General features: G+C 38.2%; 5 protein-coding genes and 3 long non-coding RNA genes across 16 annotated transcripts; 5 read left to right on the top strand and 3 right to left on the bottom strand.

The window, feature by feature from the left end:
* Positions 1 to 17,969: 17,969 nt before the first annotated feature.
* Positions 17,970 to 65,878, top strand: LOC139142559 (ankyrin repeat domain-containing protein 6-like). Of its 9 annotated transcripts, none has more exons than XM_070712532.1 (14): positions 17,970 to 18,703; positions 39,369 to 39,515; positions 43,961 to 44,059; positions 45,172 to 45,270; positions 50,182 to 50,283; positions 50,755 to 50,853; positions 51,275 to 51,373; positions 51,528 to 51,626; positions 52,022 to 52,099; positions 52,583 to 52,636; positions 54,075 to 54,281; positions 55,043 to 55,333; positions 60,209 to 62,041; positions 63,799 to 65,878. In XM_070712532.1, the coding sequence occupies exons 2-13, from the start codon at positions 39,399 to 39,401 to the stop codon at positions 60,884 to 60,886; spliced, it is 2,022 nt and encodes a 673-aa protein (XP_070568633.1). In that variant the 5' UTR covers positions 17,970 to 18,703; positions 39,369 to 39,398; the 3' UTR covers positions 60,887 to 62,041; positions 63,799 to 65,878. The 9 variants fall into 9 exon arrangements, with proteins under 9 accessions (XP_070568633.1, XP_070568631.1, XP_070568634.1 ...); XM_070712530.1 differs by having other exon boundaries at positions 17,971 to 18,703; positions 45,172 to 45,273; XM_070712535.1 differs by having other exon boundaries at positions 17,972 to 18,703; positions 45,172 to 45,273; positions 54,075 to 54,164.
* Positions 65,879 to 67,578: 1,700 nt separating this feature from the next.
* Positions 67,579 to 79,497, bottom strand: LOC139142567 (acetyl-CoA acetyltransferase, mitochondrial-like). The gene is given in 13 exon segments (XM_070712547.1): positions 67,579 to 68,591; positions 69,142 to 69,299; positions 69,895 to 69,959; positions 70,702 to 70,908; positions 71,355 to 71,406; positions 71,875 to 72,027; positions 72,350 to 72,375; positions 72,378 to 72,441; positions 72,676 to 72,776; positions 73,229 to 73,324; positions 73,888 to 74,005; positions 74,489 to 74,527; positions 79,373 to 79,497. Coding segments are annotated over 13 exon segments (1,248 nt in total). The 5' UTR covers positions 79,421 to 79,497; the 3' UTR covers positions 67,579 to 68,470.
* Positions 79,498 to 79,573: 76 nt separating this feature from the next.
* On the top strand, positions 79,574 to 82,765 carry LOC139142939 (uncharacterized). The gene is made up of 5 exons (XM_070713135.1): positions 79,574 to 79,906; positions 80,210 to 80,257; positions 81,163 to 81,239; positions 81,886 to 81,938; positions 82,677 to 82,765. Exons 1-5 carry the CDS (start codon positions 79,751 to 79,753, stop codon positions 82,763 to 82,765), a joined length of 423 nt encoding a protein of 140 aa, XP_070569236.1. The 5' UTR covers positions 79,574 to 79,750.
* Positions 82,766 to 82,992: 227 nt separating this feature from the next.
* LOC139142580 (uncharacterized) lies at positions 82,993 to 85,689 on the top strand. The gene is made up of 3 exons (XR_011554421.1): positions 82,993 to 83,207; positions 83,868 to 83,972; positions 84,165 to 85,689. It is a non-coding gene; the product is annotated as an uncharacterized lncRNA (long non-coding RNA).
* Positions 85,690 to 90,657: 4,968 nt separating this feature from the next.
* LOC139141616 (serine-rich adhesin for platelets-like) lies at positions 90,658 to 99,416 on the bottom strand. The gene is made up of 4 exons (XM_070711209.1): positions 99,350 to 99,416; positions 95,047 to 96,457; positions 94,192 to 95,011; positions 90,658 to 92,470 (listed from the first exon to the last, which is right to left on the bottom strand). Exons 1-4 carry the CDS (start codon positions 99,414 to 99,416, stop codon positions 90,788 to 90,790), a joined length of 3,981 nt encoding a protein of 1,326 aa, XP_070567310.1. The 3' UTR covers positions 90,658 to 90,787.
* A 10,904-nt stretch (positions 99,417 to 110,320) lies between these two features.
* LOC139141479 (uncharacterized) lies at positions 110,321 to 117,964 on the top strand. The gene is made up of 3 exons (XR_011554192.1): positions 110,321 to 110,454; positions 116,202 to 116,407; positions 117,085 to 117,964. It is a non-coding gene; the product is annotated as an uncharacterized lncRNA (long non-coding RNA).
* A 7,889-nt stretch (positions 117,965 to 125,853) lies between these two features.
* LOC139141480 (uncharacterized) lies at positions 125,854 to 128,185 on the bottom strand. Its single transcript, XR_011554193.1, has 3 exons — positions 127,695 to 128,185; positions 126,963 to 127,259; positions 125,854 to 126,010 (listed from the first exon to the last, which is right to left on the bottom strand). It is a non-coding gene; the product is annotated as an uncharacterized lncRNA (long non-coding RNA).
* Positions 128,186 to 130,476: 2,291 nt separating this feature from the next.
* On the top strand, positions 130,477 to 140,036 carry LOC139142564 (cytochrome P450 3A9-like). The gene is made up of 12 exons (XM_070712544.1): positions 130,477 to 130,648; positions 131,918 to 132,011; positions 133,149 to 133,201; positions 133,753 to 133,849; positions 134,424 to 134,540; positions 135,372 to 135,460; positions 136,015 to 136,163; positions 136,614 to 136,747; positions 136,957 to 137,097; positions 137,925 to 138,283; positions 138,863 to 139,061; positions 139,533 to 140,036. Exons 1-12 carry the CDS (start codon positions 130,584 to 130,586, stop codon positions 139,605 to 139,607), a joined length of 1,572 nt encoding a protein of 523 aa, XP_070568645.1. The 5' UTR covers positions 130,477 to 130,583; the 3' UTR covers positions 139,608 to 140,036.
* Positions 140,037 to 141,774: the final 1,738 nt, after the last annotated feature.

The raw sequence follows: 141,774 nt of genomic DNA on the forward strand, positions 1-141,774 counted from the left end.
ATCATTATAAGTGTAGATCTTCCTGAAAGGCAATGAGCGAATGAAAACTCGACAACAGAGGATTTTCAACCGCCATCAGCAGGTTTGAGTCAAAACCATAGTCCAATATGTATGTATGTAGGTCGGTAGGTAGGTAGGTAGGTAGGTAGGCAGGCAGGCAGGCAGGTATGTGTATTGTATGTATTATGTAGTGAGCATGTATATATCGATGTGTATGTGTCTATGCATCTGCATGTGTCTATGTCACTATCTGTGTGTAAGAGTTAATGTATCTATGTATGTACAATTGAGATGTTATCGTATGCGCACTCATGATGTATTGAATTCATACATTATCGTTGAAGTGTACGCCATGAATTCAAGGTATACACTTGAAAGGAAGCATGGGCATAAAATACTCTGCAAATGTATACAATAATGACATTGAGAAAGAAGACGGCATGTTGAGCAAATATTTAACGAACACACTTACAGACACTACCATGCGGCCATATTTTGTTGTGGAAGGAAAACAAAACACGAATTGACAATAATAAGAAGTTTGCTCGGAAGGCGGCCTGTCTGTACGATGACGGCGAGGCCAGCGTTTCCGCCATGTTTGAACTGAGATACCGATGAATCCTAAGTCATCTTCCAATGTACAGAAACTTGCCTGACTGCCGTGGAGGGCTGAAAACCGAGAACGTAAATAGGGTCACGTTATGAATTTTAACATTATTTTTCAGTTTTGTGTTAGTACTTTAGAAGTCAGTTACATTGGTCGACATCTGCAATGGACAACAGCTGTAATATTTGTGTATTTTTTCAGTATTTTAAAGGGGGTTTATGTGTGTGTTTTTCGTCTCTCAAAGAAGTAATGCAAGCATTTGCTTTACAAACACAACACATAGTGTATGTAGTATTCGATGTATTTGCTTTGTAACCAGTAAAATTCTTATCCAGACAAGTAACCAACAATATTAGACGTTACGCTTATATGGCTTGTATTAACAACTTATACAATAGTAATTTCGACATGATTTAGGGAGAGAAACTGAAATTTTACGAACACGGCAAATATTCTGGGGTATAAATTAAAGGTTACAGCTGGCTGAACTGAGACAGTGGCTGACGCATGACATTTCAAGCATATTTACAGATAGATCACAGAGACAAAATGGTGACGTCATTTCTGATTGTTGACTGTAATATGCAAATGAATTGATGGTTGCTCTACCGAACTGCAAAACGTCGTCGTTTGAGCCACTTTTGTCCAAACAACCACAAAAAATAAACCGAAAAGAGCGAGTTTGTTCGTGTATCAATATTTCCATTGCTGTAAACATTTCTTCTACGAGATTTGGGCGTAATCCATCGCAGTGCAAGTTTTAAAAAAAATGAATCCGATTTGTTCAATCTACGTGATCTTGGAGCATCGCATGCACGGTGAGTCATACTTGCCACTGGGCAAATAAAACTAAGAAAATTAGCAGGGAGTGAGGAAGGGGTATCAATCAATAATGGAGGCATAACCCGCATAAAATTGTCAGCTCCCCTAGGTGTTCTCATCGGCCGATGGCGCTTATCTTGATCACGGTCATTACTAACGCTCTGTGAAAGTCAGACTACAAGTATCAAGAAAATGTTTTAGAGGAGCGTGATTCCGGAGGGAGTGTCGCCCCTCCTCCCTAATGGGGTATTTTTCATCGGAGAATCTACTCTTGCGCAGAACAATTAAGTGGGGTGATATTTACGTGGATGGGGGATTGGAGGGGAGTCTCTCCCCTCTGGGTAGAAATCTTTCGGAATCAGAACTCTATAGATCCGTTGCGAAATCATTCTTTACACTAATGGACCCGTTGCAACTATTCTCCCACAGGCACACATCAAGGGTGATCTCTCCAAACTTCAAGATTCGTAAATCAAGTTACCGCATCGATCAATCTTCAGTAACAAGCACACTGACGACTTGGAGATGAATGTCTCCATTAACACGGCCATTTTTTTTCTCAGAAATATTGAGCATTTCTGTTGCCACTTAATGACAATTTGTGGAGTGGGATCACCCAACGGCCGAGGTTTGGTTCTCGGATTAATCGCCAGCATGTCAAAGGTCAATCTCCTGTGAAATGTCATCGCGCTGTCTCTCTGACACGGAACAGCCCGGAAGAAAGTGAGGGAGCTGGAAGTATAATTGAGAAACAACAAACAAACACCCCTTCCAGTGTGGAATAATACTTAAGCTTGGCTAACAGATGAATGCAGTGACAGAGCTACCGAAGTGATTAAGGGGGTTTTCAACTTTTATGTGTGGTGGGCTGGTTGAGTTCGAAGGGTTGATCTGGCTCTGTTCCAGCTGAGTTCCCAACTTACTTTCTTACACAACCAAGGAATACTGTAAATCTCAACAATATAAGATGGCGCTATTGATTTCGACCCCCCTCAATGAACATTGAAATTGACTGAAACCCCTTTGAAAAATTATATTTATTTACGTTGAAACATCTTATTACTGAAAACACCAGAAGTTCTACGTGTTCACGGAATACATAAAAGCACAAACAGTTGTGATTGCATATGAATATTACCGACGAGACTGACACCTTACTTGGCCATATAAGCTCGGTGCATTCATAAGTGTTTACATTGCTTCAAAAATTTTTCAATTCTTCTCTGATCTACCACTTGTGGATGTTCATTTTGAAACCCTTTGAGTAAAAAATACTTTCACCGTCTTAATTTTTTGCCAATCGAAAATTTTATTTTTACCCATAGAGTTAACACAGGGATGGCGGCCATTTTGATTTTCAAATATCGGTAAATTTTGGGTAATACCAAAATTTGCACGGTGACCCCGATTTCTTGCTTTTGAGTGAATGGTTGAAAGATTCCGTGTGGAAAATCTGAGCGAAAGTTCACGTCCTTCATTTTTGAGGCGCATACTACCTTAATAACAGCTTAAAGATCCCTAACTCAGAAGATTTAATGATGTCATGATTCAGTCATGACGTGATCGTCGGTTACAGTAATACATAGCTATATCATTTCACACACTCTCCCTTCCCGCACATCTTTTTCGGGGGGGGGGGGGTAAAACCTAATTTGTGAATCTAGAATAAAGCGTTCATAGTTCATATATTGGACCTTCATATAAAATGTATGGCAGGTTCATAGTACAATTTCGTCCAAGTTAATAAAATCCATTTTCAACATAAACGAGTTATAACCCGTGAGACGTGAACTTTGGTTTCTCTTCATTGAGATATGAAATGTAGTGTGCCAAATAAAATGCAAGGCTCGAGGTATACTCACAGACTTGCAGATCTACTCCAGTAATCTGTAATACGTCTAAATTTGCAAGGTAGTAGTCGTGAGTTATTGTAAACTTTTGAATGGATGAAATCTTATATAAGAACGTTTCCTGACGCACTGCCTTACACGTAAAATCGTCACAAAATACAGATCATTGGCAGACGACGAGTCGTTCACCGTAGTTTGACACAGCTGGGTACCCGGATGTGCACGGCAAATGTTGAAAGATGGCGGCTGCTGAACTGGTATTACTGTGCTTGTACCGAATTGTGTCCTGCAAGTATGTTATTATCCCTAACGTTATAAATATTTGATTACTTTTGCAGATATATACTTGGTAGTCCACAATCCTGTGAATTAATACCGACGATGCGTCTTGCAGGCGGATTTTTCTAAGAAAATATTCACGCCGTCATCAAGAATCTCTGAAATTTTACAACCTTCCCGCCTCGCTAGAAGAAAAAGCGCGCAGCGGCGGTAACGATACCCTAGGGTGGCGCCTCAACACACCAGACCTTGATCATTCCATCATCATATATTTCCCGTGGTTCTCCCGTCATAGCTATAGGTAAACATAAAATGTCGACTCACAACAGCTGCGATGAAAATCGGCTGACTACTTTTTACGACTAGCGAACGTTCTGACTCCTGCGACCTTGTAAAAAAAGTTTTCTGTCGTAAAACACAGAAACTTCGCCATCTACTTATTCTTACGAGCGCGTCGCTGTAAGATCTCGAACGCAATTTCGTTTGGGCAGTAAATCAAGGCAAATCGTCGTATTAATATTCTATACTGTTCCAACAATAAAGCGTATCATTCAGGGCATTTACGAGAGAGCGTTTAATAATATAGCCGGTGTTGGATCGAGGTCGGGTAAAATATCTCTACATCCGTCGAGGTTTTAACCGTTTTATGGAGCCACGTCGCTATCTCTACCATTTCACCACGGCAAAAGGCAGCTCTGCATGATTAACAAGAAGCTAACGGGCAGCAACCCGGCGAACAGAATCGCATTTTTGACCGTGTAAACTCGAAACAGGTCCCCGGGGTTAAATATGCCAACCCCTTCCTGGCCAAAGTTCTTTTCCCCATCAGATTGCCATTTTCTAACAAGTATTTGATTAATATAAATAGCTTCTCCGAAGCACGATTATGTCAAGTGGATGTTTCGTGTCTTTCAACAAGTACCATTCGTAATTGGAATGCGCCCCCACGTCCCCCCCCCCAACCCCACAGTGTTGCCGTCAATCAGTCATCTTAGTTTAGACGGGCCGCGGGTGTCTTCGGCAGAGGTCAGCGACCGCACTGGTCGCCCAACCAGAAAGCTTCAAATGATTGATGACTCTATAGAAACCGTATTTGAAACCAGCAACAACACTGATAGGAGGAAGCAATAGAGATGCGCACCGGAAATGACGTAAGACCAAGTCCTGGGTGGGATATGCTTTTGCTGGATAAATTAATAATATATGAGATTGTTGCGGTTTTAATTTCCTTCTCATTATGGAAATAACACTTCGATAGTGGAGATTTATGTATGGCGTGTATTATCTTTCTGAAGTGCATCGCGATGAGTAATTGTAAAAATGACTGCGACGAGTGAAACGATGAGAATGCAGAAACACTTGCAGACGATCACAAGCCGCTAACCATAGACGTTGAATAGTACTATGGGCCGTGATTACAGGAGTCGACATTTTTGCTGAGAAAATATGTGTGAGAATATTCTGACTAGAAAATGCTTACCGCGATAATTTAGTAAAGGCAAGCCCAAAAGATAAATAACGCTTGTGTTTCAAGTGGTCTGTTTCAATTCCTCAACGCGGCGCAGTGTCAAAATCGGTATGCACTGGCACAACTATAAGAACCATTTCATTTCGGGGGGCGGAAGAGATGGCCGTGGCAGCTAATGTTTTTTCCGTCACTATGACAGCAATTTATTTGTTTTCCCAATCTAAACATAGAAATATATTTAGAGAATAATATATTGTTTTTAAAACTAGTTTATTGAATCCTGTCATATGTTTTGAAATTTTCTCGATTTAAACAGCAAGTCTAAGAGTTACGTTTTCTAGTGTCTGGTCATGGCAAGGTAAACATTTTGTACAATGAACTTAAATTAGATTTGTGTATCATCAATGCTGGCCAAAACGTACGACTTGCTCACAAAACACTTTCCAGATAATCATATTTCCCATGTAGGTTGCTGATTTTCAGCGCATTAGTGACAATAATATTTTACTTCAGTCAGTTAGAACTAGTTGCTGTGTTGTTCCTAAGGCAATTATAGAGGCAGAATCAAATTACATTGTATTTTTCTCCTTCACCTGCCGATATCGGTTTTTGTTAAATTCTCCACCCCCCCTAAATCAAATGGTTCTCCCCTCACCAAATGCCTGCGTGCCACCGGTCGCGGATGCGGTTACTTGCCCTGCACATGTCTAAACGCCCAGAGAGATAATCGGGGAGGGGTTTTCATGTTTCGGTTGTAATGCAGGCTACGAACGGCAACCGTTTTTCTGCCATCAATTGTTGTACTTTTGTTGGCATATTTATTATTGGCGAAACAACCTTATCAGGCTCCAAAGTTAATTAATTCTCACAAATGTTATCCACTGCAGCTTAATGACGCGTTGTAACCTTGAAAATGTAGGGCAGTGTCATAAAAAAACGGCAGAATTCGATTTTGCCTCAGAGCCAATCAGTACAGGAGCTGCTTCTCGCAACTGTTATTGTCACAGGCTCTAGAGTCAATGCAGGCGAACCGCTAGCCGCCACTGATACAATAAAAATCAAAAGGTGTGTAACAGCGGCAGCCATGCACGGAGCCCGAGTAAATTTCAACAGACGGTTTCGCCCTCTTTTTTCTCAAACACAACTTGCTTATTGGGGTCGATCGATGCTCCAGTTCATCAACTTCATGAAAAATCACACCAATATCCAAAATCTCTCTGTTAAGTCCATGAAAAAGCTGTGTTTTCGGAGCAGTGTCAGCTAGGAAACGCTGTTATCATACATGACCCACATTGACTGGGGTCAATGGTCATGACCCACAAAGGGAAGCTTGTGATTGGACGACGGCTTTACGAACGTAATTTCAAAATATCGGTTAACTTTCACTTGTCCGCACCACAAGCTTCGCTATGGCAGCGTATTCATACTGGTAAGTAAGATTTACAGTTTTCCTCATTAATGTTTTCACTTCTTATCTTACTTTGAATGAAATTTTCTTTAACATTCCTGACTTGTTGCCATACCTAACAGGGGTTTGCACCTAGTGCAAGTCGGAGTGGAAGCATATATTGTACAGGCTACTGCTATAGTATTTTGTTTTCGTTTTGATCATGTGTAGTACAATGTGAACAAGCGAAATTCGTGCAAGCTCTAAGAAACATTATTTTCTCTACGCGAGGACTACTTTAGTTCGTCGTACCCTCGAATTAAACTTGCCGATTCTCTTATTAGATAAAATTATTTACATGGTTTACAGAAATCTTTGTGACGGCGTCAGATATAATGTGGAATACTACATTTCGTTCGTATCAGGAACTCATAGCAAGAACTTCTTGTACTGTTGCAAATACGAAGTATTCTTAGGTCAAACAAAAAATATTGTGCTGTTCCGATAACCCGACCTACTCTATTTTTTATCTGCCGACCCTAATTTTTTGGAGCTACGTAAACAAGGAACTAAAAAGAAAACAAAGAAAAATCCGTAAAATCACACGTTCGATACTTGGCATTTGATTTTTGCTTGAAAGAGGGTGTCTTATGTTTTTCCTTTATATACCTATATGGTACATTGTGATCTGGAAATGTTATGGCCAGTGTTTGAGCGCCCTGAACCCCTGAACAATGCATATTTAAAAATAAAAATATTTTGTAAAAAGAAAAAAAAAATCCCGGCTGCCGACGTACCTACCTTATTTTTGAAAACCATGTTATCTGAACAGAACAGCACAATTTATTTTCTTTTTTTTGGCCTCAAAGATAATTGCCAATTTACAGTGATACTCTACGAGGTTGCTTGTCAAAATTCGCGGAAATCATTAGAAAATCTATAAAAAAATACTATTAGTAATTATGACCACGTGTAAAAGTGTCATTCGACGTTACAAACTACTGCTCCACACGCACGCAACGTCTGGTTATCACATGACAACAGCGTGCGGAATTCACGCTAACCCGATGGTCGGAGACCAGCAGTTTCCATGCCGGACGTACCAGTAACTCTTGAAATATGTCCTGCTGTTCCTAAAGACGGGCCAGTAGCTTTTCCTATTGTACAGAAGTTTACCAGAATGTTTTGCTAAGCTAAATACCTGACAAAATTATTCAAAGATACGGTACTGCATCAAAGCGAAAGACGTTACATGTTTTAGGGTGGAGATCTCGTCGTGATCATAACAGAATAATTAGCGTATCGATCGAGTTGCATGTGTCGAGGTAAACTGGATTTCGATGACACTTCAACATTATATGATATCGGATATTTGCAGCTACTGGGCATCACAATATCGAAATTAGAATTGTTTGGTCAGATCATAGACCCTTGACTAAAACTAAGGTCAGATTTATAAGATGGTGAAACCTCCATATATATTGGATATTTACCCACCTTTTAGACAAGTCTAATAATCGTATAATTAAAGTCGGACTATCGAAGTCGGGCCTGGCTAGACCGCTGGGCCAAATCTGTAAGGTTTTGATCTCCCAGATATACATCGATTATTTACCCCGATTTGACAAGTATAGTATCGAAGTTGATGCCGCAATGATGAAGTCGGGCTTGGCAAGATCTGTGAGGTGGCAATGCAAATCTCCAACATATATATCGGACGTTTGTCCCGAAATCGCCGATAAACATCGGTGATTTTAAATAGACCACACGTGCCCGAGACACGAGATGAGTCATTCTGGTGACGATATTGGGGTCCCAATCGCCGATAAATATCGAGTAAACATCTTTGATTTCACAGTCATTCCAGAATTGCCTAGCTATAAAGAGTCCTAAAATCGCCGATATGTATCAGCCTGGGGTAAAATATAGGCAATTTCTCAAACCCGTCGTGCAGCGACAAGAGACAAGTCATTCTTGTATTGTCTAGTATCGATTTTAGACCAGATATATAGATCGTTACGATGACGGATACATGTCGGACGTCAAACGCCGATAGTAAAAAGTAAATGTCCGATATTTAAACATTGTGCATGGTACCGTCTTCATTGACCTTGATGGCCATTTGCCTCAAGTTGGTCACTGTAAAGATTACGCTTACATTTTAAATTTGTGATTTGTCTTTTAACGTGGGTTTGGACATTTCAGTATATTTCTCTTTATCAGTTGACCTAATTTTTTGTATTCCCTTCACATTCCCTCAAAAGGGAGAAGTCAGAATCGTGAGTCAAGTGTTGTATTGACTCCATTTGTGTGTGATCCGGCGTTTGTGCTGCCAAAACTTACCCATCCCTGATCGGAGTTCTGGATGCTTAGCATTTCTGTGTTGGGACGTGTTTCAAGCCCACGCTTGTGCTCTTTTTTCTCAATGTTAGAAATATTTGTTGTGGAAGGCTATTTTAGGAAATGAAAACGTTTATGTGTAGTGCTTAACCTTTTACTGATTTCATGTTTTTCAACACTGAGATCAGTTGCCCCAACTTTCGGTTTTGATAGTCATCTTCATTTGAAGAATTAAAAAGAATAAAAGAATTAAAAGGCATAAAAAAACAGTTTGATGTTAGGATTTTGAAGTGGTGTCTTTATTTATTTTTCAATCCCATCATATTCTTGGCCCCTAGACTGAGCGCAGGTATATATCTCCACTATATTTGGATTTGACCTGATGATCGGACCAGTTGATTTCCTTCAGGCCAGTGATTTTTTAAAGTTACTGGCCCGCTGGGCCAGTAGAGATTTTGCATGAGTTTCGCACACTGCATGACAAAGACGTTACGGATACTGATCGAACGTAATTACGTGTAACTAAATCTCTCGAGTGTAGCACCCCCTGAAACGGATGACGTATCCCTTAAAAGTAACAACCAATCAGAACATTTCGTGATAGGTCAATGTGGGTCATGTATGATAACAGCGTTTCCTAGCTGACACTGCTCCGAAAACACAGCTTTTTCATGGACTTAACAGAGAGATTTTGGATATTGGTGTGATTTTTCATGAAGTTGATGAACTGGAGCATCGATCGACCCCAATAAGCAAGTTGTATTTGAGATAAAAGAGGGCGAAACCGTCTGTTGAAATTTACTCGGGCTCCGTGCATGGCTGCCGCTGTTACACACCTTTTGATTTTTATTGTATCAGTGGCGGCTAGCGGTTCGCCTGCATTGACTCTAGAGCCTGTGGGGCATTGTAAGATGCATAGATTTGACGGTGACAGGAACGGCATCGCTCTGGTATAATATCACATGCATCGAGTTCAACCTGTACCCAACGACAACTTCCGCAACGAAGCCGTCTCTACGGTTCTCGGGCCACTGGACTTTGTATCCGCCTTCATTACATATAAATATTGCCTCGGCTATAAACCACCAGTCTATATGGTGGCGGCTGCTCAAAACATTTTCTCACCGGCATTGCTTTGAGCCAAGGCCTGTCCCCGTGCAAGCCCTGGAAACTATTTCACAACATATCTGTATATGCACTGTAAGATTATTAGAACTCAATGACCACTTGTACACCACTTAAATCAATCATATCGCTATGTAAACGCCCAACTCCAACCATCGAGAACGACCGACGATGAGCATCCGCTAAAACAGACTTTAAAAGGTGAGACGTGTCGAGCATATCGGTCACTGTGATTTTTTTGTGATATTCTGAACAAAGATCAGACGCCAACATGACGGTCTTGTTTGGCTTGACTATCATTCCGTTGAAGATTTGGGTCTACCGTATACGGTGTTCGTCAAATAGCAACCGAAATATTGGTCGAAGGTCATTTGCGTCGATAGCGCCGTTTAGGTATATCTTCATGCCCTATTAAGCGGAGTGATACATGTGCCCCGTAGCTATTGAAATGCGACTACTTTTAAAACACATCCCGTGATCGAGTTAATTTACAACTACCGGCTTAAACAACCCGCACAACGCCCTCCGTGTCAGACCGTGAATGATGATTAAAATATAGTCGGAAACGTTATGTGCCACAAAGAATGTTTTAAATCTATCGCCCGAGGAACGGTCATTTATGTTTGAAATCTCGCCGAACAGTATAAACCCTTGAAAGCAATGTTTTCTCCTAAAGACTGTGAACCAAACAACAGGTGTGACGTAAACACCGAGTCTGCAAAACTTGATGTGGATGCAACGACTTTAATCTGGTCACAGTTTCTTAATCTCGCGGACTACGACCTATCTGGTGAGACAAGATAGCGCAGTTTTGTCAGAATGATTGAGATATGATAAAAATGCAGGTGTTGTGCGGAAACTTGGCATACCACTGCTAACGAAAGAATGTAAAGTTTGTTCCGCCCTGTTTTGGCGCGTGAGCATATCGTCTGCGGAATGTTCAAATTTCTAAAAAACTTGATGACAACAGTTGCGTTGTACTAATCGTTGTTCTATTGGCTTCCTTCTCCTACACCTGCTGACAATTTTCTTCAAAAAACGTCGTTTTATCACTGATTGTGTAGGATCATTTTGAAGGCTTTAGGGTAAAGAAAGCCTAGTCTACTATTTGTGACAATCGAAAATTAATATCTCCCCATAGAATTAACACAGACGTACAGTGTTCAATGAAAGAGAGACATAGAAGCTACAGCTGACACTGATAATGACTTCGGGCCTTTTTGAAATATGACAACGGACAACGGTTCATTGAAGGTCCGTAGTAAATTTTAATTTATTTTTTAAAACTTGGTCATGTTTTTAAAATATAGACAGCCTGTTGTTCTGCTCCTTTCAAAATGCCTGCGTGTCATGTAAAAGACTATGTAACGTTGGCATGTTCGATGTTATCGTTATTACATGCCTCGATGTGAGTGCAAATCATGTATTGATTTGAATAGGAACATCCGGGGAGTTAGCGGGCCTTGAGAACGATGTACGGACCGGTTTCCATAGTTAGTTACAAGTCAGGAGAAGCCAACAGAGACGCTTAACGCTAGATCGATGTAAAATATCCATGTGCGCACTGCTATTTTGACTTTCGCTAAAATCCGTTTTGATGCTGGTCGATAATGGTAAAATTGTTTGAGAATGCCCTGCATATAACTAAATGTCATATAGCGTTATCTGTGAAGAGGCGTGTCATAAAATATTATTGCCTGAATACATGGGTTTATGTGCCCTCGCAGCAGGAGACAATTTGCCCTCCTGGCGTCGGGCAAATTGTCACATACATGCTCTCGGCCACATAAACCCATGCATTCAATAATATATAAAAATAGTCACCGACGGTCATATTTGCCCTTCCTGTGCGTAAAAACTCGTACGAAAAGCATGAACAGTACAAATATCGTGATGGATATATGGATAATCACGATCCTGAAAGGATTTCTAATCCCATCAACCAAACTAAACTGAACTGAACTGAACTTTTTGTTACCAAAGCGTATATTTCGTTGCGATCAAAGTAAATTTAATACTTGCTTCGGTGCTACCTCGGACCTATTTTGCCCTTGGCAAAATTTGCCTTGTGTGAACCAGGTTAACATTACCAAATGTGGCAACTATTTCTGTTTAAATTTACGCGCCGTAGCGGCGTCGATCACGTGATATACCAGTGTGGCCAATTTGTTAGTCTCGTTTCAAGGATACGCGTGCCAATAATTTTTTAAAACACCAGAACGAGATAGTCGACATTTTACGTTTACTTTTATAAATGACAATTTTATAGCAATGGAAAGCGAATATTATTTATTACCTACACGCAAATATCCCCGCTCGAGTTGCCAAGGATTATGAAATATAAATCGTGTGGCACCGGCTGGTCCGACTGCGAAAAAAAAAAATAAATTTTCGGCTTTAATACATTATAAATAGAATCGCGGTGATAATATCGTGGCCAGGAAAACACTTTCATGGCAGCTATAAAATGTAATAATGTGGACCAGAAACAATAATCCTCATCCGTCGTGAAGCTTACCGCAGATGGCGGGAACTACTAAATTGTACAGTTGGTTATGACGTCATAGAGAGTACCAAATGCAAAATTCAGTCATTTCATTTGCGTATTTTAAAGCCCCTATTACCTGTATCGTTTCGCATTTTTACGATGAGATGGTTTAAAATCAAAATTAGCTTACGTAAAAATGCATACTGCAGTGTGACCTGAGAAGTTTTTCAGACATTGGCGACGAAAGAACGACTTAGATTTTACCAAACCTAAATAATTTTCGACTTACAAATCAAATATGGCCGCGAGTACACAAAAACTGTGAACAATCGATCGAGTCTATATCGCCAAGGATTAAAATAGTGACATTTTCAAAGACCTCAAGTCAGCATAATTATGGCGATGGCGTTTCGGTAAGCAAAATGTAAAGAGATGTAGCTAAGGGAGCATTCGTTATTTACGGGGAGGGGGGGGGGCGGTGGAATTTGAGCGACAAATGAAACGTAAAAAGCGACCCCCCCTCCAAATCAAATTTCTAAAATTGACCCCCCCTCAATTCATCAATTGTAAAATGTGACCCCCCCCCCCATGAAAAAAAAAATTCATCAGATTTGATTCATTAACCCTTCGCACCCTGTGGCCCCGGGCTGAAAAAGTTTCCTCACATACTAGTGAATCAACATTTTTGGTGAAATGCCAAATCAAATTTTTGCACACACATGAACTTGTAATCGCTGTAGTCTAATCAAGTACACTAATATCAATAATCAAGAGTACATAAATACACAGATTTACCTAGTTTTATATTGGAAAAAATTATTCATAGTTTCCATATATACAAGATAGTGAATCAACATTTCGGTGACATTCCAAAATCAAATTTCTTGCACAAACATCCACTTGTTACCACCCTAGTCTAATCAAGTAAATTAATATCAATAATCAAGCGTACATAAATACAGATTTAACTAGTTATGTTATGGAAAAAAATTATTCATAGTTTCCTCTGACAAGATAGTGAATTAACAATTCGGTGAAATTCCAAAATCATATTTCTTGCTCACACATGCACTGGTAACTACCCTAGTCTTATCAAGTACATTAATATCAATAATCAAGAATCTATAAATACACAGATTTAGCTAGTTTTGTATTTAAAAGAAATTATTCATAGCTTCTCATAGATTATGTATGGAGGACCTGTGTATTTTCTATTTTGCCTGGAGTTCTTGTGTGTTATCACTGTATACCTAGGGAGTCCAAGACGGGAACTTTCCAGAGAGTGTTTTACGTTGCATGCTGCACTGGCACTGGAAGGTTTGAGTGTCAGCGTGTGCTTTTTAAGTCAGATATTTCTCTATTTTGAGTCTTACTCAAGTCAGCAGATATGTAAAGGAACCGGTGAGTGGCAGAGATCGAATTTTGTGCGGATCGGACAGTTTATTTAAACCCTACGCCATCCTCTACTTTAGTCGATGGAACGAACATTGCTCACACAAGTGAAAGCCGTGCCGTATATTTGCAATATACGCACTGCTAAGATGATAATATCACCACAAGTTGAAAGCTGATCTTTCTGCAGCAAATTGTGTGTTAACTGTGAACTTTATTCCGTTTATGAGTTCAGTCAGATGTCTGAGATTGTCATGAGAACATTATTTATGATTGTTCCACTGAACTTTTGTCGATGCGCGGAGTTAGCAGAGTAAGACTTCAGATTAGTTCGGCATGTCCCGACCGGAAGTAAACAAAAGATCTAAGAATATTAGTAAGATGGCTGCTCCCGTGGTAGCTGAACTGGACGCTGCTTAGCAGTGAATTGCGTGTGTTGTCGCCGACTTTCATGTGCAGACATTACACGGACTTACAATTGTGCTCATCATCGAACATTAGTTAAAGTCGCGTGTGAACTATTTGTGTTTCCCAGCCGCGTCGTCAAGTCTGAGGTACCTCTGCGGTACCGTTAAGTTTTCCATAAAATTGTTAAGCATTTAGAAAGGGTTTGAACAGAGTTTTGTTCTGAAAGTGTGTTCGACTCCTGCCGTCGGGAGGTCGATCAGTACGGTTACTGTTACCATGGAGTAATATTTATAGTTTTGGGTACGGTTTTACTATTTTATATGTAGACCCCGATATTTGACACAATATATACAGAAGTTGTTTGTTACATTATATGACTGTGTGTTGGTTCCTCATTTCGGCAGATCGTCCATGTAGCCGACACGAACACGAAGTGTGTGTTACCGGCTATCAAAAACTATGAAAAATAGTAAAGAATGAGCTACAAAATCACTATCAGTTTTAAGTTGCAGGTAGAATAAGTCTGTGCCTTTGTAAAAAATACTAAAAAAATAGTAGAAAGTGAAGAACCAGCTGAAAGTTAGTTGAGGAGACCTTGACAGCATATCATTTGCATCTCATTGTCGGCTACATGGACTGTGTGCCCTCATTGGCGGCAATTTTTCATGCCCCATGCTGTGTAGCCCTGCGTACAGGTGTGTGCACGTGTGTTCCCAGCATTATATGGCCTCTACCACAGCCCTGCAATGGTCCTTGAACAGACTTGAGGTCTCTGCGGCCTGGATCTGGACCGCAATGAAGACTAAACGGTCTTTTTGGCCGAAATTCTGCTCTATTGGGGCAAAATCCTTTCCCTGCCTACCTTTACCTCCTAACCAATCCCAGAAAAGATGCGATTGACTTCTCCTAACGTCCAAAACCGCTCATTTTCTGAAACATAACATACTCGACAAGTTGTTTACCCATGGCGATCCCCATTTTGAATCTCGCTGCAGAGACCCCAGTTATCTCCACAGACCGTTGCAGGGCAGCGTGGTGGAGGCCGTATACGCCAGGAACACACAGACCTGTACCCAGGGCTACATGCTCTGTTGCTGCTCTAGAGAGGTTAATGCCAGTCTCGGACTTGTTGGCCCTGCTAGAGAAATAAATTTGGCTGAGCTTCGGTCGGTTATTATTCTGCCGTCTCGAAACATCGGTTACACAAGCAACATTTCGGTGAAATTCCAAAGTCAATTTTGTTTTCCATAACTCAACACAAACCTTTGTAAATTTGACCCCCCTTCAATCATTGATTGTAAAATTTGACCCCCCTGAAAAGCGGTTTTGTAAAAGTCAACCCCCCCCCCTGATTTCCACCGACCCCCCCCCTCCCCGTAAATAACGAATGCTCCCTAAAGGAATTTCAATGGTCAGAGAACGGATTGCGAGATATTGTTTCGAAAATTTCTCGGAAAAACGAACATAGGCGTGTCTACACGGAGTCAGACTCTTTCATAATGTTCAAATTAAGCCTCAAAGATTCAAGTTTGGAATAATTTACTGGCCTGCAAACGCAGCAGTCGTTAAAAGAAACGCTGTTTATCATGTTTATTTGCTATTTTTTTATTGTGACGGTAACGTCTCCTAAATCTTCATCGGAGTCAGCGGTTTGCAAGTAGCTCAACTCATATTTGCGGCTGTTGTGAGTTTATCTGGACGATGGTGGCGCGATTATCCGTTCTTCGTTTGGCTGGCCTCGCGGCATGTTGTTTGATTGTCGACACAATCATATTGAGGCCGAAAAAGTGGAAGCTAAATATGCACTTCTTTTGTTTTGAAAATGCCACGTCATAGATTTGAATAGTTTTTCAGTGATTGAATTGAACAGTTCTATAAGTGAACTCACCAAAACCACCAGACTTCTTCGCAGTCCTATTCGAAAGCAGCTATGCCTGCTCACATATGACGATGCGACTCCGTTGCGTTATGCGTCAACTTGAAAACACCCACCAGCACAGCACTTGTAAATAGCGCCACCTACGCCAAACAATTTTATTTAGAAACATGGTGAAGAAATTAACAAAATTGCAAAGGTGTTAATCACAAGTTTCCCACGTTTTTTTACTAAATCATGCCGGTACCTAACTTTTTTATTAGCCATGTAAATATACCAAAAATTACAAAGATATATAAACAATACCGGCAATGCCTAAATGAAAATCTCCCGTAGCATGATCATCATACTGGTTGTCAAAATTCGTTCAGTGGGCTACTCATTTACGCTTCACACAAGCTTGTCAAAACGATGTAATCAAGATATTAGAGGTCGTCAAAAGACATGTGGATCCGAATACATGGCCAAGAAAAATGCGTTTTGGCGACTTACCTGTCTACCCCAAAGTTGTTTTGAATTTCGCGTTTACAGAGAAAGAGGCCACCGAAGTTACAAAATTACAAGAAGAAGTTTTAAAAACAAATGTTCCCGCAACTTCCCATCAGGAGCCAAACTCACGTTTTTGCCCGGTCAGCATTTATGTTACCACAGCACTGTAGTTCATTTGCCTGATATGACCTAAAATTATGAGAATAAAATGATAAGGTCGATGCTTTCATCGGAACGCCCCTAGCAGTAAGGAAGTGGCACAATGTTCACGGACAATGTTCAGCGACATACATTGACTTTCACCACAGAATATGACGACAGGAGGGGAGAGGGGGCTTAGGATGTGAAAGGAATTATTGTATGAAAGAGGAATCAACAGGCTTTTCTCAAAATATCATTTAGTAGTATAGTGATGTACATATATATGTATTTCTGAGTTGAAGAAGATATATACACATATACAACCTCAGAAATATACAAAATTAGTTTTTTGTCTTCTCTGCTGTGCATCATTGCAATTTGACAAGCAATATCGCATAAGATATGTTTAATGTAATGCAGAATACATTAACATCATTTAGAATCCTTGAATACACGACTTAACGCGGTTTACCGGCTCCGCTACGAAGTATGTGTGAAACATCGTCTACGCTGGGTGTTAATTAGAATCCCACCTACCCTACCCCTTAATTGGCGCCCACCTCCAGATTGGCGCCCACCTCCTCCTGATAATTAATTTCCCATTGTGTATGCTTTACAAATTTGCCAATTTTCCAGTCAGAATAGATATTTAAGTGTTACTTCCCGATTGGTCAAGTAATATACCGAGTACCTTTAATCACCAAGTATATTCTCACTGGAAATTCGTGGTTCGTCAAGTAAGACTTGATATACCTAGTACCTCTAACCCGCCGCCGATTATAGAAATCCCACTTTGGTCTACATATCAAGCTAAGCACCTTCATTGGTGACGACAGTTTTATCAGAAATTCTATGTCAATCTATAAAATGTACTTTGATGCGCAAATTAATTGAATCTTTAGCGCCGTCACTTGCCTGGTTGGCGTCGTTATGGAGCCATGGTCTCGATTGCACATTGTCATCTGTAAATAGCTCGACTGTCGAGCGTGGACTCCGAGGGAGTGTTAATTGATTAATTCGCTCTCTCACTTCAAATGTGCTAAACACAACTAGCGTATGGAAGCTAAAATTAAGTTTTCCGCCGCCAAATTTATAATTAAGCGAACTTGTTGAATTTTCGGGATGCATTCAAAGTTGGAAATATTCTCTGTCAAAACGGAGAAAACCACACACACAGAAAATGGTAATTTTTTTCGGTTTTCCCGTACAAATTAGATAGTCACAACAAACGTATTTTACTAATATCACCGTTGGTGGTGCACTTCAGTCAGATTTGCCGAACTCCACTACCCGCATACACAACTTCCGAAGTCACTGTGATATGACAAAGTGCAGTTGCGTTGGCCTGTTGTTTTCACAGTGACATTGAAATGCATGTTCTGGTCTTTGGTCACCCGCTGGGTATCGTGTCAACGGCTTGGATTGTGTGAGGCCATTTCAATCCCGTGAAGGCGTGTCCTTTCTGTTACGTATGCCCTGTTTTCATTCGACGATAACGAATTCGCGCCTCCCTAACAGACAGCCCGGCCGTGAGCGCAGTTCAAATTACGTCGCACAAAGGTTCTGACGGGGAGCAGTGGAACTCGAGGCAACAAGTCTTTTTTTCTCCGTTCGCTTCACATGAAATTTAAGAAGCATGTTATCTGTAACTTTGTAGATTAGGCCATTAATCTGACCAATGGATACATGTATACCTTGCTAGTCGCTTTTCCTGTACCACGGCGTTTGGATTCTGTCACCAATATCGCGGAGTTTATGTAGGCTTTCGTGTACACCGCCGTCCCGGAACGTAGGTGATGACAGCGTAACTTTTCACATGGTTTTGTTGGCGGACTTTGACGGTAAATATATAAAGCGCTTATCGTTGGTAAAAAGACGATTCAAGGTTAATGTCTTTGTGAAAGTGAACAGCAAATCGGTTATGGTCCAAACGCTCGACTACCATACGGAATCACAGCGGATAGGAGCGTGAATTTGAAAAAAGACGTCAAAACATTTGGTGAGGGAAACACACATGGTTATACTCCTATGGTAAGTTGAGACCTTTTCGAGAAAAGCCAACTGTTCGAATTTTTTTTCGAATACAACTTGTTGCTCTTCAAATTTTCATTTCCTCCTAATAACCAGTATACAATCTGTGTGAAATTTGCGTATTGCCTGTATGGAGTCGCTAAAGTTCATGCTGCAGGCTATATTTGTAGAGAACGAACTGTAACGCATTTTGTTGTGCTAATCACTGGCGGTCGGCCATAATGGCAGACAGCAAACATCTGCCGTTGACATACCGCCAGTAGCTACCTATCCTGGCGGGACAGTGCCGAGGTATTTTATGTGTGGGAAGCCTCTCGCCATGTCTGTTTACCCCAGGGCTTGAACCATTGGGGCTCGAACTGAACATTTCACGCTCGAACCAAGTTGTACGTCCGCATTTATGGAATATTTCCGTCGAGGGAGATTTAGAGATTTAGACTTGGGGCCTGGGGACAAAGACAAACCTTTTGTTTTTATTATTGCGAATATCGACTGCCGACCTTTCACTTGTCTTTGTGTACTGGGCTGAGTATAACATACACTTACACGTACTTTACCGCACTACACCTAAAAAAATAGCGAACAATTACAGAACGTAATGTGTTTAGGGTTAGGTGTTTTTACTGAACAGGAAACCCTACTCGACCTTATCTCTGTAGTTTCACAGGTACGCGCGGTATTTTATGACCGCCAAAACCACAAGCCAGTCATTCAAATTGGTACTGTCAATGTTTTACCCTTGAGAATACACAATGCTTTTTACATTTCGATAAAACAATATCAGATGACAGGGATTGTGTGCATACGTACGTGGGTACCATACCATATTTACATTGAACAAGCTTGTATGGTTTTTCCGAAACTGCTGTTACAGGAATATAGCTTTTTGTCCAATATTTCTCTCCTCAGCAAATTACCTTTAGTTGTACAAACGGACGAATTATAAATACCTTGATAACTGTTCTTTCTTTATTGTTTGTAGCCAATGTAGTGCATTTACAGTATTCAAATTTGTATAATTCTACTTCTAATAACAATTGTAATGCTGAATTAATGAAATTTTTATCATAAAGTGCCATTTTACATCCTTTACATGGTACCTGTATTCCAGTTTTGACGTTTGTAACAATGCCATGAGCTGTGGCATTCTTTACATGCTTTCTATTGTACTTAAAAATACACTCAAACAAATCGAAGATGTCCTTCAAAGACGCACACATGGACAATCACTTTATCCTTTGCAATATCAGAAGTTATTGCCTTTAAACGTTTCCATTCAGGTCTGGATTTGACGGTTTTTAACAACATCTGTATATACTTAACCCTTTACGAGTGCTACAATAATTTCCCACCAAAATTTTAGTGCAACATTTTTACAAACTTTTATGAATTTTTCTTTACTTTTTTGATAATTTTGGACCAAATGGACATCACATTTCACTGGCTACAGTTTGTTATCAAAATTTTGACAAAAATCTGAAAAAAATGACTGGAGTATACTTTCTAAAGGTGACAAAATATGACTTTGGCGCTCAAAGTGTTAAATTCCACTCAAGTGAAAAAAAAATTCAAAGATAGGTTCCTATCATTACCACAAACACCATTCATGGCACAGTTTGGTATATAGGTGCACCTGTGTCTCCAGTGTTCAAACCCCCACATATGATTGTTACATAATTATGTGTTTCCATGACAACCTGTAATTGTCTTCACTGATCATTATACACATTTCTTGGTGTCATAGATATTCAATTGGTGGATTTAATTCACATTACAGTATACCAATTAATTCTCTGTAGAGTGCTTTGACTCCAATTCTGTCATCAGTTTTGGGACTACTGGTATACAATGACGGTTTACCGTCATTAGAGAGTCAGAGATGAAGAAATTCATGTAAGAAACACACAAATTGGAAATGTGAAAATCTTTGAAAAGATGTGAACTTTTTTCCGGTGCTCTGTCACATGCAAATTGATGTACGTGTAGAATATAGTGGTATTGCCTGAAGTCTATTTGACCTCTTATAAATCCCCCCTGCCGTTGAAAGTTATCCCCAAATCCCTGTTCCCTGCTAATCCCTTTTCTTTGTGGCCAACGTTCCAAGTTACAAAACAAAGTTAAGTCAGGCATGCGTAAGTCATTGCCCATGCTACAGGAGAGACTGATTTGTAGGACTATAAAAGCAGGCCGTCTACAATATCACACAGGCTGACAATACCAACCATTCATGAATATTTGTATCATCGGTGCGTAACTTGGAATAGAGTTTGCCAGGGTTGAAATTTTTGGGACTGCTTTAATTTTTGCAGAGTACCGTTTTCTCTGTAAGCCAGAGCACCTGCCGAATGTAAATAACTGAATGCTTGTGATCTTTCATACAACAAAAGAGCAAATTTGTTTTTGCTATTGTTTTCACGTTAGACTTGTCTGCCAGTCTTGGTTGACCGTCCTTTGACCTGAGAGTAAAGTTTTTGTCAGTGTTGCAAAAAATTTGTCGTTTCATTTTCAAAAATGGTGCTACTTTCAAGAAAATGTTATTTCAACATTGAGAAAAATGTCATCCTGCTGTGTATATTTATGAAAACAAGTACATATTAGAGTTGTGTCAGATAACCCTTTGAGTGCTGTAATTTTTTCCACCAAAATTTTAGTGCAATATTTTACCAATTTTTATGACTTTTTCTGTAATTATTTTGATAATTTTGAAACAAATAGTCATCAAATTCTATCGGCTACAGTTTCTTATCAAAATTTCGGCAAAAATCTTCAAAAAATGACTGGGATATATTTTTTAAAGGTGATAAAAATTGACTTTGGCGCTCAATTAACAAATTCTGGTAGTGAAGAATTTCATAAGAAAGACAAGTAAGAATTTGTTGGTGTATCAATGACAAATTTCACCGAGTCTAATCAACAATAGGACATCACATTGGACTATTTGTTTTTTCCAACTACATGCTGCAATATATTTTTTTATTCACAAACAAACGTAAAGATTCCACATTGACTGGAACAAAAAAAACACTCGTCGGCACTTTTGTTTGTATTGTAACAAAAACGGACCTTTGTAAGTGTTATGTCTACGGAATCCCGTTATCTCATTAGCAATAAGAAATGGCTGTCGGTCTTTTCTTTTGAATTGTAATTTTGATGAGTGTCTACAGCTAGTCTTGATCGATATCCATGACACTTTCTGTCCACCAGTTACTCCTTGTCGCATGGAGTGTTTTCATCGTACTTGATTTCATTCTTGTTCCTGTCGGTGAAATTTTGTGAGATTTGTTGTTTACATATCGACTCGATTTGAATTTATACATGAAGAAGTGAAACTTCTGCTGGAATCAAAAGACAAACTGTTGACGGTTGCTTTTTGTAATTTTAGTGGCAATCACTTTTTTTACCTGTGTCACGAAGTTTGGTACACAAGGCCAAAATAATTGGTTACGATAAATACAATACGACAATTCTAATGATTCAAACAAAATGGACACATGGAACTGTCAACAGTCTTCCAAACAAACACTGTACAGTAGTTTTTAATGGGACTTTGTCTCAAGGACACAACTAATCACAGAAACAGGCTCATACTGTAGTGGGTGATTGTTTACATTGTTGATCTGCTTACGGCAGTTGTCCAATTTTTTTATGTGAATTTTTTTTTGGTCATAAAAATGGTCACTATACTGTATGTAGTTCAGCACAAGTTTCTGATATGCGTTCCATCAACATAAGTCATTCACTGTCTACATGTACAGTCTGGCTTCAAATTTTCATTCCCATGGTGTGACTCATTTTGTTACCATAGCCAACTGTCCTGAACACCTTTCATGTGCATGATGTGTGATCGCTTTAACTTGTCACCATTTCACAATCATGAGATGAGTCAAACTGTAGTTTGGCGATGTGGACAGGTATATGATATCGGTATTGATAATAAACCTGAACTTTGTGGATAACTAGATACTGATACCACAAAAACCGCAAATAGGTACTACTGATGATTGTGGTTGTCACAAACTGAAAAATAAACATACAACTGTTTACAGTCTAAATCAGTTACTGCTTGCCCAGTGATTATAAATCCATACAGATGTATTTTTCTCAAGGATACTGTGCAAGTCTGGACATGCATGTACAGTACATGTACTTTTCAAGACCTGTTTTGTCATTTTCAATTCAGTAATTATCAGTCTATGATAACAATACACAGATTATAAGACATATAGTGACTAAATTCTCATGAATGCGATTAATTATTCTGTATCACACAACATACCTCTGCATACATATTCATGGACATAGATTTGTACACACATACGTACGTACGTACATACATCCGTACATACATACATACATACATACATACATACACACATACATGTATACATACATATATATGTACATACGTATATACATATGTATGTATGTACGTATGTACGTACATACATACATACAGCAGACATACAGTACCATACATACCGGTACATATATGTGTGCATGCATACATACGTGCATGCATGCAAATTTACATACTACTTGTACAGTATTCATATACATGTATATGTACACGTATACGCGTACATATATGTACTCAAACACAGTACACACACACACATACATCAGTACATGTACATGCATACAAAGTACCTGGGGTACATGTAAAGGAATGTACTTGGTAGTTTGCATATAGAGACATGTACATCTATAAATGTTCCTACATTTTTGTTACTATCTACATGTACATGTATGTAACGCTATGCTCAAAATCATCAGCTATTCAATATTAGGGATGAACAAAAATTGTTTTCAAATTTTTGTAGGCCTAACTGGAAAAACTATAAAATTCTGGAAAACTGGAAAATTTTATTCTTTAAATGCAAAACAGAATCTGCACATCATTATTCTACCTGTTCCCTCCCAAGTTTTAATCGTTCAGTCCTAAATTCCAAAATCATTAAAATTACATTACCACTGATTTCTTCATATTTTCCAATGGTACTACATGTACTGTAGATGCTCTGTTAGTGCGTATCACGCCCATGGCAACTGTGTAATTTCTTGGACATTGTGTTGGGGAGCTTTAGAAACTTGAAACTCTTCTGAAAAGTTTTTAAACATTTCTCCTTTGTGCTTTATCTGCTAGATCAGAGGTTACTCTGTGTAAATTGGGAGCTTCCTACAAAAGAATAGTGTTTACCTAGCATGAGCATTTTAAGGCAGGTTGGGTTTAAGTAATAGGCAGCAACCGAACCCTATTATGCCGTCCCCAGTGTGGGCGTTCTCCCACCATTATTTGTGAAGTTAGCTGAGAACGAAAGAAAAAAATCTTGTTGATGAAAATTCTTAGGTGCAGACCAACTAGTGGATCACTGATTATTGTTCATGCGATCAACTGTGGAAAGGATTTCATTAGTGAAAAAAGAAAAACAAACTGAAAGTTGACGTTGTGATTCTGAAGTATTTCTTGCCCAAGATGAATCAGCAGTTTTGTATTTTTCGCATTGAATATCAGTCGATGGATCGAAACAAAGAAAAGGAAGTGATTTCTACCAGGATTTGGCGGCTTATAAAGTTAAACCACAGTCCCCAATATCTCTTCCTACGCCCAGAACGCCTACAGGATGGATGACACAGAGAAGTACAGCCAATGGATTTCCATTCCCTGCAGGGAAAAAAACTACATAACCAACTGAACCTGTGAATTTTTGTTGATTCTGCACATTAAAAAACAAATATTATTAACCTTTGTCACCCTGTGGATGTCCTGACCTGGTTGGATTTTCTTATCTATACCGTGTAAACACTACTGTGCGGCAGTACTCTACATCTGTTGTGTGGCCTCTATGATAGAGTGACAAAAAAAAATTTATTTGTTAATAAATTTTAAAATATACATCATTATTATCCTTTCTCATATTTCTGTATAGGGGTGTAACCCTAGCAACCCAGACATGAACACAATTATATTATCAGTGGCTGTAACCTTTAATTAATATTTCACTGTTTTGGTTTTCAATGTCAATTAGTTTCTTGTAAAACACCTACAGTACTCTATAGCTTGCCAACACAACATCCATACATGTTAAACTGTGCTTTTATTGTTTACATTTGAATTCTAGTCCAGACTAGAATTCACCTGTCAATAGTATTACACTTGTAAAGGCCAAGTTGACAAGCTGTATACTGTGTATCTCAGGGATATATTTGTATTTTTGTTACAGGACATAGTTGGTATGCAGGTCCAATCTGCCTTTTTTATTACAGTTGAAAAATTGTGCTTTGAATCTAGCATAAGACATTTTATTCCTCTTTTAATTCATTTGATAGATCAGCTAATTGACAATATGACATATCTCTGATAAATCTCACTAATTAATTAATAATTGATAACAAAACAAATTGTCATATTTGATACTTCCCCCTAAGAAATTCCCGTTTCCAGACCAATGCAGTTCAGTAAGATTTTGCCCTAAGACAATGCAGATAACAATGAAAAAAAACTGCATATTTCCAAAAAAGTGTGTCCGCTTTGTTCCAAAGTTAACTATTTTCAACTTAGAGCTTGTCAGAGGCTTCAGTGATTAGCCCTGTGAGAACACTTATCGACGTTCAAAGGGGCTCTTTAACAAACTACATGAATACAATACCCAGGTAAGAGACACATGCTGTGCTACTGAGACTTTGCACAGCGACCCAACAATCCATTCATAAATTTGTTTTTAAAACTCGACGAGCGTGTCAGCAACATGCAGTAGCATTTCATTCTCCGTTCCTTTCGAGCTGAGGTGAAAAATACACATGAACAAATAAAAACATCAGCGATCAAAGAAGATGCGATTGTAGCGTCCATGGCAACCAAGTTGTTTTGGTGTTTTGTCTTGAAGAAGGTGGATTGATAGAGTAGCGTGTGGCTGGCAAATCTTTTGATACTCTTACAAGACAATGCAAACGCGGAGTGTTTCATACACTTCCTAAGCTAGTGCATTATTTGCCTGGTAAGTGGATGGCCTATTTGTCCTACAACACAAGAGCACTTTACCAGCTCTATATATAGTATATGTAGTTGGCTCCAAATTTGTTTGTCAAGTTCTTTGTTCATATACCAAACCTTGATGAAAAGCTTGATAAAAGATTAGCATGGTCAATCGTGTATGTGTCAGGAAAGTCGTCGATGTTTGGTAAATACAGAGAAAAAGATATTATGAACACAGAGCAAAAGATGAAGGTGATTGAGGATATATTTGGCATTAAAGTCAATTTAGGAGTTCAGCGGTTGATTCTCAAAAATTTTAATATGTGTGTGCCATATCGCATTATTTTGGTACATGGGCTGCATAAATATCATGTGAAGAAATCAATCTTTTGTCGATAGATTACATAGTGTGGTATTGCTGATGTCATGTGGTGATTAGTTTAGTTTCAAATAAAGACGGCACACAAGGTTAAATAGGCAACAACTATAGAATTCCGAAAATTCCCAGTCCACTACCACAGATTTTCCAAGCATTTCTCAAAGTAGTTCGTACCTTCCCCCCTCGTTGCATTTATTGAATAAAATAATTTGCATATCAACAAAGTTGTTACAACTTTCCTCATAACTTCCATAGCTGTAGCAGTATGTTAATTAGATTGTAATTATGACGCCCTGGAGAAGCAGTGCTTCAGTGCATCGGAATCCAGCGGTCATTTTACAATACACACAAGCCTAAGAAAACTAGTTTTGTTGGTTAGTTATCCGCTTGACAAAAGACAGTTTCTGCAGTGATTCCCTCCCTCCCTCCCCCCCCCCCCCCCCCCACCACCAAAAAAAAAAAATCATTTTAGAAAATCTGCACAGATGTTAGTCTCAGGAGCATTTTTCTGGTAAAGGAACTTTCGTTACTACAAGTTCAAATTTCTTCAAACTTTCTTTTCTGTGACTTTTCAAGTTGTGTAGAAGTGCGTTTTTTTGTTTCTGAGTGTTGTGTGCATACCCAATGTACTACATGTTATCCTGTTTTTATCAAAAAATGAACTGCCATGAATCTTTCACGGCTTTCAATAATATTAATGTGTACGCATACACATACTACCCAGCAGTGCCAGTTTTAATCTCAACATGGAAATACAGGCATAATGGTAGCCTGCTGTGATTGTCAACAGAAGTGTTCAATTCTGACCCAAATTCGTCGATTCAGTCCTTGCTGTTAAGTATGACAGTTCCTATGTGTATGTGTTAATAGCATTTATTGTAAATACACATTGCACATTTAATACACTTCTATTTAGTAGCCAAGTCATTTACATTTGGTAACTTAGACGCCCTGTCTGTATCATTACCCAATCTAATCAGATCATGAGATGTATACTAAAATTACATAAAGCATTCCACTGATCTCATCTGTTCAGAAATCTAGACAGTAATTTTTTTCTATGAAGCTTAAATATTTATTATATACAGCTTGATAGCTGGCAGCTACCAGATGCATGGCATTCTGAGAAGTACCTGCTGGTTGGCTTGTCTGTAATTGGCCTTGGGCAAACCCAGATACAGTATCTATCTTCATCACTCAGTGATAGTAGGGATGTGACATCTTCAGTGTTGGACCAACACATCCGTTAATGAGCTTATCAATGAGAAATCGAGCTTAGGCATGATCCGTTACTAAAGTTAGGATCCTGAGCTTAGAGAGGTCTCCGGGTTTAGACTCTGGCGAATTCCTTGATGTACATGTACTTACATCATGTTATCAATTTCAGATATCGATTGAATTCCTTCGTAAAGTGTTTTGAGGGGGAAATCACAGCATCTCAACATTCCAATGTGTCTGCACACTGGCTAGTGCAGTATTTCAGTTCAGTTCAATTCATATGCACCCTAACACACTTTTGCTACTGGTAAATGAAACATATTTAGATATGGGATGGTTTGATGGCCAGTGTGTGCAGTTTTTTCTTTCATATTACCATGTTGTAAACTTTCCCCCAAAATTTGTGAATAATGGCACTGACTTGTTTATTGTCCAGGTACAGAAAAATGTTTTTAAACTTGGAGCCATTTCTGTGGAAATTGCTTCAAACAATCTGAGAAATCGCCGCTAGTGCACAGCTGATCATACATGTACTTACAATAGATACCTGAGTAAGGTGCTCAAACAGATGACCTAGATCTAGACTCATGTTTCAATATCGTCGCTGAGGTTTAAATGGCCGTACTTGTAAAGACTAGCAACTACTACTGGTATAGGGTCTATTTGTAGCAGTTGTTTGGTTTACAGATATGACGTGGAAACCATACACACAACATGTACGGTATGTTGTCAAATTACTTGTACACAAGTTCGCACACATCCGTCTGTCTTTGCTCCCAATACATGCATGCACTACATGATTTTGATATCCACCTGTGTCTATACAAGAACAAAGGTTTTTTTCAACTTAGGGGTACATGAACCCCTAAGTCAGTTGTAAGGACTTGGAAATTTGAAGAGGAATCTCGTTGGTGGGACCACTTGTGCGGTGACTACTCAAATGAATTGATGAGGTACAAATATGCCATTTAAGGGTCTCAGCAGATCCCCCAAACCCTTGCCACTGAATGCATGAACAACTTCACGAGTGACTATCGCTAGATTGTCTCTGCTCGTAGCTTCTTACCGAAATATGTACAATTGGCCACAATAAAGGACGCGCCAAGAGAGGGCCCTATGTATTGCCCCATTAAGGCAGTCTTCAATTTCAGCAGATGTGGCAGTTTGTTGAGTGATGAGGACATTATATTTGTGCTCACAACTTATATACTAAAAGGTAGCACATGCATCAAAAGAGGAAATTTCAACTGTACTCAAACTTTCTGTACAGAAACTATAACCATTCTCTGTCATAATCAAGGATAAAAATCAGGGTCACAGTGCAAAACTTGGAATTGCAGAAACAATTACCTGAAACTTACTGAAAGAATGAAATTAAAAATGTCTGTTATCGTCTGTGAAAACTCATATTTTAGATGTTCACAAAAACAACATGTTGAAAATTTAATCTACTGGCTGGGTTCAAAGTGAGTCTATACTTAAAGCAGACGAAAAAGAATTGTTAAAAATTTGAGGAGAGTCCAAATACATCTGTCCCTGAAGCACGTTCCGCCACTGTCCTCCATTCTACCTTACAGAGAAAAACAGACAGACCAACAAAAATAGAAAGATATTGTTTATGGTCACTCTCAGAAGGACTGTAAGATAGAGATTTCTACGCTTGTAAAAACTTTGCTGTATTGACACCAGTGTCTTAAAAAAAAGTTGTAAACCGATACGCCTTCAAAAACCATTGTTCCTGTTCTGTGGTGTTGTCTGCTAGTAGCTGCATTCACTCTTTTGAATCTAGCAGTGACATCTGTCGGATGAGCTCCCCAGGAATGTGCCCCCTAGGGGATAGTAGATATCCAATACGGCAGAGTTGGCTTAAACTTAGTCCACTGCACTGCCTCTCAATAGCCTTACATGTCATTCTTCATTAGACAACAAAAACAAAACAAAACAAGACAAAAGGCACTATGGTAGTCGAGGAATGACAAAAACTAATTCAGAATTGCTTTGGGCTTAACTCTTTTTGATGTTCCACTCAACTTGGGTTCTCTACTTGACAAACACTGCAGCTGGTGTTGAGGATTTTAAGACATCCCCCGACCATAATAGGAGAATCCAATTTATTAGTAATGGACAATACAGAGTAGGGCCACATCTTGACCTGACTTGAGAACCAGACCCACATTTACATCTAGATTGTATTGACAAACGCATGTTGTGATTTTCAGCAAGATTCTCTAGCAGCCATTTGCTAATTTCTCTTCCTTTTACTCCAACGACAATGCACCAATCAGGTATGACCCCAGGTGACAACAAAGAACACCTGGCTCCAGGTGCATTCTAACGTAAGCCTGACTCCAGGCACTTTCATTCAGTCTCTGCCCCCCCTTGTTTTTGTGCAAGTCTTTTAGTTTGTAGAAAGTGCTTCATCAAGAGTATAGCCCCGTTTTGAGCCAGTATATTGTAAGGACTCGGCATTTGTGGTGCCCTAGCCTTTCAGTAATTCTTCAGCCTCTTGGAGGGCTATCATTTGGGGTAGGGACCTCAGGAAATGTTTGTAAAAATGAAGAAAGAAGTTAGAGGAAGGAGGTTGTCAGCCCACAGGGCTCATCCTTGGGGCAAGTTGTGTGTTGTTACAACATATGTTGTTTCACCTCTTAACCGTACTCACAGTAGAAATGACACAATAAGCAGGTATCGTGTTTCATGTTTCCTTCAGAAGATCTCACAGGTGGTAAAATTACAAGGGGGAGAGTGCACTCAGTACATGTACAGTAACTAGTGGACATCAGACACTGACAATTCTACACTTTAATCCCTATCCATGCAAAAAAAAGACTGGTAAATATCGATCTACATTGTCTCTCATGCATCTTACAGGTGTGTTAGCAGTATCTGTATTCCTCAAACCTCCTACCACACTGGTGTCTGTATGTCCATTGATTATCTAGTACGCTGTATGAACCCAATGTCTGCTTTCTACATAGTACATGTATCGACCTGGCTGTCGTTCTCTGATCTTGCAAACTCCAAGATCTAATGATGTACACCAACACGATTGAACCAAATAAACCAGTTGTCACCAACTTTAGACTAAACAGTCATCATGTGTATTGGCCTTTTGCAATTTGAAATAAATTCTGCACTATCAGTGTATCAGCAATTGGCCATGAAATCAGATGTAGTACATCTACATACAGAAAAACAATTTGCTTGAATTTATTCTGACTGAATGAAAGCCTTAAAAAACCTCACTGGAATAAAATGAAGTTTCAAAAGCCACTGTGATGTGGCTACTGTCACCACCTGGGCTAGGGCAATTCAAAGAGAGGCTCTGCAGCTGTGTGTTCGGAACAATCTGTGATTTTGAAACGTATGTGTCAAAAACTACTGCTAGGTCCAACGTTTGCCTTCTGCTGACCAAAGCCATTGTTTGAAGGAGGAAGGTATTTGTTATACCGGCAAACATGTCTTCTTTCCTCTGTGTGTTGAGAGTCCAGTGATGAAGTTCCTAGCCAAACTGTGGCAGTACTTGGCTGTCATTATCATTCCGGTGCTAGCACTCAGCTTGGAATTGATCAGTTTGTCTACAAACACACTCCTTGATTCATTTGACAAACGGATTATGTAAGTTTAGAAAGACCAGTAGACAGAACTCCCGTGTGTAAAATTTATGTTCTACACAAATTGCCAGATACTCACAATTGGTGATTTTGTCAACATATCCATTCCAATTTTTGCTCTAAATCTAGAGCAAAGCAACTGCAGACAGACAAAACTACAAATTACTACAAAAACTTAAGATGTTAGACGATTGATATCAAATTTCACGCCTATCAGTATCAAATGATGACACTCTGCCATGCCAATACACAAATATAACTCCCGGGTTTATTAGCCATGTTTGCTCACAGAGGCAGCATTCCAAGCATAGAAACATAAGCCCCTAGTTTTGCCAATCGCTGCCACTCCACACAGGATTGAGAGAGAGAAAAGCTGGCTCAATGCCAGGGTAGTTTTCAACTCTGTGCAGCACTGAGCTATCATCCAGTAGCACTCTATCAGTGAAAATAAATAAAAAATTCCCCCCAAAGGCAATGCAAGCAAGTGCTGTATCTCAATGGGCGATATTTACACACAGCAGTGTAGTGTGAAATTAGCGCAGTGGAACTAATCAGATGGCTAAAGACAAAAGCCTACACAGTCAATTAGTAAAAACAATCAGCCATACTAGTCAGGTAATAGACTGAAAAACAACAACAGCTCTCTGGAGGTGACCTGTTTGAACCACACACACACACACTCATTGTGTGACCTTGCGTAACCTTTAATCATAGGACATAGGGTTTCTGGCGGAACACTGACACACTCAGCCTTGAGTGGTATAGGCATTTAATCCACTAGTTAGAAGATATGAACATTATTTTATGCAGGTAAGCGATCTAAAAATATGAAAGTAACATGGCCACATGGGGAGATAATTTTTGTATCTACTTTCACGCTGGCTGTGTGAGTAAATATGGATGCTTACTCGGCGTTTAATGGTTAGCAGCACTGGCTGTATAGATGATTTGCTATTAGCTAGGACAATTTTCTCAGTCTGTCAAGGAAATAGTACCCCGATAGAGCCAATAAACTTCCTTTTCTAAATCTGACTTTTCTTGCATATTGGCAAATTTTGACAGCTGAGGTAATGGAGACGCTGGGAAAAGGCAGAGATGAGTCTTTTGTAAGCTTTTATTTAGATTTGATGGATGGCGACAATATCACAGGCGCTCCTTAGCTGGGTCGTCTGCTAAGTAGATCGATTTTCGGATCGATTTATCGATCCCGTAGTCGATATGCCCGCCACTGCAACCTAAATACTCACAAGGTGTGCAACACAATCACTCAAAAAACACACCACCCGATTTGTCTACTGGCCGTGCGCTCACACAAAACATTCAGAACTACACTCCCATATACCTAGTTGTATCACAAATTTAACCATCTCCTCGAAAATCACGCCAAAGAGCGTGTTACTCACGTCATCTTGAAGAAATCGGCCGTGTTTTGAGACTAAGCGGGGTGAAATGCAGCCTGCAGAACGATTCTACCATATGACGTAATTTTTTCCACTGCTGATTGGTTCAACTGTACTTCACAAGTGACGTCTTGCAGTGACCTTTGTTTTGGCCGTTGATTAGCCAATCAGCAGTGGAAAAAATTACATCATATGGTAGAATCGTTCTGCAGGCTGCATTTCACCCCGCTTGATCTCAAAACACGGCCGATTTCTTCAAGATGACGTGAGTAACACGCTCTTTGGCGTGATTTTCGAGGAGATGGTTAAATTTGTGATACAACTAGGTATATGGGAGTGTAGTCTGAATGTTTTGTGTGAGCGCACGGCCAGTAGACAAATCGGGTGGTGTGTTTTTTTGAGTGATTGTGTTGCACACCTTGTGAGTATTTAGGTTGCAGTGGCGGGCATATCGACTACGGGATCGATAAATCGATCCGAAAATCGATCTACTTAGCAGACGACCCAGCTAAGGAGCGCCTGTGGACAATATCAATGCAAATTGCACAGCTTTGTCCTTGGTTTCAGAGAATGATCGTGTCTGTTTACCACTTTGGACAGAGGCAGCCTAGTTGTGCTGAAGTGTGGGACCACCAGTGTCTGGACCACTAGACTATCATGTTGCTAGTGATCGTGACTTCCAAATCAAATACATCCAGCAAATCATGAGACATGCTTGATCCTGTCAGCCGGAGAATTGAGTATTTCTCATTTTGTTTTGTGTGAATTCAAAAAAGCGTCTGCATTGAATGAGGACACACATAGTTCTGCTTCAGTGGTGGTTAACAAAAGATAGCAGACTTTTAGTCAACCATAAACAGCGTAGTAGTCGCCTCCTACGCCCAGCTTAGTAATCCAACTGCCATTTTGCCTATTTGAATTTGCAAATCCCAAAGTGATACACTGTACACTTATATCTGTTCAAGATTCAGATTCGTTCTGGATGTGGCGGAATAGACTAAAATTCAGATCAGCGGAACTATCACAAATGTATCGGTTAAATCAGTAAACTAAATTACAACTAAACAGGTAAGAAAATCGAAATGTTGTGAAAATGGGGGCACAACTATCTTTTAAGTGTTTTGTCTAAGTTTACCAAAGGAAGTTAAGATGTTAAAATCAAAGTCTGGTATTATTTGATTTTGATTTTTTATATACCTCATTCATCAAAATATAAACCCTTGAATGCTCGTGTATAAAGCCCCTCGCTACTTTTAGTGGACTCTTGAAAATGCTGTATATCCATGTGTTAGCCCCTACCCTAGTTTACTTCAAATGTGGAATTCAAAAATCGATGATAGTATAATTGAGGCTGGATCAATCAGATATTGTGAAATTTTGGCTGATTGACCAACTGTGGATTGGTGAGATGTTTTCAATTGGCCGTATTTCAATGCGATGTCACCAGAACGATGCGTCAATGGTACTTATACTAAGATCAGTAAATGGTGTTTTCATAGCACATCTTGGCAGAATACACAGCTGCAGCGCTGAGGTGTCAGTATTTGTCGATATCGTAGACCTAATTTATCTCCCTGTTATCTCAAACTGGTAATTTATTCCACATTGTTAGGTAAAGTATCAGTGACCCTAACACCCTTGTTTACGAATATTTCTGTCAAAGCGGTGTTGCTCATCGTTGTTTACGCACCCATTTCATTATGCTGTCAGGATATTGATATATATCCACTGTGTTGATGGTGTTGACAACACATTTTACCATTTTGGTCTCAAATAAACCTGAAAGTCTCAAGAAAATGTTAATTTTGCGAGAAAATGGTAAAAATTCTGGCAGGAAAGCACACTGTTAAATGTATGTCCATACAGTAGCGGTAAATTTTGTGTCAGGAACGAACACAAAATCTAGTGGGAAATATTGATACAGTATTACTGTAGGTGCATTTTCATCTGAGGAGAACAATCTCCTTAAAATAAACAGAATTCAAACAGGAAGTGATAGTGCATGGCAAATTATGACGTTCTAGGATTCTTTCTCAATAACCACCTCTTTATTTAATAGACATCACCACTTAGAAGTCATATTCCGTGATGTGGTACACTTATAGTTCTATGTGTGTACCTATCTAATTCAAACCTGCAAAATTTAGTTTTCCATCGAATTTCAAATCATTAGAAACAATTTATTTTCTCTTTAGTTCTGTCAGGCACATGCCTCTTTTAATGACTTCCCATTGCCTTCACAAAGTTCCTGTCCTGTACTTTTCTGGGTCAGGTAGTCGTAGGAATTTGTTATCAATTACATCAGCCCAATAGCAGACACATCAAATCTTGTCCCAGAGATGAATTATTTGCTGGTGACGATATCCAATGTACCATAAATTCAATAGGTATCTCATCTTGTTATGTTGTAATTACATTGTGCCTCTGCAATACAGAACCCTGTGATTATGTTACTGCTAAATGAGAAACAAATTGCGCTCAATGTAGGACAGAAATGAGAGAAGATTTCTGATGTAGGAGTGTTGACACGATTTTAAAATAAATCTTTCTGCCTCATTGACATCTGAGACCTGTTGAAAATCTTCCGTTAACTCCAGTTGAGCTCCAGTGCTTGATGTTTATCTTCAGTAGCCATAGAGTATGGTTTGCTGCTTACAGACCACAGTCAAACATGATTTGCGATTAAACTGGCACGTCTGTTTGTCTAACACCAAGTGGTCCTTTTCATCCAAGGCTGACCCTGTCAAGTTGACTTGGGTGACATAACTCAACCGAGTGTTTACAGACCAGAATTGTCTTCTTGTCGGGTTTTGTTTATTTTCAATATTTGCTAAAGCCCTTTTGCTTCATCCCGTGAGATGCGATGAAACGATGAAACGTGCTGCAAGGAGAGAGACTTTTGACCTGGTGGGGTGGCTCCTGAACTAACTGCGCAATCTCTCCGTGCCACACAACATTTTTTCCAAAATTTCAAAATTTCACCAGATTTTTAGGCTAATTTAAAACCAGATTTGTTGACAATATGATCAGTAATGATTTTGTATAAAAAATATTAAAATGGTGCTTTTTATTTCTTTTTCACTGAAATCATTCATATGTTACCAGCAAAAATGGTCGATCACAACCACCCATAAAATAAAAGACAGGAAATCCAAGTCATCTTGGCAAGGGAGCTCAACCGTACACGCCAAATATTGATCTAGTATCTAGTTACAGGGAAGTATTTAATATTCTCTTTGGACTACTGAAACAGCTTGTTGAAACTTGATCTGTTTTTCTGTCATTTCTTAGAGATTATCACCATTATCAATGAGAGAATGTAAAAGAAGCCATACAATTACATGTTGGGTTCCATTCCAGTGATCTGTTTTGTATGTAGATTGTCAGGTATCTGGGTCATTGGTCAAAAATGGAAACACGGTCCCTTTGATATTTCTGTTTTCCTCAAAATATTGCACAAAATGAGTTTGCATTTGTATTAAAAAACAGATTTTGAAAGACATATCATATTTAATTATTATCATACTGTACTTCATATAAGTACCTATAGCTTTGCTTGGCAGAGCACTAAGGTAAAACAGAGCAAATTCAAGTCAAATATTTTAAATGGTGTGACCTATTAACCCCCGTTTCTCAGTGGATAAGCCCTGCCTGACCGTTGCAAGCCCTGTGATAAGACCACTGTGGTAGGGAAGGTCACAGGTGTCAACCCCACATGTCCAGAACTATCAACAGGGTAGATTTTTTGCCCGCATGGTGTAAGGGGAAAACATGAAGCTGACAAGGTTTTTCATCAACATTCTTGGCACACACAGTTTGCCATCACGGCGCCCATGTACTCTAGGGTATACATACACATTCCATCAGAATGCCTAGTTAGGATTTTGTGTATTTGGTTTGCCCCTTCTTATGTGTATGGAACATTAAAACTGACATGTCATTCATTGGTTTTTTCTCATCATTGATGAAATTATCATCATTGATACCGATAGAAGTGTGCATTTTTAACATTTGATCATAGACGGCAGAGACTCTGCTGTCTATGATTTGATATAGAGAAATATGAAAAAATAATTATTTTTATGATTACCGACATATAATGAAACAATGTGAATCCAAAGTGTCAAACATACAAGAAAAAGAATATGGTATTTTTTTGTTTGTTTTTGCCGACAATATCCGGTCTGCGTTTCAGCCAGAGTGACAGAAGGTATAGGAACTTCACCGCAGGAAATATTAGCCAAGGAATAGATGGGATTTTGTGACTGTAATCTGACGACAATAGAACACTCAAAGGCAACCCCACAGGTCATTCCAGTCACCATTACTGCATTCAGTGAATCTTGTTTGACATTCTGCTTTGTTTTGCAGTGATACAATAGCTTCTGAATTTCTGAGTGAAGTTTCGATGTTTTACCGACCAGTCTGTTGATTTTGCCTATAACCTAGTCAATGCATATACCAGTGGCGTGGCTTATCCGGTTTTGCCAGACAATGGTGAAGTTGGATTTTTTTTTTGACGGATTTTGTACACCCAGAGCCTTTTCTTTTCACAAAAGCATTCTGTTATGCAATGTTTACTTTGAATCAGATTTGGTAGACAGAAACATGTTGACAGGAAAGTGTAGTGGGTTTATCATTTCAGTGTTTACTTTGGGTGGTCAGTGGTGTAGGCGGTTGTGGTAAGACCATTTTCGTTTTTTTGTCCTACAAGTTCAATCATGTGTTGTCAGTTTTTCACAGATACTGGGTTTATTTAATTTTCAAACAAAAAACTGCAAAAAATTAACAGTAGTTATTGAAACTTCCTACTTTTACTCTGAAAGGATATTTTAAATGTTATGGAAGTTTGTGTTGATGTATTGCATTGCTACATATTATTAGTGTACAAAATATTACCAGTATTCTGTATACTGTACTTTACTTGAAATTTGGAAAAAATTGATGATTATGGTATGAAAATCCAAAGTTAGAACTTGTCAACTGAATCTAGAAGGCCTGGATGTCTTAACACGTCAGGAGAAGGTCACAAACCAGAAATATTCACTGTCCAAGTGCAACTCTCTGCCAGTCATTCATGAAAATCCAGCCGAACAAACTCAACAACTTTACACACTTGTAAAGAGGAAATTGTGTATTATGTACTTTACAAAATACCGCAACAACCTTGTGGTCACGAAATTGAATTCCGAGAGGTGTAACTGCATAGTTGATGAGGTCTGAGCTATGAAAAGTTTCCCGGCTTCGGCCGTTCTACCATCAAACACAACATGAAAAGACTTGTACAATGGGAACAGCCCTGGCCTAGCACCTCAGTCTGCAGACACAATGGAGCAAGTCATGGGCTAAATACAACTTTTTTCCCAACCTTTTATATGATTCCATAACTACAGTGCGTCTGTAATCGTATCAGTGGCGTTGTGGTTTTGGGTTCGTTTTCTTGAATCAATAAGACACAGGAAATGCAGACATGTTTAGTGAGAAATGACTCAAGCAAGGGGTGTGACCGTGCCAAGTCAATAAACGGAGCCATCATTGTCATTGATGTGCTGACAACCACAAATCCTCAATCTGTGGTCACCCAGGCTGTGGTATTCTCACATGCTTCAAATCCTTCACCTCAAAAAATCTGATAAGAAAAGCTCTCTCACATTCTTACTTTCTCATCTGTTTTGGATCATATGCTAAAAAATCTGATAAAAATCTTTTACCTACCGGTATTCTTATTCTCTTGATACACTGTGTTGGATTAAACTATTACAACACAGGTGATACTAGGGTAACAGAGAAATTTTAACCGTCCCAGCCCCCATTTCAAACTATACCATACGCTGTAGAGTGTCAGCTTTGCCAAAGAACACAATTACACTCCTCCAAAGAGTGAGTGATTATAGAGAGGAAATTGTAAAAAACTAATGTGCATATTACTGTGCTACTGTATAACACTATGTATTTGTCCTTTCACCAACTTAGAATGTAAAAGTTTATGTGAACTTTTATAACCTATTAATCCTAAGAATATAAAAACAAATTAGAGTAAGAAAGCTAGATTTTACGAGAAGAACCGTACTTCACAATAGGTTGAAAAATCTATACATTTAAATATACAAATGGCATGCATGTTAAAGGATATGCAGATGATAATTCATAATACTCGGACTACCTGGCTAGTGAGCTTGATGATGAGTCACTGATTCCTAGTTACAGTGTTGTAGTCTTGTAATCACAAACCTATTATTATTATGTCTGATGTATTCTACTACAATATAAGGTCTTACAGTAGTTGAGTCACAGACTCTAAGGTCTATGCTTGAGCCATCACTTTGGATCTAATCCTCCATAAAACAAAATTTTACCCATAGGACTTGTTGCTGTGTCATCCACAGTGAGTAGTTACTGGCCCCAGAGTCCACTCTTATTGGACTCCAGGGCAAGCTTTGTGAACTTTGTAGTAAATCCAACCATAAAACGTAACCTATTCACCCCCATTCCCTGTAAACAGGTCCATAATCACCATTGATAACGATGGGATTGGGCCAAACCATGATGGTGAAAGGGTTTAAAATTACAAGACTTAGCCCGTCAGCAGCTTACAATACATATATACATGTAATATTCCCTGCGGTACATGTATGTGGAAACGATACATTACAGTGTTTTCCGATCAAAACAGTCTATGGTTCTTGAATTACCCGTGGCGTGTTATTTCCAATGATCTGTCCTGACCTAGATCTCGGATTTGAAACCTGAAGCCAAAATATGCTGTCAAATCGGATTAGGCCATTATCGCTGTCAGGTGCTCGCACTTGTACTTGGTGTTTGTCAAGAGCAAGCTTTCACGTACAGTGACTGTGAATGTCATGCCCCAGAATGTTCAGAACCCATTATACTTTTATCTAATAATTTTTCACCATTTTCAAAAACACTGATGATATAAAGGTGTTGTCACTTTGACAAAAATTCAAAGATGCAAGAAATGATATATTTCTTGAAATTTTTTTTGAGGAGAGAAAATAAAAACCTATCAAATATGGTTTTGATTTCATGTGAAGTAATCTCAACCATTCTATTTTGCTTGCAGGTATGGTAAGGTAGTGGTAAATTGAGGGGCATGAGTACCCCAGGTGGAGGTCAGCTGTCAGACAAGCTACGTCTGGCAGCAAGCAAAGGCCAGACTGCTAGAATTAAGGAATTATTAGAATCTGGGGCGACCTTTGAACCTGACAAGGTAAGACCTATTGTGGGGGAAATTTAATTCTTGCCCTCAAGTATAACTATTTTTTATTTTTGTACATATATTCAATATTTTGGTGTTGAATCAGTTAATGCCCAGTATTTTCAGTTTGCTTGGATTCTATACATTCTAAGTACCAGAAGTTGATTTTACCATTAGCATAGTCTGTGTGTGCCAAGTACTAGTAGGCAAGAATGAAGCGTGTCGTTTGGATCATAGTTTCTCATTGAAACCGTCTTTACACATTCATATACACTCTGTCATACTTATACACCTTGTCACATACACACATAAATAAATAAATAAATAAATAAATATGTCAAAATAAATGTAGATTGATAGATAGAAAAATTGATTGATTGATTGATCAGGAAATGTTCAAGAAGCGATATTCCTCCATTTCTATACAACTCGCATAGATTTTATTGTAGACAGTAATCTCTTCAAATCTGTTCAACTACATACACTCCCTGGCGTCTCATAGTCACACCTTATACATCACACTGGGTGAGGCTCAAAGTATATTACTGGAAAATTTACCCTGACCTCAGCGGTTTTGGGCGGCAGTACAATCCAGTCACCACCCACTGTGACCAAGCAACTGTGTGACCTGAAATCCCACAGGTCATTGACCCCAAACGGCATGCTCTCCCCAAAAGCTTCCAGTTGAGATATGAAAGACGGCTAGTGAAAGAAATGTGTTAATAATCTTCTATTAAAATTCACCTCTTGTACTGAGTTACAGGTTTTATGAAATGACACTGTTGATGGTGTACTTGTATCTGCCTCCAAATCCCATAAGGATGTATTTTGTGCCTACTTTATGATATAAATGCTTCATAAAAAATGTTTAAATTTGTTGAAAATTTTTACATATACCAATGAAATTTCATCCACTTTTATTTCAAACTCATATTCAAAACATTATTTTGATGTTTCGAAACTCAGTATCTATAATCAGATTGTTTATGAACATTGACACAACAAACAGGAATTTGCAGAAGATAGTTCGATCAAGCAGTTCATCAAAAATTGGTCATACGGTGATCAAAATCCAGCTGGCAATTCTGAAGTCTCACTTGGCTGAAATAGGATTTCTTCATTTAAGAAACTTAAAAGTTTGACATTTTTTAGATTTTTAGATACCCAACTCACATACAACCTCTAAAACTCTAAGTAGGCTTTACTTTAAGACAACTTAAGTTTCTTTTATATACTGGGAATCAAGGAATGGTGCAGCCAAGCCTGGCCAATTATCAGAGTTTTCATGTTGTTTTTAACCATTGTCAGGCTACAACAATCTTATTAAAAGTATCCCTTCTCGGTTTACTTTGTTTTCCTGCCAGCTGATTGGTCAGTGACTAGTTGATGAAATCACTGACACAATTATTCAGTTAAGCCTGGTTTTAGGTGTTTTTTTAATCGGAAAACTAGATTTAATTAGGCGTCGATGGTAATCCTATGCGATTTACCAGTTCAGAAGAGTTTCTGAATTGGACTGTCTCGTAGTGATGAGTTGAAACACAATTGGATGGCCATGTATATAGACACACTATATGTTCTAAAGCAGAGATGTAAAGTACACTTTGAATGAAGTATTATAAGTACGTTTAGGATAGAATCTCTGATTTCCCACAACTTTTGAGTTAATGTTTCTATTACTGCTAAACTGTTTACTTCAAAAAATAATTTCAGTAGATATATGTGCATTTCTTGCCCTTTGTTCCTCACCAAAAATGAATGAAAACATCTGGTGCAGACTACAGATTTTTGGCGGGAAAACACTGCAGGGGAAAGGTTAATAAAGCCAGTCTGTCTGATAAAGTGGTTTGTGGTCTTTTCCATTGAATTCTATGTACATGTGTAATGGCAATCCTATCAAGTAGACAGAAGATACCAGTTTACTGATTGCATGAAATTTGCTGTCTTGTCTGTCACCTGAAAATCTCAGTCACTGTCTAGTCAGCCACTTCAGAATTTGATTATTATAGTAAACCATTGAATAATTGGATTTAATTAAAGATTGTGTCATTGTCTTCGTTGGAGGTATTCCAGTCAATTTTACCCACATTCTCTACCAGAAGTAGACCGATTTGCTATCACTGACTGTGATATTTACAGTCCTTGACATCTGTAGGGACAGTTTAACAAGTAACATGATCCAATATTATCAACAACTGTGTGATAGGACTATCTTTATGTGAATCACAGTCATGGAGTTGCCGTGCCTTAGACACAAAAATCATACGTTCAGCTCATACCTGTTGTATATCACAGGCAGCCAATTATTAGTAGCAGATTCCAAGTATGATAAATTGTTTAAGCAGAGATGTTTTTTTGATGAACATATGCATCGTAAACTATTTACAAAATTACAAAATTTTTACAAAATTACTAGTATATAGAATTTGGAGGGGCAAATAAAAGCTGTTTGCAACTATACCCTCACATGAATTGAAAACTTTCCCTCCCCTCCATTTGATTTCCCCTCTCCCATTCCTTGCTATCAAAACTCCCTCCTTCCCAGCACTCAATTTCCCCCCCCCCCCTCCTTACAAACTGACACAATTGACCAAATTTCACTCCCTTTGCCTGCTCACTAGGCCCTTTACAGACTTGCCCACCTTACAAAAGAATAAGATTTCCCCATCTTCCCTCCTGCATGCTGATTTGAGACAAGAGTGCCCACCAAGAAACCACCAGCAAATTTAAACACTTCTTCACAAACAACTTTGTTGGCCACTCCTTTTAAATATCTTCCACCCATAGCAAGAAAAAAATGTGTGTCATATCAAAGCTTTCAATGGAACAAGCTAAAGTTTGTCAATTGCTGGGTTCACTCAGTTATCAAAACGTGATTTAATAATGAAATATAAGACCACCCTGAATGTAAAGTTTAGACAAAAATATATTCCTGGGGCATAGGTTAAAATCAGGAACAAGATTTAGTCCAATACTGTTGAAAGTTGAGTACATTTCATGATAATAGTTTAAACAGCTGCAAACATTACTGTAGTATAGTAGTAGTAATATATCTAAGTTCTGATTTGGTTGCAAGCAACATTTTTCATTCACAGGGGCATGAATTACAATAGAAAGAATCAAAAGATCAGAGTACAAACTGCTTGGAACGGCATTCACTTGAACTTAGCAGCTTGGTTTGCTGTGTAGGTCTTCTGTAGTTTACACCACTGCTGTACATTTTTCTGTCACTGAAGTTACATTTAGCCTTTTTCCCTCGCCAAAAGTTTCAAAATTTCATGAAAATTTGGACAGAACCGAAGAATCTGAAGGGGTCATCTGTGATGACAAATGACAGAATTAAAGAAACCATTAAATGTAGACTTTAAAAATGTTCAAATGATGGTTAGATTATTACATTGAAAATGTTCCAGCAGTAGCATGCTTGACGACCAGTAACTTGTTTGAGCTTGACTCGGAACCCACATAACCAACCAGCATCCACTTATATTAACCAGTTACTTAAAAAAGTATTTGAAGTCTATGACGTTCAGTTTATCCAGGGTGGAGTGTTTAGGGATACAATTCTTAAGCTAATTGCCCTACATGTGCTCCAATAGAGGAGATATTCCACGGCCTGGAACAATCGGATCATTGTACCATGCTCAATGTGTAAGGTGTGATAGGGGTCAATTGTGCCTCTTGGCTTTACATTATTACAGCCAATATAAAACATATAAATTTCATGACAAGGGTTCTTGATCGGATGCTGTGGTTGCCATGGAACAGTCCAGGAAATTTTTTGTTTCCTTGGCAACACGCACGAGATGTACTTCATTCCAGGCATTCTCACAATGAATGATTATGTAAGTTAATCAAATTTGTAATTTTGGACTGTGTCTGGGCTACACAGGTATGAGTCTGCACACATGTAGATCGTAGTCCAGGGGCGTATTTTACCACAAAATTGCATGTATCGATAGTACGCCACCAACTGTGTCACAAGAGAATCACTGTTGCATCAACTGTCATCCCCAATTTTTTTTCTGTAGACTGTACCATACTGACATCCATACTGCATTTTTTATTTTACTACAAAAACACCCATCCTCCATCCCCCAAACTTGTATCTTTCTCAATCTGTCTGTTATCCTCCCCTTTCCACCTCCCATCCCTCCCTCTGTATCCCTCTTCTCTAAACTGTACAGCAGGTTGCAAAATATCTGAACTAATAATAACTGCAGCAGTATTTCTTACACCTAATATTTATGGAAAACAGAATTCTTTACTCACAGTGGAAGGTTTTTTCTTACATTTATGTAACCGTAACCAATGTAATTCTGTTTGTTATGTGTGTGTATGTTTATTCTTGGCTGTGCTATGGTTATTCATCATGACAATGCTTACTGCTCATACTACCATCACTTTGCTATGGACTTTGCTGTCCTACATGACATGGTGTTCATTTTGGTTTGCAGAACAGTCGTACGGCGGTGCACTACGCCGCCCTCAATGGCCATGCCACCACTATCAAGGCGTGCATACAACAAGGATGTGAACCTGATATACAAGATGTTGTAAGCATCGCAGTTTAAATGAAACAAATAAGAGCCTGTTCTAATCTCGTCAGTTATTGCCACCTAAATCCTTTTTTGTATTCTTGGTAGATGGCCTGATTAGCTTAGAACAGGCTTCATTTTGAATGTAGTGACCCTTTGACCCCCGTTTTCAAATGCAGAGGTCCAACCTTGTTTTTTGAAAGAAATGGGTTGCACCAACTTTTGGTGGTGAAAGGGTTGTAGAGTAGATGTAGATGTAGTTTTAGAAAGCACTAATAAAATTGTTTAAATGAAGTTATATATAATGCACTTTTTTGTCAATTATTAAATCATAGCCCCAAACATGAAATTGTTGAAGTAGCATGCCTGAATGCCCTACTGTGCAAACTCACATAAAATATCATTTCTGAACTCGGGTCCAGATCATCTTTGGTCATTCAGTAGCTTTTGATGAACTGCGAATTCTACAACATTTCAAGTTACAGCATTACAATGCATAGTCACAAAGCACGCAAGGGTTAGAAAGACAAAAATTGTTATGGACATGTGTGTCTTCAGTTGCGATATACTCCCGGTTTTTTCTCTTTTGAGAATAAATATTCTTACAGCTCATTTCAAACCCATCATGTAGACATCACTTCATGTGTTTCCACTTCACATTCCAAGGCAATCAAGTTCTGCATTTTCTCCACTCAAGGACATCGCAAGACTGTCTACTTCAAAACCCATTTGTTGAGCAACTGCACTCATCGTCAAAACGCCATTCAACATCTTGGCATATGCATGCATCCCATGGTTAAAAAAACCCACATAGTTAGACAAGCTGAACTGCATCTTAAAATCTGACATTGACCAATATGTTAAATAACAACTGCTAATATTTTGTGTGTTGTATACTGCTTAACTATGTATAGCACTGATAATGCACAGGATTCTTCCTTCCCACTGACTAAAACCTTTTGCAAATTTGCTAAATTGTGAAAAAAGTTTGCAACTATCACATAATAATATGTACAGCTTCACACATTGCAGTCACCAAGATTTGATAATTTCAACACAGTTTATCCCGCACAATTGAAGTACAGTCTCCCTATCTTCAATTAACCGTCAGGGTATCATCTCTCCTCCAGGCTGGCCGATCGCCTATGCACCTCGCGGTCACCGATGGACACGTGGAGGCTGTGAGGGCGCTCATCGAAGAAGGCTGTCCTGTCGACAGGCAGGATCAGGTGGTAATGCATCTCCTTTTTTTGTTCATCTTCTGCATCTTTAAGCTGTTGTCATGACAACCAAGACATCCTTTCAGATGGCCAGTCATCTTTCATCTCCAACATCATCTAATGGTTGTCATGGCAACAATCATTATCTCTTTCATCTTAAAGAATTTGACAATTTAAAAGATGGTTGTTGCTTTGCTGTCAATGTCCATATGTGTTGTGTAAGTTGACTTCTGTAAACTCTACATACGTCAACATTCCATGCAAGTCAAGTGCAGGTCTCTGAGAGTGTAGAATTTCTCTCAATGGTGAAAAGTAGTGTCTTCCTTTTGCTATCAGCAGCCATTTCATACCCTGGTAACCCTATGGTTTGGTTCATCCCATATATCACTATGATGCCTTTGGACCAGTGTATTGAAAATTTAGGGTAGGACATATCTGCAAAGTAGGAAATTTTCATAATTTCAATGTTAGAGACAGTGATGACAAAAATGTCGGCCTGTAGATTTCTGAGCATGTAGATTTCTGTTTGTTGGGCAGTCTTAAAGTGATAAAATCCGTAGTGATCTCAGAGTGTGCCATACATATATTGCTGTACTTTCCAAGTTCCCTAGTGCCTGCAGCCATATGCTGTCTGTCTCCATATAGAGGCCTCATCAAACTTCACTGTATCTGATTTCAAGCTTTGGGAAGGTACACCTTACAAGTCAACACAGTGTTACAGACAGATATAACAACCACAGTCATACCAATGCCAGTGAGAGTGACACTGATTTAATCTCACAGTTTGACATGCGCAGGATAATAATTCACGGGTCAATGGCTTGACTCAGAAAAGTTGGAAAGTATGTCGACGCATACTGAGATCAGGTTAATTGGTTTCCTCAGGGGCATTCCTGCATTTATGGGACGTTTCAGACAATTATATGGAATACAGTGGTATGTGAGTTTTAAAATGTTGTAAATGTCATTTGATCAGTGGATGTACCAGTATATTATTTTACTCCTCTTTGACAATTTGTAGTAATTGGAGTGTCATTCCAATTTTTTTCAAACTTTAATCAACTCTAGGAAACAACGCTGCCACTATGCAGAGCTTTTGAACATTTGTTGGTTTCTTGGATGTCATTTTGTTTACATTTAGTTGAAAAATATCACTTGGCTAGTTTAAAGTTTAGCACTGAGTTCAGAAATTGAGAAAATCTCTCTGATAGTTTAGAAGTTGAGAATACTCTCTCATAGTTCAGAGTTTGAGAATACCTCTATGATGGTTCAGACGTTGAGAATATCTCAGATAATTTAGAAAGTGAGAATGTCTTTCTGATTTCAAAAGTTGAGAATATCTGATTATCTCTCTGCTAGTTAAGAAGTTGCGAATATCTCTCTGATAGTTGAGAATGTGAGAATATCTCTCTTATAGTTGAGAAGGTGAGGATATCTCCTGATAGTTTAGAAGTTGAAAATATCTCGCTGATAGTTGAGAAGTTGCAAATATCACACAGATAGTTCAGAAGTTGAGAATAGTTGATTCACTCTGATAGTTTAAAAGTTGAGAATATCACTCAGCACTTCAATTGTGAAAATGGCTCAGATCATTCAGAAAACAAGAATATCATTCAGATAATATATAACTATAAGCTATGTTGATCCAGCTTAAATATATTCATTGTGTAACAGTCAGCATAACATAAATTAGCCTTGATCAAAAAGGTGAGAGCATACTGAGAAAATATCACCCAGTATACTAATTCCTTGTCTTCTACAATAGATATGAGCGTGTGAAATTCCGACTCAAGTACCCACCATCTAGAGCTTCATAAATATATTAAAGAGGGAACTATTAACAGCCCCACAGGTGTCCTTGAGGAAAATTCCTCCAATACAACTATCTGAGAGGATGAAAACGCATTATCCCTGGTTCAAAACATATAATATTTGCTCCGCCCAATAGACCGTTAAAAACTTTTTTTAAGGTCCCTATGCTCCGCCCCCCCAGGGCAGTGGTAAGTCCATCCTGACCACGACAATGATGTAGTCCGTTCAAGTCCATTCATGCAGACTGACTTACTAAACCATCATTGGGTGTCACAATGAACTCTGATAGACAGAACAAAGGCTGTAGGTAGTCAGCATTGATCATCGGTAAGAATTGATTCTACAAGTAAAAGGAATTCTAGGTCAGTTTGTAATTAAATGGGTAGTGGCCACCTAGGATGATCCGTGGTATTGATTTGGCACAGTGGGGAGGGTTTCAGTCATTCATGTTTGAAGAAAATAAACTTAATTCCCTTAAAACTATAATGAAAACACAGCTAGCCTGACTCACTGGGTGATATACTGCAATAGCATGGGTCGATAGGAACTTCAACACGCACAGAGAGAAATTCCATACCTAGCCTTCTCACCAATCAGGCTTTGACCTTTGACCTCTCACCTCTCAGTGATGTGTGTATTCTCCCAAGTTATCAAGAAAGAAGTTTTTAAAATAAAGATAAAATTAATTTGTAAATAAATAAATATTTAAACAAATATAGGAAAGTATGCTTTCTTTTATGCCAGGTGACACATTTGTAAACAAGTATATGTACTTACTATACCAGCCTTCAGATTTCAACTTCAAGAAATTCAAGTTACAGATGTACATGTACATGAAAGTCTTTGTGACTGTACAAATAAGTCAATATGAATACATGTGTGCAGGGACTGGAAGAGTAATACAGATTTTTACAAAAACTATAATTTACCATAAATGCTTATATTGACCTGTGTAGCTACAATATTGAATGTTAGCCAAAAAAACTTATTTAGAGATTTTAGATTGAATAGAACAGATATATTATTTGTAAATATTGGTACAAAGATACAGTATTACTGTACATGCAATCCTGTGGTTCTATTTAGTTGTGTATGTAAGAGTTGAAATCTGCTGCATAAGTAGGGTTACTCAAGATGTAAATGTTTTCAGACTGTTTAGGCAATGGTCTCTCTTTTTTTTCTCTTTAAATTAGAGAGTTTATTTGGCTTTTACCATGCAATGCACAGTCACTCAACTTACTAGGTTAGTGGTTCAGGCCAAAGGGTGAAAAGTGTCAAGCCACTGGCCTTGTAGCATTATAGGTGTTACCATACATCATGGGTTGTCAGGCCAGCAATCTCTCATTTGTTTAGGGGCCTATGGTATCAACAACCATCCTTACAACATCACAAACCATCATAAATATACATATACAACACTGTGAATCTGGTGGTTGTGTTCAAAATTAACTCATTTGAATATTGTGTACATAATAGTGCTGCGGCAAATTTCACTCTCAAAATCGATCCTGAATTACATTTGTGATATAATTACTGGTACACGATCACAGTTTTCTACACAGACTTATTAAATTGCAAATCTCATGCTCAAATAGTCATGTTTGGAATATCTTTTCGTCAAACTTGTTGATCAACTGACTTTTCAAAATTCTTAGGTGTAAACTATCATATTTGATGGGAAGAAACTCTAAATGTATTGCAGACTGTGAAATAAAGTACATTGCAAATTTAATGATTATAAATACTCACAGAAAAGATATCAAATAAGCTACAGTTTACAAACACATACATGTACTTTGACACATTATTTTACTATGGAACCTTGCATTCTTCTATTGTGTTTACTTTAGAATATCCGTCAATAATTTAATCTCATTTTAAGAGGGTATCTACCTTGAGGACAAGGTTTTGTAAACCAAAATAATTTGATTTATAAGTTCAGTTTATTTCAGTCCTAAACAGAAACACTGTAAAGATCTCTGTTTTCGCATATTGTATTTCATGCCATCGTGGTTTGTGATGGTGTTTGTCTTGTTTTTGTACTTGTGCTAATTTAGTTTTAGGTCCAAAGTTGGCAGAAAAAAGTGGTGATTCTGTTCAAAATATTGTTAATTGACAGGAAAACCACTACAGTTAGAATTCCAAGTCAACAAAACCAGCCGTCAAATATATTCTCAGCAAACTTCAGCGTTCGTAGAGTCATTCATTTCACTCTACTTAGAATAGCAACTCTTTCACCGTTCTAGGCCCATACTGTTCCATTGTCAAACATGATTCCTGTTTCATGCACTTGTAAACGATTTCCACCAACTGAGCGTTTAGAATTCCCGTGCAAAAATGCACTGAGGAAAACAACCACTTGTGGTTTATCTTTTACGGTTATGGTAGCTTGCTCCACCCACTTGAATTCTCATCCCAGATTCCAGAAATTACTCCACGCATTTCATGAAGTATTTGAGCGTCATGTTTAATTGAATTCATAAACATGCCAGAGATGCCTAGTTGTAGTCAGTTTTAAATATTTCAAGACATCAGGATGTATTAATCATGTCAGAGTTAAAAACTACTTGGAAGATGTAAATTTTACGTGACCTTGTTCTGTTTCTCTCTTCTTGTAATAAATTTCATGAAATATTTTAGAGCCATATTTCAACGAGCACTACTGTATTGCATGAAAGGAAAAAAAAATTATTTGAAAAATCTAAAGTTTTTGGCCATTGTGAAATGAGGGAACTCACTTTGCTGGTGAGGGAGAACAGTGTTAGCCTTTTTCAAGCTACCGTCAATCCTTCCCCCTCCTAATCTACCCTCCCCATTTCACAAGAAACGTGGCTAGCTGGGGCAACACACGAATTATGCTAAACCAAGTCTACTTGTGACAGGATGAAAATAAGTATTTGTTTGTGTGAGAAAAAGGAGAGCGCAGCTAATACATCGTAGGTGGTGGGCTTTATAATCTGACAGGTCATTGTATTTGCTGTGTATGTGTGAATCCATGGAAGACCTGTAAAAGAAACAATACGGCTTAAAACAAGAGTGGCAGCAACAAAGGGGTTTAAAAATATCCCATTGTTGAGAAGTGTCTGTAATTGCTTCTGTCTCTTTCAGAATGGCAACACTGCACTCCATGAAGCAGCATGGAATGGTTACAGCAAATCAGTTGAAGTCCTTGTCGGATATGGAAGAGCCAATGTACACGCAGCAAACAGAGTGAGTTCAAAACAGACTCTCTTGTTTTTAGATGATTGCACACACATACTTCTGTCGTAGAAGGCAGACTACCCCCAGGACTTTAATTACTAGGCCCTCTGATATTTTTATGTGAAAGATGAAATATTTGTTTTGAAATAATCTTTTTAGGAAACTCACCCGGCTAAAAATAAAGTGTTTCTGAGATTTGTTGCACAAGACAAGGAAAGCACTAAGATATCTTTAAGTAAAACATGACAAGTCATACCTAAATTTTTGATATTTCAGTGGTGTATTCTGTCATTTTTATATGTACATGCTTTGCTAGGATTTATTAATACTGTATGATTTTGCAATCTCTTGCCAGTTGAAAAATTTCAGAAACTTTTGAATAACAATTTCTGCCATATGAAGACTTCTCTGTGCAATATGTTTGCGTTTATCATATTTCAAGTGACTCATCTATCTATTTTGAATCATTTCATGCAATAGAGCGGGATGCGACCGTTGCATATGGCAGTACAGAATGGCCATAATGAATCTGCTAGAGTTCTACTGAGAAATGGTACGCATCCAGACACAAGGAATAATGTAAGTACATCTGTCCTCTTTCAATTATCACAGTTTTAATGAGATGGAAATACCTATCTACAACACACATACTTCTTGCTTGAAGGCATGTAATATCTGGTTTATATCCCAACATCAGGGCAGCAAATGGTCTTTATGACTGTGAAGGCAATCAAATTTTAACATTTGGTATTTTTAGAACATTCATCTATGGGCCACATAGGGCTGGAAACAGCACAAACATTTTACATTATATTTCATGAATAGAGGACTGAAAATTGATGTTTGTTATTTTGATGTTGTCAAAAGCCGAGTGATGCAAAAGCCATGCAGCTCAGAGCCTGTAATACAGGATTTCCAACATATTACATTCAGGTTGAGAAGTGATGCACCTTTCTTTAATATTTAATGTTTGCTGTTTTCTTCTTCTTTTTTGCCACAGCATGGCGAGACACCTCTTCACATAGGGGCCACACATGGTCACGTAACATGCTGCAGAATCCTGATCAGTGCTAAATGTGACATCAACGCTGTCAATAAGGTAAGGTCAAAGGTCATAGTTCATAGGTCAATTCAAACTATTGATATTGGTCAAAAGGAAAAGCCTGCAGAACATCACACAATATAAGAGTACTTTTATAACACTGGAGAGTACAATGGCAATTTTTTTTCAACATTTTTCATTGCAATTGCAGGATGGTAACACACCACTACATGTTGCTGCCAGTCTAGGAAAACGGAAAATCACAAAAATCTTGGTAGAAGCAGGCTGTGATGTCAACATCAAAAACAATGTAAGTATTTCCACTCTCTGCAGTAGTCTTTTTATATTGCCGTAACTACCGTAACTCTGAAAACTGACTAATACGCGTAAAAAAATTGTATGGCATTTGTTATCAATGTGATCAACATTCAATGGACATTTGTTAGTGTAATCTACATGTTTTACATACTCCTCAATATACTTCACAATTTCTTTTCATTCTTAAAAAAAACTTTAGATATATCAAGCATTTGCTAGGCTTTAAGATGTCATGTTTTTTATTGTGTCAGGATGTAACATTTTTGAAATTCAAACAGAGCAAGATCGTCCTTTATTAGAAGTAGCAATTAAATTGTTTAATTTAAAGCTGAAAAATTTACAGGTGTCCTTTTATTTGATAATGTTTATGTATTTGTGTGAAAACAGAAAGGACAGACTGCAATTGATGTGGCCAGGGACCATGAATATCCTGAGGTTATAATAATCATGACAAGTACACCAAAGGTAAGACAGCAAGCTCGGGTGACCGAATTCAGGGTCCTCATGATGTGTGAGATGCCAATTGCAAGTCAACACACACACAAAAAAACTGCTGTTTAGAACACATTTTACTGCAGTATCTTTCCCTGCTATCTATGCGACAATCCTGCAAGCAGACTTCCTTTGGAACAAAAGTCATATATTTGGATGAAATATTTATTATACAGACATTATTACTCCACTTTGATTCAGATATGCTATTGTACATGGTTTTAGGTTTTCAGGTAATATACAGACAAGAGAAAAAATATATATGACAAAATAAGTTCTGTGGTCAAATGCTATCTCAATGAGGCACTAAATGATATCTGCATACTGTATACCGTAATCTTGCTATGAAATTTCAGTCTTCTTACTATATAAGTTAATTAAACAGTATATATCTCTTCTTTTCTTAATGTTATGCTGATAATTTTAATAACAAATAACAACACCGTTCCTATCTAGGCTCAAACATCTCGATCTAGACGGCATCATCGAAACCACCCGACTGAATATCAGGTATGACTTGCTCTCACGCACACATGTGCACCCTCAGAGCCAGCATGTGTACCCATGCACCCTTCTCAACTCACAAACGGGCACAGTCCGTCGGTAATAACGGCTGACTGTTTCCACCTTCTGCCATCTAATAGCCTGGCGGGGGTAGTTTTCGCGCAAATAGCCTGTTACTGCCGCGTATGCTCCCAGCATGCCTTGCTATAACCACTGACTAAACACTCTCATACCATGACGGACGTAATTAATGTAAGCAACTGAATTGGCAAAATTGTACTAATTTAGATGATTGCCTGTGACAGGTACTCCTGGCTGTATGTGATTGGTAATGAAAGTGACCTGAAATAGGGTCAGTGTTTACTAATTATTGGGTCAAATTAAAGTGACCTAAATATAAAGGGATGTCACAATCATAAAGGAAGGCACACTGATTGAAAGATGTGATGTGTCAAGACCCAGGCCTCCAAATATTCTAGCTATGATGTCGTTGTTTTCTTCCAAACGAAACTGCAAATGTTGTGAAACTATTTCCTTTTTAGTTCTGACAACAATCAGAAAACCACAAGACTATAGAAATAATATACCCCAAGGGATGTGGGTTCTTTCCCTTTTGCCCTACCGCTAAACCATTGTATAATTCATTGTTTTCACTGGGTTAATAAGATCTACCATTTGTACAGCAGTGAAGAGGAGTGGGGGTGGGCGGACATAATGTTTGTATGTCTCATTACCTCTATAACTCAGAAATTAGCGGCGTAATACTCTCTTTCAAATTTTCATCATATCTGGATTAAAACCTTGATTCAAAATGTACAAGTATAACCATCCCTGTTCATACTGTTTGGTTTGAGCCAATCACTGTTAGTGAAAGGATGATACCAGCCACACTCCTGGCTAAGGTGGTATGTGCAGCAGTGCTGTCAAGGCAGGGGACAATCATAATTACTAACAGGGAAATGGGTTGATCACACTCTATCCTTGGACACAGAGAGAGTAACAGGCAGGAATGCATGGAGACACTGACAGGTACTGGTGTAGGGTGTGCTAGATACATACGGCTCATGTCATTTCGCAGAATTACTAAATCATCAGGGAATGGGTGAAATCTAATTTACCATCACAGTAACTAACATGTAAGAAGTTCCATGTGTATGTGACAATGTGTTACTCAACATAATTCATATACTATTGGGTTTAGAAGACACGCAGTACATTTATGTACACGATAGCCATGCAGATGAAATAAGAATTCTGATCAAACTCATATTATCATGAGACAGGATAACGTATAGGTATACTAAAATAAATCTGTCATAAGTGGTGTCAGGAAGAAGTCAATATAAAATGTATATCAGTATAGTACAGGTAGGTACGTAACCATGGTATAGAAAAGATGTCATATGAAATTTAAGATTTAGATCCATCATACTTCGTACCACAGACCCCAGTAATGGGACGAAGAGAGCAACGAGCCAGAGCAGCTGAGCAAGGCATGATGGGAGCACAGGCAGCGTCAGCCAATCCAACCTCGGTAAACCCTTATCCAAACTATCAATATCCTCCGCCAGGGCACCATGGTGACATGGCTGCGCCAAAACATAAATCTCCCCACATGTCATCGCCACGGCAATCGTCGTCACCTCATCAGGTATGCCGGCAATGCATCATGGGAGGTGGCCTTAATTTGGTCCCGTATGTCACAAGGTTAAGGCAAATTCCCATGATGCACTGCCTGTGCAGTGATGAAGTATAGTGTTAATATCTGGAACGTAATCGTAATTTTGCTTGAATAGAAAGGCAGTTAGGATTGTATCCATTTGTGTGTGCAGGGACAGTACATGTGTACATGCATACCTATGGGATACATACACACTTACACATAAATATATACCTAGACAGACATACAGACATGCATGCAGAGTACATACATACATACATACTTACATACACATGCATACATACACACACGCACACACACACACATGAACACACACAAATATACATACACATATACCTACCTACCTACATACATACATCCATCCATACATACTTGCATACATACCGGTACATAGCTACATATAGGTTTACATATATAGATAAAGTGTGAAAGTGTCATTCAGTGTAAATTTTATGATTTTGTTTTGTAAGATAACTGCTGCCAACAGTTTGATAACCATAATTCTAAGTTAATCATTATAACCCATAAATGTGGTGAGTTTCAAAGATTATTCATAGTGGGTGGATGGCATCATCCATGCATAACAAGTGACTTAAGTGGAGATGCCCACGGTCAAAGGTGTAACATAAAGGTGAATAAATTGTTGCCAAATAGCAAGTTTGCTGTCTTATAAGGAACACTGTATTAAGGAATACTTGATATCAATTTCTTTTTTCTTGCCTTTTGTACAGAGAGGACATGGTCCTGGTGCGTTTTCAGCCACCGATGGCCCGAGTCAGGATTTGGACCACCATGGCAACAGCAGAGTGGGATGTCATGGCAACAGCAGGCCTGGAACCAGTGGTCATGAACGGCAACAAGAGCAGCAATACCAGAACTTGCAAGGCCAGCGGCAGACTCCGCTGGAACGGGCCATGGACCTGGAAAGACAGACCCACCAGAACGTACAGCTTGGCAGAATCACCGGAAATCCACACCAACATTCCGAGTATTACCGAGACGCATTTGGAAGTGTCCATGAGGTGAGAAAACCATGAAATGCTTACAATAGCGGTACCTCTTTAAAATTCTGAAAGTGAAATGTTCCTACAAAGGTTATGCTTATTGAAGTACAATATGGAAACAACTGAATAGCTCTATAAAAATTAATGTAGTGCCTATTGATTTTGCTGTACTGCCTGAACACAATATCTGGGAAGATTATTATACTTTCCCATGGAGCACTGTCAAGAATTATACAGGTGTTCTCAATTGATACACTGTATTAGCAGTATGTTTTATTGTTAGTTCACAGTGTAGACAGACACATAACATTAATGTGTAATGATACAATAATTACGGCAACTTATTGTGTCTGTGTTAGTTGGTTTCATGTCTGGCAATTGACTTGCAATCAAATGAGACTGCAAAGGGTAGAATAGCCACAACAGTTAGCTGCTAAAACATTAAACCAATTGGTGTGTGCACCTTGCATGTAGCCTGGAGCTTGTACAGATATTTGGAAACCAATTTTGTTCAGCTGTGAGGTCCGCTTAAAGACCTGATAAAAAGCAATGAAAATTTAGTCACATTCAATAAACACAGTTACACCATGTTTTTGTTATATAGTGATATTTAAATGCTTTAAGTTTACTTCATAAACTGCTTCTTTACACAAGGAAAATATTTTGAAAAAATGTGCAAACCTATTTTGAAGTTCGTCACTTACTATTTAAACAATAAAGCACACCCAGCGATGGTATACCAGGAGATTTTGAACCAGTTAACGACATATATGCACGAGCGATAGCGAGTGCATATATGAAGTGAACTGGTCAAAATCTACTGGTATACCATCGCTGGGTGTGCTTTATTGCTATTATATCATAACAGTATATTGAAATTTTGGCATGGAACGTCAAAAACGGATTTTTTGCTCCAACTGAGAGCTCACGCGTATGCCAGCCATGGTATATCACCAATATACCACGGTTCTTTTCGCGTCTCGGCCAATCAGATCACTGTATTTGCGCCATCAATATACTGGTACGATATAATTGATAATATTTGTAAAGTATTTGTGAGAGTATTTTTTTTATTACTGTGTAATTGTGACATTTTCATAATGACTGTATATGAAAGGTATTATGACGGTTAACTCTGGGAATTTTATAACACATGGACATTCCCCTCCCATCAGCTGGACCTAGGGTTAGAGATAGGGTTTGGCCTAGTGTTGGATAAGTAAATGTGCAGGGCTTAATTGTCCCAGAACTATGAAGTAGCCCACTTGATGCGGTTTAGCGGTTCCACTTGTCCCGTAGAATTTAATTCCAACTTGAGACATGTCACCGTAGCCGTGACAACGATCTATGTCACTGATAAGACATTCCAGCGCAGCACAGTGCAATGAGAGTACTTGACTGCACAATACTAGAGGGCGCTAATCAAGTTCATAACTTAATTTTATAGCTTGGGAAACAAGTCTTCAATATTGCTGAACTTCAGTTATAAAATCTTGATAGAACCTGTTGTGCAAAGAATTAATGATAAAGTTGACATTTCAGTGGCCCCAGAAACTGAATATCAGGGAACCCTGTAACATGTGTGGTCATGTCACCAGACTCTAGGTAATATCAGTGATAATATAGGATAAATATCATATCAGCACAATTAAAATCAGGTAAACAATTAAGGTAAACAATCAAGAAATGATAATATATTAGCATCGTTTGTGTCGAAAATAACATGAAATATCACGATTGGTCATGTTCAAGGTCTGAAGCACAGATTTGTCCAAACTTGAACTTTTGTAGATTGATACCAGGCTGTTAAGGTGTCTACGATTTGCTAATCCCTACTTACTGTCCCATAACAACTGGAAAATTTGACTTCTGACCCGGCAGAAGGAAGATAAATTATGACCTTTGTCAGTGTGTTTGTACAAGGTCAATGGTACTAACTAAAACCCTATTGACTTTGTTTGCAACCCTGACTGTTTTGAGTGTTTGGGTCAGTAGTCCTCTCAACTTTCTCTTTATGTTTCTCAATTTTTGTGTTCTCGTAGCTTAGTTTATATGAAAAAAGTAAACCATTCTAAGCTTTGATGAGCTGTTTATCTAATGAGGCTTTTGATCTGTCAAAACAAATGGCTTTCAGTATTAATCCCATTGTAAAAATTTGTCTGTAAATTTCTCTTGTCAAAATCATGTTAAATACTACATGGTGAAGATTTCACTCACAAATCAGATTTCAAAAATGTCATATGAAACACATTCTAGAAACTGGAGAAAAATAATATTGGTTATTATAGTATTGCCTATTTTGAGTTTTCAGCGCCAAAGTACACTGCTACTGTATGTCTTCATAAAAGGAACATTAACATTAGGTGTCTGTAAGACAAATATTCCTGGTTCTCTGAAAGGTAAACAAATGAGGACAAAATGATAATTGCCGTGACACATCATCCAATTAACTAACAAATATTCCCCTGAAAGAAATTCTCGTCAAGTTTTACATACAAATTCTTAGTGTCTTTAAGCAATCCGTAAGAACAGCACCACAGTATTGTCACTCTAAAATTTCCCCTTAATGATTACAAATCAGATGATATCAATCAGAATCAAATTTAATAGATTGTGATCAAATTTTTATGAATTTTAGTTTTCCCGTATTTCACAATAGTCAAAGCTACCTTTGCCTTTATTTGTCATTGAATGTACATACCCGTGTACAAAGTAAACAAGCAAATCTTGCGTTTGCTATGTTAATCCTTATCACACATTTCCTCCCAGTGCAGGGCTGTTCTGTCATTCTATTTGAGCGGCAAGTTACATTTTTCTTTTCTGTACTCTGAAAATTAAAACACATCCTGCTGAGTGAACATGCCAGAGACTGCATTAATCCAATTATACTTCAAGATAACAAACATTTCAATTACAGAAGCAAACTGATTAAACACTGTACACATCACAGTCACATGAACAGAAAACACAAGCAGACAAAAGATAATTAAAGGCCAGGAGATGTGTAGGATATTGTTTCAGATACGATAAGGTTCTCAACATTATTCTTGTCAGTTATCGCACCAGTTTGTGAAACACTTTCCATGTCAGTGCAAATGACACCATAAATGAAGAGGTCTTTCTTAATTTGGAGTGCAACTTCATGAATTGTTAACGCTACATGCAAAACGGTTATTGATTGGCCATGAGAAAAGCTGTTCCAGTCCATTAGCCAATTAGAGGAGGAGTTTGTCGTCCTGTTCACTTTGTAGTTATTGTCAGCCTCCTTGACAACCTGACAAGGTGAAATTCTGCACAGTAAGCTGTCAAAAATGTAAATATTTTGGTCTCGTTAAATTTTCCCCAATGTTGGCGAGTAGTAGCTACATTTATTCCTGTTTACTTCATTACACTTGTGTGTTCATAGTATTGACCATTGTGTTGGTGGGGGACTTTTTTGCATACAATAGACAGGAAGATATGTTGGGGGGTGTGTGTGCATAAGAGAGAGAGAGAGGGGGGAGAGAGGGAGGGGGTGTATGTGTCCCTGTTTCGTACATCAACAGTTTCATCATCGTTTGTGCCAGACATTACGCCCAGGAGATGTCTGACTTTCTGTTTGGTTTGCGCAAATAAAAACGTAATAAAAGTTTAACACAGAAGCCAATGATCGTTTGACTTCTGACTTAAACTGTTTAATGGCGGACACCTTATCGATTTGTGGAGGAAAAAAGATTAGATACATAAAGAAAAGCGGTGGCTACATTTTACATGTGAAAACCCATTTGCATTGTCAGGTTGAGTAAACAGACATCAAGAAATCAGAAAATCAATAACACTTAATTCTATGTCGAGAAGCTCATCCAATATTGATACTGCACTTGGGTGAACTCCGTTTAATTATACGTGTAGTCACATACACTGTATTGACTGTTTGTTTTGCTGTGGCTGTACTGATGATGCCTAACTAAGCTAGGAGCCTTGCTTTTATATGCCTAACTCTACTATAATGTGCTGACTCACAACAAAGTGTCCTACGTTTATGTAAATCAGGGAACGACAATTCGTCATGCAAATTGTAGCCCTTGTAGACTGTAGCAGTCAGCTCAGTGGCAAAAAAAAAAATTCCGGGAAAGATTGGCAAAAGTTTATGACTGGGTAACTGTATCCTGGTGGAACTTCTGTGTTGGTTTTAGAGGCCAAAAATAATTGTGACTATAGTCGTATATGTAACAGACCAGTTTTTTATAGTGCGGCCATTAATGATGTTACTATTGTTACTATTTATAAAGTGCGCCATTGAAGAACACATCACACATAGAACAAAAACAGGTCGGCAGCTAAGAATAGTTATTTTCAAAACAAGCGGTGTCAGTCTACTGTACTCTGAATGCTGTAAACTGCACAGATGGCATTAATGTCTTTTAAGCTTTGTAGACAGACATTGGTCATGTTAAAAACTGATTCCACAGCTACAGTGCTTTATTGCATCATTGTAAAGTATTTGCAGAGTCAGAGTACATATTCTTTGATAAACAAAATGGTGTTAGAATGCTATCGTCATCAAATTTCAAACCAAGGATAGTCAGTTTTTAAAGGAAATTTTAATCATTAACAATTCTACCACTATCAAGATGTGACGGTTTTCACTTCCCACATTCACCAACATGGTTCGGCCCAACTCTAATGTTGTCCGTGATGAAGCTGGATTGCTAGACGGGGAAACAGGGTGAAAGTGTGAAACACTAAATACATGTAGCAATAAGGGCTCAATCCCATAAATGGACTGTGTTCCACCTCCTGTACATAAGAAACAGCAGATTGGATAGTCTGTTGTGAATTGCTGTTATAAATTTTCTACTATGTTTCATACTTTTGATCAATTGAAGGATTTTTTTCTGTTTTGTCTTGCAGAGACCAATCTCAAACTGCAACTGCATGCCGTACGTCAGGAGACTGGAAAATCAGTTGGAAGCCACAAAGGAGAAATTCATGTACGACATTGAATCCACAACTCAGATGATGGAAGATAAGATGAAATATTTTGATAAAAAGATGGCACACCAGTCAAGCTGTCTAGACCAGCTGTGTAAGGAAAGGATAGCCACTGAAAGGACAGAATGCCTGCATCGTATTGACAGGCGTGCTCAGAAGGAACAGGCTGAATTTGAACGACGGAGCACCGTCAGAATCAACGCCCTCAGGCGGGAACTTAAAGGCTGGTTTGAGGACCGCTTCAGACACTTTGAGAGGAAATACGGTGACGACTTTGGAATCGACCTTGGAAGTGATCATGGACGTGAGGACCCTGATGACTTTGACGAACCAGGGGCCAGCCTGCTGCGGTCAAAGTCAGAAGGGCGTCTGCCCTCGAGTCAGAATGACACTTCATACGAGCGGCAGGGTGATTCCACTAATCAGAGACCCGGTGGCAAACTGCCAGATAAAATTACTGCCACTAGAACTCTACAAGAGGTGCGCTATGCAAAGACCAAACCCATTGAGAGTACCAACGACCCGTATGTGCTCCAGGAGGAATCGGAAAATACTGCCACGGAAAAGAGCCAGGACTCAGATCAGGAAAGCCAGTAAAGCCGCCCAAACCCCCGAAACCTCCAAAGCCTCTCCCTCCTCCTAGGACCGTAAGTTATCCTTCCAATTCCCAAGTACCGCTGTTACTTCTTCCACTACCGGTGCCATTCCAAAACGAACACTGGGCAAAAATGGGGAGAGACAGTCGGAAATCCACATCTCTTGCAGGTCTCCTCCATTCCGGCACCAAATCCAGCGCCAGAGCAAAATCCCACTACAGAAGGAGAGGGAAGGCTTAAACAAAGTTCATCAAATTCAAGAGGAACAAATGCCGCTCGACATGTGTATGAGAGTGTAGGAAACCCTTCACAAAAAGGACAGGGAAGCTCTCAAACGAACTATCCAGAACATATGAATTACAGGGGAATTCAAAGACAGATAATTCAAGACCGAATGGAATGCATGGGAACTCTGGATCAAGTTGGGCCACTCAATCAAATGGCAAATTGCAAGGACACAATCAGTCCCAACCGCCTCATGTTAATTCCAGGATGCAATATACTAATTCTGCAGCACATGCAAGACCTACAGCAGCGCCCTATTCTGGGAGTACCGCACGATTTAATCCCAACGCAGCACCACGTAGCCCAGCTGCCTCTTACTCAGTGCTTAGGACTCCAAACGACTCTCAAAGTCCTCAGATGATAAACGTGTCACCAATCACTGTTAATACCTCACTTGCAAATTCCTCGGCACCAGCTCAAGAATCTCCGAGCACTTTAGCTTCCAGCCCCGACTCTGGCACACCTCGTGGCAACGGCAGTGTATCAGGAATAAGTCGCGACCGTGACCGAGACAGCTCGGATTCTGTATCGACCAGTACCAGCTCACGTTCCCGCAGGGATCCAATAGACTCCTCCCTGGCCATGGCACTGTTAGAAGATGACGACTCTGTGCAATCTTTTAATCGCCAGCCCTTGCAGACATTCGGCTCTCAAAATATGTCCAATTCAATGTACTCGCCACCGCAGAATAGAGGTCGGCCGTTGTCATCGTTTGAAGTTAGATCATCTCAAAACTCACAGGATGGAAACTTGTTTACTGCCAGTGGGAAGCCACATTCCAAGAGCGACGTCAAGATTGCACCGAAGAGCCCCGCAGAACAAGTCGTGCCAAACATCACGGATAAGCCACGGCAGAATGGAGACCCACACTGTAAGTCACATGCGCACTCGCGACAATATAGCACGACAGTAGCGATACTAGTTTTGACCCCGTCACCGTGACGCAGCATTTCTTCGACACGTATCAAACCAGATGGAAAGGTGGTACGAGAGACGCATTCAGGATGTGCAAAAACAAGCGGAGCAAAAAGTTTCCTCAAACAGCGGGAAATGAAAACAAAGCTAGTTGAATTAGAATCGAAAATAGAACAGCTGAAAGGGCCTGCTGACGACACAGACGACCCTGAAGAGCAAATCTCTGTGTGAACAGCATGTTTAGTATTTTGCATGCAAAGACTTGATAAATCTCGACTGTGCAACCTGTTCTGTAACTCACAACTTGTTCCATGCTTGCTCATTTTTCAGTCAACTAACAAAGTCTGTACTAACATTCTCAATCTTGTACGGGTTCTTGTTTTGTTATTGTCTACTTTCCACACTGAATTATAGATCTCTAGCTTTCTGTATGTAATGCAGAATTTTTCTGCCCTTTTTGTAGTGCATGGATGCCATTCTGCTACCTATGGCCACCATTTTCTCAGTTTTCATGTCCAGTCTCATTACTGAATGAAGAAGTTGCGTTTGACTAAATCTGCTATCAAGAATTTTGAATTCAAATTGAAAACATGAACAATATCAAATGAATATGTTATGTCAGCTAGTCCTGAAAACAATGCTGATCAGTTTTCTAATAAATGAAATTCTTCTTCTAAAACAAAGATATTTGTAAGATGACAGGAAGAGATATGTGATCTAGATTCAGGTGCAGAATTTGACCGGACAATTTTACATACATCGTTGACCTTTCAACTTTAACCTACCATTTATGCAATGGCAACAGGGCCCCTCACACAGCAAGCTGTTCCCCTGCATCACAAATGGAATGGATTTGATTGATGATGCTGATATGTCACTGAATGTAAGAAATAGGAAATGCCATGATTCACTAACATTTGAGACAGGGTCATTGTATGTAGGACAGGTCTCATCCCCCCTAAAATACTAATAGTGTGTTCCAAGTTGTTTGTCATAACAATAGGAATAATTCACTTTTAATAATCGCAAAGGATGGACTAACTTCATAATCATCGTCAGTTGATGATAATACTCATGATCTTTCCCAACTTGTGGATGTACTAACGCATCAATAACCTTGATCAAATAAAACTTAATTTTCCATTAAATTAAAGAGACGTTTGACATACTTGCCACTGTTTATCTTTTGTTCCGCTAAGGAAAAGCCTACCTTGAATAGCAAATAAATGGTTGCTGAAAATCGGTAGCCTAATCTTTGATATCTAATATCTTTCTTTTTGCAAACAGATGTTTATTACACTTATAGAGTAGATTGAAATCTGTAGTAAAGTATTGACCTAGCTAGCTGTGTGGTTTCTCTGTTGATCTCTGCATCTGCTGGTCTTGCTTGCATGTGATGAAAGGAAAAACATCAAGCTCCTCTGAAATAAGCAAATTTTGCGTAGTCAGGAAATGTCGCCACTGAAGCAAAACAATGGCACTTCATAGTTTTTGTCAGATGGTGTGTTTATTATTAGCAGGAATCTGAATGCAGTACCATTAGGAAAAGAAAACTGCCCTATTTCACACAAATAACAAACTTACTAAATTGAATGAAGTCAGTTCATATATTTGAAACTAATTCAACTGACTATTCAAGGCATGCAAGGGAAAATTTGAAATCTGTATGCCGCTTAAACTAACTGAATGGTGTTAACTTTTGTTGATTGACAGATGCAGTATTATGAAAGATATGAGATGGTCATGAGACAAGCAGAAGTACTGCCTACAAGCAATACACAAGGGCCTGAAAAATCTGTACTCTTTCTGTGAATTTTTTTTACCAATCTAGGGGGATCTTACCAATTAGCATATATTATAATTTGGTTCTTGCTTTCAACCAATGAACTCTCAGATATCTGCATACTGCTTTCCCTCATGTCCCTAACCTGCTGGAAATTAGTATTAAAACTGCTACATTATTAAGCTCCTCTAACTTTGTTAAAATGCTCATTTCTGAACCTGATATTGCAGTAATAAGGTACAAACAGAAGGTAGTGTAATCTGTATATTTTTGAAGAAGTTTTTGTAGCAGTACAGCTGCATTAGGTGTAAACCATAATAACCAATTGCAGAAATATTTTTGGAATAAAGCTTCTTGACCATGGTGTACATTTTTGCAGTACAATATTTCCAGCTTGCTTTGTAAACTAAGAGTTTAGTCTATTATAAAATGCGTGGGATAAGTTATTGCAACTACAATTATTTATGAAAGTCTGTTCTTTCACAAGTTATTTATGACATGTCAACTTCCTGTTATACAACTGTTCAAAGATGTTATTTTTCTATTTTTTAGTCGGAAAATGTATCACAGGAAGTTTTAACAATAATTATATGCACAAGACTTGGTTGCATATAATGCCTTAAGTTAATAAAACAGACTTTTTAGGAACAATTTCTTCCAGTGTTTGTGGAACACAAAAAACCAGACATCCATGCTTTGAATGGACTTGCCACTGCAATGACTGTAGCTGTTTTCAGAACAGATTATGTACATAATCTAACTACTGGGAGTAGAACTGAAAAACATGAAATGTTTATCGTAGGTTCAGAAGATGTAGCTTAGCTAGTGAATAGCCAGCCATGTATGTTAACTGAGGTCATGGGATTTGCTCTGAGGCCGACAAAAAGTAAACTGCCGGTGTTAATGGTGTCAGTATCAAGAGTGCTATGGTTCTCTTTTTGGGGTTGTAGCTTATAAAGCCCTGATACACACAGAACATTACTTGTGTCATTTCCCCATTATTGTAGCTGACTCTGTAATTTTTTAACGAGGTGTGGCATGACCTATGCAAAATTTCCAAGTCTTAGTAGGCGAACAATATACACTTGTCTCCCACTTGTTCTCCAACACACACACACACACACACCTACATATGTGCTGGCAGACACCAGTGTTCCATCCAAACTGGCACTGAATGTGAATTTTTTCACTGGTATGTGATTGTTGTATTGGGAAAGGGGAAAGTAATGGGTGATATACTAGGGTGTCTGGTAGTAACAAGTTTAAACTCTAAGATGGAACAGCCCATTCTATTGTAATAAACAATATGCGGGACAACACCATTCATGCACTGTAGCATAATTTGTTGAGTAATTGAAACAAAATTAGGAAATAAGCACACAAGATTATCAGTCATTGATTGTGCTTTCCCTTGTCATAAACCAATCATAACAAAATTATCAAGATCAGGAATATTATTGATCAGGAACATTTTCTGCTTGAAAGGCCGCTGTTGAAGAAACGAGTGTCGCTGAAAAGCCAGGTGGGACTTCACATGTGCATATTCATAACAATTGTGATGATGGTTGGACTCTTTGCAGCAAAACACATATAGTTTTTGCTGGGTTATGAACAGAGTAAGCATCAGACTATGTAGTTTTCCATTGGGATATGTGGGTTTAGATGTGTTCTCTGGCATAGTGACATGTCTATAGATAATACAATGACCTTGTAACTGAGGATAGTAACTAGGTACACTCTGAAAATAATAATAATGTATGTAGTAATGTTTGTCAGAAGTTGTAATATTTTGTAAAAATGAATTTAACATGGTGTTTTCAGAAACTACCATTTTTACAGCGTTTTTAGAAATCATGAAAGACCTTATTCTTCCTTGAAACATTTTACCAAACTGTGCCTTCCGTAAAGAAATGTCACATTTTACCAAATTTTTCTGACAAATTACCATTCCATTGGTTTTTGTATTTTTTAAGAAAAATTAAAAGTTTATTTTCAACTATTGCAAACTTATTCCAGTGTTATTTGTAACTTTTTTGTTTGGTTGTGTTCAGTGTGTGATACTGGCACCCTTTGATGACTGACAGTAAAGTTGACAAGAGAAATCCACATCTTTGGATAGAGTGTCACCAACTCTCAATGCCTTTCACAATGAGAAATATTATGTACTTGGGTTTCCATGATGTAATAATTGACAGTGTGGTCAACACTTTCACTGTCTCATACCCGTATACCAATCATATGGTCTAACTTTGCCAAAGACAACAGTGGAGTTGCACGGGACAACAGAGGGTCCCTCAAACCTGAGCAATGCATTATTCATACACCATCTAAATTGTGCCATCTCACATCCTGCGGTTTTAATTATCTGGAATTGGTGCTTTATGACTCTGCAAATTTTCATTGTAACGAAGTTGCAATGTCTGATTTTCCACATCAAGATACTATGCAATCAATTTCGCTTGGTTATGGAGAGCGCCCTCAACGCCCAATATGTGATACCTCAAGATGACACAAAAATTAGTATTGAAAACCACAGAAACTTTGGCTCATATCTATTTATCGTCAATCTGTTGTCATTGTGAAAATTAAAATTAGTGAATGTGTAACTTGTTGTCAATAATACCATAGTTCTTGTTATTCATATGCAGTGATGTACAGTGAAAATCTACAGCACATCATGACAGGGGATGCCCAAATTAATACTCAACATCATCATTGTTGTTGCAGCGGAGTGTATTCTCCCTTGTATACATCACTGGTCGATTTGCACTTTTTGACAGCTTATTACTATTTAAACAAAAAAGAAGTGGATTTGAGCAAAAATTCTGTGAGATTCAAAACTAAGATATAATGCATTCAGTCCTACCGGTACTTCTCAAATTGTCCATGCAGGTTATCATTTGGCGTTTATTCAGAACAATTTCATTGATACTGTTTGACTATAATGGTGGATGAAATAAAACGAATTGGTATTCTTAGGATCTGATGCCCAGCTATAGTTTGAAAATCCATTTTCTTAGTCATAAGCAATCAGTTGAGTAAATGTTTCACTGTACTCCTGAGAGGTTTGAAATTCCACATTAAATGTCAAGGGTTAACATGTATGTTATGGAAATAACGGGCGACGTGCTGACCATTCACGTTTTTATATGGGCGCGGGCGAGAGGAAAGCCAAAAATTAACAGGCGAGGCGTACTGAGACCTGTTAATTTTGGCTTCTTTGCCCGCACCCATAAATAAACGTTAATGGTCATGCGGTCTATTTCAAATATATTATCAACAAACCCCTAAAAACTTCAAAATTTACGAAAATTTCCCACGTGAATGACAATGGGGCCCCAGAACTTGTCAGTGAGTAGTGCGCACGCTGTAAAATTTTTGCGGGGACTTTTCAAAAAAATAAGTCTAAACTTGGTCCACAAGTGTTCCATTTTAATTTTTTGATTGATTATGATCTTTGTACAAATTACAATTTACGTTTTAGCTGAAAAGTTAAGATGTTTACGATATTATTCATAATCAAGATCACATAAACAAACCATTACTGTGTATTTGTGGTCGGGTCACATGGTTCAGCTCGACCAATTAAAATGCAACAGACAGAGCATGGTATTTAAATGGTCTATAACAGGTGGAAGAGATTAATTGAATTAGTTTTCAGTTTCCCCAGCCATGATGACAGGTACATGATGAATCAGAGAAAAAGACAGTTTCCTTTAAATATTGACAATTTTTATTGTTCAAGTTCCACAACAGCACACTGGATTGGTGAATATTTGCTTGGGGTATGTCAATGTATAAAAAGTTTACAGACAGGCTTTTTTTTTTTCCCAACAAGAATTTGTTTTGATCATGCACATAAACCATTCGTTGTTGCCAGCAGTAGCCAGTGATCTCTGCTGTAGAAGAAATACACATGGAGTTTGAGAAAACCTGAAATTCTAAATAATATTGTATATACATTACAAATCACTGCATAAATCAATAACAATGGCATACTTGATGGTACAGTTGCTGTTTTTTTTTGTGTCGTCTTTGGTTCTCACAGAGATATGTTAGAAAAGATCATAAATTATCCAACTTTAGCTGCAGTATAAGTGCTATGAATTGGTAGTACAGTTTTTGTGGCTATTGTTAAGACTGAATTTGCCACCTTGTGATTTTACAAATAAGACTATCTATTCAGTTTTCTGTGTCAAATGCCTGGAGCATGTATACTTCTGTCTACACTTACAATCTTTATCAGCGTAAGGTGTTAAATACTTGTACTATCAACTTTCGTAATTGTGTTGGTAGATCACATATCTATGAAGTTACTCCACACACCTTCACCAGCTCATTACACCTTCCACTAAAGGCAACCCTCTGAGTCAAAGATAACACCGGATGTCCTATATTTGACCTCACTCAGCGAGTATGTAAACTATTGACTGAAAATATTAGTTCTTTAATACTGTTCCTTCAAAGTTTTATGATTGCCAAATAGGTCAAAGTCACACAGGTTGATACACTCTGAGCGGAATGTATCATTTAACAGAGTAGTAAGTTCATAGGGGTGTTCCATTCTCTTGGGGGTTGAATGAGCTATCTTCTTCACAGTTTTTACAACTTCTCAATAACAATAGCAGAAGCTCCGCCACCACCATTGCATATGCCAGCCAGTCCTTTTTCTCCTTGCTTCAAGTTGTGAACCATGTGACCAGTGATTCTTGCCCCTGACATACTGCAAAGGAAAAAGAAGACATGTACAAAGGTGGTTACAAAATGTATACACTCTTGTCACAATTACAATCAGAGTGTATGGCATACTTCTTTGTACCATGAGTACATCATTCTATATGTGTTGTGCTCGCCTCTAGAGGGCGCTGTCCGCAATGTTCAGAAGGTTGCAGACTGCCAACAATGAGAACATGACCCGACACCAAATACCAATGACATAATATTACAGTAATGTTTTACTTTGAATTGAATAAAATTAAAGTTTCGAAGCTCGTGTATCTGTGACATATCATGAGCAATTCTAATCAGCAAAAAAGTCTCCAAATGTCAACACTTTTAGTGTAATATACATATACAGTAATGCATGTATCATGAGTTTTTCAACTCGGCATGTATTACTGAAAATTTGCAATCGCTTGTATTGGCAAACATTTCTCTCTGAAGTGACAAAGTTTTAAAGTCCTGAAGCAAATATACATTTCAGGGGCAGTGAACACTCTCTCAGCAAACATCGACTGCAATTAGACATGCTCAGTCCATTGGCAAACACTTACCCAATCGGATGTCCAATGCTCACAGCGCCCCCGTTGACATTGACCTTTTCTGGGTCAATGTCAAGCATCTTGACATTGGCCAACACAACAACAGAGAAAGCTTCATTGATTTCAAACATGGTGATATCATCCTGTTTCACTCCTGCCTGCTTCAATGCCTACAAAATACAATTTATAAATCAGAGTTCAAACAGACTTGAAAGCTATTTGGTCTTCTCAAAATAATAGTCAATTCATAATGAGGTCAAAGTTCCATTACTAGTATGCATAAATAATAATACAATTTTTTAAAGGCTTAGAATTTCATGTTACAGGAATGAAAGAATCGGAAATTCGCTATCATTGACGTTGTGATTGAAGCAATAAAAATTACGAGGGAAGATCCAATTACAACTGAAGCATGACACTGAACACACAAGCAAAAAGACTATATTTGTCAAAATTTCTCTTTGCACTAATTGATGTTGCACAGGCAATGCTGTATTAGTAATACAGCTACAATCAGGATTGGAGCCATTCCAGTATGGGAGTATATATTTCAGCTTGTCCCTCAACTTGAAGTTGTAGCTGAACACAAATATTGAACAGTGCTATCTCCTTCAATGTGACTATGTACACATCTAACCTTGTCTCTCATCAACTAGTAGAAAGCCAAAATGTTAAACATTTTTGTTATACTGTTAAACGATAAATGGCAAACTAACTTCTAGTCTGTGTCTAAGTTACTTGGTTGACTTGCTGACCAGTTCTTACCTTTGGCATGGCTACTGCAGGAGCCGTAGGGAAGTCAATTGGAGCAATAGCGGCATCAGCAAAACCTGAAAATCCATTCATTCCATGAATAAATATTTTACATGAAGAAGTTTTCAGTACATCAGAAAACAGGTCTGGGTGAGCAGTATAATAGTACCACACAGATATGAGAGACAAGGAATATTTCAATCACTCTGAACTCTATTCAAAGACACAAACAAATCACTTTCTAATTGTCATTCCAGATACCTCTCAGAATGCACTTTGTTTAGAAGTTTTACGAAAACTATAATGCACCTTGGGGACAGATAGCCAGACTCTCAAACATTTACAATATTCTTTTGGCCTACCACTTGTTTGGCTTAATTTGAAGCTTATGGGATGAATCAAATTCTCACCAGCTTCGTTTTATGAATATCTGGAATTTTATTTCTCCCAGAAGAGATAACACAGGGATGGTGACCACTTTGAATTTCAAATATCGTTAAATATTGGGTAATTTATCTCTCTTGTACCAAAATGGGCACAATGACCCCTGATTTTTTTTTATTTTGAAAGGGAATGGTTGAAAGTTTGTTTGAGCAAAGTTTGAGCAAAGGTTTAATCTTTCAATTTCAAGGTGTATACTACCTTTACAATGGCGCGACTGTAGCAATGATGTAATACAAAAAGATTTTAAAATTCCAACAGTATGCCGTTGGCTTAATCTCAAAGGCAAAATGTTTTAAACAAGTACTACAAACTTTTAATGTCTATCTAGACTACACATTTGCTGGAGGGGAGTTCAACGAATTGTTTAAGTCTTACCCAGAATCCTAGCCAATGGCTTGACTCCAAGTCTTTCAGCTGCTTCTGCAGTCATCAACACCATAGCTGCAGCGCCATCGTTCAGCGTGCTGGCATTAGCTGCCGTGACAGTGCCACCTTCCCTTTGAAACACTGTCTTCAGGGAAGCAAACTTATCAAAGTTGACTTTTTTGTACTCTTCATCTTCGGAGACGACAACTTCTGGACCTGTTTCAGAGACAGTCAAGAATTTCATGGATGTTAAGTGAGAAGATTTTCACCCGGGATGTTTGCTTATGTTAGAGTTATCATTCTATGGACAGACTACAAATCCTAAATTCACTTCTCCATCAAATTACCTAAGCTACATGAAATGTGGTAAAACCATATTCTTTCCTATGGTAAATTGGACCTTTAGACTGCAGTTGGGGGGCTGCCAAGGATTGACAAAAGATTCCACTCCAGAATTTATTTCCCCACACTCTCCTACTCAGATTAAAAGTCAAAGAATAAGCCTGGAGAGAATACCTTTGATGTTTGTACATAATGCCTTCATAGGCATAAGGCAACCCCAAATTTTAAACTACAGAGAAGAAGTATAATGAAGTTGTCATTGAGGATACCGTGAAGAAAAGTAAACACATCTATTTGGATAAGCAATGAACAAAACTTACCCCTCCTCTGTGCTATATGGACAGGAACGATCTCTTTTCCAAAAACACCAGCCTGTGTTGAAAATTGTACAGTATACAGATTTTAAGTGATGTGGTATTTCTTTGGAAAATGGTGTACTGCACCTAACACACATATACTTGTAGAGTAGACATAGCACAACACAAGTTACATCTGATCCAACTCTAAACATAGTTGTACTTTAGTTGTCGTATCGATTCTACCAGGTGTCTGCTATATAAATTACCACACATCAAGATAATTGCTGATAGATTTATGATCATTTTATGAAACTTTGAATGTCTGAAATCAGTTCACATTCGACAGGCAAAGTTCAACGTCAAAGTTCCTGCAACGATCAACATGACCAGCCTAGTTTCCAATTCTATCACACGCATGTATACACACAAGCACATACACACAAGCATACATGTACGCACGCACACACACAATGAAATGACCACATGTTAACCATTGCTAGCATAATATGAGATGTGCCCAAGTATTTCACTGTCCACTCACCTCAGCTGCTTTTCTACTGTTGGTGTAAGATTTGATGGCATATTGGTCCTGCTCTTCACGACCGATTTGCATATTTTTGGCTGTGTTCTCTGCACAATTACCCATGTGTATTTTGTTGTAAACATCTGTCAGGCCATCTTTTACAATACCATCCTACAAAAAAGTCAACAGAGATTGGGTTAGCACAAAATAACACTAAAATTTAAACATTTTAAAAACTGTAGTCTTTAAAACTCAATTTCATGAGAGCTTTTTGCAGTTTGTGTATTTCTCATCTGAGGTACCAATTTATAACCTTTACTCAACACCTTCAAGTACAAAAAAAAATTTCATTGTTTCCATAATTACAAATTAAACACAGCGACATTCTGAAAAAAATCTGTCCTTCTTTTAATCATGCACAAACATTCAAATGATTGATTTTGCTCATTTTCATTTACAGCACGAACAGAATTTGAAAGTTCTGAGCAAATACCTGCAACTGATGTCCACCATACGCTGGGCATCTCTGTTCATCATGAATGGTACATTTGACATGCTCTCCATACCACCAGCAACCATTACATCCTGAAACAAGACAGGCCACAGGAGGTTTTTGATACAGGCAACCCATTTTCATTGACTATGGGCATTCGTTTGCCACTTTTTTGGCAAAGTTCAAAACGCCAAATTATTTGAGGGTCTACTTAACTGACTAGTATGAAAATTTTGACTGATGTAATGTTAAAAGGCAGTAGATTTGTCCCTTTGAGATCAACATATCATACTTGACATCTCTGTATTCTAAGTAGTGCACTGTACCTGGTGTCCGCACATCAGACTCTGTGCTGCCATCATGACTGACTTCATTCCAGAAGCACATACTTTATTGATTGTTGTACACGGTGTGGCTAATGGAAGACCTAAATGAGTCAATGGAAGTAACATCATGTCAATAGATTTTGTTTTGGCTAATCATCTGAACCTCCACGACTGTACAGTGGTTGAGTTAGAACGTGTTCAACAGCAAGTTTACATTCACGCAGTATGGTAATTACATGAATGGAGGTGGTAAAGTATCATATGGACGTCATTTTAAGACTTTTATTTGGCACAGTGAAATGGTAAATAAACTGCACAAGTGACTGTATTATAAAGAATACATTTCCAGCACTGGTGTTATATCATAAAACCTATGTTGCTATATATGCCAATGTACTGCACTTAGTTTTGTATGCATACCAAACGGGAAATAGATTCTCGGCAGGAGTTGTATTATATGTCTTGAAGTCCATCTTGCTTACATCTATTGATTGACATCATACTCTGCCATAGCTGTGTCTCTCTTCCATTACCCTAGCTTTATCTAACTTACCAGCTCCAAGAGCTGCTTGTCTGGTTGGTGCCTGTCCTTCACCAGCTTGGATTACATTTCCCATGTACACTTCATTCACTTCTTCTGCTGCAATTCCTATTCAAAACAAAAACAAAATAACATTTGTCAACAACTGAATAAAACACACTAATAACATTTGTACTAAATAACTTACTTACAATGCTGGCACACTGATGTGATCCTTTGATCTCATCAATTAGGTCTAACCCTTTGATTTCTCAGGCAAAACACACCCTCTTCTATCACACACACATTGGATGGGGGAGGGGGGTTGGGGAGGGGTAAAGGTAATGATTTTAAAGTGTTGCGAGATGTATAGTCTGAAAGCTGTGGAAAGTAATTCCTGTTATAGTTGACTGATGACAAACATAATACAAATATACCCAACATGGAAGAGGCGTATCCGGGCACAGTAAAACACTGGATACTTTGTTTATTGACAGACTAAAATTTTCCTTGAACATTGCTTGTTGACTTCAAAACATGAGCCGGTACAGAATTTTAAACGTATTGTGACTGACAAACCTTCTATCTTAGTTACACATTTTCCCCCTATTTATCATAAACATTTTTTCATGAGCAAAGAGAAATATGATTTTCTCACATTTGAAGGTCAAGTTGGACATGGTTATCTGTACCTGCTTTATCAATGGCTCCTTTGATTGCAACGGCACCAAGTCTCGGTGCAGGCACAGCTGCTAGTGAGGACCTGAACGATCCAATGGGTGTCCTCACAGCACTCACTATCACTACATCCTGGAGAGACAAAAATTACAAGTCACATGACACAGATTATGTTAGCATTTACTGGTATTTCATATTCAAAACTGTCACCATCCCTGTGTTGGGAAAAAGATTTTTGATAAGCTTTGACAGTGGAAATGTTTCTTACTCCAAGAGCCTTAAAGGTAGTGGAATCGATCCCAGGGATCGAGTTTGCTCTAGTCTGTAAGAGGATTACGAAGGTGTCATAGCCTTTTGTTTTCCAATAAAATTGTAATCTGGTAAGTAAATTTCCTGGCAAGACAATCTGACACTGATGCCTTTAAAATAAACCCCCAACCAATGGTAGATCAAAAGTGAATGGTAAAATTTGAGAGTCCGAATATCCATCAAATAGGCAGATTCTACCACAATGAGTATTGTTTGAGTATGCAAATCAACTGACAAATCATCATCAATCAAGAATAATTCATTTGCCTAAAATTGTGCATTATGTAGTATGTCTTTACTACTTACATTCAATCCCCTAACAGTGCTGAAACTTCGACCTACGACCTTAAAAAAGAGAGCAAAATCAAAAACAAAAGTTACAATACAGTGACTGACATGTTTGCTAACAATTACTTATGTAATACCACTCAATAATGTAACTGCTTACACTCAAATTTTGGTGTTAAAAGACTAAAGACATGTATAACAACACTCAAGTTCTGGACTATCGAAAATTTGTTGTCTAGTTTTAATTTTTGCCATTTATTTCTCATGATCACTATGCTTTCCAAAGCTACGTACTGGTAACATGGCAGGATAAGAACTGCATGTAAACTCTGCAAACAGTCCCTTCACAAAGACTGTGCTTTGCCATAATCAGCAGTACTTTAACAAATGGTAGAACCACTAAGTGATGACGTCAGAGGAGTGTGTACTTACGGAAATTAGATCAAAGGTTATGACCTCATTTCCATAAGTATACACTCCTCTAAAAGGGGTAATAATTATTTTGGGGCAAGATCAAGCAATAGGGGCTTGGAAACTTCGGATGGAATGATTGAACAGAAGGGTCCCAATCTTCACTTTGTTTTCTCTTAATGTATCATCCTAAATCAATCCCATATTCTCCTTAGCCATCCTGATGCCTGTTGTAGAATGGAGCAAGAGAGTAGTTATTCATTTGTTCATTTACTATGTACCAGTACCCCTACCGGGACATGAACTCTGCATCTTTCGCAAGTGAAGTACTACCTATAACCTGTTCGCCACCAGAACAAGTTAAGAGTGGGGGCTGAAATATTCCATTATAAACATAAGGATGATAAAGCTATGCAGGAACTGGTTGATTTATGCTGTTCATTTGTAATGACTTTAAACTGATTTAGGCATTTGGGTTTTTTATTCAGTATATGGCCTAGCATTTATTTCAGTTTTTTGGTTTTTTTTCATTTATTTATTTTGCTGGTTTATTATTGTTCTCATATACTTTCATATTATTTGTTATGTTTGCAGTTTCTCCAAGAACTATGGTTGTTGAGGGTGTTATATATATGCTGAATACTTTGTGTCTGGTATTTTTTATAAAATTTTGTCATGTTTGCTGTCTTTTTCACAGTACCAAGGATATGTGTTGACTTTTTGTCATAATGCAGCTAAGGTTTCTAAAAGTTGTTCATCACTCAACAGTGTTTTTTGTTAGGCCGGTACCCCGGTAAATGTTACCGGAGTTCCCCAGTCATTTTACGGGGTTCCCCTTGGTATATCTATGAAATCAATCAGGGACAGTAGAAATGTTACCGGGTTCCCAAATCATTTACCAATGTTCCCTAACCTTAGCAAAAACATCACTCAATATGTATGAAAAGCAATATTTCACAGCTATAGTAAAAGATGTGAATGACAATCATTGAAGATGTCACAAAAATTACAACACAGAAATTGCTGTTGTTGACGTAGTGAATGAATTACAACAGTGCATAAAATCAGCTGTCAATGTCTTATGTAGGGTGCATATACTGTCACTCGTACTGACAACTCATTTCTTTGTCTGGTTCATGCCTTCCCAGTGTCACACATCAGTGGCGACCTCCTAAGTAGCAAACTTTGGCATGTCATTAGGTCTTGTGTCGTCTTTTAACAATATCTGCACAAACAATGGTGTGATTTTTGGTTGGTACAAAAGGTACAATGCAAATGAAAGCATACAAGTGTTTTGTATGCTTCCGTCATATCTATTGCTATTTGCATTTGAACGTAGGCTGAATTGTCTTACGTAGTGTGCTGTCTTTGGTGACTGCAATGTTGAAAAGGGATGAATATGGCCATTGCTATCAGGTCAGTTTGTACATGAGAGCAAATTTGATATATAAAGTGTCAGATATGAGACATCTTACCAAGAATGAGATGGAATAATTGCCACGATGACAAAAACTAACCAAGCCCTTACTCTAGAATGTGTGTGTTGGTCTTCATTTGCTCAATATTGTGAAAACTATACAGTCGGAAAATGTGGAAGTGATTTGAAGTATGTGAAAATTCATTTTAATTTTTTTATTAGGCAGTGCCACAATTACTGGGCATATGTCATGAGTGTAGCAATGTTGACGTCATCCCATAGTGGTTATACCACTTTTAAATAGTGTCACTGTCCTATAATCTGTAGCCCTACAAGCTGTGTACTATTGTTCCATCATTCCTATACAGCTTTCAAGAACTAACTGCTAGTCAATGTACCAGATGAGTATATGGTGACATTACTGTTCAACATGAGTGCAGAATGAAAAATGGTAATAGTCAAAGAAGACTGCAAATTTTGCACACTTTAATAAAACATGGAGGTAAGGGACGGACCATTAGATCTTGGGAGGGGGTGGTCAAAAACAGAAAAAAAAAAATTTTCAGAGCAGAAAGTTAGGAAGAAAAAAATCTTCAAACTAGTTTGCAAAATAAAAAAAAAATAAATAAGAAGACAAAGGCGTAAAAAAAAAATCTGCAAAAGTCTTTAAAATTTTGAATTTTTTTTAGATTTTACCGACAGTAAGCAACTTTCTGTATTTTTAATACATCCTCCCGGCACATTTTTAATTTTAATTTATACATTTAGAGTGACTGTATCCTTATACTGGAAGTTGTGATTATCTTATCTTTTCAGGACTTTTGTATTCTGATCACTTGAAAATTATGAAATTATAGAGCCTGTTTTCTACTTGTTTCCTGCGTACAAACCAAGCAGGTACACTAGTAAAACATTGAAACTATGGTATGGTTGTCAAGACAGAAAGTTGTATTTGCCTTATAAGATCAAGGTAAACAGATGCAGGCCACATCAGTTTCATTTTTTTCACAGCATTTTATTACAATGATGAATGCAAGAATGGGTGAACAAGTAGAAACACGTCAATAATGATAAAACAACATATCAAGTCATTATGTATTATTTTGCTTTTAAAAAGGCATTTTCAATTCTTTTTTCTCAAAAAACAGCCTCAAATAACAACAGCAACACATGTTTTAACATTCAACAATACACTACGTAGAATGCCATCTATCCAACAAATCCCAACACAAAAACACATAAAAGGGTTGAACTTTGAAAGTTTCTCGATAGCAAATACTGAATAAATCTGCATGGTTAATCGTTTTTGTGTAGCAAATTTCAAAGAAATTGGACAAGCCCTTTCAGAGAATACAGATTTTTTGACCATGAATGGCATAAATTGCTCAAAAAGACAAATATTGAAATTTCAAGACATCTATACACATCCAATCAATTTGGACATGCTACTACAGAGAAATAGATGTTTTGATCAAAAAAGGGCAACAATTGCTCTAAAAACACAAATATGCAAATTTCACTATATTATTTAGCTTATTTTAGCTTCTCAGCTTGTCAAAATCAATTGTAAATCATGAGATATGCATGATGTTTGGTGGGGTGAATGTAGGCATTTCACCACGCAGTAGAAAGGGAAGCCAGGAAACCAAAATAGTCAATTTTCAAAACTATACGAAGCTACTGAGGAGCAAGAAGACCATGTTTCAGAGGAAGATGTGTAATCCGAAAAAATGCTCCCAAAGTGCCACCAAATAACACCATTTTTATCTCTATTTTTCAAAAGCTCCAACAGCAGAGGGGGGAAACCCCTCTCCTGACCTCCCCCGCAAAATACTCCCCAAGTGCCACCAAATAACACCATTTTAATCTCTATTTTTCAAAAGCTCCAATGGCAGGAGGGGGACACCCCGGCAAAAATACTCCCCAAGTGCCACCAAATAACACCATTTTAATCTCTATTTTTCAAAAGCTCCAATGGCAGGAGGGGGACACCCCCTCCTGACCTCCCCCGCAAAAATACTCCCCAAGTGCCACCAAATAACACCATTTTAATCTCTATTTTTCAAAAGCTCCAACGGCAGGAGGGGAACACCCCCTCCTGACCTCCCCCCGCAAAAATACTCCCCAAGTGCCACCAAATAACACCATTTTAATCTCTATTTTTCAAAAGCTCCAACAGCAGCAGGGGGACACCCCTCTCCTGACCTCTTCCCAGTGACCGCTTGCGTGGCCGCTTGTGGTGCTTGGCACCACATGTTTGCCCTCTTTATCTTCAGACAGCGACGAACGAAAAAAAAATTATAAATCTGAAAATTTACTCTGAAAAAAAAATTGCACAGCTAATCTCAATTGGAAAAAAAATTTCAGAAATTTACAATAGTAAAAAAATTTTCACAATTTCATTGTGACCACCCCACCCCCTCCCAAGGTCTAATGATCCATCCCTAAAGAAAAGACTCCATGACGGTACGCGTACGAACTACGCATAAGTCTACAGACTGCATATGGAAGCAGTTCACAACGCCAGGCAAAACCTCGAGCTGCAGCATCACTGTGCTTAGCACCCCAAAACTCCAAATATACTAGTATTGGACAGCCAACACCACAACATGCATCTGCTCTAAGGTCATGACTAACTTAGTAACTAGGTCACCAATCTGACTGAGGACAGGATAAAACAGTCACCTGTTTTCATATGCCTCCTGAGGCATATTTACTCACGTCTATGGGGCGCGTAGGTGCAGAGCGGAATTTTAGAAAACAGGTGACTGTGGTCCAGTGTGGACAAAATCACGATTGCATACTGTCCCTTAGCCCTACGAGTATGGCGAGAGTGTCCGGCTTTGGCTACGCCGCCTCCGAGGCGGCGTAGCCAAAGCCGGACACTCTCGCCATACTCGTAGGGCTAAGTGTCCCTGTGCAGTGCGAGAGCGTGGTGACCGGCCGCAGTCTCCGAGCTCACTTTCATGCAAAAATACTAATGAAAGCGTTTCTGAATATCACAATCAAATCGTAGATAAAACTAAGAGAATACCTGAACAGTCAGAATATTTTGGAAACAAACGAAAACTTACTTGTCGTTTAAACTGCGAACACAGGATTCCCCTCATGTTGGCCGCCATGATGACCTCACCGAGACTGCGCACTGTGCAATGTTATATGTAAATTATGCAAATTAAGAACCAGGAAATTGATGCTGTCAGACAGAACGTAACTGTTCATGTCTCACCACGTCTACGTCGCCGTATAGATCAGGCTGACGCCGACGTCATCGTATAGAGCGTATTTAGTAAATTATGCTCAGTTGTGAGTCATCCAAACACGTCGGCGCACATCATGATCTGAAATAAAACATTACGATACTCACAGCTATATAGGCAGTATCGCTACACTGTACACTGCAGATCGTGTCATTACACCAGCCGACTAGCAACTTCTTGAGACTTCAGATCATGGCAGATTCACCGGAAAGAATGTCCTCTCCGGGATCTGATGCATCGTTTTCAACCCCAGACCCCAAAACCGGTGTTGTGTACCAACTTCGAGACATCAACAAGCGTCTGGTCGACGCCTGGCAAGATTCATTCAGTGAACATAAAAATGTCAAGGTAAACAAGCATCTCCAACATTTTCGTTTTCAGTTTTGACGAATTTGCACGTTCCAAATCATTGCAAAGTGAAAGTCATTCCTATCTTCTTGATCACCCATACACACAACATCCACAGGTACGTATGTTCTTATGTCCCACACCTCTCAAATGAGAAAGATTATTTACTACATCAATACTGTACCTGGAGACTGGACGGGACCTAAGTAACTGTACGGTGACCTGTACTAGGTCGTGACATCCCCGGTACCTCGGTCATTTCATTTGATATTTTATTCAGTATATTGTCTTTCATGTACGTAGGTATCCCATGGCGATATTTTCACGGGAGCTCCTGCAGCAGACGCTATTGTAAGTTCGTGTCATGATTATAGATAGCAAGAATAGTACCTAGGTAGGATTGTTTTGAGCACGATTTGAAGAATTTACATGAAAGAATGGACTCAAAATATCACATTAATTTTCGTATTATTCAGCACTGATATCTTAATACTTTTACTTATCAAGCACACCCCATTCGGTCTTTTATAGTGCGCCGAGGTCAACAGTTTTGATGAATGAGCAACTTCTTGTACGTTCCTTGTGGGTACAGATGCGCAAGTCTATGGCTCGATTTTTTAAACAATATATATCAGCTGCAATAATGCTCCACAGAGGTATAATAAATGATAGACTAGATGAAAATTTATCGTTGGTAAACTGAAACAAGCAAGGTCATTTATGAAGTTGCTAAATTAAAGCATAAACTGCAGTGTGTAAGCTTATTGTCTTTTCTATATTTTATGATTGGAAAAGTAACTATAGAAATGAATACAGAATGTGAAGAAGTAAATTTTTAATCATTGCACAAATATTTATCATGTTGAAATATGGCCTAACGACGCAATTACAAACTGAAGAGTGCAGATCAAAACAGAACGATGCAGCTCTAACAGAACGACGCAATTACAAACTGAAGAGGGTCTGTGTCGTTTTCGGCCACGGTAGAACGGTGATCATTCATTTAATCTATCACGGCAGCCAGTTATTTCTATTCAGTAAGCAAGAATTATGTTTCCAAAATTATGACAGTTTTGTTATTAAATTCTGCAATAAATTCAATGCATACTAAGTTTAATCGACTACATTATTGATTTTTTTAAACAATAATGCAACAATTTGATAAATTTAATATAAATCCTTACATTTTAAAAAGGAGAGAGACAAAAATAATACCAGTAATAGTTTTTTTCATATTTTTTTTTGATTTTATTTAGGTCTCACCAGCAAACAGCTTTGGCTTTATGGATGGTGGTATTGACATGGTCTACTCTATGCATTTTGGATGGCAAATGTTAGTATCAAACTTAATTCCAGACTCTCCACAGCTCACCCCTCTAGATACTAATGGTATGACCCATCTCACCATCAGGAGTGGTTGGTCTGCTGTACACAGTTCTGAATTAGAGTGGATAATGAATGGGCAGTTCTGAATTAGAGTTCCCCATATAAAATGACATGATACATGATAAAATGACATGATACATGTAAGATTTTGATAATATTAACCAGTAGGTCCATTTGAGTTAAATCATATATTAACAAATTTATTTATTTATTTATTTATTTATTTATGTACTTAATTACTTATGTATTTATTTATTCATATATTTCAAACTCTAATATAGATTTGATACATTTTAAAACCATATCTCCATACACAAAAACAGGAAAATTTAAATAAAACTGAACAAAAAGCAGTTTACAGCACAGTACAGGATAAATTAATTGGCAATAATATGCAACCCTGGTTCACTTTTTTGATGTAAATTTTCATTAGAACATTGTCAAACAGAGAATTCACACCATTGAAATATGGATAAGGCATACCCATTGTCATTGTCACAGTTGCTTGAAAAGATGCCACAATTCATACATAAAAAGAATCATCCTTTGGAGATTTTTTTACAAAATTTATTCTCTCTTTTATAACTTTGTAGGCAAGACAGATTACAAGCTCTTATCAGAGAAGAAAAAGATGGGAAATTTGGTGGTAAGTTTGGACTTCTTAATGTTGAAAATGGGCTGTTTTTTATTGCGAAGACATATGATGAACTTTGGACATGTGATCAAATGAATATTTTTTATAGAAAACAACCTTCAATTAGGAGAGATTAGAGAGGAGATGGCAGATATGAACTGAAAATGCTCCTGTGTTTCAGTATATAAGTTTCATCAACTTTGATCAAGTCTAGTCAGATATATATCCCTAAACTAGGAAAGTTATTAAATATGCAAATTAGTAATCAGGTGATCAAAAATACTAAATGGCTTTCAAGAATGTTACATCATAGTATCTTCAATGTACATAGTACATGTATTAAGTTTCATGAACTTTAAACATATTAATCAAGATATAATTAGGAAAGATTGTTAAATATACAAATTAGAATTAGCTGAACTTGGGAAACTACTTTATGTTATCTCACAGTATCTTCATTGTACATAGCAAGTTTCGTCAACTTTAATCAAGTCAATTCAGATATACATCGCTAATTAGAAAATGTCATCAAACCTGCAAATTTGAAATTAACTTTCTTGTCACTGCTCAAGTATCTTTCATGGCTGATATATCTTGTGTGATCAACATTTGTAGCAAATCGTATCAAATTTTGTGCAGCTGTTCTCCATGTATGTTTTTTTCCTAAAATCATTATTTAAGCAAATTAGCAAAAATATGCAAGCCATAACCACCAAAAGCTTTTCAGTTCTTGCAATTTCTAATTACCAGATTTTATCCTTGTACTATCAACCATTCTTGACATATTCTGCCAACAGACAGACAGACTCAGTGCGACATTAGCTCAACACATGAGCTAAAAATTAATCAACAATTTTTATCTCTTTATTTGTTTCTTTATGCTTTTATTTGTGTATTTGTTTATCTAGAACTAATCCATATGAAAATTTAGCATTCAGCAAAAAGCTTTGTAGAGACACAGTCCCTACACTCACACATGAAATGAATGAAAAACACATAAATTGAGGTCAAAAGTGACCAATCAGACTCTGGATCTGCTATTCCATTATTCATTCATCACCCCCATTCTGATGTTACACGCTTCCTATTGACACAACCAGGGTGAAGCTGTCATAATACCAGTATTCAGTGAGGAAACTCCGGAAAGTGAAATGGCACGTCCAAATTGCAATGAAGGAAAACCAATCAAGTATCTGATCTCGGCACCAACAATGAGAATTCCCGAGGAAGTGTCGAAAACATCAAATGCTTATTTGGCATTCAGAGCTGTCATACTCGCTGGTAGGTAACTTCATTATTTTTTACTAACATATTGTGGTTGATAAATTCACTATTTGTGATGCTATGATACACTGAATATAATCATGGTTCTTGGGGTGACAGCTATTGTGCCCCAAAATTGATAAATTTAACTTTTGCTGATATTTTCTTCCAGGTATCTTATAACCATCCGGTTTCATTATATTTTAGTGATTAAAGTGGTAGTCTACCATGAGCTGTCTTACAATTGCATGCATAAGGCATAGCTGGACTGAAGATATATCAGACCTTAACAGTTACATTTTATGGATCTCTAATGAAGATATTTTTGCTCTGAGTACAAGGAAAACTAGGATCAGGAGTGTTGTGAAAAATTGCTGCCATTTAAAGTGAAAATGTAACATTACATTGATGAGAAGGAAATATACAAAAACTGCATTTTACGAAATCATGTTTGTAGTCTGTTTGCTTGTAAATGTGTTCACCTTGTTTGACACTACCAAGTTTTCTATAATCCTAGAAATCAGTTTTATGTTCCTCCAGTTATTAACCCTTTGCACCCTGACCCCCTGGTACTCTATGACGTCATCGGACATTTCCGTCCGAGCCGGGTTCAAAGAGTTAAGTCACTCTGCAAGTTGTACATCAGTGTTTTGTGAAATATCTCCATGTTAATTTCAGTTCAAAAACACAACAAGAGGACGGATGTTGAACCAATCCAACTGTTCTCTGTCCTGGTTTAGCACGTCAGTCGGCAAAATGCCTCCATGGAGATGTGCTGGTCAGGTATGTTTATTCCTTATTTGGCTTGATCATATGTGTGTTATGAGTAAAACACTTGTATCAACCACGCAGGATTCACATAGATTGTACTGTAGTTCAATCTGATCTGCCATGTTTCTATGCTAGTATAAACAATGGTTGTAGAGTCAGCATATTGTAGAAATGTTTATAACCAATGGGCACATCTACTTTCAGATGAAGCTAGCCTATGAAATGTATGAAGTTGGAATGCATAAAGAACTCAGCCATCCTGAAAATCTTGGCATTGTTTGGAGTCAACACCAACACATGTCAACGTCCACAGAAAATTTGTAGCTGAGCGACCTTGAACGTGCCTTGTGAGGAACTCACTCCCTTTAAAAGACAAAGTGTCACCAAATATTGTGTTTTGTTTTATATTTTTGCAATGTCAAGGTCATACAGTGTAATGAAATGTTTTATTTTAAATTGAGCTATCGGACAACTCTAAGTCATATGAGACAGTGCATGGTTCTGTTAAAACTAGGAAAGCTTTTGGACAACTTTGACAGTCATCTGTAAACCAATTTATAATATCGATCTGCCATTTAATGTGTCAGTGATCATGGAGGAGTTGTTTATTTAATTAATACAGGGTTTGAATTTAGATTTCTATCTGACAGCTTAATGTCAATATGACAGCGCCCTCTTGTGCCCAATAGGATACCTGCATCTTGGCTTCGAAAGGGACACAAACTTTTGGTATCATTTTGTATTTCATCCCTGTCAGATTTTTCAGACTTTGTACTTTATCCCTGTACTTTAACCAAGCGGATAAACTGATTTCCTGAAAAATGTTTTTGTGCAATGACAATCCCTTTGTCAACAGTGTGTCAAATTCTCTTATCTGATTGGCTCACCAATGAAACTGGCCAGTGGCAGTCAAGCGTTCGGTGAAGTTGCAAATAGAATGTTCTTTTGTAGATTTTCTATCTCAGATTTAGCAAAAGTTCACCATAGAGGTCTTTTTCATCCTCCATGGGTTAACAAGGTCTGGTTCATTTTGAGAGTTTAGTTGAACATGTTATGATTCTCATCATGACGAATTTTGATAGCTATGGTATGTTTTATGCAGATGTATTACTTGTATCACTTTTCATGATCACACTAAAAAGCAGTATTTACTACTATGTACCACGGCTCTTCATGTAGAATGCAATGTGTGGTATAGTCATAATGACAAACGACTTACTGGCTGGTATCAATCATGCAACATTTCCAGAACAGTGACTTTTCGAAATTTGTACTTATACAGCAAATGTGTAACTGTTTGAACATATAGCTAGTTGTAGTAATTCTATGTAGATTTTTAATGGATTTTCTGAAAAATAATGTATTACTCAGTCAAAACAGAATCACATCCTTTGGAGGTGATCAGTCCCTTCCTCTCTGCCTGTGAAACAATCCTAACTGATGTAGCCATTACATTTTACATGCAATATGTCATAATTTTTCTGTTGTAACATTGAAAGTTTGGATTCTGAATTTCTTGAAGGCAAAGAAAGCTGTTCTCCTTATCAGTCAATGTAGTTTGACTGTCAAAAAAGGACTTGTAACTAACAGCAGGCCACCAATCACACGACAGAACACACAATGGAGGCTTTTGTTTAAATAATTACAATATGATAATTTTAATATAATAATTGTTTTTGTATGACATGGCAGGTATGAAGAATAAAATATGAACATCTGTTACAATTTATATAGCTCTCCAAGGCTTTACTTTTCTGCATCCAAGATAAAAACTATCAGGTATTGCATAGTGTCATTTAATATGCTATTTCGTCCAAAGCTGTCTACAGCTTACATGAATGTCTAAAACTTTTACACATGATTTGTTTTTCCATGATTTGGCTAGTACAAAGCAGTTTCACGTCCTAAAAAACATTTGGCACCAAGAATGGCTTTCACAGATGCTGCAAGCCCCTGAAAATTCCACTACACATGGAAATGACACTTGTTTCACTACTTTTGTTTTTTGTGAATGGCTTATTCCATTCAGTGACCACAGGGGCTTGCAGGATATATTTTGTGAATTTCTCTTCGAGGCCTGGTCCGCCATTTCTGCATAGAGGTCCAGGCAACTATGTTATATTGATGGGGCACAGACATCAACTTGTCTCCTGACAAAAATGAATGATATCGTTCTGTGCCTCACACTCCATGAAGTATATTTGCAGTGACACAGCACAAAGGATCCTTTCATACCTATTTCGTAGTGCACTGATCCAGTTTATCCATTAAAGACAACGGGATCTGTCCAAAGAAAAGGGTGGATACATATCATTGTGCTAGAGACAACATCCTTTCAATTAAACTGTTTCACAAGCTACATCTTAGCAGTGAAATGTTTCGTGTCTTTACAATTACACAAATTACAACAAACTACAAGACTCACAAAAAAATCTTTTTAAATAAATAGATGTATCATATATAAAATGTCCTGTGGGAAAGGTTGGATCTGTTAAAAAGTCTAAAAATACTCATGAAAACACTGGAAGGTGAGAGATATTTTAAAGATGTATAAGCATAGGCCACAGAAACACAGATCTACATGTAGGGTCTATGGTATAAGGCAGAGACTTGAAAGACCATTCACTGTAGAGTCCGTACAGATGTACGCCCACAACAGTCTGGCTTAGTGAGGCCTACAAGCATTTCACAGTGAACTTTGGTGGCTATACCTGCTACAGCAGCTATACTGCACAGCTGATAAGGAGCCATGACAGCTATTCATACATCACCAATACTGACATCAACCATACTGCACATATGAAATTTCAAACTTGTTCATCAATATTCATTTTTTTTAAATAAAACATAAAATACATATCTCCTTTGGACTTGTCTTTGTGTGAGATAATAAAATGTGTTAGTTTCAGCAAATTCTGACGGTGATTTTTAAATATCACATGGATAATAACCCTGAGTCAACAATTCTATATGTTTCATCAATATATAAATATATACATCCAGAGTCGTTAAGTCGCATGTTATTTTTATATTTGCTTTTTTTGTTTGTTTGCTTTTAGGGGATACTAATGACAGGGGGAGAGATGTGGGGGGTGGAGGTACAATGGTTGTAAAGTGTATCAGGAATAGCTGTGACAGTATGTGCATACAGACAAAAGGCATGGCAAATAGCATGATTCTCATTCCATGTTATAAATTTCTCTCTCGATAAAAGGTTTGTTATTAACACTTTGCACCCTGACCCCCTGGTACCCTATGACATCATGCAGACATTTTTGTCCAAGCCGGGTTCAAAGGGTTAAGTAAACTACAAGGGATTGGTATCAGTGCCCATCACAAAAACTGTGAAATCAGTTTGTGTGAGTTAGCCGTTTTCCAGAAGTACACCTACTGAACTGAGGTCAATCCCCCCCCCCCCCCGGTAGAAAAAAAATCACTATTTGAATGAACTCAAGGATTTGTTAAAATACATCTTGCACTATTTTAGATATATCTCCCAACCATTGCACAAGTTGCTTTTGGTGACATTTTTAATGAGGCTGTTTACTAGGCACTAATCTTGCATTTATACTAGGCAATAATACAGGTTTATGGTTCAACAAACTGAAGACAATCTACAATACCACAGGTAGAACAGAAAGCATTGAGACTTACCAAATACTGGAGAAAATCCAAAAATGCATTCTTTTGTTTGAGTGTTGAGACAGAACAGAAATTTCAAATTTCTAAATGAATCAGTAGATAATTACATAAAGATGTCCAATAAATGGCACATTTTGTCATGGTGAAAACTGGCAGTAATTGTTTTCCAACATATTTGCAAATTTTTATGGCTATCACAAAACAAATGATATTTGTCTTGAGCAAAATGATTTCAATTTTCCTGTTCTGTTCTCTTTGGCCACTATAGGAGAGGTCGCAAACAAACATATGGAAAAAGACAGGGAGACTACTGGGAAATTATTCCACTACGTTTTTTCAGAATTTTGTGGTGTTAGCTTATACCAGTCGATTGAGGAATGCAACGAGAACTGGCAGTGTTCAGTCGGATAGAAGAGATACAAAACCGACACCAATACATGTAATATTGAACTATCTATTTAACAATCTGAATGTCATGGTCAGTGATTTCACATTATCAAGGGCAATTTTAATAAAAAAATATGTTTTGACAACTTATAATTTATGCAGACAGACATTGTAAATAATAAATGCATGAGATTATCATTCAGTAGGTATTCTCATTTGACTTGGTCCTTTCTTACTTCATTCAACTAGAAATCATCTCAATAACACTACTTCAACATTTTTAAGATCATGGCGCCATGCTTCATGGTTTTATGTGTATGCCATACACATCTCCCAGATTAGCACCTATGTACATAGGTCTGGGTATCTATGGTATGTGGGTCTGGGTACCAAGGTACATAGGCCTGTGTACCTACCAGGTACATTGGTCTGGGTGCCTACCAGGTACATTGGTCTGGGTACCTAAGTAGGTACAATAAGTCGGGTGGATACCTAATTACATAGGTCTAGATACCTAGGCACATAGGATTGGGTACCTACACTAGGCAAGTCTGGGTACCTGGGTACATAGGATTGGTACTACTAGGAAGCTGGGTACCTAGTACATAGGACTAGGTACCACTGTACAAAGGACTGGGTAGGTATCAAGCACATTGGTCCAGAATGAGAAACACACCATCAAACCCAACAAAAAGGCTTACTGCCAACTGTAGGTTGAGGAAACAATACGCATCAAAACATCAAACTTCAAACATTTTGTTCTGTTTCGAATTGTTTGTACTCACCGACAGATCTGATCAGTGATGTCATTTTTGCACATGTCCAGCAAGTTTTCAGACTTGGCCCTTAAACAAATGTTGTACTTGGAAATGATGACAGAAAACTGGTTCATTTTGTAGCTTTGGAGAGTGTATCATTGCCAAGGCACTCTTTTATACCTAGTGTTGATCTGCTAAATGGTGAAACTGGCATGTTGATTGAGAGGTGTTACAGTATTAGTAACAATGATAGATTGATTCACAGCTCTCCCTGTGGGCAAATTTCTACTTTCTTTTATATTTTAATTTAATTTAATTTAAATTGTATGGCAATTTTTAGAATGAGATTCGACTTCAGATACTTGTTAAATCAGAATAACTTGATGCCATGTGTCTCTGATTTTTGTCAATTCTTTTGAGAACCTGTCTGTACACTAATTATTGCTGGAGTTCAGCTTTGAACATAAGCCTAAATGTACTTTATCACCTGTTTTGCATAAAACATTTAATATGATTGTATTGGACAGATTTGACCCTGTGACCGTTGGTAAACAGAATTCAATAGTAACATGCAGTCATGTAGATTCTTTGTGCACTTGTGAGATAAATGTAGCAGATACACCTGTGTTCATCCCAATGCTGGATTGGCCAACTTGATATCCAGAAAGAGGCTTTGGTCGATGAAATGATGTTTGACTGTCAGTGTTCATTGTCGAGACAGTGATGTTCATAATGGACTTACGTCACCACCTGTGTACTTGCTTGTGTAAGAACATTGTTGTACGTACAGAATTCATAATTAGATCAATCTTGGCATTGTTGATTTTGTTTTCAATTCACAAAGAATGCATCCAAGGGGGTAGATTTTCAGATCTAAACTTTTTAAAAACCTATTCTGCTCTGCTGCTTTGCTGAGCAATTTTGAAACCTGTTTTGAGCAAATAAAGCTGTCACTGCCTTGTTTTTATGAGAAACCGAAAATCTGATTTTTATCCCCATAGTCCAGCAGCCATATAATATTGAATTTGAAAGTTCAACAAATTTCAGGTAATTTGGTTCTCTGGTACCAATAATTTTGTCGTCCTCTTTTCAGAAGAAAATGGATTAACATTTTCCTTGTAAAATTACGCCAAAAAGTTTAATACTTTCAGTTTCAAGGTGTGTGTTACCTTAACCCTTTGAGTGCCAAAGTAAATTTTTGTCCCCTTTATGAATATACCCACGTCAGTTTTATCCAGAATTTTGCCAAAATTTTGATAAAAATCTGTATGTCCATTTGGTTCACAATTATCAAAAAATAACAGAAAAATTCATAAAATTGGTAAAATGTTGCACTAAATTTTTGGCGGGAAAAATTACAGCACTCAAAGGGTTAAATCAGGATATCTGCTTACATCAATTGGCTGGTCAATGGTGTGAACAAGCACAAGTGTATCACGTAAACTGACACAATCATCTTTCTGAAAACACAAGCCTCAAAATATATTAGCATGGATACACATGCAGACTGCATTTTGACGATGAACTCACTAGTACTCTCACCGATATACAACCGCGGCAAAGCTAGTGCATAGATAACTAATTGTAATACAAACAGAAACTACCATAGCAACAAGTACTGGAAACCTTAAAGTATAGAAGCGGCACCTTTATTTTACTGATAAAGAGCTAATAAACCACGGGGTGCTTGGTTTAGATATGAGAAGTCTCCTTGCCAAACATAAATATAAGAAATCAACTTGGCATGGACTTCCTGAAGACAGTACCATTTAAACGCCACCCTGCTGAGATTTCTTACTGACAGCGACAAAGTATAGATAAACAAGGCGCAGTTAGACTACATATTAATTACTATTAGTGTTTGTATTACAATCAGTTACCTATGCACTGGCCTTTGCCGCGGTTTGTATCATGGCTCTGCCTTTTCTGGTAATATTGCAATCACACCAGTGCAATGCACCACCGCCATGTTCTGGAGTGATTTCACATTTTAGGATTTTCTGACAGACCATGTACTTTGGTCGGTGAAAACACTCACAGCTACCTCACACCTGTATGTTTGTCATACTCCTTGTCATCCTGGCTCTGTCCGTGTATGCCAACAAATTCAAAGCACGGTTTCTTGTCTTGGTTGTCCATTGTCAGTATGGAGTAGACAGGGATGCCCTTTATGGATGCATCGCTGGCTTTGTGCACTGTGATGCCATAGTCACAGACAGCAGACTCTGCTACTGTGCTGACTATGTCTGGTTTCTGTGATGGAACGCTGTCATTGCTTGAAGGGGCCACTATGTCACTAGAAGTGCCCAGTACTGCCATGTGGCTGTTTGAAGCTGTGTTTGACTGACAACTACTGTCTGATCGATGTGCTGTGACATAACCTTCACGTTCTATCATGCCTGGTCCACTGTATGTTACTTCTGACGTTTTCTGTGTTTCTGTTCTTGATGTGCATCTGTGACTATCTGATATTGGTACTACACTAGGATGATGTTCAGTTGAACTGGATAAACATTCTTTCACACTGGGTAAATACTCTCCTACACTGGCATAATAGTTCAACATCTGTTCTGTGATGCTTCTATATTTTGTCAATCCTAACCCACTGTCTGTTAAGCTATTTGCATAATCTGTTACGTCACCTGAGGGCTCTTTGATGTTTCCGTGTTCATTATTTTGCTGTTTTGCCGTGCATGTTTGGAACACCTGACTTTCTGATCCCTGCAGAGGGGCAGTGTTCAAAGATCCTGTGGACAGACTCCCGTCCCCACGCATTGGTTGGTGTGTCTGAAGGGAATGTCTGCCCTGGTCATCAGTGTCGCTACTTTGTGTCGGAAAATCTTGTCCATGGATGCCAACAAACTCCAAGACCCTCTCATGGCTTTTGTCACCGGTGGGGACGATAGAAAAGATAGGGAGCCCACTGATAGACTTGTCATGTAGAGAGTAAACTGTCAGAGCTCTGTTCATCTCAATCTTGTCTCCTTCACCTGCACATTCTGAAAAATTTGGGTACTTGTCGTCAGAAACTTGACGTTCACAGCTGACACTCTGGCTGAGCAATCTGTCGACATTTGAACTCTGAACTCTGCTAGGGTCATTCTTAAATCCTAGCTTTTCACCGTATTCATCATTATCATCCCTACAGCGCTCACTACCAAGTAACAAATTTTGAGAACTGTTGCTTTCTAGACCTTGCCTCACAAAGAAGTCTACAATCTTTCTATGGTTACTGACACTTCTCGGCTTCTGATTTTTTCTTCTCAGATCATCACTTCGTCCCCCAGTTTTCTCATTTTGTACAATGTCATTACATTCCGTGTACTTCATTCCTTTATCAATAGTACTGTTATCTATATGACTACTCTCAATGCCATCTTGGCAAGAGTTTCCTCTTAGTCTACGTTCCAATACATCTCTATCACCTGCATCTTCGTATCCTTGGGTCTCCGGCTCCTGCTTTATAAAAATTTGATCACCAGGAATATTTTCCCGGAAACTATCCACTACTTCAGATTTTTCGCGTACAACAGTCTGTTTAACCATCTTCCGTGTCTTCTTTTTCCTTCCACTGGTTCTATCTCTTGAAGCTTCAACTTTCTTCTCCTGTCCCTGCCGCAAAGCTTTCAGCTTCACGATGAGATCAGAAAGCTTCCTGTGTTGGCTTCCAGAAGATTTTTTGTGGTTGGTAGTTCTTGATCCAGTTTCACTATCTGGTCGGGTCTCTTGAAAACAGTGGAATAAAAAAAGATGTAGCCTTAGTATACGGTGTTTCTATTAACCCTTTGAGTGCTGTAATTTTTCTCACCAAAATTTTAGTGCAACATTTTACAAATTTTTACAAATTTTTCTGTAATTTTTTTGATAATTTTGGACCAAACTGACATCACATTTCATTGGCTACACTTTTTCATCAAAATTTTGGCAAAAATCTGAAAAAAATTTGACTGGGGTACATTTTAAAAAAGGTGACAAAAATTGACTTTGGCGCTCAAAGGGTTAAGTAACTGTATTCATCTATATCGCCATACGCACACAAGAAAAGATGAATTAAGAAATAGAATCATTTTATTTTGACTATTGAATGTGACTCTTTCTGAATATGAATCTGACTCCGGCTATTCTCACTCATAATAAAACTGTACATCTTCTTAGCTCGCGCAGGTGGCGGCAAGCGGCTCACTGATACGCATGCGTCAGTGCAGTACGATAAGAATAAAATTCTTGACGCATGGTCACTGCCATTGCAATCATCCCATGATCCTTGTGACCGCATCATTGTACATGTATTACATGGCCAAGCTTCAATAGTTTTTTTTTATTTTGAGCAAGATTTGCAAGCAATAAAGTTATAAAACTCCTAAATTAACTTCCAAAAATGATACATCAAAAAGCATCCATATATTTTCATTTGGGATAAAATATACATCACACTGCTCGATAGCATCAGCTGTGCATGTGCTGTACACTGGCAGCCATCTTGTGTCAAGGGTCATCGCCCCGGTTACCACCGTGGCAAAAAGTACGCTGCAGTGCTGAGTAGTTGGTCTCAGCTCAGCAAGCTTGCTGCACGCTGGCTACAAGACTATCAACACCTGTGACGAAGAGGAGTATCTTCATCAAAAACCCATCTACTTCAAACAGTGGACTCAGGGCTTGAAATACCCTTTTTCAACCACCTGTCCATTGGACAAGTCAAATAAAAAGTACCTGTCCCAGTGAGAAAAGTACCTGTCCAAAATGGCCCGATTATTCTGAGAAACTATACTAATTTCAATTCAATTCAACAAACTCATGTCTGTATCGTATGCAAACTGGTGCAATAGCGCCCTCAGTGTCGAGATAGCTCTGAGAATCTCCAAATCCAAAAGATTTGAGAAGTGACCTTAGATAAATCAACATGGCTGCTTCCTGTAAACAGTGATTAGATATTATCGAACTTTGTTTTACTTTTTTCTGCGGGTAAATATCCAAAGAATGATTTTCAAAATTTTGAAAGGTATATTATAACTTTAAACTTATGAATATTTGCTGTAGTCAATTGGTTAAAATACTGTTTGCAGGCTGAAAAAACCTACCTGTCCACTTGGACAAGTACTTTTCAAAACTACTTGTCCCAGGCCAAATTTCACTTGTCCAGGACAGGCAGACAGGTATTATTTCGAGCCCTGGAACTGTCATTTTCTTGAAATTACATAGCTGCGCCAGCTTATGGGCTCAGCCCTCATGTGATATTATATGATACCACACATGTTCTAACCAATTTGACCCCATGTTTACATATTGATCTGGCAGGACAAGGGTTAATGAGCCTGTCAACTAGCTCTGGAATCAGATATGCACAACAGCATGAATGGAAAGCTTGGGATGAGAAACAAGCTTAGAGAAATACATGTGCATACAAAACACTGGAATGCTTAGAATACTAATATTGCAAAACTCACCTGAATTTGTTGAGTTGCAGGAAATACCACATTGTGGTGATGCAGTTTCTCATGCTCTAGAGCCACTGCTAGGCTGGAGAACACCTCTGAACAATACTGGCACGAAGTGGAATTATTTTTGTTCTGATCTGTTCTGCATTCGCCTGTACCTTGACTCATGTCATCGGTACCGTCTTTAGTTAACCTTTCATCTAGCATACATCTCACTGTTTTGGGTCTCTTCCGCTGTGGGGCAGCCATCGTGTTTGAAGGGTTGATTATCTGCGAATCCTGGAGCATGGTGGCAGCCTTCTGTTGTGGATCACCCATCACAATGCCAGGGACCTCATCATTGTCTATTCTGGCTCCTGGCTTCAGCGTCGTGATCTGCATATGGGGTTGCCTCACCTCAGCCCGTTTGTACTCTATCACAGTCTTGGCTCCCACAGATACAATAGACAGTACCGGTATTCCTTTGACTGCTGCCGAGTCCTTGGAATGGATTGTCAAATTGTTTGCACTGTCACCAAGGTTTAAGTTGCTAATGTAGGACATATTCTGAGGCAGTTTCCTTTTGGTTTTGTTGGTGGGTGCAGGAATTGCAGTCTGAGACTTGCCCTGACCACCAAAGCTGTATGTTTGTGGTAGAGTCACGTTTGACTGCGCTGTTCCAGCAGTCTGCACGGAGCTGACTAAAGAACTAACAGTCCTTGCTACAGCAGGGTTCTCATGAAAGTTTGTGAGGCTGTGGCAAGAAGACGGAACATTACTCAAGGCAGTACTGGGTGTGGTGTTTGTCTTGGGAGGTCTGCTGGTGAATTCGGCGCTGTGGGGTTGACATCTGCAAAGAGTGGTACATTGGTCAGAGTTGCATACTCTGAGCTGGTTGAGTTTAGATTTCCCTCCCTGACGCTGGCAGCCCCTGGGTTGGGATACTGTGATACAGTCGTTGAGGAGCTACCTGCAGACATCGGCTGGTTGCTTGTTTGCAGCTGGATGGAGTGAAACATTTGAGTCTGGTATTCTTGGTTGTTTGCATATGATTCCTCAGGTTCTGTCTTAATTCTCTTGACTATAGAGGGCTCCCCGCCCCGGTCTCTCACCTCCCACTGCCCGCTGGTCACAGACATGTTTGTCGTTTGCGGAAGAACCGTTGACGCACTGGAGTAGCAGATACCATTGCCGTCAACCTGGTCTGTTCCCATGGTCCATTGTGGGTTAACTGTCGTGTGTGGTGGCTGATGGCAGATGGGTGCTGGGATGAGCTGGCCGTTTCTCTGAGTGCTTCCATTTCCATTGATGGAGTGCACCATGGATGCGTTGGACTGACCACTGCCTATGCTGCTGGGCGGTAAAACTGCGCCTTGATTCAAACCAGTGGTAGCAAAGCTTGTTGGCTGGTGCGAGGGAGGCTGCACGCCATTACTGTGCTGCTCAGCTTGCAGCCACTGTCGAATCTGTTGTTTACCATCCTCCCATGAAGCCGTCGCCACCTTTGTGTGGGCGCTGGTGGTCTGTACGTTTGAGTTGAGGATGGGCACGTGGCTATCAGCAAAAGTGGTGACAGACTGCTGATTTGAGACTGTGCTACTGTGGACATTGTGCTGATAGGCTGTATTCTGAACAACTGACGTTGACGGTACTCTTGCTTGAGCGAGAGACATCACATTTGCAGAATGCTCTGAACTGCTAAGCTTTGGCGGCACGTAAGCCATGTAGTCTTGCAATTGCTTGACTTCACGGTCTACATCATGTCTTGTCTGATTTGGAGTCAGTCCCACTGTATTGTCAACACCGAGATTCTGACATATTGGTGGGAAGCTTCCCTGTTGGGGCACGTTCTGGAAATTGTTACCGGACTGAGAGTAATTCGGCATAATACCAGTGCTAGATTGGAACTGTCCAACGTTGTTCCCTAGAAAGTGGCTAACTGCCGGCAGGGGACCAGATCTGGGAATTTCAAAACCTGGCCTGTGTAGGAAAGGCTGGACTGTCGAGCTCTGCTGGCTAGAGGTGAACGGTACTGAGTTCTGGATGCCACTAGAAGGTGGCTGCCATGAGGGATCTGCGGATGCCATTCTGGTGTCTGCGTATACCGAAGTCACCGGCTGACTCTGTGCCACTGTCGCCATGCTCTGTACATTGCTTTGATACAGAGTTGAAGTGGTTTCAATCTTCACATCGGCAGCGCTACTCACTGTGGCCATCAACGGAGCCGTCCAGTTGAAATTTGCACTGTTTGCCTGCACACTGATCTGCCCACCATTCTGACTAGGCTCAACTTTGACTGTAGAAGCAATAAGACAGAAAATACAATCAGAGGTAATTCCTTACAAGGAAGAGGATGCCTGGACTACAATTTACCCGCTTCAGCTGCATTTGTACGGAAATATGTGAACAAGTTTGCATATCAGAGAACTAAAACTAAAATGAAAATCCTGGGTCACATTTCATACCAAATACATGTAACCTTACAATTTTGAACTTCGACAGTAACTTCAAAATACCCATTGTTTGTTTCTGATCGCAGGGTATATATATTCAAAGTCACTGAAAATCACAGGAGACAGGAATACTTGAGTCCATAAACTGTTTTCTGGGGGTTCTTCTATCGTCAAGCATTGAAATACTATACATATTATTATCACATACCCATGTACCTTTTCAAGTTAAAGCCTTATAAACTAATTATAACCAGCCAGACAGTGTCACTTCCCCATCTGCCGGGACAGTGAAAAGGAGTATTGCGCCAAATCTAGACATAGTTTCATCTAATGGGCAAGGTGTATGTTATAGCAAGTGCAGTCAGCAAAAATTGTGTTTGCAGTATCTGTTTTCAGGGGCCTTCACATGTGCTAGTCTTTGTTACAATGCAGCGTATGGGACATGTTATGCCTCACTGGTTTTAACAAACTTGACCTGATGGTGACATTGAACTTGGCCAATGGTAGGTTAAGGGTTACACAGTATAGGTTTACTGTTACAGTTCCTATACGTTGGACCTCTGTACACAAAAATTGGAGTGAATTATTAATTCTTTTTTTCTTCCAGGGAGTTACAGTTCATGATTGCGGAAGAGAAATTTGTTCAAATATTTTCACAATTCTCACGGATCTTGCAAATCAAACTATGAGCTCTATTTGAATCATGACAGATCTGTTCAATGCCCATTGACACTATAACAGTCTGAATAGGAGTGTTTGAGATGAGCGTAGCAGAGCCCTTTATATTGTCACACACATACAATGCGTATCCATAGCAAGGACAAAAATCAGACATAATAAATCACATTAAATTGGTTTGCAGAGGGAGCTAATAAATGGTTAATAGAGTACGACAAGCCAAGCGTGGGTCAATTTACAGTTTTTTGTAGGTTTCTGTTTTTTAGAGTTGAATCCGAAAACTGATCAGTGTCAGAGCAAACTGCTGATTTAATGTCTCAGTGTTACTTTGAAGGGCATGACCCGGATGACCCAGACTAAAACAATAGATCACCAAGGGCTAGCCCTGGTCCCTCCATCAGACAGTACTGTTTAATCCCTATTTCCACTTGTACTTTGTTTACTGACCCTGAAACAAATCAATGATATCACAACTGTTTTATAACAAATTCTGAACTGATTTGAACCGAACAAATACGCATATCGCGCCACCATATCTTCTTGTTCCACTAACCCTATTTTGCAATTCACATTACAGTTAAAGGGTAAAGGTCATCAATTGTTCACATCCCAATGTTTCTGTATACAAACAATACTTTGACCAATAACTATCAGTGGTTTTTTCACTCAAGTCAAGAGTCAATGGACAGCAAGTTTTGACCTTTAGAGAAACCAAACTTACCCTGTTTAATTTTGGAGAAAAGGTCACACAATGCGCATTTGAATCATCAGTGGCTTACAAGAATTGGAAACCAAATGCACATTTATGGGTAAGGTTCTCTCATTCTGCCATTGGTCAGTCATTTTCACCAAGTGAAATAAAGTGCACTTCATTGGCCAGATCAATCAGACACGGGACTCATTTACATTAAGAATATATAAGAAAATACTTTTCAAATTACATTACCAAAATATCAGCTTTTGTGAAAATATGCAGTTAAGACAAAATTTGTGTGCAAATGTTTAGCATATGTTATGTAAAATAAACTACAATTGCAATCAGTGCTATTGTGACAGTATCAGTTGTATAATCACATTCTGTGAACCTCTTCAGTGGTGGCAGTCTATATGTTGAGAAAAAAAAATGAAACTGCTGTGCAAGTCTTTTGAAGTTAAAATGCAGCTGCAGGACTGGCAGTAAATTCTGTCAGCAACACTGCAACACGAGACGAAAGTCTCTCTGCTCGTTAGAATTGAACACTGTACCTTCTCGAATCTCTGTGCACTTTGACGTTTACGCTTCGACGAGCTCCTCAAAATTGTCATCAAAGATTTGGATAGGCTGATTATTAATATATTAAAACACTATTGTTTTATTTCAAATGACCAAGGATTGTAATTGGTAACCTTGCAGCTTGTGGAAACAATTTCTTGGAACTGAGCTCTGGCTGCTACACTGCATCACTCACTTCAATCTGCATTTACTGTGTTTCTGTTCCTTCACGTCATTGCTAGCCTACCCTCAGGCTCCACGTCATGATATGAAACGACGTGGAATCACAAGTTCAAATGCAAATGGTCCGAGAACTGGGCAGGGACCCGATCTCCGTTAATTACAGCCCATGCGAATTACAGGACAACTGTTAGTATACTCTACGTTGAGGAAACAAACACTATGATCGCTTGCAAACTGACTTTTTGCGGTCAAACTTGCATCGTGTGCCGGATTAGAGAACAAAAACGTGTTTCCACAACGGAATTCGACTATGGATGTTGCACTGACTAAATGACCGCTTTTCGTGTAAAAGAGGGAGTAAAATCTCCGAAAATATCGATAACCAACTGCTCAACTTCAAAAGAACGAATTAATTAGATGCCCGAGGTCAAATTTTCATTGAAATACAAAATGTTTTTGTGAAAGAAAATGCACGCACTGCACTGTATACAGTAGCGCTCCGTGGAACAATAACAAAGGATGCTCATTTTTGCCAAAGTTCATTTCCTCGTCCTAAATTACTCTATAGGTAAATTTTCACATTCATTTGCCGCAAAAGATACACGCTTGGAAGTATGCTTACCTGAGAAGTCGTGGTTTGGGCGAATTCTGCCCAAGTCTTCATCAACTACCCAATTTTGGACCGCCATCTTGAAATTGATCTGCATTACGCCCTCCAGTGGCCAAACTTAAAAGTTCTTTCCCGCTTTCCGACGTGTGTAAACGTCATTTGATTACCCGTTGATCCTAGGCCTTTCTTTCCAATTTTTCGAAAATGACTCGTGCAGTGACTGATGGTTGGAAGCATTGCCATATTAAATTATTATTCGGGGTTTTCGAAAAATCAACGCTTACTATTTGTCGGAGATTTGGGTAAATTTCCGATTTCTTTCAGGCTGGGGATATAATAATGCACTGGACTTCATTCTCCGTACGGCTTCCGACTGTGTGTGATACCGGGTGCACGGGGTACTTCGTAATTGTAAAAGTGTTGGAGTTTCATTGTGATTGAATATTTTACAGGTAACAATGACTACCTAAATCATTTAACGGGAAAAGTGGGTGTTCCCACTGTACTTTCGATTTTATCCTGCTAGCATACATCATGACTAATGAAACTTTCAACCATTCTCTTATTAAATCAACAATAAAAATCGGGGGTCACCGTGCAAAGTTTGGAACTAGCGAAGCAAAGTACCAAACATTTTGCGATATTTGTAAACTCTGTGTAGGGAATTAAATTATCGAAAACCTAAGACGGTAAAAGTTTTTCTTTCTCCAAGACCTTTAATATGAGCTCCCACAAGTGGTAGATCAGAAAAGAATTTTAGAAATTTGAGAGCCCGAATATCTGTCCCCGAGAAACGTTCTACCTTAGGAGAGTATACGTAACCCTGACGATTTATAAAACATACTTTTAAAATTGACTTCGAGCTAGAGGTAGAAACAGGTAGTTGCTGACATTAAATTTGTAATGGAGATGTATATACATTTATCATGGGCAAATGGAAAAACTGCTAGGCTATCATTTCTCCGTACGACCGTGCACCTATGCAAAAGAACGCAAACAATTTTTCTAACTTATCTTGTAATCGAGCATTGTGACATTACTCTTTAGATACATTGTTAAAACGACTTCATCTCGGATCTATATTTTTTGTGGAAATTTCGAGAAAATGGCAAATATTGTGATGATATCTGCTTGCATTTCTATACGCAAGTCAATGGAATTAGCTAGCACTGTACTACTCATTGGGTTATCTTCTGCCATGACGATGAATGGTTGAAAACAAGTAAGGTCGAAGTGAACTAAAAACTTTTAAGTGACAAAAATGTTGGAGAGGCACCTCACATTTTGATGCGATAAAACATTCTGAAAAGAATAAAAATCAAGGCAATACTGTCTGGCTGTTTGAGAACAGTAAAGTTGCTGCAAAACTGCTGCTGATAGTGATAGTAAGATGGAAGATAATGATGATGAGGTTGACATTGTCTCCATGTGCTGAGCTACATCAGTGACGATGGAAGCAGTGACGACACACAGTGACCGAGGTGTATTTTGAAATTCACACAGAGTGCACAATAACTGTTACCAAAGGCGGTAGGCTGACACAATTAAAAGCACAATCCTCAATCCCGAGTCCTTGCAGTAGTTCTTCTGACATTCTCAGTTGCATCGCCCAGGTCCTCTTTAGATTTCCATTTTAATATTCATCAATCAACTTGCATATACAGGTATAAATGGCCAGCAGATACAATTAAAGGTACAGTCCTCAATCCAAAGTCCTTGTTGTAGTTCTTGAGAAATACTCATTTGCATTGCACAGGTCCTTTTTAAATTTTCCAATAAAATAGTTATCAATCGATTTGCCTATCGGTAAGGTTACACAACTGCGACTTTTGGATCACTCTGAGACCAGCTATCTCTCGTTATATCATTTGTCCATCAGTAAAAGGACTCACTAAACCATGCATGTGACTTGACCTCTCAATATTTTGAGCTATATTTATTGATAAACATAAGTTTGATACTTTTTCACTGATTTTACTTAATTTGTGATTGAGACGAGATTCATATTTTACTGCCTATAAAGCATGTTGAAGCATATAACTAATATTGGGCTTTCAACAGAGCTGTTAACTGAATATAAACTATTCAATCAATTTGAACACACCATTAATACATATGAATTGATTCAGTCTGTGTATAATATCGTTGGCTATACATAGAGGGCAGTGTTGACAAGCCAAATATGGAACACTATAGGGGTGGACTCTTTGAGTATGCCATGAGTAGAATGGAAATATCTTGACAAAAACACAGAAAAGGTATCAAAAGTTACGTATTACATGATTTTACTGAAATAATTCTTGTACATGTTACTGTAATTGTTATCTTACTGCTTCGAATATTCCATTTTCTTTCAGGGGGTTCATTAATTGCTTCTTCGTAAGGCAGGGGTTACTAAAATTTCTCTATCGATGAAAAGAAAAGGAAAGTCAAATAACTCTGCAAGATTTTAACAACAATTCCTCCGTCCCCAAGACAACAAATAATGACAGACCAAAATATTTTTACTGGTAAGAGAGACTGCCGAGGTAGTACTGTGCGATGCTACAGTTATAACTATAGACTATATTTCTGAGGGTCTGTACTACAACTGCGTGAATTTTGCATAAATACTGATCATCATCCAGAATTGGAGTGCATTGGGCACTTTTGCAAGCATACAATAATGACAGAAATATTAAATTTTTATCATCAATATTCATAATCATAAATTTATTGATATCATAATTTACACCTTTACTATAACTAATATGTCTTATGATACTGTGATGATCATCCATCGACAGGGTTATTATTCTATTATTCATATGCAAAAATCAATTTTTATCCGAATCTGTTAAAGATATTTTTACTTAGGTAAGACTCGCGAAAATGGTACTTGCTACTGGCAATGGCTTTAATTATGAAAACATAATCAAATTTTATGGGACCCGACCATGAGTTGCAATAAAATAGCTATAAGCACCCCTAGGCCCACGACCCAAAACGTGTCCGAATTTCTCTTAAGGGTAAAAGCGAATGTTGCGGAATGCTATACTCAGCAACAAAGTAGTCGAGTCCTTGTCTTTGGTATTTCTAAAGTAGGACTTGTAATAGATGTTGAAGGCCGACTCCTAATAATGTTGCGAGGCAAATTCATCATGACTTCATTCTTAAAAGACATAAAAACACAAACAGCGTGCTCAAGTCAAGTCAGTGATAGACTCCTTTCCCTCGAAATAATCCCCATAGATCGTTCCATAGAAAATATACCGTTTTCATGATTCGAACTGATTTGTTACGTACTGTTTAATTCAAAGTACTTCCTTGTAATTATTTCTTGCGCTTTGTCACATGGCGTACTTTTGCCAAAACATTGCATTAACCCCATTTGGCAGATTAATATTCGGCTTTCCGATTATACGATCACCATGGCAACAAACAACAGGCAATCGCAAGGTGTATACAAACACAAAGAGATAATGAGTTTGACAGAGCGAAAACGCTGTGGGTAATGAATACCATGGCACTTTCAGTAATTCTGAATACTTAGTATTTCCACCCTGTGGCGTCTATACATCGAGACGTAATTCTGTACATATTAATAGTTGTTTAAACATTACACAGTTGGTTTACTTAAAGTTTATTAAGCATTTGACTATCAATTTGATTCGTGTCTTGGGTATTGTAAACTTTGTCAGTCGCTGAAAGACTGTTCCGCGCTTTGATGTGATAAACACATCGTTATGTGTAGTGGAGACATGATGTGCTCACCTAGCAGTTTGGCAACAACGTTGTTCTACTTGCTCTCTGGTATGTATTCAGCAGTGGATGAAACGCAAATCTGAGAATAATGAATATTTTGCCTTCTCTATTGTTATTAACTGGACTTCTATCATCACTGGCGCAAGCCTGTCGCGTTTTACCCGAGACGTACGGCGAGTGGGGCAGCTTTCAATCGTACAACGGTTTCGTTCTTGAGGAAGAGCACTCAATCGGCAATTTCAAACTTTTCAGTGCTGCGGACTGCGCCATATTGTGTTTCACTGAAAATCGAGATACCTGCCGAAGCTTAAGTTACAACCGCTGGACTAGTCACTGTATCATCTACGATGGCACACCACTTGTAAGTTCCATTGTAGAGTTGCATGGATATCATCTCTTATACGTTGACACTACTGAGGTAAGTATACATGATGCCAACTCTGCTGTTTAATGAGGTGAGACGCAGTAAGACTTGACATAAACACAAGTCACAAAAATGGATACACCATTTTACAGATTTTACCTGCATAATGTTGATATTCGTGCGAAGCAATCTGAGAATTAAGACGACTGTATCTATATAAAATCACTGCTGTAAAGCAGCACAGTTTAAACTTGTACCTCAATTTAAACCGCGATACCTGTGTCTCTGTGTGGACTAATGGAAGACAACGTGTAAGGGTGAAACATTTCTCTAGCAAAGTAAAGGACGTATTTCGTCAGCATCGGTAAGGCATGTTTAAGTGTCTGGAAAAACTAGCACTGTGTTTAGTAATGAGGACTTTCAACCATTTTATTGTTTTACGGATTTCGCCGCCATGGTACTTTTCTGATGACAGCTTTCGGTGTACCGCGGAATTAATAACTTCGCCAATCTGTCCCAAATATTACATTTCATCACACCTATTTAAAATGCTTACGGGTATACTTTTATTACTGTCTTTTCCTTCTTTTTATGCATCTATACATTAAAATCCAGTGAATTCATGCTAGTTATAGAATTTGGTCGCCAGGTCGGGAGGACTTTGGCTATTTAGTCGACCAGAACAGTTTCCCGACAAAAAATTCAAACATATCTGAATCAATCTTTGATATTGCGTAGAGGGTATTGATGACACGTGCTGATCAACCAGGCAATGTACCATTGTAGCTTAGAAAATGGGTTTGTGAAAAGTGAAAATATCATGCAGAGTGAAACTTTTATAAAAAAAAATCATACCTTGTTTATTTCCATTGTGAAAAAACATTCGCATATCCTGAAAGTCAAGAAAAACATAAAATTCTGGACATACAAGCAAACATATCCACGACTGGCCTTCTCCTGTGCTTTCTTGCAATGGAAGGTGAAAATAAATCTGATCACCAGTCCAAGATTTATAATTTATCCCGAAATGATGCTTAACATCAGCTTTCTCCTTAACATGCTTATTAATGGGGGCCAGTCCAAAGCGATCATTCTTCGATTGTCAAGTGTTGATAGCAATACACAAAAGTTGATTTACGAAATGTTCAAATATCTCGAAAGTAGTTTTGTTATTAGTTAACAGTGCCAATGGTTCACATCATTACTGTTTGATCCTGCCAAGTAAATACTGCAAATTCCTGTGTGATTGTAGGACCTGCATCCTCCATACATTCACCAAAAGGGAAACGCACTGGGGTCGAGAATTGGCGTCACAATAAATGTGAGAGGAAACCAATAGGCAGTGTTTATTGGTATGGTCAAAAGTGGGCCTGCAAAAATCCGGGAAGGGGATCATCCGGAAACCTGTAAAGCGGGGTCGTGGTTTGATTCACACAACACGGAGGGGTTAATTTTGAAAAACATCCACGGTATTAAACCCTTTTTTTCAGTGTGCATCATGTATGTTCAGGAAAACTGGTGATCGTTCGCAAATTTCTAGTCTTTGAAGTCATATCACCATAGTCTGACTGCACAAAAGTAATATCTATCTTATAAAAATCTTGCCTCGTCAGGTCTGTATATCTGTATATAAAGGTTTTTCCTGTCATAAATTGTGCCGTAGGAGTGAAATACCTTAGCTAATATACTAGTAATGCAAGCCATATGCGCAAGTGGATATAGTAAATGGACACGTGACGTTTGTTTAGAAGTTTACCTTGTACAGTCTGATAGCTGTACTGTTGAAATCTAATTCCGGAACCAGACGCAGTGACATTTAACCTTCGGGAATAAAATCTTAGAAATATGAATGACAAAGTATCTTTTACTTTGTCTTTGACGTCAATTAAAAATAGTATTAATAAAAAATAGTAATAACGATGACATGCAGAGGATTTCTATTAACTTTCTCGATATAAATATTAAATACATAATGTAAGGTGAAAAAATGAATGTTTCAAATTACATCACGGCTACAGTAACCTCTAAGATCGTAGTATGGCTAGAGTTCCCTCGCTTAAGGCATCTTAATACTTTGACATGGTTTTCATATTCTGTCCTTGAGCAAGGCACTTTACGTTCTCTCTGCTTCTCCCTTATCAAGGAGCAGTGTTACGTATGGCTGTTTAATTGGCCATTTTTATGACCCATAAAAAATATGGTCTGAATCGCCGATCATAGGGAACAAGGGAGAAAAATTTAAAGCAATTTTGAAACTGTGTAAAACAATGGCAGTGATGCATCAGAGCAAGCTATGCCATAAGCAAAAGATAGGCCATAATGAATTAGGCTATTATTGATACCGTAATCAATGAAATTCTTTTTGAGTCCAGGTGATCATTCCCTTCGAACACTGCGCGACGGAACAAGCACTCCATACAATCCACTGAAACAGGTATATCTCTTGTCTCCTTGGTAACCGTTGCTCTACGCCTCTCCTGTTCTGCTTTTCTCCCGGCTTCTTCCTGTGCTTCCTTAGGAACGCTCGTTTTTGCCTTCTTTACACGCTCAATTTTTGTTCCACGGTTGAATTCGCGTCAGGGCAGGTTACTTCTGCCGGGCCTGGAGCTGTATTTTCGTAGTTGAACTCGCCTCCGCGTAAATGGTAACCTAATTATGTGATGACCTCGGTCGAGGACTTGCCATAGTTTCAATGATTGAACGACAGACTGGCGTACGTCTCCTGGCGTACGTCTCCTGGCGTACGTCTCCACGTCTCTCGACGAGTTCCGCTGATACAATCATAAGTCAAGTTAATGAGTTTTTCTGCCGGAAAGAGTAATACCCAGCCGATTTGACAGTGGACCGTAAGCCCCGGGTCATACCTGCGAGCGCCTTCAAGGGGAATTAGCCCTATACTATTTAAAGGGACAAAGTCGGTCATTTTTCATGATTTTTGTTTGATATGAGATACTACTTACATTGTTTAACATGTTGAAAGATACTGAATGAATGGGTGACCATGCATATATTCGACCCTGGTTTTAGACAGGATACATGAAACCATGGCGAAAATGAATTAATGGTCATGACAATTAATTCATTTCTGCGATGGTTTTATTTAATTTGTCTAATACAGGGGTCGAATATATGCATGGTCACCCATTCATTCAGTATCTTTCAACATGTTAAACAATATAAGTAGTATCTCGTATCAAACAAAATTCATGAAAAATGGCTGACTTTGTCTCTTTAAAGATACTCTCTATTACAATCCGCTTTCTCCAATGTAAAAAACGGACAATCTGACGAACAGAGTTTCGCAAACGGGTCTACATCCTCCACTCCAATTTCCTTTTCCAAATTAAACGAGGACTCCATTTTCTCTTCCGCTTTAACTTTTTACCATCTCTTTACGTGTTGATGGACTGGTTTAATTTCCTCTCCACGTCGAGGGACCTAGGACCGCATTTTGAAAACGAGAAGATCAGCCTGATCACCGTCCCTGTCGTCTGATTATACACGCGTCTTCGTAAGTCTTTTCCGCTGATGTTGTCGTCCATATATATATATATATATATATATATATATATATATATATATATATATATATATATATATATATATATATTATATATAATATAATATATATATATATATATATATATATATATATTATATTATATCGAAGTATACAGATGTCTTCGTGGGAAATTACAGTGCTCGATGCTAAAGCAGAGTGTTATAAATAATAACACAAAATTACTTCAAGTACAAAGTAATGGTATATATATATATATATAATATATATATATATATATATATATATATATATATATATATATATATATATATGGTTTGCCATTGTTATATTTAAAACTTGACTTTCAGTTGATTTCAAATTTACAGACTGCGGTAGATTTTGATGCCCATCGAATATTTTTCATATCAACATAACTATAGATAGCAAAATGAATATAATATAAACACAGATATTATATAATTTACTCTAAATCGAAAGGGTATCATGAAACATTTTGTCAGTTTTTGGTTGGGCGGGGTCATATTTTTTGACTGGTCACTGATTTTGAACACAAGAAGAATTGTCGGGCCGAACCCTGACCATACAAGTTGAACGCTTCCCAATGGCCGTCCTGTGCATAAATATGCCTAATTGTTGGTGAACAGAAAACAAAGTCGGACCAAAACCTTATAATTTATCAAGTGCAAATGTCGTGATCTTTTACCTGTATTGAGATTTAATGAGACTTAAATAGATAAGAGTTGAAGCTGTGGTCGAAAGGTATTCGATCTTAATCAACAACACATCTATTACCCGTCCACTGAAAACAAATCAAATTAGAAAAGATATGTTTAAGTAATTTTGTAACAAAAACATAGTTAGCCGTATATGTATTATATGCTAGCTGTCTCGTATGATCTGTCACCGAGCACATATGCTTAATTATTTAGGCTCTGTACATCAGGAGTTGAGTGTCTCGTCGGAGCTGCGGTCCAATGTTAAATATTTTTCTGTCCGTCATTTCATCGACATTTCATTCCATTCACATAACAGCACTACAAGGCTTTCATATTTTTTGTGATTTTTAAAATATTGGCTTAGGCTGATAAAAGTGCATACGATGGTAACCAACACTGGTCATTAACCCTTTGTGTACATATAAAAACTCGATCAATAGACGCAATTATAAACGAGTAAAGGGAGAAATTAAATTGCGTCGGCAGAAGCCCCTGCAGTGACAAGCATATGTTGTATATGTTGAGTGATTTATATCAGCTATACTAAACAGATTGGCGCTGTTATTCATCCTGTACGTCTACATTATCTGCGATGCCATGCGTCATCATCATCACATTCACACATTGATGTACCATGGCGCCTGTCTGTAGGCCATACGTGTCACAGCAAAGTTCATCACACCTAGTTTAAGCATGCTGAGCACCGTTGTTTTATTAATTATAAGCTGTGCGTGACTGGAAATTGGAAAAAGAGTGGAATTGAAAAAGAAAGTTTGCACACTCGGCCAATCAAGGGACAGGATCTTTAAAGGTATACAGTCACCTGTAATCTAAATATGCCCATATAAGGTCAAAGGGGCGTTCCTTGGTATTCAAAATGCTCATGTGAGGGCGCTGTTTTTAAAAAGCGGCCACCCGCTTACTGTGATTTGTCAGATTTTCTCGTTCCATGGTAACTGTGGCAAAATTGGAACAGGTGACAGTATACCTTTAAAGCGCGCGGAAAGAACATAACAGTGACATATGTATGACTCAAGCACTCCTCCTATGATCTCATTGTCCATCCCTTAGTGCCAGACCCTAGCTGTGTGTAGTAGGTTTCAACACCTAATGGGGTATAATTGATAATTCTGGGGACATGTCACGAACTTTACACATTTCATTAAACAGAAAGTCAGACGCAATGATTTCGACAAAAATACCCACCAGTGTCCAATATACTGACTATACCGTGGTTACGTGTACCTCACTGATCATTTTACGAAGTCAACACAAACCGTAAAATAAAATTTCAATAAGAAGTTCGCAGATTGCAAGTATTGCACAAATAATATACAATTGAAGATAAATTGGCGCTATACGAAGAAACGACACGTTGATATATGAATAGATTGTCAACTACTCCTATAAAACTAATTTCGAATTATCCATCGTATCGAACATGGAACGCCTGCCACCTAACTTTAAGTGCGAAACAGCGTTTCTGTTTGTCTTGGCAGACCGATTTCAAATCCTTTGCATAGTGGTGTATATATATATATATATATATATATATATATATATATATATATATATATATATATATATATATATATATATATATATATATATATATATATATATATATATATATATATATCAGAAACCTAAATCTTCCTCACAACACAACAGTGACCGGACGCTACGCGCAAAAACACAAGTCCAAATAATTTGTTTGCCAAATGTTTTCAGTAACATATCCAACAATAAAATCTACTATCAACACCATCTGGTTTGATATGCTGCTTACAGTGGTAAAATTACCACTTGGAGGTCATGCTTGGGCATGAAGCAAACGGGCGATTTATTTGTTTATCAGCCTATTCAGTTTTGCCACATAACAGAAATAGTAGCATAGACTTGTTACAGACAGCGTACATTTAATAAAACTATCGCTATAACAGCTGTTTACTTCCATGAAAGAAGTCCTGTTATTTATATGTAAGTTGGAACTGTAATTCTTGGTCTACGCTGAAGGTCATCGGCGCCCTGACAATGGACGTTTTTAGACTTTTGTTGATTGTACTGATGAATTTTGCGAGGAAGACAACGGCGCAGCAATAGTAGCATAAAGGTAGTATGTCCCTCGAAAGTGAAAGACTTAACGTTTGCTCAAACTTTCCCCAATGAAAATTTCAATGATTCTGTTATCGAATCAAAAATAAAAATCAGGGGACAACGTGCGACGTTTGGTACTAGAGGAACAAATTACCTTAACATTTACGATATTTGAAGTTCAGAATGGCAGCCATCCCTCCTTGTATGGGAAAAATAAACTTCATTTACACTGGAAGTTTTTAAATTAGCCCGCACAAGCGGTAGGGACCATGCAGAAAAGGATTATAAAAAATAAAAAAGACGATGAAAATTTTTGTTACTCCAAGGGCTCGAAAATGAGCCGCCACAAGTGGTAAATCGAAAAGAATAGCAAATCGGAATAGTTGTGCCAGGGGCGCACTCTACCTTAATGGGTTGATTGATCTATTGATAGTATTGTTGCTTAAATTAAACTACTCTTATCGGTAAGATATCAATCTGGTTATGATTTTGTGTATATTTTTCCAGTTGACAAAGAACAGTGCAAGTATTCCCAGACTTCCGGTACTGGACGATTCGTGTGGCAGCAATCCATGTCAGAATGGAGGGACTTGCATTACCGATTGCAACGCCGATAATTTTATATGCCACTGTGGTATAGACTGGACTGGAACGTACTGTGACGTTGCAAATGGTGAGTAAAAAGGGATTCATTTGTTCTTTTCTGTGTATGTATGTATGTATGTATGTATGTATGTATGTATGTATGTATGTATGTATGTATGTATGTATGTATGTATGTATGTATGTATGTATGTACGTACGTACGTACGTACGTACGTACGTACGTACGTACGCACGCACGCACGCACGCACGCACGCACGCACGCACGCAACGCACCACGCACGCACGCACGTACGTACGTACGTACGTACGTACGTACGTACGTATGTATGTATGTATGTATGTATGTATGTATGTATGTATGTATGTATGTATGTATGTATGTATGTATGTATATATGTATGTATGTATGTATGTATGTATGTATGTATGTATGTATGTATGTATGTATGTATGTATGTACGTATGTATGCATGCATGCATGCATGCATGCATGCATGTATGTATGTATGTATGTATGTATGTATGTATGTATGTATGTATGTATGTATGTATGTATGTATGTATGTATGTATGTATGTATGTATGTATGTATGTATGTATGTATGTATGTATGTATGTATGTATGTATGTATGTATATATGTATATATGTATGTAGGTAGGTAGGGTGGGTGGATGGTGTACACTTGTGTAAATACGTGTCGATCCATTTTGAATATACGTATATTCCTTATACCTGCAAGCTGCTCGAGTTTCATAACTTTTATATGTTCACAGGTAACGATTATAGTTACCATGGAGAAAGAGTGTGAAGTGAAACTAAAAGCATTCCCTAGAAATGCGCAAACGCTGCGTTCTTATACATTATCCATGAACACTATGGTCTTCCCTGGAAAAGCTACGCTTTACAGAATGTAATTATGATCGGTAGCACGTGCGAGTTACTATTTCTCATAGCGTTTAGGATGCACAGAGACTCGCTCATGAAAATAATACCAATGTTCAACATCAAATCGATTTGATGACGTAGTATGAATACATCACATGCTCAAATCTCACATAGAGTCAAAATGGATTTGTAAACGTCAAATAAAATTATGAAAAATATCTGTCAGCTGCAAGAGAAATAGTTTATCTCATGGTTGCCTGCGGTCGAAAAGTCAAAGTTGAGTCATGAATGCCCATCAACTGTAGGTGGCCTAGAAAACACGTGATCTAGATGATTTAGATGTGAGGAATGACTTTCTATACTATTTAGAGTAGGAATCAGTAAGGCACTATCTTTCTCGAGTATCTAAAAACTTGTCAACCGAATAATAGCATGATACTATCCCCTTTGTCTCACCTGGAAACAAACTTGTCATCGGTAGTGGCAACTTTTGAATAAGGCAGATTGAAGTTATCAATAGCACCTCTGTTTATGTAACAGCAACTTAAAGTGTCAACGTCCCTAGAAGATCCTACTTAACAAATCTAAAATCAGTCTCCATGGCTTCGAGTTGAGCTCTATTCATGGCATTAAATATGTGTCATGCATGCACACTTGCCAGATAATTGGCGAGTAAAGTTTGCAATTGCGTTTAGTACATTCAAGTACATTCGAGTACATTCAGTTTTGAACTGATGTTCAAAACTGTCAGCACTTGTCACCAAACGCCTCCCGTGACAAAATTATTCAGGTAACGGTAAGACAAGAAACTGACCTTTTTAAGCTAACAATTCTATAGTATAATACACTACGCTATCCTAAATGCCTGCCATGCCAAGTAGGCCGTACCCCATCTCAAGTTCACGCCACAGTATAGCTCTACTTCTATCTCACAAATGAAAATTAAAGGAAGAGGAACACCAGGAATACTATAGACAGAAATGAACAAAACGTGGCATGGATATTGACAAAGTGAAAGCTTGCTTTGATCGCACTGATTGGCGTTAAGGTAGTATGCACCTCGACAGTGAAAGACTTAATCTTTTGCTCAAACTTTCCTCAGAGAATATTTCAACCATTCTCTTTCAAAATCAAGAACAAAAATCGGGGGTCTCCGTGCAAATTTTGGAACTAGAAAAACAAATAACTCGAGACTTACCGATATTTGAAATTCAAAATGGCCACCATCCCAATGTTAACTCTATGGAGAAAAAATAAGCCGGTGACAAGTTTTCTTACGCCAAGAGCTTTAAAATGAACCCCCACAAGTGGTAGATCAGAAAAGAATAGAAAAAGTTTGAGAGTCCGAATATCTGTCGCCAAGGCGCGTTAACATCTTTGAGTATACTAATGGTGTCAAATGCTGTGTATGTGACAAACCAGGCTCACTTATGCTTTGAAGAACAATTCTGAAGATTTTGTCTTCAAAGAGTAATGATAAGTATGAATCAGACGGGGAAAGTCTTCATGTAAGGCTTAGATGGAGGAATACAATTCTCGACTAAGAATTACAAGTTTTTCGGAGAACTTCGAAAAGGTCACGGGTATCAAGAGAAGGCCTTGGCTTCTGATATTGATGATCCGACTCTTCCCGACGGAAACAACATGTTTTCAAGTAGTTTTGACAAAAAAGGATGAGTTTCAACTGTCCATTATCGTTTTGAGAAATCTCCAGAGCTTCCTCCAACACCTTTTTATCGATTCACATTAGACCGTGTAGCGCACATGCTTTCAAGTAGTGTGATCTAGATCGAGAATTGAGAAACCCATTGACGACAAATGTATCTGAAAAGGAACCTTCATCATCATCGTCATCACCACGTACTGTGCCGGCTCCCGTGTTCACTGAGGCGTACTGTGCCGGCTCCCGTGTTCACTGAGGTTACAGAATGGTGTCTTCTTCTACTTGTTCTTCAACGATGCAGGTTTCAAAAGTGCCGTAGCTTGTTTATAATCGCTTAGGTCTGCGAAGCAACGAGGGTAACATTTGAACTACTACGTGTAGCCAGTAGTCCTGTAGCTCGTGAAGGTTTATGTGTGCTTCATACTGAAATATCGGAACCTGACACAAGTAATTAGCTCTTCATCCATATTGATTTTGAATGTGCCTCGGGGACAGATATTTGGACTCTTAAATTTAATGCTTTCCTGGTTTACCACTTTTTGGGGGGCTAATTAAATAGCTCACAGTGTGACTAAAGTTGTCACTGGTTTATTTTTGTGAAAATAGTAAAGTTTATTTTTCCCCATAGAGTTATCAAGGGATGGCGGCCATTTTGAATTTCAAATATCAGTAACTATTGGGTAATTTGTTTTTCCAGTAGCAAAAGTTGTACGGTGACCCCTCAATTTTATTCTTGGTTTTGAAAGAGAATGGTCAAAAGTTTCCTTGAGACATGATTGAGCAAATATTTAAATCTTTAAGTTTCGAGGCGTATATACTACCTTAACGTTTCGACTTCATTTCCATTTTGTTTTCGTTGTTATGGGAGCACAACGACGCTTGGGTTTGCTCCATCGATTGAAACTTAAAGTTGGTCAAAAAGTTCTGATTCATTTTTACAAAGATATCATAGGGAGTGTCACTTCATTTCAAATGATTATTGTGGCATGAGAACCAAACACAGCACGAAAAAAGCAGATTCTTGAAAAATCTTCTCAACAAATTTGTAGCGATGTATGAAAACTTGATTCATTAAGCGAAGTTAGCCAAGGTGGCAAACCGAATCAAATTAGGACAAACGAGTCTCATCATTTCTGACTCTTTCCTTCTTTGAATATTTTACAATGTTTCAATAAGGAAGAATCTTTTCTTAGCCGAACTGTAAATTTTTGCGTTATATTCCCCACATGTCAGTTGCCGCATAGGAAGCGCAGGTCGACAACATCTCGCCTGCGCAATAAACTAATAATAACAGCAGATTTTCTATTTTGTCAGAGTTGGTTAGTCGAGTGTGAAAGAATATGTCCCTTTCTGTACTTTCATGATATATTGCGGCATTGACCGGTAGAAATTGATAGAAAATTTCATTTCCACATTATAAGGAACAGGTGACAGTAGGATCACAATTTTAATGAAATAAAAAATTTCAATATCTGCCATATGTTTGTAAAAGGACAGGGTCAAAATACTCCATACGGTATACAGTAACAATTTATACTTCCTTTTATGCAATTTCGAACGTTTAATCAAGAGTCTCTTTGTCCCAATTATCACAAGCATGTTCATCTAAGGACAGCCGTCGACTTTTAAATTGAAGTCACTCTCGATAGAGTAAAAAATTATACTTCCTATAATAAAATTTCGAAAATTTAATCAAGAGTCCCTTTGTCCCAATTACCACAGGCGTGTTCATTCAGGGACAGCCCTCGGCTTCTACATTGAAGTCACCCTCGCTGAGAAATAGCTAGTTGACTTAAATTATATGAAATCATGATTTAAAGTCTTCTCCAGCTCACAATGTCAACTCCCATCCATCACTAAGAAACTTTCCGAATTACTCTCGAACAATACTTGTCCAATATTTGTCGTCAAAAGACGATAATATCTTGGAACTGTGTCAACGTGTAACCTGTCACTTTGGATCATGTCACGTGACCTAATCACGAATTGAAGTCTAAGGTGAGGAAGCTTTCGTAGCAACGTTTTTGTCAAAATGTAATCACTCTGAACCCGAAGTACGTTAAATTCACACGAGAAAGTGAAGTTGATCTCCTTTCAAGCAGTTTCACGTCTGCTTAAAAAGTAAAACATGAACAGATGCCAACAACAATACATCTGTCTTTGTATCGTAAATAATTACTTTATGGTTTTGTAGAATAAGGTGAGCGTAAGCAATCGAATATTTAATTGGACAAAAGCCGTAACTTTTTGATACTTTATTTCATGTATTTGTAGTATAAAACAAAATATACAGGCACATCTAGAAACAGTACGCTTATTGGGTTAAATCCCGCTGATAAAATCAGTGTTTGTCTGAATTGTTTGAGAGGTTATTTTAATACAACACACCAACAGGTAATATTGAATTGTAGTAAAGCTTAACACGTGCCTGTTTCCTCAGCCTTGTGCAAATATATGTTCCCGTTCTCCACTCTACAATTTGGTGAAATGGTAAGTCGAGGCCTTGCTAATACAACGCCATGTACAGTACTTACTGTTATCATTGATAGGTGAATTATTGTCAGGACTAAAATTTAGTCGTCAAGTATGACATCTGACATTGCACTCATACTGGCTGTATTCATATGTGTTAGGTAGTATGTGCCTTAAAAGTACAAGACTTAAAACCTTTGCTCACACTTTCCTCAATGACTCTTTCAACCATTCTCTTCCAAAATCAAGATTAAAAACTTGGGGTCATCAACGTACACATTTTCAATTTGGTACTAGAGAAGCAAATAACCAAAGATTTACCGATATTTAAAATTCAAAATGGCCGCATCCCTGTGTTAACTCCATGGAGCAAAAATAGAACTTTATAAAACTAAGACGATAAAAAGTTTTCTTACACCATGAGCTTTAAAATGAACTCCCACAAGTGGTAAATCAGAAAAGAATTTAACAGGTCCTAATATCTGTCCCCGAGGCGCATATGCACTCTACCTTAACACAACGCACAAGTTTTGGAGTATATCGGGAAACTGTTTTACGGACAGAACAACGTCCAACTGTGTGTTGGCATTATTACCTTACACACGAAGACAGCTAACAAAGCTTCAGCAGTAAAAAATATTAATAGAATGATATTTTTTCTTGGTGTCACCATTTTTGTATCATTTCCCTGCCAATTCTGTAATCTTTTATATATATTGACATGCTCATCGTTTGAAATAAAGAATCAATAATAATAATAATAACAATATTTGCTGTTTACTTTTCTACAGTAGTCGACACTGCTTACAGCTGTGGTGATACGGCAACCGATTTGTCTGGTACAGTGGAGTCACCAAACTATCCAGGTCCGTATCCAACTGACCTCGACTGCGAAATAACGATTCGTTGTTCTGCGGGACAATCGTTATGGCTTAACTTTGACCATTTCAGCGTTGGAGATGACCTTGGCTCCTGTAGTGTCACAGATTGTTTGTTGGTAGGTTTAACTTATACATGTTGACAAACAATGTGAGGGGGAAATACAAGCTTATATAATTTCAATGGCCGTGTTTGGATTAAAGCTCCATAAGCTGTATCTTTTTGCTGTTTTTTTTCAGAACTTTTGTTTTGTGGTTTCTCTACACTTTCTGCATTGAATCCCTAAACTGTAATTTAATGCCAAGTATTTAGCATATCAACACAACCTATATGAGTATAATCTCTATTGTTATTGTTAAAAATCATTGTATTCAAGTCCGGACTAGAATTCATTTGTAAACAATAAACAATGATCACTACACACATACAAGCTGTGTCAACAAGAAGAATACTCTAAATTTCAGCATGATAAACGGATTAGGGTCAGACACGGTAGCTGATATACAGAAGCAGAATAGTGAAAAACTTGCCACAAGTTACAGCTTATGTCCAACAACCTAATTTCAGTAAATCTGCTCCCTTTTCATGCCAAATTAAAAACAAACACTCACAATTAAAACACACCTACGGTTATTGTTGTAGTCAATTTACGATACACCCGTAAAAACAAGAACGGTATTTAACACGTGACAAGATGCCAATTAAAATGCCAATCAAATTTACACAGGAAATGACGTGACATTAATAACCTTACTACTCGTTTTACGTTATTTTTGTTGTGTTGTCACTTTACAGATCACTGTCTACACTGGTGGTGCATTCCAAGCGCGATACAAGTTCTTTGGGAGTAACGGCCCACCGGTACCCTTCGACTTGTCCTATGAAGAAGTCAAAATCTCCTTCACGACTACGTCGACGTTCAATCCAGGAAAACTCGGCTTCCATGCTTCATATGAAATTCGTTGACGTTTAGCGGGTCTTGTCGAGTCTTTTCCACAGTCTTTGTCTTTGTCAACATTGATGCAGTCAATTTACTTGTAAATATTTTCATTGTATATCTATATTTGGTCCTGCTTGATGGTTCGCTTTTGGGAATGCATATGGTACCACGGGTAATTTAATTAATGAAAAATTAATGACAAAGGAATGTCATTGTGTTAATTTTTTGAGTTGGGAGTCGCTCTATTTCGATAAGCGTATGTAGTTTAATGTTTTAACTATATCTTAAGGTTATGCTATGGAATCTGTGTATATTTCAGATACCAAATATAATCCAGAGTCATAATTTATTCTGGAATCATTTATGTTAGTTGTTAGAAAACCTGTCAGTAGTAAAAATGTCCATTAACGCATTCCAGCTTTGCATCGTGTTCACAAAGGCAGTTCAAACCATAATTTCGTATTCGTATTTTTGCATTTCCAAATGTTTGTTTAGGTAAAGGGGTTTTAGGTTAAAAGCAATGGCTTTCGGTCGCCATGCTCGTGTATAAATTTTCGACGGTCCCTAGCTGTGACGATGTTTTCTCATGAATTATTTTCTGCCGGATAACGGAACTGATCATTCATTTAGTACCCTGAGCTGCAACTGCACAACTTAATGCAGAGGCCGCTTTCTACATAGGCATTCACACCATTAATTTATGTTAAACAAGACTGATTACAATATTATACTCAATTGCGGGCTTTTCGATACAGGCAAGTGGCAGATATGTCCTGCCTTGATATGTCTCCGGCTTGATTTATTCTGTAAAACCTGTGCGGAAAGAAAACCAGTATTCAAACACGGCTTTGGCTAAAATATTGAGTATCTAACAAAAATGATGCTTGGTACAGTTTTTAATTTAATTGGTGGGCTTTTTTATCTGACAAGATCAAACAATCAAATAATGACTAAAATATAAATGTTTACATGCTGCCGCAATTCTGACATGTAGAATGGTAGCGACGATTCGTTTACTATTAAGGTTCCAAGACAAATTAACTGTCACGTGATAGTTATGTAACCAATGGTGACCCTGTGGTTACCAAAATGTTCCCTTATATCCAGGCTTTCAGAAAATGTATAATTCTTGGGGGTTTTGAGCTTATTAACCACCAGAGAATCCTTAGATTAAAAAGGTCAATTTCTTGTCTTGGAACCTTAAGAACAATAGAGTGTGTACATGTGATCATGCAGATGTGAAGCTTAGAATTTCCGCCGTGCGTAAAGCCTACAGTTATTTTAATCATTTTATTTTGTAAGGTTTACAGCGGAGGAGAAAAAATGACAATTTGAGATCGACATGTGCTAGTGTTAGAAACAACACCTTTTCTGTGTTTTTTTAACTGCTTCGATTTGTTTTTGGCCATGGTGACAAACTTGGCCTTTTTCTGTCTCTCCTTCTCTCCGTGTTGCTGTTCTTGATATTGAAAGTAGCTTTCTCAGTTTGTTGCATGTAGAATATAATGAGATAAGTATAATGCTTAAAATGGTAATATTCAGTAAATTTTATTCCACTCAATATGGAATTGACAAAGTTACCATACCGTTTGTATACTGCAATAGGTTTAATTAATTTAACGGAAATATACCGCATAAATTTCATTAATTATTGTGCAACGGAAATAGTCAACCCATAGAGCTAGGTATCTTATATACGCATTATTGAAATGACTTGCCCATTTCTTATGTAATGATAAATCATATGACCGCTTAAAGGTATACTGTCACCTGTTCCAATTTTGCCACAGTTACCATGGAAAGAGAAAATATAACCAATCACAGATTTTAAGCGGGTGGCCGCTTTTTAAAGACAGCGCCCTCACACGGGGATTTTGAATACCAAGGAACGCCCCTTTGACCATATATGGGCATATTTAGATTACAGGTGACTGTATACCTTTAACATGACCCATGTACTTTACCTTTGCTACAAATTAAACTATTCATATACCTCCTCCTATATCTTCTCAGAGTGTTTGTCTATTTGTTTGTATGTTTTTTGGTTTTTTTGTGTTTAGAGAAAGCCATTACCAACACAACACAAAGTTCTACTTGACTTGGCTGTTGCGTACTGAAAAGATCAATATCGCAAGTGTCGACGGCATTGTCGGTACAGTTTTCTCTGTGTATACAAGGCATATAAAAGTAGAAAAACACGTTTCTTTCCAAAAGATACATCAAATGATGGATGGCAATTAATATAAGCGTATTGAGTTGTTTTAATGTTTATCCATGCTGCGTTGATGTAGTCCGTAAGTATTTGTAGTGAAGGAGAAACACCGTTCTCGCCTAGCTTGGTCTGTCCCTCTGCGTAAGGTTTAAGGTTTGGTGACTTTCGCTAAGTTAATGAAATCAATTGATCTGCCATGTGTGGCCACATTTGACAAAAATGATACACCAAAAAAGTCACGCGTCGAAGTCCCAGGTATCAAAAGCTGCAAGGTGAGCGCAGATGCGAAACACACAGGTACCAGTACTTGTTCCCAAACTTAAGTATACGAAATTTCTTTGACTTGTAACGAAAATGACTCCCTATGGGGAAATCTTGGAGAAAATACTTGCAAAACGGAGAAGAATGTATCAGAATCTAGTTAATTTTTAAAAGTTATGATGGTCATGGGAGAGTCCGTATCTATATCATTTTTAGACAAGTTTATGGCAGTAGCGTGCATTCCTTGAAGTAACGAACCTTGCAATACGAGTAAACCCTTCGTAAGGAAACAAGCATACGTACCATACCAATTTTTGTGGAAAGCGCCTTCCGCAAGACACTGCGAACAAAGACCCGGTGTTTTGGGTGAGCGATGAAATTATTTTTCACGTCGCACCATCCTATACCAGACATACGCCCATACAAGTCTTGCTATCATATACGGTCCATTCGGTATTTTTATCGTGCAGGCCTATCAGTATATATACATACCTTCATTTTGTTTCCAGAGATTGAGTTTCGAGTTGTACAAAGCATCCACATTGTTTTCGAAAATAACTTTCCCTGTCGCCCGTTGTCTATCACCCCTTCTGCAATTGAGTAGCGTATGGACAGTCTCAATGACCTAGTATAGTAGCAGACGACAATTTGTGCGCAAATGTGATGCGCGGTTGCTCACAACAGCGTTCTGGAAAAAAGTACCGATCGTGATATTATGAAGATAGCAATGCGCGAGCGACGTTTGGTGCTGCCAAGAAAATAGTTCAAGTCTGTATTTTAATTTTGCAACCGTCGCGTCTTTATTGCTGTAGCTTGTTGCAAATTATTTTGTAGAATGCGCCTCGGTGATAGGAATCAGACAGAGCCCTATGCAGTAGAGTAGGACTCTAAAACTTTTAGCATTCTGCTCTGGTCAACCACTTGTAAGGCCCATTTTGAAGCTAATGGAGTAAATACAATCCGTGGCACTTTGCGGCCAGTCCATTTTCTAACTTAGGTATTCAATTAGAAAATAGAATGAAACGTAATTATCAAATTTCAAATATGTTAATAAGGTATCAAAAGACGTAACCGTCCTATGGTAGCTAATGATATATAGCCGCGGTTTTGTTACAGAGAGATGCCAAAACAATTAAATGAGGTATATTTTGTGCGTCCAAAATTTTGTAAAATGTTGAGCTCGTGGGCATAACTTTCCCACACAACACCCAACACTTGCCCGCCCATACTTCAGTCTGCACTACCTGCTACCGCACGTAATGGTAAAATGAGCGTCAATGGTGTCAAAATTGACGGAGAATTTATAATTTAAATGTGCCAGTGTCATGCTGAACATATTAACTGGCATGATATCCAGGAACGCACTCTTTCTCTGGTCAGCGACAATCCCGACGGCAGAAAAATTCTCTGGCAGGATGACGTGGGCGAATTCGATGATCTTGGATCGTCAATGGACGCTACCTATACGAGGTTAGAGAGATTTCGGCCGCCCCACCGAAAAGACTTTACACTGGCAATGGCTCCTTGCCTGGAAATTAGACTGAAGTGCAAAGTACGGCACAACCACTTCATGCGAGAGCGGTAATACCATACCAGAGACCACAAGTAGATAAATTTGGTTCACGACAGAGGTACCGCCGTAGTTGACAGCCCTTGCTTCTACACTAAAAGCACTGTCAACTACGATGGTGCCTGTGGTTCGCGAACCTCGATCGGGATGCCTTGACTTGTTGCTGCATCAAGCTGCGAACAAAATCACTCAACTCAGACATGAAAGCAATAGCGTCGAATAAAAAAATCTTATCACGCCATTGATATCTTGAATGTCTGTCGGGCGGGTCAAAGACGATAATTATTCAAACTGTGTATAAGCCTACGTGCCCGTTGAAATTTGTAGAAAACAAGTGCCCGACGAAATTATATTTCTATCATGAAATCATTCAGAAATTACACATGTATGGCGCCTATTCTTTATAATCAAGGCCCCACCCTGGGCCCCACCCAGTACCTTTATTACTAAAACAGATCACGCCCACTTCCATATCTTGGAATTAGAAAGTTGGGACCTAATTTCTAATTTCTACTTCGGGATTCAAGACGTCAATGTAGTATTGTCTAACTATTACTGATTTTAATTGACTTCGATAAAAGCCGACATAGTAATGTGGGATTTATTAGGGCAAAAAATGGTTGGCCGCAAAGTACCATCGTCACCAGGGCTTTAAGCTATGTCTTATAAAGTTGTTTGTGGCAAAAAATCTCAACTTCAAAAAAGGCCGAAATGTGCTTCATGTGTTCGGCGAACATTTTTGAAAATTTACAATTTGCCTAAGTTCAATTTTCTGATTGAGTTTCCAAATTGAAAAATAGACTGGCCACAAAGTGCCACAGATTCAATACACTGAGTTTTCAACGGCTTAATTTTGTAAAAATCGAATAAATAATTTTCCTCCCTTGAGTGAATGCAGGGATGACGGCCATTTTCGAATTTCAAATGTCTGTAAAGAATGGTTTTCCATTATCAAAACTTTCAGCAAAAGTTTAAGTCTTTTAATTTCGAGGCTCACACTACCTTAATAATGAAATATGACGTCATTACTAATGAGCCCTGTTGAATTCGTTCTACAAGTGCGATCACGATCATTAAAGCCCCACTAGCTTACTTTTAGCATTGTTTTTATGATTTTACTTTCAAACTAAAATAAGTTTGTGAGAATGTAGTAATGTAGGTGTGTGTATTATTAACTACCAGCTGGTATGTGCAATTTTGAACAAGATACAGATTACATTAATGTTTGCCCAAACATTAAATCGCAGCCCCATGCAGAAAAGCAAAGACTGCAGCTGTGGATACTGTGCATATCTGCACTGAAATCTTCACATAAACTGTATAGAGTAGTCCAATGTAATACACAGGGGTGAATGTTTTCAACTGTGACAATGTTCTGTTTTCTTTGTAATATTACCAATTTTTGAAAAATGGGCGGGAAATCGAAATGACTGTTAAAATTTGGGTTTACTCGTCAAATGTTTCACAAAAGAATGGTTTCCTAATATAGTAAAACAGCCTATATTCCTTCAGATGGTCGAATTCAGAGAAAACCAGGAGAGCATTAGGAAGATAGTTTGAGGTTAACAAATTCCAAGAGTTACAAACGCTAGTGGGGCTTTAACATGTTGTCCGATATGATGGCACTTGATGACATTCAGGATTCCAGGAGATGGTTGAAGACAACCGTGCTCGCGAAGAAACCTTCCAATATAAAACCTCTGATTTACCTTACAACTCGACTTGAATAATATAGTATATGCCCTTTGATTTAGTAAAGTCTTCAATTGTCACGACGATCGTATACTTTACATTTGAGTGGGTAGAAAGTTACAGGATATTGGTAGAACAGAAAGGAATGCACAAATTAGTTTCTAAAAGCCACCAAACTGTTCAACAAGAATATATTAGATAGGATGTAATGTTACCACATTACATCCTACCTAATATGCTTCACTCGATTTCAGGGTGATGCTCATTTACAAGGCGTGAAGGCCTCTAAGTTTAATAAAGGACTTACACGGGCGTACAAGCCGTCTCTTGTGCTTTCTCGGTGTAAATGTCATCACAATGCTCAATTGAGTTGTTTTCGTGACCTGAGTACAAAGAATGTACACCATGATATGCATGCTGAATATTTATGGCAAAGCAGTGCCGCTCCTGCTTGAAAATGTACGCGCGGCTGTCGCACAATATTTTATAACAGCTCGACAATCTCCAACCTCTCTGTGTATGTGTCGTTTTCCATTATTGAGCTTGGGCAATATTTAAATCATATATACATTTTTCCAATGAACATTAAAAAACCGAGTCATCATGGTGCTTCAACCCGCCTTTGATTTTTATGTGCACGTTTCTTCGCTGATTCTATCCGTAACTTGCATATTATATATTACTGTTGTTAATGGTATAATCGACCGAAAGCTCAAGAGTTGTTGTGGAACCTTAACCTTATAGCATAAATATATACGCGTAGCTGCAGTACAGTAGCTCGAGGTTTTCCCTAGCTATTTGGGTTGGAGGCAAAACCAGGTTTTACCGTCCAACTCCAATACCCAGGCAAAACCTCGAGCAAAGAACTATCATATGTGGATTTTAACTTCTGCATCGGCCATTAAATGGGGTTGCAAATGGTGCAAACACGTCTGGCGTTTTGTAGTTAATCTTGAAATATCGACATGTTCAAGATGTACTAGGCGATGCTGAAGTTTACAGAAATATGTGGGACTTGCCCAACTAACGATTTTATCTCTATCTACTGGCAACACGACCTCTGACACACATAAATTTACGCCCTGAAAGGCTCTAAATGTTTTACGAACAGTACGAAGTATCATTTCAATGAGCATTTTATATTTTACGCACGAGTGTTACGAACCTCGTTGCCGGTGAGATGTTAGTTTTTAGGCGATTGTTTCCTTTGTCACTGTGAAAATGGGTGGAATCATTTTTCACTGGTTCCTTTCTTTCTTCATATCGTGCCATCTTTGTTTGCTTTTCCGTTACAAACTCACATTGCCTAATGTACACCAAAGCCGTATCATTAAAATGTCCCCAAAATAGGTTGTAAAATAACTCAGAGCGCACAGCCATATCGTTTGCACAACTATTAACAATATATTCTTTGTATATATATACACATCTAGTCCCTTTTCATGACTGCACATGTCGTTTTCACAGAAGATGTATAGCGGAATGGCGCGTTTCTATATAAATTCCTCTACCCCCTATATGGTTAGTCATATCATTTTACATAGGGAGTACGGAAGACATGTTAGTCTTCGATTCATCTTCAAAATTAACTAACTGCGAGTCACCATGACAGTTTTATCCAATTGATACACACTTCTGCGAGACTGATGAATACCATTTACTGAACGATTTTACAAACCAATGTGATTCTAGGGGGTCCAGCTGATGAAAACAACTATCGGAGGGCCACCTGGGGAAACGTAATTGTTCCATTTGGAGAATTAGAATAGACCTGGTGTTCTTAGTTATAGTAAGCCCCAATATCAGGTCCCCCAAAAGAATGACATACGTTGACAAAATTACAGGAGACAATATAATGGAGAAAACCGTAGAAACATGTCGCTTGGCAACAAGACGTATTTTATACGAAATTTTTGACACAATTCAGTGACCTTTTAATATATTGCAGGTAACTAGTACATGAGTGATTTAAGTGAAAAATACACCGTTTCGATCATTGACTTTTAATGATATTCCAGTGCAGTGATTCGCCCAATTTCAAGGTTGAAGACCCACTTCTTCGTGTACTCATTTTAAAATCACTTTCTCATTAAGTGACTTGACAAACCTAAAGTCAGTTCATTTTCTGTTAAAATCTGCATGTAAAAATAACAAAAATCACTGTCACCTTTGAAATTGTGATAGTGTTGGAAACCATTGCTAATGCCGATACACGCACAGGCTGACAAACAACAGATGGAACACTTGTGTGCAAATTAGACTCCGTCATATAGCAAACTGGAATGGAATGTACATCAACATAGTGAACGTTTCATTTGATATCTTAAGGTAGTGTACGCCTCGAAAGCGAAATATTTAAACTTTTCCTCAAACTTTCCTTAAGGAATCTTTCCATCATTCTCTTTCAAAATCAAGAATAGAAATCGGAGGTCACCGTTCAAATTTTGGAACTAGAGAAACAAATAACCCAAGATTGACCGATATTCAAAATCCAAAATGGCCGCCATTCCTGTGTTAACTCTATGGAGAAAAATACAATTTACTAATTTCGAAAAACTAAGCCGATAAAAAGTTTTTTACACCAAGAGCTTTGAAATTAACCCCTACAAGTGGTAGATCGGAAAAGAATTAAAAAGTCTGAGTCCATATAAGCTTATCTGTCCACGAGGCGCGTTCTCCCTTAAATACCAGTTTGGCCTTCTCACTGCTATAGGTTGGAAAACTCAACAGAAGGTATGACTGAACATTAATTTACTAGGCAAACCATGACAGTATTTATGGGAATAGCTGACGTAATTAATCGTAAACAGTAACTTTTATTGCCGTATGCAGCTCGGAAAGAGTTCACATAGTCACCGCTTTTGTACAGAATTCTCTGTGCCCTTGAGGGCTGATCCCACCTGCTGGCCATACTGACGGTCCCAGTTCATCACGAGTTACCTAGAACTCGCGTCGTTAATTGTCAGCGGATCCAATGAATTAATTCGTTCCCCCGGACAAGCTATATACTCTTTGAGATGTAAAAACCCTAGGCCCTGAGGGCCACCTGTAATGAATTGGATGAGAAATTTGGTAAACACAATCTGAGTGTACACATTTAACGTTGAAAAATGTTTGAGAGAACTGCTTTTGCAAAGAATATCTATATGCTTCGAATCAGATAAAAGAGTAGAATTCTGCGGAGAGAGTGCGCATGCCTTGCCAACAGAAAAATTTTCAAAGTTTAAAACGAGAAAAAAAATTGCATTTGCTTATTTTGATCACCTGCCACACAAAGTTCAATCGTCCATCACGTCGTAATGTGGACAAGGCAGTTCTAACGGAAGCAGTGCCGCCAGCCACACAGCGGCGAGGATTTAAACGTCAACCAGTTTTTATGTATATATAAATTTAGCGGTGAGGATGTTCTGTGCCTGGAAGTTGTTTTCGAGCGTATTGAAGACACAATTAAGAAGCATTTCCGTGATTATTGACGGTGAATTTGATCAAACAAGACTATTCAATTACATGTATAAAGATTAACATGAAATATGAACCTGGGGGGGGACATAATTTATTAAACTCATTTTCCACTTAATAGTATATACATGTATAGTTGAACAATATTCACGCTATTGAATTCAAGGTTGTATGAATGGCCTTTGCGTGACAGGTGAACAATTCTCTGTTCACTTGATCCATACATGTAGACAGTGTCATTAGGTATTTTTGTCATTTTGGTAATTAAGGGAGTCGATTATATTGTTTTGTCATATTACTACACTCTGATAAGCCGATCAACACAGCTTGCCGTCGACAACGCTACACGAAGAAAACATTAATGTCAGACGTCTGCAAGAAATGAAGAACTACAGACTGCTCAAACAAACTTCAAACATAGATGATACCGTACATTGCACTTTGCAACGGCATGTACATTGAGTTCACGATAAATTTTAACACGGTATTTCACTTTTTTCTTTAAAATGTCAAAAGTTGGTCGAAAAAGTATGACTTACCTCTGTGATACCACAGATAGGAATGCTGGGAACGTGCTGTGACAACAACACTCTGTGATGAAGAGAATGGCAGTGCATTCTGATAATGTTCGATGCATCTGTTGACTTTGTGCTGAGTGAAATAAGTTCTGCTCCGAGCAGCGTGTGCTTAAATAAAACACCATGCATTGATATTTGTGACGTTTGTTTTTTATTGTCGTTCACTCGTCCCTCCGTCCGTCCGTCCATCCACCAATCCATCCTGCACCCACCCATCTATCCATCCATCCATCGGCATCTATGCCAGTCTTTCAACCCCTGCCATAGATAATGCAAGGCAGAATTGTAGTTGTTTCCACATATACTTCAGTTTCCGATGAGAAATTAAATTTCATAAAGCAGTATCAAGTGTTCGACTTAAATTAACTTTTATCACTGATTCCAAAATTGAAGTTTTCTATCCAAAATATTTACTCAATTATCCTTTGAGTATTTAACTATTGCCACATTACAAAAGTTTAGATTCTCTGCGTTTTGAAAATAGGCCTACATAGTATTAGGGGGGGGGGGTTTCTCATATCATCCTGGATAAGAAACATTACTTTGAAAAAAGTGTGTTGATTAGTACAATGCCACATTAAAATACTCCACAAACAGCAATAAATTTAAAGAGACTTTAAAACAGTCATAGCTGGAAAAACAAATTTTGCTAGAGGTAATGTCCTTGGTTGCCATGGCGGTTGTCATACTCACCAATTTGAAACGTGAGCATGCGTCACATCCGGGTTGCCACAGTAAATGTAACTTGTAACCTTGTTTTCATATTTTGCTCCGTTTATATTAACTGCAGTTTCCTTGTGTAGACCTATTTACTTATACGGGATTTTAAAATGACCACAGAGTATTTGGTTTCTCAGTGCGGTGTCAGTGTGTGAAACGCACTGTCATTATATTGTTGCCGAACCTGAATCCGATGATCAACACTCAACAGTGCAGTACAGAGAAGTATACACAATGTAGTTGTTACTGTTGACACAGACAAATAGAGAGACTGTTTTTCTATTTAATTTGTCTGTGCTGTTGATAAGCTGATCCCGGGTATTTCTACACGCTGTAAACAGTATTAGCAATAGTACCTGGCACATGCAACAGAAACCTGAAAACAAATGTCGCGAGTTACAGGTACTTGGCCTTCAACTTTAAAACGAAGGGTCAAGTTGAGAACGTCGTCATAACATCGAAGGCAAATTCACAGGTGCCTAGGTTGCCGGTGTACATGCAAACCGGCAACCCTGGCGGTGTACACCGGCAACCCAGGCACCTGTGGGCAAATTGATTTATTTTATACCTCACGGCTCCATTTTGGCACAAAAAAGGACGTATTTTGGAACTATTCCAACCGAGGTTAATCATCAGTCAATTTTGGTTTGACAAATAGATATTAATCAACATATCGAATTCCCGTGGGGCGATTAATCGACCAATTAGATGACTGTGAACCATCTATCACCCTTTCAAACACCATATTCCACACATTACTTGACAATCACGCAATGTTACAAACATTAATTCGACAAATGTATAAGGATTGCGAATATCTTTTGAGTTTTGTAGTCCTACGCTGACGGAACTTATGAGATCCAAAATATCAACAACCTGTACGAGCAATTCTGTGATTTATTCTCGAACAATTTTTGACAAATACATGCGAACTCAGAATGCATCTCGGGGACAGAATTCGGACTCAATGTTGGCAAAGTTTTGCAATGTCAAAGTTTTTCAATATTCTTTCGGCCTACAATTTGGGGGGCTCATTTTGAAGCTTATGGACTGATTAAAGTTTTCACTGGCTTAATTTTGTAAAAATCGTGCATTGTATTTCCCCATAGAGTTAACACAGGGATGGTGGTCATTTTCAAATATCTGTAAATATTGGGTAATTTTCTTTCCTCCAGTACCAAATTTTGCACCGTGACGCTCAATTTTCGTTCTTGAATTTGAAAGAGAAGGATTTAAAGTTTGAGCAAAATTAAGGTTTAAGGCTTTCATTTTCGAGGTGCGAACTACCTTAGTGTGAATATCAAGGAAAAATAATGTAAAATGCGAATTAAAATATCAAGATTAGGCCTGGACAAAATGTAGTGAAGAGCTATTCCTCGCCTTGCTCGAATGTAACTTACCCTACGACGCTCTATTATTTAGCCCATTGATAGTAAAAGTGAAGCATGGGAAGTTGTCTACGAGTTCCTCCTTCATTGTATGCTGTATACTCCGAGACATTTAAAGGGAAGATCCAGTACGCCTATTGCGTTGTTTCACGACTCAAAGCTTTCTAAATCACCTCCACCACCACACCACCACCACCACCACACCACCACCACCATCATCATCATCGTCCCTGGCGTTGTCGTCAACATCATCATCTGCGAAATCAAACTTGATATTCAATTATTGTTTATTTCATATTAAAGTAACCAATCATCACATTAAATGTGTGCGCAATCTGATATTTTATCTCCTTGTAATATTTTTGCGTGACGTGTATGTATTTCGTTTCTATAATAACTTTCCAGATCGGCCCAATAGGCCTACTCAAATTGCCAACCCTTTTTCATGAAATTGTCGAAACATTTCAAATAGATCATCGTTCTCTATTTCCTTCGTGCTCAGCATGTCTCCTTTTTGGTTTTTCTTCTTCTTTTTGTAACATTTTCATCTCTCATACCCTACTGACCATGCCACATTTACGTATTACCCTATTTGCTAATTTTTGGCGCTCAACTTCGTTTGGCAGCACAGGCGCTCGTAAGCCGGGTAGTCTGCCAGATCGATCGATTTTCTGCTCAATCTATCGTCATGCTCGCCACGGCAACCTAAATATTTCAGCAAATAAATAGAATATTAAATATTAAATATTGAGTATTTAGGTTGCAGTGGTGGGCATATCTAGTACGGGATAAATAGATCGAGCAGAAAATCGATCGATCAAGCAGACTACCCAGCGAAAAGTGCCTGTGTTTGGTAGGCCCATATTATCGATGCGACTTTTGTTCGTAGAAAATGTTTAGATGAAAGTATTCTGATAAAAATGTAGCTTTTGCTACCCCTGTATATTTAAGGGATAATCGTAGAGTTTGTGCTTCTTAGCTGGAAATGTCCAGGGTTCATCTGTACCAAATGCGGGGGATGGGGGCGGGGGGAGTGGTTGGATGAGGTAATTGCCCCTCCATCACGATTTGAGCATACGTTAACTAAAAGAGACAACGCATAGGGCCGAATTTCAGCGCATCGCAACATCCGCAATCGGGCTCCTTCTGGTCTGAGATCCCGGTGTTGGATTTGAAAATCTGAAAAATCGAAAAACATTTTAGGAACAAACACAAACACAACAAAAGTTACTGGAAAGCGTCATACTCCCGTAGTAACATCTGTATCCGGGTATTTTAGCAAACTACGACCGCAACGGGCCCAACTCCAGAGTTCAATTTCTGACCCCTTATGACCTTTGGACTATAACATCGTTGTGTGTACTCACCAATCATTTCACACTTCGGCTCCGTACGGTTCCGTGATGTGGTGGCCTCCGCTCCGTGTACTGTGCATGTGAGAGACCTACCTACTACCGCCACTTGGTCAGACAAGATGGACATACTTGGTTTGTCGCTAACATGGTGGTTGATTATTTTGAGCGTCCTGCTATTCTACGCGTAAGTAACGGTATTATTTAAAGTTATTTTGACAACCTGTTGCAGCTCCGGGTTCTAAACAGTAAGCCGCGATATTCGTGCGTGTTGTTGTTGTTGTTGTTGTTGTTGTTGTTGTTGTTGTTGTTGTTGTTGTTGTTGTTGTTCATGACACTACGTCAGTACTGAGGCAAAGTTGTTTCCCGAGATGCAGATCACAACGGCCTGTGCCCGGACGTTGGAGCCTAAGTAGGCTAGTAGGCTAGTAGACGTGAACAGGCAGGACATTGTACTTGATAGCAAATCAACTTGTTGCATCATCGAGCTTCATTCCGTTCCTCACTTGATTAATTTCTTTTTTATCCCGAGAAGAGACAGATAATTTATACACATGCATTCACTCGCAGCTGTTGCCTTTTGCCAGGTACTTTTGCAAGAACCCGAATCTTTTACAACGCCTTTTGCTTCTTTAATTTAAAATGTCTTTGCACCTGTTTTGCTCACGCGCTCACACACGTGAGCAATATGTCGCAGCGATGTCTGTCTGTCTCCCAAAAGCCCTTGAGAAATTGTGCTTGGCAGATTTGGCAGCATGGTACACTTTTCTAAAGTTAAAAGATAGCCCGGAAGATCATCATCAAGACAATGATGACTTGTACAAAACTGATGAAGAGGATGATGATCATGTCTAGTGTTATCAGAAGATGAAGTTGATGATGATTATTCGAGGGGTGGGATGATTCATTAAACAAATAAGTTACACATTATGATTTAGGGTCAAAAATAAATACACCTACGTAACAGATAAGTCCCAAAATTGTAAGATAATATAAATCAATCGGTATATTTTTTTCATGCATGTTCATAACATCTTGACCGCTTCAGGGAGTCAGTACATGATGCTAAGACAGGTTGTGTAAGTCATGTAAGAGGACTAAAAAGTGTCAGCATGGACATATTGTGTACAGGCAAATCAATCAATCAATCGATCAATTAATCAATGAAATTATTTTTCTTACATTACAAGTGGGTGGACTGTCCTCTGTCTTCCAAAAAGTTATAAAAATTGATGGGTATGTCTTTTGGGAAATTATGTTCATTTACTTCGAAAATAATAAACGCAAAGTCACAGAACCAATTTGAAGACTTCAGTTAACGCTTGAACTGGAAATGGACTTAACAAGAATGTGAATCCTTTTCTGACTCAAGTGTTGGCTAATTGATAATATTAGTTGACTAACAGAGTTTTTGAAACATCAAATTTCCCTTTTTTGTCACTTGTCATTTTATCAGGTATGGAACATGGACCTTCTCCACGTTCAGCAGTCAAGGAATACCTGGCCCAAAACCACTGCCATTGGTTGGCTCATTTTTATCCCTCATGAAAGTGAGTAGTTTAATTTTCTAGCTGAGTGACTTTATGCAGATATTCCATTCTTTCTTGAGATTTCACAATGTCAGAAAGAGTCACTTTGTCCTGTTAATTATAAGATAACCTTTACTTGTACCTGTGTGAAATGGGTATAAATAATGTGTGTGCATAATGGCAATAGAGCTGTTTGCAAATAACTTTTGGTTTTCTCATTAATATGCAAAATGAATGTTTGAATATAAATTTAAATGGTGACTTCAGACTTTGGACGGCATGATTTGCTATATTATGCAGTCAAAGTATTCCAAAGAGCAAATCTACTTGCAAGGTGACATGAAAGTAGGACAAACGAATTCACTAGTTCACACCTCAAAAATAAAAGACTGAAAATTTTGCAGACATTTTCCTCAAGCAAACTTTCAACCATTCCCTTTCAAAATCAAGGATGAAAATTGATGATCACATTGCAAATTTGGTACCAGAGAAACAAATTACCAAATATTAACCAATGTTTGAAATTCAAAATGGTCGCCATCCCTGTGCAATCTGTAATGGAGGAAAATATAATTCATGATTTTCACAAAACTACGCCATTGAAAAGATTTCTTACTGCGAGAGCTTCAAAATAAGCACAAACAAGTTGTAGACCAAAACAGAATTGTACTTAATATAAGAATCAGAATACCTGTCTCCGAAGCATCTTTCCTACCTTCGTCATGATCTGTTCACATTTCAATAAAGATCAGGAGCTGGATCATTTATCCAATCTCTTCTTTGTATGAATTATTGCATTTCTTTTGTCATGTCTTTTTTTGTTTCCTGCTAAAATGAAATTTAATGGCCTGTGATTTTTTGCTATCACTCTACTATGACACATTATCGCATCAAATTCAACTCAACATACTTTAGCGTACACATGTATATTAATTATTAATTAATTATTATTGTATTAATTATTAATTGCAATTATTAATTGTATGAATTCATTAAGAATCGTTTCTCCAATTAAACAAATAACACCCATACAGGGTCAAAATTTAATAATCTTAATCATACAATTTTTCAGAAAAATTGCTCAAAAGTCAAGAAGTGTAGAATTTTTTCTGCGTAGAATCTACGATATTGATATCTTCCATATGATCTGACCGACAGGACTTCCCACAAAGGCTGTTAGACTATAATCAAGAATATGGAAGGGTATATGGGTGAGTAAGTGCATTAAGATATTTGAAACCTGAAAATTCTTGCCATTTTATTACAGAGCGGCATATAATAGCTAAGTGCTCAAGATATTAGGGGCTGTAGATAATTAAGACATGCATATGAAAAGTGAAAGTCACTGCATTTACAAAGGGAGGAAGTTTAACTTTATTTCAATTATCCTCTGCAAATTTTTACCGAAAATGTCATGTTTAGGACATGGAAACTGTTTATGTGCTTACAGTTGTGACTTAATCGTCGGATTTTCTTTGCATTTCAAAATTTTTCTTTTGGCCCGGAGAGAGGGGGATATGAGACCAAAGGTAATAAGTTTGCTTGCAGTGCATGTGGTTGATTATCCATGGTCCCTTATATGAACGGAATGGTAGTAATTTCAAAGTGCATCAAACTTACGTTTAAATTTGTTCAACATGCCATAAAATTTTTAAGTGGAAAATGAGAAATTGAATTGTCTAATATTTGACAGCTTGCATTTAATCATCAGTGTAAATTTCTGGTCGTTTATTTCTTTTTCCATTTTTGGGGTCTATTTTAGGTTTTATTCTGGCAGAAAGCCAATTCTGGCCGTATCAGATGTTGATATGTTGAAACAGATTATGGTGAAGCGGTTTAATCACTTCAACATCAGAAAGGTAATGTCACAAACTGATGAACCGGAAGTGTACTGATAGGGATGTTATCTGACAACATAACAGTCTTTTTATCAATTCATAAAAACTGAATATTGATCTGAAATTTTGACAAGAGTATTGGAAATTCACACTGGCAGGAGTGGCAACACTGATACTGCATTAGTATCGATTTTATGATTCAAGATGAAAAAAAATCATACACCAGGGGATCCAACCACAGGGTCAGACTGCAGCAGTAAACACACACAAAAGGATTGTCTTAATTTCTGCTGACAGCAACCTATACTATGTGTGCAATTCAATAATCTGTGCAAAGCTGTTAATTGCAATCAGTGCTGTTTGTATGCATAATGATCAAAATGAATGTGAACGATTTTGTATGTTTTTAGTGAGTCTTGATTGATTTATTAATTTTTTTTTAAAGTTGGATGTAACTTTCTTGAAAATCAATTTAGAACAAAGATTACATTGAGAATTTAATTTTCAATTGCTCTCTGTTTGGTGTTTGCAACCATCTTGTATTTGTAATTTCCTGGTCTTTTGGACAATTATAAAATATTTTCCTTCTTTTCAGAAAACAGTGATCAAAACTGAACCCCTCACAAGTGCTATTAGTAGCCTGTCGGGGGCAGCATGGAAGTACACACGAAATGTTCTCACTCCTGCATTCAGTGGTGCCAAGATGAGGCAGGTGAGCTGGGGTCAAAGGTCAAACATAATGTGAACGTCACCATTAAAGCCCCAGTGTCTGTGACTTTTCACAATATTTTCATGAGTTTATTTCCAAACTGATACAATGTCATGTTGTGTTCATCTGTTTTGTATTACACTTGTTAAAAAAACTTATAGCTATATTGAATATGTATGTGCAAAAAAATATATGGCCTACTATATATATACTGGTTCATGTGAAATCCAGATGTTAAATGCTAACTCCGTGAAATAACACAGGAGCTATGCATTAAATTGATTATTCTTTATTCGCTGACCAATGCTGTAGTAAACTTGTTATTTTAGTTTGCAATTTAAAAGCACAGTAGTTCTAATGTAGTCACTTTTAAAATGGCCTTTTTAGAGATTTAATTTGCCCACATTACTTATGCAACTCCTTGGTCACAACTGGATGGATGTTTCAACATTCTCAGAGCTTATATTGTTAAATAGATGTAATTTTGTGCCTTGGAGAGTAAAATTGGATATCTTGTGAGAGCAATAATCCTTCAAGCTGCAGATACTAGGGCTTTAAAGTGAAATTGCACCATATCCTAATAAATTCCCCACTTGCCAGTTTAAGTCACTGCTCTCCTCGCTAGCGCAGCAAGCTGAGCACATGAATGTTCTAGTCTGCAGACATTGATCACAAAATGTATATAAACAATTCTGCTGCCTTCTAAATAGAAAGTCATTATATATAGTGAAAATATACCTTTGAAGCTTGTCAAAGAAAAAGGCAATTTTAATACCAAGAATCAATTTATAACTAAGTTTGAACCTTATAATCTGTAAAATCATTTCACTACAGATGTCCAAGACCATCAATGGCTGTGCCGACACCATGGTGGATAACTTGCAGAAGAAAGTTGATGAGGGTGCAGATGTGGACATGAAAACGTATGTAACATGTATTCAGATCAAAGCTACAAATACAGAGTAGTGGTCACATGACCTTTGAAAATGAACTTAAATGATCTAGGGATCCCTAGCTCAGTTTAAACTGTATCACTGAACTTAATATGAATGACTCCCTAGCTTGCTAGTGATTAATGTAAAATGCTGTCTGTGTCCAGTAACTATTTCTGTTAAATGTCAGATCAAAGGTGAAGAGATCCTGATACAGTTTTCCAAATTCTGGATCATATAGCCTGCTGAAGTTCAAGTAGAAATGCTCTCAATTTCCTGCACCGTTTAAACACTATATACACAATTATATAGCAAGAGTATTGTCAAAATTCAGACTTAAAATTTTATTGCAATGTTAATATAATGGCTCACATAAAATGCTTTGGAAAATACTGTCTTCTGGATTGTCTTTAGTTTCATGAATAGAATGAGTGGCTTCAGTTGCTTTGCAGCATGATATTGAAAAAAAATATCACTAAGCCTCCAATCATACCATTTAGTGTCTGTAATTTGAGAGACTTGTTAAAGTTTTCCATTTTTTTCAGAACTTTTGGATGTTTCAGCATGGATTGCATTGCTCGCACAGCGTTCGGCCTGGAGGTGGATTCCCAGAACAATCCTGATGATCCGTTTGTGACAAACATAAAGAATGTGTTTAACTTTAACCTTTTAAATCCAGCAATACTATTGTTGGGTAAGTGAATTGACCTACAGGTTCTATTGATTGCAATGATAGGATGTTATTGACTGCAGTCTTGCTTTGATAATACATGCATATGATAGGAACATAATGCACTTATGCGTGCAAGCTGAAAAGTGTGTGATATGGCGTTACATTTACTGCCCACTACTCTCCCTATGACCTTGCCATTGAAAATAGAGATCACGTTCATTGTATGGCAAATGAAAATAGTGTTCACTGCGTACATTTGCAAAGTCTATTTTAAAGCGTCCATAACCATCCAATGGGAAAGGAAGATAGTGAAGAAAACACAGCAATATTTTTATCAGTGAAACAGATAGTTTAAAAATATGTATGTTCAGTGCATATAAAACATTCATGTTGATAAAATTCATCTACACAAGTCACTTTTGAATACAAGAGATTCTCAACTGATACCTTATTATGCGGTTTTTCCCCCAGTTCTTTTTCCATCATCACACAGGTTGTTAGAGATGTTTAACTTCAATATCTTCCCCAAAAAGACAATAGAGTTTTTCTCTGAAGTGACGGAGCAGGCGATGAAGTTCCGACAGAGCGAGACTGAAGACACCAAGGTAATCAATTTCAATTTATTTGGATGTCTGTCTATTGTCCAATCAGTCAACATGTTGTTTGACATTTCTTGTTATAATGTACCGGTAGTAATGTTTGGCTATAAATGACCCTACAAGTCTACGGTTTAGTAAATCATTAAAATTTTAAGCAAATAGGTGGGGCATTACTCATTTTCAAAATCCTGAAATTTGGTCTACTTTTTCAACAGCATGTAGATTTCCTTCAGCTGATGATGAATGCTCACAAGGAGAATGACGCAGTTGAACTTCCAGACGACGAACAACTGGCAGACAAGGACATTGGCTATTTCAAAGAACGTGGATTCACCAATCAAGAAATCCTAAGCAATGTGAGTGAAACATTAGTTGCAGATTTAAGCTTGGTTGCGATTGGTCAGTGTGGACTAAAAGTGTGAGTTGTCACCAATTAGAATTGAGTTTTCTAGATGATGTTGCAAAATACTGCAGTGAGCCATCATGTGTATAATTTGTTAATATGTTGCTCCCACATTAAAAGAACAGTAGCTTTAACTTTTGATGATTTTTCCACTAATTTTGTTTTGTCTGTCAACTGCAAGTTCTTGTTCTACCCTCTAAAGCATCATCCATACATGTTAAATGCACTATTATTGTTTACATTTGAATTCTTGTTAAGTCCAAAATTTTCGCTTGTCAACAATAATAAGGCTAAGTAATGAATTTTTTTAAAATTTTTATCCCCTTATACATAGATTTTGGGAAGTTGTCATGAAAAAAATATAGTGTATTTGCATGGACTTTTAATGTGTAGATTTTTGCCTGCAAATCTTTCTTTTCAAATTCGTAAAATGTACTTAAAATGCCTGTATGCTTGCAGAATAGCAAATTGTAGTTTAAATAATGGAGGTGAAAGAGAACTTTCTGCTGTGATTCTTGAATGGGCACTCATATATACATTGAAACACTCAAGTAAAAAGAAACTAATTTTGTTTGTAAAATTTTCTGTGTGTGTGATTTTAAACAGTTTACCAACCTACTACATTGAGTTGACAAGCTGAATACTGTGTATTTCAACATGCTTTTGAGGATGTAGAACAAAAATTGTAGCTGACTTTAAAACAAAACTGGAAAACAACTCAAAAGTTACTGCCAGCTACTGGCTCGCTAACAGCGCCCTCATTGGTGATTTTTGTTGCAGGCTTTTCTATTCTTCACAGCTGGTTATGAGACGACAAGCAGTTGCTTAGCTTGCTCAGCGTATCTTCTCGCAGTCAATCCAGATGCACAGGACAAGCTCATCGCCGAGATTGACTCAGTCATGGAAAGCTGTGACAATCTCAGCTACACAGCGTTACAAGAAATGTCTTACCTAGACATGGTGATCAGCGAGGTACTCCGGATTTATCCGCCCGCCATTAAGACCGACAGGACTTGCACCGAGAGTTGCACCATCAAGAGTGTGCGCATACCAAAGGACATGCATGTGATGATACCAATCTATGCCATACACATGGACCCTAAACACTGGCCAGATCCAGAAAAATTCATACCAGAAAGGTTAGTACAATACCAGTCATCAAGATTGCAGCACTTTTATTTATAGATCAATAGTAAGTTCAAGAAGACTCTAAAATAGAGGGGAACTTATCCGCTACTTGATAAATCTTAGATATTTTAATCAGTAAAATCAGTTTTCAAACAAAGGAAGAAAGTAATTTACAGTCGGTGTAGAGAAAAACATGCTCATCATACTTAATCTTGCAGTAATCTTACACTAAATTGGTTTGGGAGTAAAAGAAAGGAAAGAGAGCAATTCGTTACTCTTTCTAAATATCACAGACCAGAAACAAGTCTTAATTTTTTTTTGCCTTTTAATAGAAAATTCTTTCATTTAAAGTATTCTTCTAATGTACATCTGCAGTTTAGGATGCAGTTTACGACACCATGGTGTTCATTAATTTTGCTCAACTCCAAGGTTTCACTCTGTTGCACTCCTTTTGCTCCACTTCAATGCATTGTTGTTTTTCCTCAGGTTTTATAACTCAGGTAACATTTCTAGTGTGCTGTTACGTTTATTGCTTGCTTTCACCTAAATTGACTCTGTCTGACTTTTCTCTATCTGTGTCAAATGAACAGGTTTACCAAGGAGGAAAAGGAAAAGCGTAACCCTTACACATGGCTGCCGTTTGGCAACGGTCCTCGCAATTGCATCGGTATGCGATTTGCATTGATGGAAGTAAAGCTGGCATTGGTCAGGGTACTACAGAAGTTTAAATTTGAAGCTTGTGAGAAAACACAGATATGGACATTAATTTCTTTTGTTTGTTTACAAGTGGTACGTTTGTACAAGGACATAAATCTTTTAAGGCTTGAAATTGTCACAGGAACACTCTTTCAGTGTGTTTGTTCTGTGTATCGGTAAATTGTCTAAAAGCAGGCTGCAAATGAGGCTGTGGCTTTACAACAAAACATTTGTACATGGAATATGTTATATCTGTGGATAAGTTCAGTTGTCACTAAAGATGAAACATTACTTTTTGTAACGAAAAATGTGGCCAAAAAAATTACAAAAAATGTATTGTGTGCTCACTCATGAAATATTATCGATAACAATTTGTGTAAAGGGTAAAGTCACATTGTTTTATTTCAGACAATACAATTGAATGTTTATTTAGAATATTGACAAAATGTTATTTATGCAACGAGGATGGTATGAAAATAATTTTTTACCGTTTTTCTTGTGAGAACACACCAACCACATCCACTATGATATTCCTTGTTTCTGCTATTTGCTCCACAACTCCAGATTCCACTGAAGTTTAACAAAAGAGGAATGTTTCGACAAGGAAGTGTCGTGCTGAAATTGGTGAACAGAGAGTAATCTGGTTATCAAGACGGGTCATCATTCTCTGGCTGAACATTACAGTATTGAGCGGTTGATTGAGGGCTCCCTTCACTTCGAGGCAATCGAGAGTGCGCCCTCAACCTTGTTTTTGAAACAAGCTACAAACAGGATTTGATATATACAAAGACTTTCATGATGCAAGAATATTTACCATACAGTTACAAATTTGGTGTCTTTTAGCATTAGCTTTGCCCATTTTGTAATATTCTAAAATTTTACAACATTCTTCAGGGTTTTGAAATCATGGAAACATACCATTCATCATGTTGACAGATAGGCAGATGAAAAGTGAACAAATTTGTATTTGCTATCTGACAAGTAAATGGTACATTCTACTGAGGAAGTGGATCATATAACAAACTCAGAACCTCAGAACTACAGTAAAATAAAGCTTTCTGGTGCTATTATCAGAGTTTATGATTAAAAGAGTATATTTCAGTTTTGATCAGTGATAGAAAATGCCCCAACAATTGTAACTTTTTCTTTGAAATCAAACATGACTTTTTATCATCATTGATACATAATTTTAACAAAAAGTACATATCGTTTATATATGTATCACATATTTATATTCTACCGAAGCATTGAAAGGAATCTAGTGTTAGGCCTTTAAAAAGTCAGTGCTCCAACCTAAGGTGAACTGTGTGTAACCTTTGTGTGGCATTGTGTCGCCATGCAAAATGTGACGATATTGACGGTAGGCTGCCGTTGAGGGCCTCTTTCCTAGTTTCGATTCAGAATAGTCTTCTCTGTACTCTCATTCTAATAAATGAATTACGTTCCACTCCATTCATTCATTAATGATGGATCAGCCAGAGGGCAGCTATTGTGTCGCCATGCAAAATGTGACGATATTGACGGTAGGCGGCCGTTGAAAGCCTCTTTCCCAGTTTCGATTCCATAGTCATGGTGACAGAACAGCATGTAAGAAGAGCAAAACGTAGATGGATGTACGTGTAAGCTGAAGGGTAAAACCATTTGTTACATTAAGGCTGGATTTGTCGGAAATAAAAGGAAGGTTGAATTACAAGAGCCTTGTGTTTGTAATATTTCTTTTTTATACGTGTGAGAAAGTAGTCCGGCTACGGCAACAACGTTTCCATGTAACTGTTCCACATTGACAGCAGAGGGCTTGCGTGCACGAAAGTACCCATGTCTGTCCCTAAATATGCCCTGGAAAATGCCTTCCCACTGTAAATCGTGACTGAAGTGAACTGTAGAGTCATTGTTATGGAAACGGGGTGGTGATACTTCCCTGAACCACAATGGGAACAACTCAAGGCCTGCCGCGTGCATGCATCGGGCAACAGGTTGTCCCACGGTCCCTCCACTGGAGGGACCGTGGTTGTCCATGCAGGAGTTGGTAGTTCTCAATCACGAGGAACATATTTCTCCAAAAATTTAAATCTTTGTGACTTATCTACAATGAACAAAAACAGGCCAATTGTTTTGCTATTTGCGAACTGAATTGGTGAACCAAGCGCAAATGAAAATGTCCATAGTCGATCTATTCTTCATCATTGACTCGAGATAAAATTATAGACTTTTAACAAACCATATATGAGCACACGGTTCATCGACTTGGAAGTCAAAATTAAATGCCGTCGGCAGGTAAGAATGTTTTATCGTCACATAAAATTTTGACGCGAACAAGCTCCACGTCTTTGTTTTTAAGTGTCGACTTTGATCCACAGGTGCCCATTAGTGCGTGTCTTGATAACCCAAATCACCGTGATCTCTAATGGCTTGGTCTTCCCTAGCTGTGGGTCTATAGCTGTGGTGTTTTCGGACGGGATTTCTGCCTTCTACAAGCTGGTTTTGACCTTTACGTTTTTAACCCCGCCATCACAACGTGAAAGTCAAAAGTCAAAACCAGCCCGCAAAAGGCAGAAATCCCGTCCGAAAACACCACAGCCAATTTTTCCTTCGAAGATGTTAAACCAAATTAACAGAAAATGAATCCCCCCACCATCTTAACGTATATGCCCGGTAACATTAAATAATATAATATTTAAAGCCCAATCACTCCGCTCATGAATATAGCCTATTGTTAAGGATTGGGGATGCGGGTATTGTGGAGGCTACATCCATGCGGAAGATTAAATCATCTTAAGGGTGGGTGGGTGGGCAGCGCATTTATATC

Source organism: Ptychodera flava, chromosome 10, assembly GCF_041260155.1.
Source record: "Ptychodera flava strain L36383 chromosome 10, AS_Pfla_20210202, whole genome shotgun sequence".
Classification (NCBI taxonomy): Eukaryota; Metazoa; Hemichordata; class Enteropneusta; family Ptychoderidae; genus Ptychodera; species Ptychodera flava.

Coding starts and splice junctions, on each gene's coding strand:
- LOC139142559 (XM_070712530.1), top strand. CDS start 39,399: ATGAGTACCCCAGGTGGAGGTCAGCTGTCAGACAAGCTACGTCTGGCA. Junction 50,284..50,754: donor ATGTACACGCAGCAAACAGA/GTGAGTTCAAAA, acceptor TTCATGCAATAG/AGCGGGATGCGACCGTTGCA. Junction 54,282..55,042: donor AATCGTCGTCACCTCATCAG/GTATGCCGGCAA, acceptor CCTTTTGTACAG/AGAGGACATGGTCCTGGTGC.
- LOC139142939 (XM_070713135.1), top strand. CDS start 79,751: ATGGCAGATTCACCGGAAAGAATGTCCTCTCCGGGATCTGATGCATCG. Junction 81,240..81,885: donor ATGCATTTTGGATGGCAAAT/GTTAGTATCAAA, acceptor ATAACTTTGTAG/GCAAGACAGATTACAAGCTC. Junction 81,939..82,676: donor AAAAGATGGGAAATTTGGTG/GTAAGTTTGGAC, acceptor TCTAATTACCAG/ATTTTATCCTTGTACTATCA.
- LOC139142564 (XM_070712544.1), top strand. CDS start 130,584: ATGGACATACTTGGTTTGTCGCTAACATGGTGGTTGATTATTTTGAGC. Junction 133,850..134,423: donor ATCACTTCAACATCAGAAAG/GTAATGTCACAA, acceptor CCTTCTTTTCAG/AAAACAGTGATCAAAACTGA. Junction 138,284..138,862: donor GAAAAATTCATACCAGAAAG/GTTAGTACAATA, acceptor TCAAATGAACAG/GTTTACCAAGGAGGAAAAGG.
- LOC139141616 (XM_070711209.1), bottom strand. CDS start 99,416: ATGGCGGTCCAAAATTGGGTAGTTGATGAAGACTTGGGCAGAATTCGC. Junction 95,012..95,046: donor CTAAACTCAACCAGCTCAGA/GTATGCAACTCT, acceptor CACTCTTTGCAG/ATGTCAACCCCACAGCGCCG. Junction 92,471..94,191: donor CTGCAACTCAACAAATTCAG/GTGAGTTTTGCA, acceptor TGTTTTCAAGAG/ACCCGACCAGATAGTGAAAC.